Source organism: Alosa pseudoharengus, unplaced genomic scaffold, assembly GCF_046254945.1.
Source record: "Alosa pseudoharengus isolate Yale_2024_CS ecotype anadromous, Long Island Sound unplaced genomic scaffold, YU_APseudo_1.1 YU_APseudo_1.1_scf_9, whole genome shotgun sequence".
In the NCBI taxonomy this organism is placed as follows: Eukaryota; Metazoa; Chordata; class Actinopteri; order Clupeiformes; family Clupeidae; genus Alosa; species Alosa pseudoharengus.
In genome coordinates, this window is record NW_027468881.1 from 23230575 (window position 1) to 23374753 (window position 144179).

At 41.9% G+C, this 144179-nt stretch overlaps 4 protein-coding genes and 2 long non-coding RNA genes across 17 annotated transcripts in view; 1 reads left to right on the forward strand and 5 right to left on the reverse strand.

Moving 5' to 3' along the window:
• Positions 1 to 17721: 17721 nt before the first annotated feature.
• pik3cd (phosphatidylinositol-4,5-bisphosphate 3-kinase, catalytic subunit delta) lies at positions 17722 to 45664 on the reverse strand. The gene is made up of 23 exons (XM_076276306.1): positions 45465 to 45664; positions 44424 to 44582; positions 42267 to 42495; positions 41329 to 41555; positions 40457 to 40636; positions 39348 to 39503; positions 36405 to 36494; positions 35460 to 35681; positions 31571 to 31667; positions 30687 to 30817; positions 30295 to 30345; positions 28678 to 28845; positions 28186 to 28307; positions 27589 to 27732; positions 27196 to 27295; positions 26641 to 26819; positions 25520 to 25629; positions 25296 to 25374; positions 24964 to 25131; positions 22960 to 23083; positions 22261 to 22406; positions 21920 to 22052; positions 17722 to 21061 (listed from the first exon to the last, which is right to left on the reverse strand). Exons 2-23 carry the CDS (start codon positions 44544 to 44546, stop codon positions 20927 to 20929), a joined length of 3114 nt encoding a protein of 1037 aa, XP_076132421.1. The 5' UTR covers positions 44547 to 44582; positions 45465 to 45664; the 3' UTR covers positions 17722 to 20926.
• A 4827-nt stretch (positions 45665 to 50491) lies between these two features.
• Positions 50492 to 52341, reverse strand: foxl2l (forkhead box L2-like). Its single transcript, XM_076275721.1, has one exon. The coding sequence runs from the start codon at positions 51825 to 51827 to the stop codon at positions 51015 to 51017; it is 813 nt and encodes a 270-aa protein (XP_076131836.1). The 5' UTR covers positions 51828 to 52341; the 3' UTR covers positions 50492 to 51014.
• Positions 52342 to 53329: 988 nt separating this feature from the next.
• Positions 53330 to 68568, reverse strand: tmem201 (transmembrane protein 201). The gene is made up of 11 exons (XM_076277130.1): positions 68379 to 68568; positions 67786 to 67906; positions 67343 to 67537; positions 66446 to 66625; positions 65865 to 66238; positions 65440 to 65643; positions 60765 to 60982; positions 58155 to 58217; positions 57479 to 57763; positions 57100 to 57234; positions 53330 to 56741 (listed from the first exon to the last, which is right to left on the reverse strand). Exons 1-11 carry the CDS (start codon positions 68486 to 68488, stop codon positions 56644 to 56646), a joined length of 1983 nt encoding a protein of 660 aa, XP_076133245.1. The 5' UTR covers positions 68489 to 68568; the 3' UTR covers positions 53330 to 56643.
• A 1322-nt stretch (positions 68569 to 69890) lies between these two features.
• LOC143115031 (uncharacterized) lies at positions 69891 to 75566 on the forward strand. Of its 5 annotated transcripts, none has more exons than XR_012985029.1 (5): positions 69891 to 69934; positions 70503 to 70608; positions 71167 to 71239; positions 71769 to 71834; positions 73585 to 73772. It is a non-coding gene; the product is annotated as an uncharacterized LOC143115031 (long non-coding RNA). The 5 variants fall into 5 exon arrangements; XR_012985028.1 differs by lacking the exons at positions 69891 to 69934; positions 73585 to 73772 and adding exons at positions 74431 to 74547; positions 74912 to 75566 and having other exon boundaries at positions 69942 to 70608; XR_012985027.1 differs by lacking the exons at positions 69891 to 69934; positions 73585 to 73772 and adding an exon at positions 74912 to 75566 and having other exon boundaries at positions 69942 to 70608.
• A 7065-nt stretch (positions 75567 to 82631) lies between these two features.
• LOC143114831 (uncharacterized) lies at positions 82632 to 90938 on the reverse strand. 8 transcript variants are annotated; one of them, XR_012985005.1, is made up of 10 exons: positions 90800 to 90938; positions 89488 to 89560; positions 88907 to 88972; positions 85580 to 85696; positions 85079 to 85129; positions 83629 to 83718; positions 83439 to 83531; positions 83225 to 83310; positions 82962 to 83104; positions 82632 to 82793 (listed from the first exon to the last, which is right to left on the reverse strand). It is a non-coding gene; the product is annotated as an uncharacterized LOC143114831 (long non-coding RNA). The 8 variants fall into 8 exon arrangements; XR_012985008.1 differs by lacking the exon at positions 90800 to 90938 and adding an exon at positions 90284 to 90792; XR_012985002.1 differs by lacking the exon at positions 90800 to 90938 and adding an exon at positions 90125 to 90792 and having other exon boundaries at positions 82962 to 83098.
• Positions 90939 to 134839: 43901 nt separating this feature from the next.
• The window catches only part of bsna (bassoon presynaptic cytomatrix protein a), an 86475-nt gene continuing 77135 nt past the window's right edge, over positions 134840 to 144179 (reverse strand). The window contains 6 exon segments of the mRNA XM_076277230.1: positions 134840 to 134880; positions 135308 to 135475; positions 136702 to 136795; positions 138628 to 139421; positions 140026 to 142417; positions 143643 to 144179. The exon segment at positions 143643 to 144179 is cut by the window's right edge and continues 6159 nt beyond it. Coding sequence (XP_076133345.1) covers positions 134840 to 134880; positions 135308 to 135475; positions 136702 to 136795; positions 138628 to 139421; positions 140026 to 142417; positions 143643 to 144179 — 4026 coding nt within the window.

Genomic DNA, 144179 nt, shown 5'->3' on the forward strand with positions numbered 1-144179 from the left:
AAGAGCTGCCCCTCCTATTTTCTGCCCCCACCTGATTACCTCTAAGAGGTCTTCAGCACCTACAGCCTCGAGAGCTAGACACACACACACACACGCGCGCGCACACACACACACACACACACGCACACACACACACACACTTTACTTTGTACTTGTGTTATCATGTTCATCTCTTTAATGTCAATAGCCAATAGACAAAGGCAGCCATTTGTACATACATGTATGTCAATTCTATTGAACTGGATTATTTTATCTGGGGATGTATATTCAAGGTGGAAAAAGTATCATTATGAATCATTTTTATGCTCTGTGCAATTTAGATTTTTGTTTAAGATGAAAGCTTCACCAGCGTCTCCAGAATACAGCAAACATCTATTAAGAGCTTACTTAGAAGAGCTTATATTTGTCATGGTATGCTATTTTGGTATTTTGCTCATGATCTAATCTTTGCCTCTGTTGTGAAATCACAAGTAAGACCCTTAAAGGTTCCTGAACCTAAAAATAGCCATGCATAAAGCCATAAACAGACTCAGGGAAACTAAAAGCTTTGGCCAGAAATAACCAAGAAAGGCAATATATCGAGTGGAAAGGAAACAAGCATCACACAAAAACAAAAAATATAGTCAGTGAGATGTTCTGAGTTCTGACCGATACCTAAATAATCCTTCCTTTCTCCTGACTACTTTATTTTTATGGTTCCCAGTACCAACACAAAAATGGTCAGTTGATCTTGTTCTGGTCCCTTTGCCTTTCCTATACCTCACTGCATGGTAAAATGATCCGAACACAGGCTGACATGACAGAAGGCCATCTGTTTACTATGAGCATTAGTCCATATCCCAGGCGGGGGCGAAGAACTTGTGTGTATGTGTGTGTGTGTGTATGGGGGGGGGGGGGGGGGGGGGTTCCAGAGGGTGAACAAGGAGGAGGTGAGCCTGTCTCACCCTTCTGTGTATTGATTTTCCTGGAATGGAAGAGAAACGCTTCTGGGAGACACTTTGCCTTTTTTCTGTATTTTTTTCTTTTTTCTTGTTTTTTGGACCACCCAATAAACTCCATGACCTCGAACATGATCACGTGATTGTGTACTACAGTGAGATTGCCAGGAAGTGAGAGAGAGGCTTCCTTTCCTCCATGAGGGCAGTGTAGAGAAGCCATCTGCGTGTAAGGCAGAGCATGCAAAGGGCCTGATTAGTATCGATGCAGAGAGCAGGTCATTGATATTCTTGGTCTTTGTTTCTTCTATCGAAAATGTGTTTACAAATCTACAGGAAATAGGAGGAAATAAAATGAATTTATTTTGGATGCATATTTGTCTGTTTTAGATGTTTGCCGTCATGCATAGTCCAGGCCTCAAAGGGTTGATATATAAGAAATATCAATGACCCAAGAATGGAAAGAAGCTAATGATGGTCTAGCTGCCTGTGGTATGGTTTAAACAAATTATCTTTTAACATTAAAAATCTAATTTTAGCATTTTTAGTGGCAAAACAATCTACCCAAAAGTTGATCCAAAATCATAATTGAATCTACTGAGATGTCTTAGGTGTCTTCGACAAGATTTTGGGGAATTATTGATGATGAAAGCTTGAGTTGGAGAGAACAAACCGACTCGTTTAGTAGAAAAGTGAATAAATCGATTTGTATAATAAAAAAGGGTTAGTCCTTTTGCCACCATAAATTGCCTCCTTACTCTTTACTACAGTTTAATTTATCCTTATCTTTCATACCATAACAATTTGGGGAAGTACTTTCCCTTCTACCCTTCACAAAATTCTGGTCTTCTGGGAATGTTTAGTCAGAGTCGCAACACGATCAGAGTCACATGTTGTATCTATTTAACCATAAAAAAGGTTGTATCTATTTAATCATAAGTGTTGATGATACAAACATCAGATAGCTGTTTTCAGTTTGTCTATGTACACTGTATCTGTCCCTATCAAATAAACTCTAATAATAATAATAATAATAATAATAATTCCTTTGTTCAAAAACAAATGCAGGTTTCTATTTTATTTATGATGTCAATATTTTAGAAATATGCATTTTTATGTATAAGATGCATTCAAGCAAAGAGAACATTCCTGAGCAGTGAGCTATTTTACAAGCTAATTATGAGACTAAGCAATCTGCAGAACGTCATCCTTCTAAATTCCTTAGGAGAGGACAATTTTCTGTAAGATTTAGGGGTACCAAGTTATGGATCGGCCATTCTCATCTGGCAAAAAAAATATTATTTCATTAAAAGCTAAAAAAAAAGACATTTAAAGGATAATTTGCTGTTTTATTGTTGTCCATGTATGCATGTTCAATTTTGTTGTTGTTTTTGTGGTAACTAATGGTTTGCTATCACTTATATGAGGTCTAGCTATTTTACTATTTTAAATATGTTAATTCAAATGTTTCATAATGTTATGAAATGTTAATTGGTGGAGGCTCCAAATAAGCCTGTTGGGATGCATCTCCCTACACTGCATTGCTTCCTACATTTATGCAAAATAATAAGAACCTAATGAGACTGGTAAGACTTGTTGTAAGAACCAAACTAGCTAACTTGCTTGCAGTTCTGGCTAATGTCTTAATGATTAGGCTTCATGAACTTGGAGAGGCTTAGTATCACACTGAGAGGTTATAGGACCCAAATGCAGGACAAACGTAATTTCTTAGGATCAACAACAAAACTTTACTCTCCTGAGAAACACAGCGGGGCAGCACAGAGAAGACCAAGGGGTTTTAATACAAGGCTAACAAAAGGAGGACAAGGGACAGTCACAGAGAAGACCAAGGGGTTTTAATACAAGGCTAACAAAAGGAGGACAAGGGACAGTCACAGAGCACAACAAGAGGCAGGTGAAGACAGAACAGGAACCATAATAAAACTATCAGACTAATGATGATCAAGTGGGTGGCAGAGACCGGCACAGGAAACAACAGATGCACATGGAACACAGGACCAGATGGTAAACAAGGGGCCCAATAAAGCTCTGGGTCTAGTGGCACCCATGCCTCATTTCCACATGACTGAAACCACCAGGTTTTCACTTGATTAAATGAAAATGCCCACACTACACTAGAAATGATGCTAGCTGTCTGAATTTATTATATATAAAGACATGTTAAAAGGTGTACATAAGCACAAAAATAATAAATGGTGCCATTTTTTGACTAATAGACCGGTTTCAGGTCCCTAACAACCGTCGTTAAGGACGAACTCGGAGGACAAGCAAACCCAGAGCCCATGAGAACGGAGGCTAACGTTAGCCTACATTTCACGCAAATGACAATATGCAGGGTAGCCTAAAGTTAAAGTTGACACTCCATTTGAGTTGTTTGTTTTAGAAAAAAAGACATGGGCTTGGAAGTAATGTTATTGCATAGGCCTACTATACGGTAGCCTAGCTTATAGCTAATCCGTCATAGGGGGCTAATTGTTATGCGGAGGATAGAAGTATCAAAATTGGTACAGACACTGATTATGATGTATATCATCATTTCAGAAGGGGCCACAATTTATGTGTATGAGTAATTTCACCCTATAGGGTCCTTTGCACCATGACCCCGAGCCAAACACCCTCCCAGAACCTGTTTTCCCTTGGTCGAACCATGGTCGAGTAGCGCTGTCAGAAACGACTTTCTGCAGGCGTAATGGAACCAACTTTTATCTCGTAAATTACCCCACTAATAATGCCCTGAATGGTACGAAACTTCTACAGTAGTACAACTATGTTCTTTACTCATAAAACGAGGCATTGAAGAGTCTGTAAGTACACCAGGAGTTTATTTAAATAACACTTGCCTGATGGATGCTACTATCTGCTACTATACCGCTGCGTCGACGTTACTTCCGTGATTTGGGAAAAGCCTGTAAAAGTCCTGGCAGGATGCATAAGGATGTAGATCCAGGAATGCACTAATATTTTGTTCGTAGTAGCAGTTTGCAACAATTATTAGTTAACACTAAGTTGTAAACACTTCGGAAAAAAAATATTAAAAACTGGATATACCAAAAAACGTTGATGTTATCGCTGCCAGGACTTTTACGGGCTTTTAGTTAGGTGCCTTGCTCAAGGGCACTTCAGCCGTGGATGTGGGCATGGGAGAGTGTGCTCAACCACTTCCCCCGCCCACAGTTTTCCTACTGGTCAGGGATCAAACCGGCAACCCTTCGGTTACAAGCCTGAAGCCCAAACCAGTAGGCCACGGCTGCCCCCTATAGTTATTATTAGGACTATGCATGTTCTCTACTCTTGACTTTTTATGTGGTTGTTCACTAAAGGTTATATTATAAAGCTATATGCAGAAAGACATACATGATGAAGTGCATTTTCCTACTTAGGAACTTGCACTCTAGTGCCACAACCTTTAGCAGACATGTTTAGGCTATATCCAAAAGAAACTTACAAAACAATAAGCAAGTACCAAGAAACTGTGATAGTAAACTCAGTTTACAGTGAAGTAAAAACAAAACAAAAAACAAAAACATAAACTATAACTGCGGTCTGGCAAACATAAATATAGATTAGACATCAGCCTAGACTCCTGTGTATTGTGACAGTTTCAATTACTTCCATGTGTTTTCCTTCTTGAAGTAGCCTAGTTCAAGGAGGACATACTTTTGTAGAGTTAAGTCTTCCTTGAGATTCCTTGAGAAATATTAAACTCTGTAGACAGTAGGCTATGGAAACCAGGTAGGCCTAGGCATGGATGACAGACTGCCAGGAAGGGAAATGATCAAGGTGGGCTGAGCTCAACATACAGTAGAGCTCCCTCCCATGTTGAACTCAGCCTCGATCTGCACACTGCAGCCAGTTCAAGCTCCCACTGTTCAATCAGTTCCTTCTGAGGCATTGCTATCAGTGACCACTGGATGGTGCTATCTTCCCAAGTTTCAATAAATGTAGCACTCCTTGATTTTATTGAAGTAGTATGGCTGAATAGATGTCAGCCAAAATAGCCAGGGTAGGCCAGGCCTAGGCCTACTGGTAACTGAATTGCAACCTGCTTTTAGAGGACTCAGAAATGCTGACATAGTAAAACACTCATAACTTTTTGAGAAATCAGAACTGAACCTCCGATGCAGATCAAAGTTAGCTCTATTTTTAAACAGCCTAGCCTACACAGGTGTTTGAGGTATAGGCAAAATAAACCCATTTAACCGTAAGGTTTAGGCCTAAAATGTATGTCAGGTCAGGTTCAGGACCGATGTCAACTACTGTAGGCCTGTAAGAATTCAAATGTGACAAATGTGATCAGCTGTAGCCTATATCTTCTGTTCACTCTTATGGAGGTTGCTGGCCAGTGTATCCATCTGTACCAAAAAGTATTTGTGGGAAAAACAATATGCTGCATAAAGTAAGCTTTAAACTAAAGTAGCCTGCATGCATAAAGCAGAGATGGTTCAGCAACCGATTCTTACATAGGAAGTGAAGTGAAGGAGGGAAGTGAATAGAATGTTTGTTGTTACAATTGTAGCATGATTCTAAATGTTTTATCAGTTGCCTGTATGTATTTTGTGTTTGTAAGCATATACAACACCACACAAATATTTCATTCGAAACATCAGGGTTAATATTTCATTTGATTGTCTATTTCTATACTATTAAGAATGAACATTTTCTGAAAGCAAATGTAATTGAAAGCACTTCAAAAAGTGACTGGGTAAAGGAATAGATCTGTTCTATCCTTTCCTTACTGCAGTAAAAATAATGATCAAACGTCTGTTAAACACAAAAACAAAACATTCATGCCATTAAATGTTTCTATTTGGTGTTGTTATACATGGTGTGGACTTACAGTTATATTTCACAATTTAAAACTGTTTGTATAAATCACAAGCTTCAAAGTTGTGAAAATTTGATCTGGCATAATGCAAGTTATATATATTTACGTTTAGGTCGTTTGGTTGTTTTTTAGTCTGGTCAGTTTGGGGCAAAAATGGGGTCAAGGCTGCAAATTATGATTAACATTTGAGCCAATGTTTTTCTGTTTATTTAGGGCCAAATAAAGAAAAAAATGCAAGGAGCCCAAAAAATTAGGTGGGGGAAGGCCCTGAAACGGCCACGCCCACTTTTTAGACCTGGAATTCTGTATCTCGGCTCCTGAAGGTCGCAGAGAGTTGGTTTTTGGCTTAAAAGATGTGGAAATGCCACATTTATATTAGTGTTATGAAGAAACATAGGCCCTAAAACTTTTAATTTCTGAGATATTTGTGAAAAAACTTTTTATCACTGAATCAATCAGCGCCCAAGCCACCTTTTTCTGTAAATCTGCTCATAAAAGCCATGCAGTTTGTTTGGGCAAAAGCTCTAAATCTACTCATGGGGCATAGTGCTTAAGTTGATTAAGGCTCTTTGTTAGAAGATGAGGACCCCAACAACCTTCTAAGAAACAATGTAAACAAAGTGAAATTCCAAAAATGATAGGTTTTTGTAAGGTGACAGCAGTTATCACACGTGATGGAGACCATGGAGCGCCTGGTCTTGTGCATACTAAGACCCCAGGTACGCCATGCACTAGACCCGCTACAGTTTGCATACTAGGAGAAAGTGGGCGTGGACGATGCCATCACATATCTCTTACACAGGACGCATTCTCACCTGGACAAGGGGAAAAGTGCTGTGAGAATCATGTTCTTTGACGTCTCTAGTGCTTTTAACACCATCCAACCCCTCAGACTGGGTGACAAGCTCCTGCAGATGGGTGGGGATGCTCATCTAGTATCCTTGATTGACAGACTACCTGACAGAGCGGCCACAGTTCGTCGGACCTGAAGAACTGCCTCTCTGACACTGTGATCAGCAGCACCGGAGCTCCACAGGGAACAGTGCTCTCTCCAGTCCTGTTCACCCTGTACAAATCAGACTTCTGCTACAACACAGAGTCATGCCACCTGCAGAAGTTTTTGGATAATACTGCAATTGTGGGGTGTATCAGGGATGGGCAAGAGGAGGAATACAGGAGCCTGGTGGAGGAATGGTGCAAACTCAACCACCTACAACTCAACACTGCTAAGACCAAGGAGATGGTGGTGGATTTCTGGAGGTCTAAGCCTGCTCTGCTGCCAGTCACCATTGAGGGGGTCAATGTGGAGGTGGTAAACACTTACAAATATCTACACCTGGACAATGAACTGGACTGGTCATTCAACACTGAAGCACTCTACAGGAAAGGGCAGAGCAGGCTGTACTTCCTGAGGAGGCTGCGGTCCAATGTCTGCAGCAAGCTCCTCCTCTGGATGTCTTACCAGTCTGACTCTGTTGTTGCCATTGCCTCTGCTATGCTGTTGTATGGGGAGGAAGCACTAAGAAGAGGGATGCTGGGCGACTGGACTGGCAGGTAAGGAAAGCTGGCACTGTTGTGGGAGCTGAACTGGAGTGCATCACTTCAATATCAGACAAAAGGACCCTGAACAAACTAATCAACATCTTAGACAATGACTGTCATCCACTCCACAGCACTATCATAAAGCAGAAGAGCTTGACCAGTTGGAGACTACGCTCACTGGCATGCACAACTAAATAATAATAATAATAATACATTTTATTTATAATTCACTTTTCATCAGAAGATCTCAAAGTGCTACAGCTTAAAAACACACACATAAAAAGGTGAGCAGTTTAAGAAAAAAGAAAAGGTTTTAAAAAACCATCTAAAGGGGACCAAAAGCTTTGCTAAAAAGAAATGTCTTAAGACCTTTTTTAAAACAGTCAGTGGATTGTGGTGCCCTCAAGGTGTCAGGGAGGGCATTCCACAGACGTGGGGCAGCAGCACGTCTGTGGAATGCCCTCCCTGACACCTTGAGGGAAACTGACAGACTGAGGAAGTCATTTGTCCCCAGGGACATACTACTCTTCAATGCTTCAAGAAAGGGAAGTGAAGAGATCGACTTCTCTGCTTAGTCTATCTGCCTCTCCACCCTCTTCTACACTTTTATGACCTCCTATAACAATGTTGTGTACGGACTGTCCACTCACCCACGATGTTACTGCTTACACTGTCTACACTTTTTACAGGCTATACCCACATGCACAACCCCTCCCTCCACTGTGGACTGTGGTCTAACTTCCTACTTGACCAATGGCTGATATCCTATCACTTCAAACCTATCCTTGCACTGCTGCTATAATTCTTATTACTATGCTTACATTTATCTCTGATATTGTCCATATTTAATGCTGGTCTCTTGACTATCCCTCCACTGTTGGACCTATTTGCACTATCACCATGACACACACCTCATAGAGCACCTTACCACTGAAACACAGGGTCAGTCCCTGCCCTGTTACGCAAGAGATTCATGCTTATACATCCTTCGTACATTCATGTGGATCCTTGATTTAGTATCTTTTACTGTCCTTATTAGTGGAGTTGTTATTTTATCATCCTGTTTATGTTGTAGTGTACAGTATGTTGTGATGTCTTAAGTTGGGACCTTGAATTTTCCCTTAGGGGATCAATAACGTATATCTATCAATCTATCTGTTATGCACCTTCCTCCAAGTTCCTGTGGTGGATTTAAAAATGAAAACGTTGCACACATTTACATGACATTTCCATGTCAAGCACATGCCAGTTCAGTCAAATGGAGATCATCAAATCAGGGAACAGCAGAACTTTGGGGGCCTCAGCAGAACACTAATTTTTTAGTACACAAGTTAAACACAAATATAGTCTGATAAACAATACAATACAGTTGTTTCGAACAAAAATTCAACAGTAGAGGTCAACTACATTTCTTCTATCCCAGATTCATCTGATCCATCCAAGTTAGTTTGGTAACTCAAAATAAATTCCATAGATTTAGGTGGTTCTCAAAGCTAAAATACAGATTTTTGCGACAGTTCAGCGACAGTTCTTATTAATTTTTTGCATCAATATTTAAAATAAATTAAGGTCATTTAGGGAGTTTGGTGGTTCATAACATTGATATAAGATGAGATTCATACCTAATAAAAACTTAATATGATTCTCTACAACCTTCAGGAGCTGATACATGAAACGTGGCCTGTGCACCATGCAAAAACTAGTTTTTCGTGAATATCTCAAAAAGTAAAGGTTTTACGACTTATGCTTGTTCATAACACTAATATAAATGTGGTATTTCTGCATCTTTTAAGCCCAAAACCAACTCTCTGTGACCTCCAGGAGCCGAGATACAGAATTCTGGGTCTAAAAAGTGGGCGTGGCCGTTTCAGGGCCTTCCCCAAATTAATTTTTTGGGCTCCTTGCATTTTTTTGTTTATTAGGCCCTAAATGAACAGAAAAACATTGGCTCAAATGTTAATCATTTTTTGCAGCCATTTGCCCTAAACTGACCAGACTATTTGCATAATTGTCCTTACAGTATATTCACTTGTGGATGTGGATGTAGCCTAAGCAATAACATTACAGAAGTTAATGTCAGCATGCAGAAGTAATGTTCAATTTTACAATTTACAATTTTAATTTAGTATTATTATTATTATTAATAATAATAATAATAATAATAATAATTATAATACATTTTATTTAGAAAAGCGCCTTTCAAGGTACCCAAGGACACTGTACAATTAGGTATAGGCAAGGAAATACATAAAACATGCAATCACATCCATGTTTGGATTCTCTGACAGTGTGGACAGTACATTCAGGCAGGGACAATGAGAGAACAAGCATATAGGAAAAACACAAACACAAGTTGGACATGGATACAAGGTACATAAAATGCCAAGATGCAGAGGAAACATAAAACACCCTAAAAGAACATATAGTAGTACACTGAGCACAAAGTGAAAACCAAGTGTAGAGACAAAGACATATAAAAACAGGAAAAATAAAATATAAGAGGCAATGCAAGTAGAAATCAGGGGGCTGACAGGAAAGCTAAGTTAAAAATATGTGTTTTTAAATGAGATTTAAAAGTGGATATACATGTGCTTTGGCGCATCACATGCGGCAGGGCATTCCACAGTTAAGGACCTGCCACACTGAAGGCCCTGTCACTCATGGTGCGAAGCCGAGATGTGGGGACTGCTAGTAGACATGTATCAGTAGAGCGAAGGGTGCGGGATTGCAGGTATGGGGTGAGGAGGTCTGATAGGTAGGATGGGGCCAGATTATGTAGGGATTTATAAACAAGGAGAAGGATTTTGTAATGAATTCGGTAGTGGACAGGAAGCCAATGCAACTGCTGGAGGATGGGAGTAATGTGATCCCAGGGCCTGGTGCGGGTGAGTAGCCTTGCAGCAGAATTTTGGACATACTGCAGCCTATTTAGGGTTTTTGCTGGGATGCCGTAAAGTAGAGCATCGCAGTAGTCAAGCCTAGATGTAATGAATGCATGTATTAGTGTTTCTGCTGCAGATGAGTTGAGGGAGGGGCGGAGTTTGGAGATGCTTTTCAGATGGAAGAAAGACGTTCTGGTGATATTTTTGATATGTGACTCGAAAGAGAGAGTAGGATCCAGGATTACGCCCAGATTTAATGAACTAGAAGAAGAAATCTAATAATATAACACCTGTTTTAACCTCTCTTCGCTGGTAACCAGTAAGCCAGAGCTGATTTTAAGGTTCTCCTTTTAACTTATAAGACCTAAAATGGACTTGCACCACCTTATTGAACTGAGCTTATTAGTCCATCACTGCTTCACTCTCTTGATACTGGTCTCTTAGTCATGCCATCGGTCAATATAAAAATGTATAAATGTAAAAATCATCCAAGACATTGAGATCTTTATCAAAGCAGCTCAAATTGTAAGTTATACTGTAATAGAATGTAGTGTAATAGAATACTGTAATATAATGTAGTGTTACAGCGCGTTTCCCATCTCAATATTCAAAATGGCAACAAGCGAGTAGGTGAGTGGTACGGGACACAGTAGGCAAGTGGCATGAGACAGTATTGGCAGAGGACAATGGCACAGTAGTGGAATGAGACAGTAGGCAAGTGGCATGAGACAAGTGGCATGAGACAGTAGGCAAGTGGCATGAGACAGTATTGGCAGAGGACAATGGCACAGTAGTGGAATGAGACAGTAGGCAAGTGGCATGAGACAAGTGGCATGAGACAGTAGGCAAGTGGCATGAGAAAGTATTGGCAGGGGACAATGGCACAGTAGGCAAGTGGAATGAGACAGTAGGCAAGTGGCATGAGACAGTAGGCAAGTGGCATGAGACAGTATTGGCAGGGGACAATGGCACAGTAGGCAAGTGGCATGAGACAGTAGGCAAGTGGCATGAGACAGTAGGCAAGTGGAATGAGACTGTTGGCAAGACACTAAGCAAGTAGCATGGCACCTTTTCCACCTGTTGAACCTGTCAAATACTTCAGCCATGTCCCTCTTGGAGCCACAATTCAGCCACACTCCTTGGATTCTGTTAATCGTTGCTTGCAGCTGTGTTTTTGGGGGCCAAGCAGCGAAGCTGCGAGGCAACCATTGTGTTTGTTAGTTTTCTTATTATTATTCCTCTGCCATTGAAGTCAATGGCAGCCCATAGAACCGTCTGGTGAAAAGTTGTGAAATTTGGCACACCGATTTGGGACAGTCCCATGATTCATTTCACCAAGTTTCATGTTGGCACCTCAAGCGCTTTAGCGCCATCAACAGGCCAAAGATGGACTTGCGTTCACACACGTAACTTCTGACCCGTTGACCCAATTTTCAAAAATGAGGTATCGTTGGATTCCTTGGACCAAGCCGAGTTCAACGCACTCTATGACGTCATTTTCCGCCATGATGGATTTTCCGCCATATTGGATTTTAGTGAAAGTGAAACTAAAACTTCACAGGTCACAAATTTTGTCCGATCGTCACCAAACTTGACACACATGATCTTCAGACCAAGTCTCACAAAAGTTGTGGTGTTTTGTCTTCGGAACTATAACCGTTCATCCGAAATATCCAATCGAAATTTGCGGCGAAGCCGCCAAACAGGAAGTGAGCTCATATCTCAGCAACCCATTCATCTATCATAACCAAACTTAGGACATGGACTCAGGACCCAATCAGGGGGACGCTCAAGAAATCTGGTGACCTTTGACCTCTAGGGGGCGCTGTAATTAAGAAACATGCCTTTTGGCCTGTTGCTGCAGTTGTGCTTAAAATTAAAACGCACTATTGGTGTCTGGTAATACTGTTGGAGGTCCTTAAGGTGACCCAAGCCAACTTGTGATGTCATCGTAATTGATTCGGCCGCCATATTGGATTTAATCAAAAACACGTACAAGTTTTCGCAGGTCACAAATTTCAGCGGATCCTCACCAAAATTGGCAGAGACCATCTTCAGACCATGCCTTATCAGTGCATCGCTTTTTAGAACGATTGACAGTAGCATTCGGCCAATCGAAATTTGCGGTGAAGCCGCCAAACAGGAAGTGAGCTCATAGCTCAGCAACCCTGCCATGTATCATAACCAAACTTACTACATAGGTTCAGAACCCCATTAAGAAGACGCTCAAAAAATATGTTGACCTTTGACCTGTAGGGGGTGCTGCAATTAGCAATATTGCATTTTGATCTGTAGTTGCGATGTGTTTTAATGATCTTTTATTTTTGGATGTGAAACTGATGACAACATGTTCCATCCAGTTCATTCTAATGAGTGCGCGGTAGGGCGAGGCGGGGCGGGACGGGGTGGGACGGGCAGGGGTGATTAGGTGGGGGGCTGGCTGGCGTAGGCTGTGGCAATACTCAGCCCTGTTTCAGCCATACAAAATCAGTTATGTTGATGTGACACTTCAACATTCACTTGAAAGTGCTGATTGCGTGTGTCTGCTGAGTTCTATCTTGGTCGCCGTGGCTACTCCGGCCTATTCTGCTTGGCCCCCTCATTGCTGCTTGTAGCTATATTTCTTTTTAAAATTTTGAAGTGTATTGAAACTATGTTGTATGGTGATACTGTACTGCTTGTGGGGGGTAAGAGGGTTAAGGCTGCCAGTCTTATGACATGTCATTTTCTATATTTTTGATATGTTGCTGAGTGGATCATAAACAGCCCAACAATGAAGAAATGTGATTGATAATGACTGACTGACTATTATTTTGTTACATGCTTCAAATGTAAAGCACTTTGAGCTGCATTCTGTGTATGAAAGGTGCTATACAAATAAAGCTTATTATTATTATTATTATAAACAATAAATTGATTGATTGAAAGGCATTTTGCCCCAGTTGCTGGCCGTACATCAAAACCTTGGAAATACCGAAACTGAAAACATCAAGCTGTCCAAAGAGTCTCCTTTTAAAACCACAAGTTTCATTATGTGGTCAGTCTGGAAATGCAAATAGAAATGAAAACAGAAGGAGGTGGGTGAAAGAGGAACTTTCACACGCTTTCCTCCTGAGGAGGACTGAATATTTTTGTGTGAGACTAGGCAAAAAATAATCTACTATTTTCAAGTAGTACTTTTCAGGACTAGAGAAATTCAAATGTGACATCAGCTGTAGCCTATATCTTCTGTTCACTCTTATGGAGGTTGCCGGCCAGTGTATCCATCTGTACCAAAAAGTATTTGTGGGAAAAACAATATGCTGCATAAAGTAAGCTTTAAACTAAAGTAGCCTGCATGCATAAAGCAGAGATGGTTCAGCAACCGATTCTTACATAGGAAGTGAAGTGAAGGAGGGAAGTGAATAGAATAATGTTTGTTGTAGCATATTTCCAAATGTTATCAGTTGCCTGTATGTATATTCATGCCATTAAATGTGTTGTTATACTACATGGGGTGGACTAATTTTGTCACTATTATATTTCACAATTTAAAACTGTTTGTATAAATCACAAACTTCAAGGTTGTGAAAATTTTAATTAATTTTAACTGAAGGGATTAATTGCAACAAAATAATAGATTAGGGTTTTGGACATTAGGATGGACAACTGATGTCAACAACTCATATAGCTATAGCATATATATATATATATATATATATATATACACTGTATAAAGACATAGCATCCAGCCAACCACTAATTAAGAAAACTTTATGAATTGAATTATCACATTGCTTGCTCATCCCTACTGCTGTCTCTGTGCATTAATATTTCTGTATTTCCATCTAAGTAGGGGAGACCGGGGCTGGTTGGAACAAGGGCAGGTTGAGACACTGTTAATATCCAGGCTACTAGAGGGAGCTGCAACAAAATTCCAACACTAAACTGACGGCCTTATTGAGTAGAGTAAACTCACGTATGTAACTGGTCTCCAGGTCATTAACCCTTTAGGTGAGAACAACTTTTTGATTTTGTAGTGTCAAAACTTAGAATATGCACCTCCCACTAAATACATCCTAGAAGGGTAATAGTTAGGGATATATAAAAAATATTCATTATAATTGATTGCTAGGGGACTCATCTATAATTAAAAATGAAGTTTAAAAACCTGAGGTGACTGATATTTGCAGGCTAACAGCATTGGTGCAAAAAAGTTTGACCTAATGTGGGCGGGGCAGGTTGGCACACTGATTTTGGGGTTGGTTGGCACATACATTCTCTATGGCTATTTTGTGACAAATCTATAAACTTTGTATTTTACACATAAAAACATCATCAATCTTTATTTTAACATTGTTATTGTAATTACTGAACATAGTTTTACATTTGGAAGCATTTCAGACATTTTTAAACATTTGAAGTAAAAAAAAATCGGTAGGGACCAAATTGGTCTTGACGGTGGGCCCTACTGAAGACAAACACACAGAAAAGAAATCAGCAAAGCCCTACAGGTAGTGATATAGATGAGCACTTCAAACAAAAGCAAAAGGAGTACTGCAAAGGACTATAACATAGGTGTTCCAACCAACCCCGACTACATGTGCCAACCAACCCCCTGCATGGGGCAGGTTGGAACACGTGCACAACACCACTTTAATCATAAATAACTCAAAACAAGGGATAATTTGTTGACATTGAATGTATACATTTTGTAGCTGAGATCCCAAGCTTTCAGTTAATCACAATTTGACCATTTCAACGCATTGTAAGACGGAGAAATATAACCGAGAGTGAAAAGTGTTTCAACCAGCCCTGGTCTCCCCTATTGATAGTTTTATGGAAACTACTGCCTGACGTTTTTTTTTTTTTAAAGAAATACTGAGGTCAAATGTGTCTGCATGCAACACATATTTAGGACACTAATATTTAATGCATTTTACAGATATGAGACACTGGGCAGCACTGCAAATTAATAATGCAAAAAGATCTTGGCATCAATGGGGAGCCACATGCTATACCTGCATTGGAATACTGTAAGTCCACTAACTGTTCATCATTTTGTATTTAAGCCTTATCTAAGGAGTTCCCTGCAGCGTGCCTCTTTCAGTCAGGGTCCTTGGCCTGAAAAACGTTTGACAGGAAATTTGGTACTGTGTCACAACAACACATCATTTTCTGAATTGAAGACTGTTTAGAGGAAATTAACTTCCTCTTCCTGTTCCTTCCTTCCCCTTTCTTTAACTGAACCAAAAATAGTACAGTTGTGCTCATAAGTTTACATACCCTGTACATACACATGCGAAAGTTGACTAAAGAGAGGAATAAAAAAATCATCTTTTGGAAATTGATCTTAATACGTTAATTAAACAAATGAGGAAAATTGTATATTTTACCACGTCTGCTCGCGGACCACTTGGGATAGCTTGCGGACCAGTTGGGGTCCCTGGACCACAGAAAAAAACAGCCTGATCAGCTAAAGGTGGTTTGCTGGTTGACCAGCTTGTTTGACCACCCTATGATGGTTGACCTGCTAGACCAGCAAAACTCTTCCGAAAACATACCTTCAGCTGGTTTTCCCAGCTTATGATGGTAATTCAGCTGGTTTTGCTTGTCGTACCACCTCAAGCTGATCATTTTAGCTGGTGTTGCTGGTCTATAGTGCTGGTTTAACTGGCCATGCCAGCTTATGTTGGTCAATCTAGCAAACCAGCATGACCAGCTTGACAGGCTGGTCACCAGCATAACCATCTTGCACCAGCTGTATCCCACAAGACAGGCTGGTTACACCTGCATGACCAGCTTCCTCAGATATTCACGCCAGCATATCCAGCTGGTGGCCCAACCAGCTACACCAGCAAAGATCAGTGAGAGCTGGAAGAAAACCAGCAAAGACCAGCTAAACTGGTTTCTAGCTGTTTTTTCAGCCCTGTATTTTAAGGAATAACATTTATTTATTTACGATACATTATTCATTCACAAAGAAAACTGGTGTCCTTAAAGGTTAGGGCTTAAGGCTTGGAACCGAAGGGTTGTCGGTTCAATTCCAGACCAGTAGGAAAAATGTGGGCGGGGAAGTGGTTGAGCACTGCTCTCCCATGCCCACATCCACGGCATGGGAGAGCAGTGCACCTAACCGCTCACTGCTCCCTGAGCGCCACTGTAGCAAGGCAGCTCACTGCTCCGGGTTAGTGTGTGCTTCACCTCACCGTGTGCTCTGTGTGTTCACTGAGTCACGGATGGGATAAATGCAGAGACCAAATTTCTTTGTACTGTACAAGTATTCTTGGCCTATAAACCTGATTTGGGTGAAGACTGAAGAAGCAAAACTGGGAAGATCATACTACTGCCAAAAAGATGCTCTTGTTCCTGGTACATTAAGATGAACATACTGTACCGGTACATAAATATAACTAATATTTTCACTTTCTCTTGCATCAGCACCAGAGGTGTAGTGATAAAATAAGAGGTGGGTAAATTATGAATTCTGTGATCACAGTAAGGTGGATTGTGCCATGTGGTATCAGATTTTTTAAAAAGGCATTCAGAACATGTTTGATGGTGGTGGAGGTTACTATCCAATGTTTTTAGATGAGATGTTTTAGAGAGATGTACATAGTGTGAATGTGGATAATACAGTGTGATTTTTGAATGTTAAAAGTTGCAATTGGTGAATAAACTCTTTTGAAAGGTGGATAAACTCTATTTCGGAAAATGTCAGAGGTCAATAAACTGTGTTTACTTATGTTTAGCCTCCACTACATCCCTGATCGGCACTGAACAGCTTATACTGTTTGTGCAGGTTTTCACTAAAATAGGTCAATACATTATTATTACATTATTATTACACAAGTTCAAATACATTATTATTACATTTGTTAGCACATTACATGTATATGTAATTCTTTATTAAACAAATCCAAGCACTTTGCTGCAATTAGCTGATATTTTGGATACTGGACACGTACAGAAGGCTTACCATTTCGAATAGAGAATCATGTTTGCTAATGGGACACCTTTACAGAGGTCTTAAAATGCGTTTAAAGTCTTATACATTGATTAACTCCTAAATGCCATAGATTTGCCTATAATGCGATTACGGTTGATAATGGAAAGAGATTTATTTGCATTTGTTAAGACTTGAACCCACAGCTGTTCCCAACCTCTCCACTGAGGGTCCATTTTAATTAGCATAACACAGCAGATGGAAAAGTGTATACACTTGCATTTCTTGTGTACAAATATTCATAATTGCTCATAATGATAAGTGTGTGTGTGTGTGTGTGTGTTGGGGGGTGTGTGTCTGTGCAATATAACTGCAAATAGTTGGATGGAAACAAAAAAGTGTGATAAGACAAATCAATAGATTTGATATCGTATGTATATAGGCACATGCATTTAATTACAGTCTATTTATTTATACCTGGCAAATCTTTACCCTTAAACCTTGTGAAATATCATCTAATGTTAATTTACACCATGGCTCCGGGAGCTTGACAGAGAAATGTTGGGAAGAAAAAAAAGAAACATCATGCTGTTTAGTTTTCATTTCCATTTTATAGCATTTTATATATCTGACACATTTTGGTATCAACAGATGCACACTCAATGTGCTGTTCTTCAAATAATGACAATGAATGCTCACACCAGTAAAGCAACATCCCTCCCTCATATATCACTATGATAAGAATTCACTCATCATCCCAAAATACTTCTTCATACTATAAGTGGTAAGGAGTACAAAAAACTTTTCAATTACACTGTACAATCCCCTCCCATAACAGTTATCAGATATCAACACAGTAGGTTTGCTTAATCTACCCCTCACATCATATTGCACATCCAAATAAGAGCTAAAGGTAGACTGGGAGCAAATAAATATGAGGACCTAAATCAGACAAAAACCATCATCATGAGCTCTTACAAGAAGGATGTGCCTCTACTGTTTTCATATCCGACTGATTCAAGGATTCAAAGATTGACCGGTATTTAAACACACACTTTTATCCAAAGCGACAAACTCGCAAAGGGGTTCGGGAATTGAACCTGGGACGACCAAACATCAGACATAACGTTTCCATTGCTCCACCATGCCTGCATATACTTTTGACTGATTTGATTCAGACTCCTGGAATTACTGTTTAGGTTGTAAAAACCCTTCCTGTGGCCAACAATGTCATGGGGCAATGGGGATACAAGAGAAGGGATGACTTGAGATATATACACAGACACATGTATGTTTTATGTTACGCCTTCCATAACATGAAACACACAAAATACCTACCCCCAAAACTTGTTTATATATCTTTTTTAACCATTAGAAATAACTTATTTCCTATAGTGCATTGTCAGACATTGTTTATTACTATGTCCTTACATATACAGTGTACTTACGTCAGAGTGTAATTTGGCCATATGATGGCTTTGTACATAGCCTACATTGATGAGTTAAAAAGAGCGAATCATAAATAAGAGGCTCAGGCACATAGTAGCTTACAACTTAATCAATGGAACATACAGCGCTAAAACAGACTAAAAAGCTCCACTACATATTTCTTATCTCCAGTGATTTATATTTCACTAACTTGCCCTGAATTTTAGTTCAAGAGGTAGACCAATTCCATTGATCTAAGATGAAGTGACCCCTCAGTAGTTACATGAATTGAAATGCCTTGCCTTGGCTTGAGTGACATAATGCTATCATGAACAGGTCATGGCAGATGTTATCATGAGAGCAGATCGTCCACTTAGAATTATAAGGTTCTATCTGACATTTCTGTCAAAATTGAGTTATTGACATATTCTTATTCTGTGACAATTTCATAAGGTGAGGTGTTTTTTGAAGTTGTATGCATTTTTGGACATTATATCTAAAGATGCTTGTTCCACTTATCAATATAACTACGGGATTCTAAAACTTTGAAGCTCAATATCTCAGAACTACTCAGAATGGAAATAGAACCTTATAATTCCAAGGGGACAAGATGTCCAATCACTTTGTCTAAAACTTGGCTCAGTCATATTACAGTTATCAGTGATTGTTAGACTTGTGGATGCACAAACAGCCAGTCAGATGTCATAGCATCTACTGTATACTCTTGAAGGCTGACTATTTATGGGCCACAGAATGCCATTAGTCAATTAGATACAGTTCATGGCAAAGCTATATCAGTCTTATTACAAAAGATTCAAGAAAATGTATTTAGAACTGGCTTATGTCTGCAAACTTCAGTTCACCACAAAAAAGCGCAAGAATGGGTATTGACTTACTGTCACTGTACATTTGACCATCTTCACAGAAAAATAAGCCTTTTGCTCATCATACACACAATGCACCATCCTTCTCTCAAGGCAGGGTTCAGACACTTAAGGCTCTATCAGCAATAACACAATAAAAAAATATTTTCAAAAAACAACAACTTTTAGCACTCATTGTTCATATTTCATCCCAATGTGTCTCTGTCAAGCAGAAGTAACACAAATATAAAATGTATCATCTCTAAGCAAACAGTAATATAGACAACCAGAAAATTCAGAACACCAATGAACAATGAAACTATTGAAAACACGTAAACTTAAAATTAAAATTAACACTTAATGTGTCACCCAAGTATGTTCTACATCTCTACATCTTTAACCCACAAATACAGCTCCAAAGTTTTTTGTTCCCTCCGTGAAGAGAGAACTAGCATAGTGGTCTTTCGCGAGTGTATTTAATAAGTTAATGGCTGCGATACATAGGTTGAATAAGCAACCTTTTAAATGCATTTCACAATTCCGCAGCAATCAACAATATTCACTGATCAGGTCAGATCAGTCCAAATGGCTTATTAAGGTCTTCTGGTCCTTCTAAGAAATTATAGGTCATTCCATGACTTAACTAATGGAAACTGTAAACATTCATTAAAGTGGGATTTAAGGAATAGACACATTTAAGTCAATCAAATTGACATGATTTCCCACTTGTCCTACATGTCCTGGGTGTGTGTGTATGTGTGTGTGTATGTGTATGAGTTTAGTTGATTGGTGATTTTGGTTATTCAGCTTCTAATAATCAGCTTCATAATCTCTGCACTGACTTTGAGTGATGTTTTACATGTAATCTCGTCCTGTGACAACAAAACCGATTTTCAGAATTAAATACAAAATCAAGCTTAATGTTGAAAACATGATTTCATAAACCACATCTTAATAAATAGAAAAATAAATAGGGTAGGCACTCAGGGCGTATTTTTATCTGAAGGGGGCTGCAGCACATTTAAAGTGCACTTACTCTGAGATACCACTAGATGTCACTGCAAAGTGAAAAAGACCTTCATTGCTCTTTCAGTTTATAATGGCTTCGCTTCGTTGAGAACCCCGTAACAGAAATAGCGGCCCTATTTGGATAACAATGGCCTGCCATTTATTTGAAGAGTATCAATCTACAAGTTTGACCTTGTATATGGTAGTTAAAGAGGGCAATGACAATGAAGTGGGCATTATTTGTACATATCCATTTCATTAAAGTATCTTTTTTCTTCTATAAGCGTTAATGTACAGAGACAAGTAATGCAGCGTTGAGATCATAAATCTGACTCAAATGAATATGGTATATGCTGATGATGAGCATTTGCACAGGATTTGAGGGAAGTCATGCCAGTTTGATAGCGGCCTGGGATTATTCTGAAGAACTCACTCAGGACAAACTACAGTGCAATTTCCATCTTGTATGGCTCTAAAAGGTTCTTCCGTTTGTCCCTTCACCTGTTGTCTTTGGATAAAGCGTGCATCATCCAGTTGACCTTGGTCTTCCAGCTCTCTCTCAAAGCTTCATTGAACTTGACTTTGAAATTCTTCAGTGCTTCTTCCTCGGACTTCCCTAAGGCCAGTGAATCCTGTAGGATAATGAGAAGAATAAATGTCTGAAATAAATGCTTATTTAATAAAAGATATTATACAACTATTCTAAAGTATCTTCACATTATACAAACAAAATATAATAAATTCACATTATCCTATTGTGATTAATACTAGCTATACGAACAAAAATATAATAAATTCACATTATCCTGTTGTGATTAATACTAGCTATACGAACAGTAGGAGTAAAAGTTGTACAAAGCACTTACTATAACATGCATTGCATTATCTCACTGAAAAAACGCTATGTAATTAGCATATCTGTAGATAACCATGTCGCTACTTAAGAACATTTCTTGGAGTGTTTGGTTTTGGAGTACTGGTAATCGTACCCGTTGTACAAGAGGGAGATCACAGTGCTTTGTGTATTAATACGTAACTGCAGTTAGTTAAAGGAACCGTATGTAAGATTGTGGCCAAAACTGGTACTACAATCACTTTCAAATTACTGTAGAGCGGTGTATCTACTTCCCCTCCCCTCTGACTGGCCGAGCTGGCAACCCGGATGCCGAAACACTACTGACTTTGCGATTAGTAGATAGGTGGAGGGTGGCGCATCAGGCCAAAACACAACATGACAACATCAACATCAGTTGAGGGCTGCAACTTCACTTTTTAAATGACAATATCCTGGCCGGACTACTGTTGTCAGTGATATAAGTATTTGAAATGAACATGATTTCTTAATGTCTAGTGACATATCAGGGCCATTTTATGATTAATTGAAATACATTTCTTACATACAGTTCCTTGAAGACATAATGTTGGGTGAGCAACTTGTCTACAGTAGGTGTGTTATTGCCTGAGCTGTATTGTGCTGTGTTGTACCCTACCTTCAGGTACTGGATGTCTTTAGCCGAGCTGAGCTCAGGAAGTCCAGCTGCTCTCATGAGAGCAAAGAGGTTCACAAACAAGATTCCATTCCTGCACAGGATCTTATAGGCCTGCTCACAGCACTCCCGGAACCTGAGAGAGAGAGAGAGATAGGGAGAGGGAGAGAGAGAGAGAGAAAAGAGAGAGAGAAATGAAAAGATAACTTCATTTAGCTCCAGAACACTGATTGCTGCTGTGATTTGTAGGTAGCATTGACGTGCATTAGAAATAAAGAGGACTATGTCATAGCAGTTATATCATATATTCACGTATTATGAGATATCTGTAGGTTTTCTGTCACCTTTCAAACTTCTCACTGTTATTGGTCTTTCCCTCTTGAATCACATGGACAAAGTCATACGTCAGGATGAAAGGCACACGCTCCCTGTTGATCCGAAATTTGGTCTTGAAGTTGCCCAGGAAATGCCCAAAGTCAATGTGGAACAGCTTGGAGAGCAAAGAGAAAGAGGACACTGATGAGACACGTGAAGGAACTTCTGAGGATAAAAAATCTAACAGATGTTATGATATTACAGTAAATAATTTGATTTAAATGTATTTGTATTAATTATTGTTAATATACATATCATATTTGTGTAAATATGAAAGAGCAAAAGGTATTAACTACTTTATACATGTATTATTATTATTATTATTATTATTATTATTATTAGTGATCCCAATTGTTAGAGGCTGCTATAACAGTACATTTCTCATGTCCGAGTAGTCTAGATTAGATTACACTAAGAATGAAAAACATTGACATTAATGACATTTGAACCATGTACAAATGAGTGTGAGAATGTCTCCCACACAAAAGGAATCACACACTAATGTGAATTCTTTAAGCTTTTACAAGTACGGGAAATGTCCATGGTAAACAGCCTAACTCTTAAGCATCTACTCAATGTCTTGCAACAGACATATGGGGACAGAAATATGAAGGTAAAGGAAAAAAATCCCAGTACATTTCTGTTCAGACAAAGAATTTGACGATTACCTGCCCCGATTCCCTTATCATGATATTGTCACTGTGCCGGTCTGCAATGCCCAAGACATACGTAGCTACACAGTAACCAGCACAAGACAGTGTAAACTCCTCAATGGCTTCATCAAGTTTGTCCCTGTTGGAAAGAGAGTAAAGGTAAGGAATGCACACACACACACACACATACAGTAGAATGCGTATGCACACACACATACAATACAACGCGTATGCACACAAGCACACACGCACGCACACACACACACACACACACACACACACACACACACACACATACAATACAACGCGTATGCGCACACACACACATGCACACACACAAGCACACACACAAACACAAACACACACACATACAATACAACACGTATGCACACACACACATGCACACACACAAGCACACACACAAACACAAACACACACACACACACACACACACACACACAGTACAATGCGTATGTGCATACACACACACACAGAGGGAAAAAGAGAGAGACATGCTGAGTCAGAGGAAGTTCCTTAGCTCTCTGTTGAACATTTGCAGATAAAGCGCAGCACGGGTCTGCAAGCAACAGATGATTGACAGCACCCCATTTCATTGTCCCGGTATAGGCGCACCCTGGCCTGGTTCACCCTGTTTAATAATTGCAGCAACATGTTGCATGCGTATCTGAAGTACAGTGCCACCAAATGAGCCAACGCTTCCTGTGGGTTCGACAAACAACAACTAAAAAAGGCAAAGTGCATTTCCCCCCTTGAATCTTCTGCAACCGCACGAGAGCTTCTCACTTCTTAAGGCTTCCCTCGGACAGCCACTAGAGACTGCAGAACCTGCACTAGAACAAAACACACAGTGCGGCCGCAATGGTAATCCCCACAACAGGAAGATGTCACTGGACCATGACTCCATACGCCATTTCACAATGCTTGCAACCTACATTTGCATTCATTCAAATAAGCAGTGGAATCCAATGGGGGGAATCCAGTGGTAATAACCTTGAGTACTAATAACCTGTCTCCCTTGAGCATGTTTAAGTAAAGCAAAGCAAGCAGGGTCTTCATAGAAAAAACAGAAGCATAAACATACTGCTGATTTAATCTCAAGTGATTACATGCACTCTTTCTGTTACTAATGCAACTAATGGCAGCCTATTCTCTTCTTTCACACACATTGGCAGTGACCTTCACCATGAGCGATGTCCTAAACATAATCTCCTCTATGTCTAACCACAAAGATCAAGTGAACATTCATTTCAACCAAGCTTTCTGTGAAAACCAAATGTCTGCATCTGCCAACAACTGCTATGCACACAATTATGGTTGTGCAAATAAGGGGTGCAACATGTCTAAAAAAAAAAAAAAAAAAACATCAACGCAGACATCCATGCACACACACATAGTGTATACCAGGCTGGTTAACAAAAGGTCCTTTTCAAGACCAAACATGACGTCTACCGCAGAGGGCAATGACGGTAATCAGCGTCAGCACAGCCCGTCATCTGATTGATAATTTACCCCGAGGGGACCAGAGTCTCCCTCCGTTGGCGAGCACACACACTGGCATGGCCTTCAGTGCCTGGGCCCTGCCGCACGTGGCCAAGATCCTGCCGTCAACCCAGAGCTCCTTCACTCCACCCTCAGCCAAAGGCAGCCACTCCAGCATTCCTATAGCTGAGCTAAGGCCATCCCATGTTGCACCACGAAGTCCGATCATCATGCCGAATTGCACAAACAAACTTTCAAGGCTGCACAGCAAAACGTAACCAACAACAGCTGAAGGAGAAGCAAACACTACACAAAAACATCTGCGCTAAGTGAAGCTTGACATTTTTATATTTAGCACTGTTGTTAGCGCATCCAGCTGTGTGGTACCGTGTAAGAAATAAAGCATGACCTCTTAGGGTAATTTCCCAAGGCTAAATCAGTGGTAGCTTTGTGCAGCAGGTGCTGCTAAAAGTGAGACGCTGGTGCAGGGTTAGCGGTAACTGAAAGTGTGCTGCTCACCCAGGGTTCTTGGACTTGAGCCAGTTGAGCAGGGCATCCTTGTTGAAGGCAGCCGTGGCAGCGCTGGTGCTGTTGTAGAGCTGGATGTTGGCGATGGTGTCCGAGTTCTTCACCACCTCGATCAGGCCCGTCTTGTTGCCCGTGGAGAGGCAGCCGTACGGGACCATCCTGGGGGGATGAGTGTGCATCAGGGAGGAGGGAGACGGAGAGAAAGACACAGAGGGAGTCAGCAACATTTTTTTGTGTGTGTGTGTGTGTGTGTGTTTTTCTTCCATGTAACCGTCACAAAGAAATGCCGTTGCTTTGACAAAGTTGGCAAACAAACCACAAACCTCAGGTCCAGCCCCTCCTTCTTCCACAAAATGTCCATCAGCTGAATCATCTGGAGGGCCAGCATGTCCTGGCGTAGGTCTGAAAGCAATAACACATAACATAACCCACGCTGCAATCACTGCAGACCTTCATCAACCCTTGAATGCCATCATTTAAATGTGGTCAGAGCAGAACCTTTGTGGCGGACAGACAACAGTAGAAAGTAAATGAGCGCTTCTCTCACCATCTCCATTTTTGAAAATGAGTCCCACAGTGTCCGACGACATCCACTTGTTTTTGTACATCAGCCAAAGGGGCTTCATTTTAGAGTCCATGAACTTGCACCGGTCTGCACTAAAAACAAGAAGAGTGACACTTATTTCAGTCATGTGGTCAGCTAACATGATGTTCACGTGTGTTTATAATGGCGCGATCAACTGAAGCAGTATCATACCAACACTCTAGATAGAACCTCTTGGGCAGAAAAGGGGAAGTACAGGTGAAAACTTTTACAATGTCCATAACCACAAAACAAATAATTTGCTACACGCAACTTCTAGAAAAATCCCACATTATCAGCTACATCAAAGCAAAGCAACACCAGACATGGAGACTACCACAAACAACACACAGCACAGCAGGCTCTGAGCCTTGATTCGCCATGAACAATAATCTAAGTATCCACACTTGAAGTGACAGTGAATGAATACTACACTGTTCAGTTTTCTCCCCACAGCACCTCTGCATATACAGTGTACTGCAGCGTGGCCTTGGTTTGGATACATAATTAATCGGCAGATCCTGTGGTTCTACTAGTTCAGTTTTGGGTAGTCATTTTGTGACTTTTGTTTGTTTTATAATCCGCTATTGCAAAGTACCGGTAAGCAGTGGTATATATTATTTATATCCCAGTCATCTGAATAAACAACTTCACCAAAAATATAACGCTGATTGACTGATCATCACATCATCTTGGCCATATAGTGTGCGGACTAAACTAGCTTTTTTAGTAACAAGCATATTTGTCACACATTGGACCCTGGTTGGAAAAGTGCAAAGTCCGTAAACAAGAAGTATTCTTGTGCATGAACTACAGCTATCATGTTGCATGTGGGAGCATTGAACGGTTTCATACATGTTTGTGCTTAAAGCATTACCCATGGTGTTGAATTAGCCAACTGAATTTGTGCTTAAAGTCTTACCCATGGTGTTGAATTAGCCAACTGATTTTGCCTGTTTATTGAATTTGCTTTAGTTAGACTTAAGACTTTGCACTTTGCCCATCAGTAGCCCAATTAGTGTTTCCTGCTGCAAAACAACGTTTGAGAAAGTAGAAAGTAAGAAGTGGAGGCGCAGGCGCAGTACCAGATCTCTGAGAGGATGATGCTGGGGTTGAGCGGCGACAGCAGGTCTGACAGGGCCTCCAAGTAGGCCTCCTGTTTGATGCATATTTGCATGTCTGCTGTGGTCTGTTGCCGTGAGGCCTTCTGAGAACCAGACTTCACAAAGTCGTTCAGGGCTTTCATTTTATTCAGAGCCTCATTCTGTCAGCAAACAGTGGATATAAAATGAGAGAGACAGAGAGAGAGAAGGAGAGAGAGAAGGAGAGAGAGAAGGAGAGAGAGAGAAGGAGAGAGAGAAATAGAGTGGGAAAGAGTGGCAACAACAAATGATAACAATATATGATATTAAAAAATTCTTGATATTAACTTTTTTTACATTCCTTGATGTCAGTGTATAGATTTTTTTAAGCAGGCATATTGTATCCTTTCAGAAGCTTGTATTGCATACGGTACCAGCACTGGTGCACTGCACTGCTGCACACTATATTATGCAGCTATATTTAAAGTGGAATGAGAACCTCAGGCATACAAGACCTGACCCCTCATACTGGCCATAGTTTAATGCTTCTATCCTCACCTGCTTCACCAGACCCTTCATATGATAGATGCTCCCTCGACAGTATGCTTCGAGGATGAGGCCAAAACGCAGACTGACCGAAGACACATGCATTTCAGACCTGAGGAGGAAGCACACCGCTCGGGTCAGTCCTTGAGCGCTATACTGCACTTTATTAAAATGCCACTGATGACGCTGCACTTTACTACTCCATAATGTAGAGATACTAGGTGTTATGCATTGCTTTAGTGTGGGTGTTATGTGAGTGTGTGGCTGTCCTGTTGTTGTCTGTCCATCTGACAAGCTGTGTGGTGTAAGACACATTTCCGAAAGGATCAATTAAAACCCCTACTGTATCTATCTTTCTCTTCACAGAGCAGAGGCAGTGGCAGTTCAGTGCTTCTATAGGCTTACCTGAGATGCCAGAAAAGGAAGTGACCTATCTTCTTGTTGGACAGGGATCTCTCCAGGAGAAATCTGGCCAGATCACAGTCCAGGTAAGACTCGTACTTTAGGACCTGGACAAGCTGCAGGAGATACTGGAAGAGCTCTTCGTCCCTGTAAAGAAGCGAGAAAGACAGTCATTTGGGTAACACTGTGAAGAGTCTAACTCTGTATACCATGCTACCAGAACAGCTTGGTATAGTGGTCATACTGTAGAACCATCTTTTTGGTACAGTTTTATTTTCCTTCCTTAACTTTCCTTTCCAAAGAAACAACAACGTTTACCCGTCATTTTCATTTTGGTCAAGACAAATCGGTCTGTCTAATACTTCCTGCCTATGACGAGGAACCATGTATGTGTTGCACAACAACTCTTAGACAATTCTTCCTTTTGAGGCTTTTTGCCTGAGGCAGTCATTGAGTTATATGCGGCAGTCCTTCGATTTTCTGAGAAAACGAGTACCCAGTAATGTAGACATAATGAGCTAGAACGCAGATGATTAAAAGATAGCTCAAATAAGACAGTGAAACACTTGGGGCGGCTGCAGTGCTTGGTGCTAAGCCTACCGCAGTTTCCTCAGGCAGCGGATGGTGAAGGATCGGACATGTGGGTCGGGGAAGCAATAATCAAGCAGCTCCAGAGCGTGAATGGCCGGCAGGTCGGGCCAGTTCCACAGCAGACTCACCATCTGATCGGCAGACACAGACACTTGATAAGGAACTGCTAATCTCACTGCTGATCAACAACTTTGCTCTAGGAAGTGCTGTTTATGAAATCCCCTTGTGTTTGAGGTGCTTATTTTTAGATAACGAACAAGAATGGGGATGCACTTCAAATAAACAACAACTTAAAAAATGAAGATGTATGAATGAACTAGTTAATGGGTAACCTAAAACCACAATGAACTACAATCAACCGCAAAAGCCAACCCAGTGACCCAAAATCAAACATTACAAAGAAAAAAAACTACAGTACATATACTCTAACCCTGCTCTCTCAAACAAACCCATAAGGAAGCACTGGCCCATGTGGTGCTGGTGCTGATGGGAAGTTTTTACCTGAGCCACGTCCTCATGCTTGTTCCACTTGGTGACGAGCAAGAGCTTGGAGAGGCTTTCGGGGTAGAGACGTCGCACCTCTGTCCGCATCTTCCATAGAAGCTCTTTCTCGTCCTCGAAGATCTCTGTGAAATTCTTGTTGTCCACAATCTCTTTCAGCTTCATATACTGTATGGAACATATTACAGAAATCATACACACATTCACACATACAATCATAAAAACATACACACACCCCTTACCCTCTCGGTGCAATCAGACTCTGTGCAATAGCTGCTGTGTTTACTGTTTCCGTTTTTTAGCTATTTATTTGAGAACATGGAATGAAATTGTATGTGCTAGATGTATGTGCGAGGGTGAGAATGTGCTGGTGTACGTCTATATATATATATATATATATATATATATATATATATATATATATTATCTTTTATCTTACTCTATGCTGCCATTTGGAGAGGATGGCTACAAGAGAATTTTGTTGTATCGCATACAATGACAATAAAAATCGATCGATCTATCTATCTATCTATCTATCTATCTATCTATCTATACTGGGGAGGTACAGAATCCAGAGGTGAGGCGAAAGACGAGACAGAATAAGCATGCAGACAGTAATCAACAAAAACAATCAATCAGAATGGATTACATCTTGAGAGCTATTTAGGATTCAGATTCATTCATTCTTTCAAGTTTGACATGGCAGGGTATATCAGCATAAAAACAGTGCAACCTTGAATTGTGTCAAGTCGTATTCAGTGTTCTCGCCGTTTACAATAGCACTGAGGCATGCTGACAGTTTAGCACCATATGGGTGGTGTACTCGTAGGCAAGGGTATAGGTGTGACTGGAAAGTGGTGGAGTGAGTGAAGCTGTTTGTGAGCTAATCAACCGAAAAGAATGGTTGTAGAGATGGATGCAGAACTGTAGGCAGAATGTCAATATGTAAATTTAATGCAAATTCAGGGTTCGTTTTCTCGCGAACCGCTTATCACAGAAACTAGCATCTAGCACCAATGGACAGCCCAATGCGTTTTTGCTTTATTGCCATGTGATATTTGGAAGATGAATACTCTGTAACAAGCAAAGCAGAACAAGCACAATTGCTGTGAATTTGGAACCAAATCTATTTGTAAGACGCGTATGGGGCCCGAGTTTGAGAGCGTAATCTCCCGACAGAAAGCTACGTCAAGACAGTGACTCTGGAAATGGCGAGACCTCTCTGGTGAAGTGAATTTGAATAAACCAATCACACGCAACTACTAAATTCTGATCTATTTGCAAATAAATGGCAACATCTCAACATTCTGCCGTCCTATGTGGAAAATCTAAGCAGGACAGTACACTCTTAAAGCGGATGTGTTGTTCCCACCTGGACACATGGTAGTGTTAAAAACATAGGAAGTTGTGTTGTTTTTAATGCGAGTTGTTTTATTTTCAACACATATTGTGTAACAAATAAAACAAGGAAACAACACAAACTGTGTTGTCCCTATCTGGACACAGAGGTGTGCTAAAAACAACGCAAGTTGTGTCGTTTTTAACACATTCGTTTTAGGAGTGTATAGACCCCCCCATAAATTGTGCCCATGCTCATAGGTTCCCTTCTCTTCTTACCTCCTCTTTTGTGGCAGAAGCCTTCTCTCCATTGGTCTCCATCTCACTTATCTAAACATGGAGGAAAGACTGAGTGAGTGACTGAGCAGATCTTTTTTCCAAGTGAGGCGAGGTATGTAGACGAAATACAACAAAATAGACTGATGACAATATTCAACGATGTAAACACCTTAGAGATATGTGAGTGTGTGTATATGCAGAAATGTGAGTATACAGTATATCTAAATCTACATTTGATCACTTATACACACATACATACACATACGGTTTGGCCTGTTATGAATAGTGTTTGTGCATTTATCACACACACACACATGCACACGCACACACGCACACACACGCACACACACACACACACACCAGACATGCATGTGCCCAGTAGTGGGTCTTGCCTGGACAAGAGGGGGATAGCAGAGAGGATGTGGTCGGATGATGGGGAAGTGGATGAGCAAGCACGCGGTGCTGTCGATGTTGGGGTTCTTTTCCACCGTGCCCATGGGGTTCAGGAGGTCACTCTTATCATCTGCGCACAGGGTGGGAAAGAGGAGAGCACAACACACTGAGCTACGGGAACAGCCTCTCGCGACCCTCACTCACACACACACACGCGCTCACACACACACACCGACCGCAACTCCTCAGCGTTAACCGTCCAACCTTGACAGTTACTGTGTCACACCACTAAGCTCGTACTCATTAACCCACAGCTATGGCAAAGCTGAGCAAAACAGAAAGAATTACTCATCAGATCTATCATACCATGAGTTTGGATGATGCAAAATAAGGGCCTGGTTTAATGCTTTTGAATGGCTTTGCTTGGTAATAGTTGCTTCTCTCTCTTTTACTTAAACAGCAAAAAAAAAAAAAAAAGTCAGAAATCTGAAATGGGCATTTCTTCACGTGCAAAGTTCCACTGATAGTGAGTTCCAAACTAGTTCCAAAATTGTTTTTTGTGTGTGTGTGTGTGTGTGTGTGTGTGGGGGGGGGGGGAGGAGGTGGTCAAATTCTCACATTCCACCTTCTGAAATTGTAATTAGCCATGGCTTCTTTACTCCTTTATGTCAATAAACTAAACATTTCAGGATATCATCCTTTGGGACTTTGGGAAACACTGATCAACATTTGTTTTTACCATTTTCAGACATTTTAGGCCTAAAGACTACTACATTGACTGATAAAAATAACCGTTCCAGCACATACTGTAACACATAATACAGCAGTTGTATGTATTGTAGGCCTACTATTATCAACAAAACAGCGGTCATGAAATAGGCACCTGGTACTGATGGCCATGTGGATAAAGATACCTCCCCGGTCTTCAGCTGGTCCTTATAGTCAAAGACCATGGTGTTGACCCAGGCCAAAGGACAGTCCTGGTGGACAGACACAAGCAATCAGAGCACAAACTTTCCACTGAGACGGTGATTCAAATATCACTTTCATTTCATGAGCACCATCACAGCACCTGCACGTCCTGATCGAGTCTTCAGATGAATAACGACCAAGCCAAAGTGATAAACAACCACTAACGCATCTCTATACTACATGAACAGCTTGGTAACTCCGACAGAGAATTTCCATTAGCGGTAAAAATAAGTTAATTTTTTTTTTTTTAAAGGGAAATTACAAGTAAATTACAGTTTTTCTCAGTCGCTTTGGTGCTTTTCTCACATCACTATTAACATTTGCACAGCAGTTAGTGCATTTCTCAAAACAATTAGTGCAAACTGCAAAACCTAGTGGATAACCTGCAAAAGCACGTCACTTGCTCAAAATGGAAAGTCCATTCTTCAAAAGCAAGTATTTATGTCAATGAAACTGTGACAGTGTCATCAAAATGAGAAGTCTTGACACCATCGTTTATGAACAAGATAGTCAAATTGCTTTGTCATGTTTTCATTACGACAGTTTATGCTCTCAGTGTTTTCTCATGCAAAAAAAGGTCAGAACTCGGTGACACTACCTGAAAATGCTCAAGACAGCACTATACACTACTTATACAGCCATTTGAAAACTACAGTAAAGTTACAAATTGCTGTAGTTAGGGGAGTAAGTGAGTACAAGACACTGAATATGTATGTTTCACAGTTTTACTGTATATGCTCTTTGCAATTCTACAGCATTGTGACAGAATTTGATAACTAGTTCACCAATTTTGTATGTAATGACTCAAGCAATGAAATGAAGACTATTAGTTTTATTGGGAACGACTATTCAGCATCCATAAGTATAGTTAATTTTGACTGACATGACAAAGCAACTGATTCATGTTCAAAAGCATTTGCAATTTGTTCAGAGGAAGGAGAAATTGCTACTATGATGTGCACAAATGACTAAATGTTGTGGAGGTTGAACTAATAGTTATGAGAATTTTCATTCTGATCTGAGAAAAGCACCAAAGCGACTGAGAAAAACTGTAATAGTTATATTATTTTGTATAATGCTAATATTTCAAATGATCCCATTCCCAACAGTTATATTGACATTATTTTGTAACTGTGCTATTTTCAAAAAGATGTTGCAAATAATGGAAGAGATGCAGATAAATGTGAAAGTACCAAATAAAGCTGTTATATTCTTTACCGTTATATGTCAAAAATTAAATATGAGTATCTAAATTGAGACAAATGGGCTCTAAATGAAGTTGAGCCACCATATCAGTGGCATGTTTCCTCTCATGATAAAACAGTTTACAGGATAGCTGAGTAACAACCAACAACCAAAAAACATTGTCCAATGATTTAGGAATTACTTGTCTTAACCATTAACATCATAAAATGTAACGTATCAGATGTAATATCAGAATGTTCGGACCCCATATTTAATGTCTAAATGTGCCAAGTCTTGAAGTAATTCAATTCACAAGTAAATGGACCTTTCCCTAATAGTTACAACAATGTTCTGTGTTTCCCATTTATGTCCTTGTAGCCTAGAATTTTGTGTCACTGTCATTATATCCATACATTATATTATGTGAAGTTATGCCAAATGCTTGCGATTTCAAAGAACATCAGATTAGGTTTATACTAAATTCGTAGAGATAACAATGGCTGTCAGCTTTACCATAATATTTTCATAAATATGACCTTTTAAGCATGGCAGTGTGGTGAACTAATAAAATGAATTATAACACTTCATAAATAAAGCATCAATGTAAAGTGTCTTCACAGAAAGTTTCTGTACCATTATTCGCCTATTTTTTAATGGCCCAACTATTCTTTCCGCCTTCAAACTGTTAAAATGTTGAACACAAGACGAAAAATGTGTTCCACAGAAAATGCACAGCAGTCATTAGCTAACACCTCATGTATGCAAAAATAGAAGGTAGCTGTGAAAATAACAAAAAAGGTCATCTGAAACGAGTGCCAACCAGACAGCAGACAGGGGACTGCTTCTCTTTTCCCCGCACTGCACTGGCACGGCATGTCTAAGCAGGACCAGGAGGAGAGCAGAAAGCAGAAGTGATATGGCGGGGGTTGTAAACAGCCACCTATTACTACTACAATACTGACACTACTGTCCCACGAGTTAGCTAAAGTAGTATATTAGCGGAGCATACTGTACATACTAGTACAGTAATATAGTATGGCCCCTTCTAAACCGGGTATTATATCTTGACATTACCTATGACTTAAAAGACGGATCGTTTTGTTAACAGTGCTGTTTTCATAAATGTGAAAATCTGATGTATGTTTGGGACATCACTGCATAGTACAAGCACAGGCAGATGATGAATGAACATCAGAGCGCAGATTTTACAGGAAGTGTATTGTTTTTTCAGCATCTGCGGTAACAACATTGAGAAATCCTACACTCGATGTCTTCCTTTGTGACAAAGAAAAATAATAAAGCATTTTATTTCAGTCTGTGCTTTTGACTTCATGACAACTGCAGTCAGTTTTACACTTGATGTTATTATGGGCTTTTGCTAGATGTAGAATGACTGGATAGTATTGTGGCAATAAAATGATCTAAAATCACCAACTTATACTATCCAAGATATTACTTAACCATACCAGCATCTGCTGTGGTAATAGCAATCTCTAACAAAATATCATAACTTGTAATTAACATGTAATTAAATTAATACATTTTGTAGGCTACTTCAAGGAATTAAGGAATTTGTCAGTAATTCTGGCAGTATTATGTTGGCCACCATGTAAGAGTAGCATGTCTATGTATCAGAAATCTGAATTATTTTAAATTGAGGAAGAACCAGTATAGTAACCAAATGTGATGGTGAAATTAAGGGTTTTCCCAGCCATCACCCAGAAACAAGGGAAGGCTTTTTGTAGAAATTGCAAAACGAGGAAATTCTACAGATTTCATACCATTTCATCCAGCTATTTCCTTGAAAACAGTTTCTATTCCTCTCTTGAAGATGATTAGAAAAATTGGCACTGCACCAATGGCTGAATTACCGGTATTGTTTTTTCTAACATTTATTAAAATGCCTATCCATACTTTTATGTCCACCACAATACTGCTGCAATTACTGACATACTCTTTTCATCTTATTGACATGCTCGTCATCTTCATCTCTAAGTAAACACGTACCGGTAGTTGCAATATAATTACATATTAACTAGAAGATATTGCCACTTTATTGCAAACATGTTGCAAACTGCTAGGTTTGCAAACATGTTGCAAACTGCTAGGTTACTGTTTAGAAAGAACTTTTAAGCAATTTGTAGGTTATTATGAGTTGTAGAGATTTAGATGACACTATTCTCTGATTGTGACAATGTAGGCAAACATACAGGGAAGTCTTTTTTAGTTGCTGGTGGCAACGATTGAATGAATGTTGTTGGGGGTTGAAATGTTGGTTAATTTAATGGTTATGGTTACGCTTTTGTCCATTAATGATACAAACATTGTTGGAGTCATACCTAGTGTGTGGTGCTTTATCCTACTTTTCTACCCTTCTCTAATTACCACGATCTAGACACGTATTACTGATCTACTAAGTAAAATGGCACCAACCATTCAGTGCACTGTCATAAATGACTACTTCATAACAGATAAGTCACTGTTTTAAACTGAAAAGCCTCAAACATAGTGTGACACAGCACGCATTGTTTCAGTTCACTGTGAGCGCTCGCTTCCCCGTCTCTGTTAAAGCCCTGCCCCTCACAACCCCACTATTATCCCACTCTAGCTCTTACTGCTCGCTTGTTCTTCTTCTTGGTGGAGCGAGGCTTCTTGGTGGTGGCGATGACGGCGTACAGGGCGAAGCAGAGGCGAGTCATGCGGGGCAGGTCCCCCACGCTGATGTCGAACACCAGCTTCTGATCCCAAACGGGTTCCGAGCAGACGTTCACTTCACTGCTGGTCACCACCTTACACAGCAGCTCACTCCCGTGGAACAGACCTGCCTGGACCACGAGCTGAGAGAACAGTTATGGGCCATGTCATGATGCTGTTGTGTTAACATGTAATAAAGTGTTTCATGGCATCATCGTCTGCTGAAAAGTTATTACTCAAAGCCTGGATATGTATACTTCATTCTCTGTCTCTTTTCTTGGTCTTATTTGACTTACAATGTGTAGGAGAGGGACCAACTATGTAACATATTTGTAATATTAATAATATTTTTGGGGATTTAATCTTTTTAATACAAATAATCATTAAGATGTACTACATCTTCCACATCAAAGCAGACAAGGTCACAGACAAGGCAGCACTAAAGTGCAGAGTATCTTGAACAGCTTTCTCATCCAGGAGGACACCATTGTTTTCACCAGAGCCACAATTTGCTGGCTTGCTCAAGACAAGAGCAGGCAACATGGCCGGTCACAAACAGCCACCATGACTTTTCATTTCTCTACCATAAGACTAAAAAAACAGAACACAGTGGCCTTTTCTAAGAATCTGGGCCCCCGAAAGGCAGCCGTGAAAGCCAGATAGTACCTCCCCACTTCCTGTTTTTGACGAGTTTCACTCAACCGCTTCTGATGAATTATGGGAAATGTGTGGCCTGGGTCACATGACCGCACCGGTTACAATCTTACCCCTTGTCACCTCCGAAGATGAGCTACACTCAGCCCAAGTTATTCAGCATTTCGTTTCCCATGCATGCAACCACACAAACACTACGTAAACAGACACACCTTCATGCCTTCGTCTGCATTGACCCGGCTGCCCTGCAGTAGCTGGATGTAGAAAGGCTCTTGGATGGAGCGTAGGGAGGATGTATTTTGCTGTAAAGAAAGTGGAAGGACCAGACACTAATACATCAATGCTCTTTCAGTTCACTTTCATTTCCTATTAGTCTGTTGCTCTGCAGAAGAAGTAAACAAGAAGGTGTGGTGTAATGAAGACACAGTAGGAATGGAAAAGCAGTTCTGATGTGTGAAGCTAGTTTGTAACCTTTGGTTACATAGTTATAGTAGATGGAATCCACTATCTTGAAATCTCCTGGCGGCTTCTTCTTCTTATTATTATTATTATTATAACCTTTTTTCTTTTTACCTTTTCAAGAATGAATGCGACTCTAACCGCTTAACGTACAGACATGTTGAAATAACCGTTTTGTATGTCTGGAGTTGGACAAGAGAGTTACTTTTTTAAAAGTTTATAGTTTTTGAGAAATAGGGGATTAAAAATGTCAAAAAGCTCAATTTTCCCCCATAGACTTAAATGGCTGTGATGTCATAATGGCCTAAAGCCAGCTGCGCTTGTTAGGGTACGTTCAGACTTAGCGTCTTTTTCTGACAAAATAAGTTATGCAGACCGCTTTTTCAGTTTGAAAAAAAAAAAATCTGCCAGCGTTGTTGTTCTAAAAAGCAGCCGGAAGCGTCTTTTTGCGATAGACAAAGTGACTAACGTTATGTGTGGGTACAAAATGTCGCGGAAGAGAAAATGTTGGCTATTGCTTTTGGTATGTTATGGTAAAGTTGTGAAGTCATGTCATTCCCTATAGCCTCAGACACTGAAGCTGTATTTGTAATCGCACACAGCTTGGACGTTTAGGGAATACCTGTTCTTTCTGTTCAGGAAGTCCATTGAATTTGACGAAGGCTGTTTAATTTCTATGTGTGTGCCATCGATAGCTCCTATACACTGAGGTATACCATGGGCTTGAAAGAAATGGCAGGTAAGGTCCGCTACGGCAGGCTCAGTCAGTGGCAGGGTGATGTATTCGGAACCCAGGTGATTGGCAATAGCTTTACATACATCTCTGATTATTTTGGAGACAGTTTGACGGGCCAAGCCGAAAGAGTTAGCTGTTTTCAGTAGCCTACCTTCATCACTCAGGTAATATAGAGTACAGGCAACCTTTTTGACCACATCTACTGGATCTCTCATGCGAGTCATCTGGCCTTCTATGTGCGGGCGCAAAATGTCACTTAACTTGTATAGGCTGCCTCTCGACATCCTAAAGTTTTCTTTCCACTCCTCTGGCAGCACTGTCTGGCTAACAAAATTGTCCCACCAGCTAGCTGTTCGACCGGGTCTTATCCAGAAACGCCGCTCCCTGTAAGGTTTGCAGCGTCTTTGCGTTTTTCTCCCATCGCTTAAGCACAACAAGTACAGCGCTCGCCTTCTGCGTTGGAGTAACAAATATGTATTAAACAGTATGACAAGTTGTAACTGAAGATACATCAGTAAATTGTACAGAGAGATCATCATTTCCATTTCACCGGCCATATTTAATTAAGAGCGTCTCATCTCGAGCACAAGCTTGCGGCAGTGTCATGGCAACCAAACGTCATCTTCTCTGAAAACCTTCGTTTACCCTGTACACACTACAGTGCGAACCTGGAGTTTTCACATTTATCCACCTCAGCGATCGTTTTTGAAAAGCTTCGTCTTCAGTGTCGGAATTCGCCGTTTTAATGTGGATGGAAGGGCTAAACGGTTACTTATTTATGTGTTTATAGATTTACCCGGGTTAGTGTGGACAGGGCCTAAAACAAGTCTCTTAACCGGGGTTCTGTCACCTTCTCCATTTTTTACTTGGTTGTCATGGGAAACCACAGGTCTCGGTAATCTGCTTGTGATTGGTCATCTGTAAAAAAGACAGCATGACGTATGGCGTTTTTCCGCTAAAAGTTGAACATTTCTCAACTTCTGAGCTGCAGAAAAAGATGGTTGCAGTCGCGTTTTAAAAGAAGCCGACGACTTTTTTAAAAACACGGTCTACTCCATAGGGTTATAATGTAAAACGGACGCCGGCAGCTGAGAAAAAAATGCTTAGTCTGAACGTACTCTTAAGCTCCCAGAGAAGTTCCCGGGCTAATTAGAACACTGGCACAGGTGTCACCTGTGATTTCAACTGTCTCAGCTTCTAATGCATACAATCTGGCGCTCTCTAAAACTACAGATCCTGTTTAAGTGTTTCCTGTCTGTCAAAATAAAAGTCACAGCCATATCTCATTCTTAGCGCATTATATCTCCAGAACAGCTTGAGGCATATGCTTCAAATTTGGTACAAGTGTTTGTATGGACTCAAAGATTAAGTGAGTTGATGTTGGAGGTCAAAGGTCAAGTCCATGAATACTCTGAGCGCGATATCTCAAAAATGCCTTGACATACATGCCTGAAATTTGGTATGAGTGTTTGTATGGAGTCAAAGATGAAGTGAAATGATGTTGGAGGTCAAATGTCAATGTGAAAAAAACCCTTGAGTGTTATATCTCAAGAACGCTTTGACACACAAGGTTTTTTGGTACGAGGGTTTGTATGAACTCAAAGATTAAGTGATTCAGTGGTTTTTTTCCAGGAATCTCCCTACCAACATTAAGCCAGCAGCTTTCCATCCACTACTGTAATTCCTCTGGCATTACATTTTCTAGTTGTACTTTGTGTTTACAATTGTTAAATGCAAGACTATAAATATTATAATTTTAATTTTAATTTTAAGTCTCAACTTGTGTTGGCCATGATATAGTGTAAAACATTTTAAATAGATTTTTTTTTTTGCGTAAGCTACACCATCAAGGCATGTTTTTTTTTCCAAGTCAAAGTCCAGAGCACAGGTTTAATTAAAAATTACAACGAAACAGAAGACAAGTGTGTTCCTCTGTTAATACCAGACCGAAGCCTCTCACCTTCTTGATGGGCAGTGGGGGAGGTTTGGACGAGGGTCGTCCCAGAGAAACTTGGTTGCTCAAGCAGCTCTGCTCTTCCTGATACTTGCTGATGGTAGAGCGATGAACCATGATTAAATGCGGGGGCACACCGGCATGCAGACATGAGAAAATATACTGCAGGAATATTCAGAGAGAGAGAGAGGGAGAGAGAAAGAGAGAGAGAGAGAAAGTGTCTTAGTTGCAAGCAGCTGCCCTGATACACCAAGAAGCACACATGCAGGACCAGACATCCAGGTCCAGAGAAAATAGTGCAGTGGTTGCGATCACAATCAGATCCCGCGGTCTGTGTTCATTTATATAATGCAGCTGAAATCCCATTAGCCTCTCTCTGTAGTTCACCATCTGTAGTTCACTGTTGAGGGGCCCTGGTGCAGCTATGACTCACCACTGCAGGTAGCAGGAGTTTCAAAATCAACAATTACACCCACCCTCCACCCCCCTCACACACACACACACACACACACACACACACTGGCACTGTGAAGAGAAGTGTTTCTGAATCAAGAGTCAATCTGAATCTAAAATTAACATCAGGGACTAACACAAGGAACGATTTTGCATAAAAGCATTCAACACTCGGTCTTCGGTCTCTGTGTTCTCGTAAAGAGGCTGACATTGTCATCTACAGTATGCAAATACTTCATATTTTTAACTCATAGGGAAGTCTTCACTCAAAATTTCTGTTTAAAGAAGTAGAGGTTGCAGTAAACAGGCATGCTGGTTCATAGAGGTGTGCAAACCTGAATAATAACATTGGATAATACATCCAGTGGAATTTCAGTGCAGTTGACACCCGGCATGTATGGTGTTACTGATATAAAACAAAAAAGAAGGAACGTCCACACACTGGAGTTTAGCTCACAATTTTTTAATTAAAACCAGCGACGTTTCGATCCTTTGGTGGTCAAATAGTTGGTGATTTTAATTAAAAATGTAGGAGCTTAACTCCGGTGTGCGAACATTCCCTCTTTTTTGTTTTACTTTTATGCTTAGTCCTGCACCTGGCCTAAAGAAAGGTGGGATGTGCGCACAACCACTCTACCAAACATGGTGTTACTGATACTCACCTTGAACTGACAGAAGGGGTACTTTCCATAGATGAACTCCCACCTCCCCATGATTTGCAGGGTGTAGTCCTCTGGCTTCTCCTTGCTGGCCGGCCGGAACACTGTGGCCTTCTTCCGCAGGGCCTTGCCAATCAGCGTGGCCGGCACGTCCTGGGGTTCCAGCTGGAGCATGAAGCTTTCCTGATGGGTTGGTGGGGGTGGGTTGGAGGAAGTGCAGAAAGTGGAGCCATTTGATTCCGCCATGGAGAGGAAAGAGAGAGAAAGAGAGACAGAAAGAGAGAGAGAGAGAAATCAATCAGGAAGCATGGCATGAATATTTAAAGAAGAAGAAGGGAAGAAAACACAGATGTATGTATGCACAGCATACAAGGAGTATCAAGTGTCAGGCGTGCCTCTAGTGTACCCAGTCACACGCCAGATTCCCTACAAGCATGTTCGGGCCTGTTAACAGTGGGCATCAGACTGTCTGATGTGTCTTTCACCTGTGAGGAGTTTTTCTGGAGTTTTTCGGTCTTTGAAATGCCATAGCGGTTTTGCTTTTCACATTCGGCACGGTGTTAGTCGAGAGACTGTTCACTGACACTGCAAAGGTGCTTAGTGTGGGTGGGGAAACTACACTCTAGAGTCTGTTAGAGTAATTCCATGTTGTTTTGTCAATCACTGTCAAAAACACTTCCATATGTAGGCCAATGAAAGTAAGACCATAAAAAGTTGAGAGTCCCCACTCAAGATACGTTAGCATGATAAGCTCTTTGACCCTTATCATACTAACTTAAAATATCACAAACCAACAAGTTCTAGCTTGTTTGAGGAGGACAAATATGCAAAACAGAAAACAATAACAACAACAAAAACAAAAACAGCAGTCTAACCTCACTGGCTTCAAACTTGACGTTGACAAAGATCTTTTTGATGTTGCGCAACTTCCCGCTGTGCAACATTGTAGGGCAGGGCTCAAGGTCGCAGGGGAAGTTGTACTCCATCCACTCATGCCACGGCAGTCGCTGACGCTCCTGGGCATGGTCCTCGCAGAACGTGCGTATCTTGGTGCGGAACTCTTTCACCTCGTGGTTCTTCTGTGTCTCAAATTCATGCAGACCTAACATGACATAAGCAGGTTCTTATGTCATGTCTCATTACTGTTGTCACTAACTGCTGATGAACAACTGACCAAGTGGGATAGAAAAACAAGGCAAGGACAAAGGATTCATGGAGAACTTAATATCTGCTGGAGGCTAAGACATTAAAAATAAAGATAGAACACATCTGGCTGACTCATATCTTACATAGCAGAAACACAAACAAATTGAATGTGAACCATGCAGCTGCTGCTATCTACCATTCAATGAGCTGCCAGTCAGACCCAAGCAGACTAATGACAACTGGGTGTCTAGAGGCCACAATGAGACAGATATTTTCTACTGTTTGACCTAACAGCAGAACAAAGAACTAAGCACTAACTACGTCATTTATTCAAGTAAACACACAATGAAAATGGTAATAGATTTGGATACACAGTGAAGAGCTAAAACAGAAAGATTTTGACCGATAGTTAATATGGCCTGACGTTGGGAGGACAGGTGGGCATAGAAAAGCAGACAGACATATGGGGGCATGGTGAAGCAGACATATGGGGGGCATGGTGAAGCAGACATATGGGGGGCATGTTGAACCAGTGGTAACGTCACTGACTGACAATTGGTTGACCCAGGTGAAATTCCCGCCGTTGCATGTTGATGACGCTTTGGATAAAAGCATCTGCTAAATATTAGTCAACTTAAACTTTAACTTTAACATAGAGGGGCCTGACCTTTGCCTATGAGGAGGCTGATCTGGGCATTGATGAGCTTCTCTACACGGTCGCCCTCCCGAGCCACCAGCCGCAGGATGGGCAGGAAGGGCCGCACGTCACATAGCCGCCGCTGCTCATCCTCCAGGTCCTCACGCTCCGCTGTTATGTTGATGCAGGTGAACACGTACACATCGGGGTCACCCAGCGCTCCGTACAGGGGCTCACTCCTTGCGTGACGCCAGAGCATCTAACACACACACACACACACACACACACACACATCATGTACGCAAGGCACACACACGCGAGGGACACAAACACACACACCACATATACAGACACACAGGCACGCACACACGCGCACACACACACACACACACACACACACACACACACACACACACAAGGCGCACACACACATGCATGCACACACCCACACACACACATATGTGGTCATTCACAGTCATTTAGGTAAATGCATGTTAGCTCACACTAAATTTGTACACACATACTACACAAACACACAGGTGGTCTTTCGACACATGCACTACATGTACACACACACACATACGTCGTCCACTTTTTTTACATACACATATACACAGAAATTAGCCTATGACAGCATCTGCAATTATAAGTGACCACAGGAGAGTGTGGAAATAAGAGAGAAAGCAAACATGTGAAAATGGAGATGCACTATACTGCACTTCACAGGGCTTTACTGGAGATGCAACCAAGCCTGTATTAGTCGCAGTGGACACACTGTTGTATTCAATACGCCTCATGACTGTATCCTATACAGCTGGCCGTCTGGGTATGGGGATTTTGACTGGGTGTTTTAAAAATGCAAAACAATTGTCTAATGTTAAAGAGACAAAGGCAGCAATTCTTGGATAATGCTTTTTCACTTGAATATACACTGCTAGGGGGTAATTATATGATCATGGTAAACACTTGACATTCTACATATTCTCTCTCTCTCTGTACCTCAAAATATGTGGTTATATTGGATTACTGTATGTTATAATTAGTGCCTAGACTTAGCAGCATCTACACAATTGGGGAAAAAAAGGCAGAAATTCCATTTGTTGGCACAATTGACATTTTCATCCCAAATTCAAGTTTCATTTTAAAACTACACCACTTCAACACAATTATTATCAAAATCTTACTGTTGGCAGAAAACTGGACCACATTAGGAGTTTCTGTATTATGTTAGTCTGATGTCGAAGAAAGCATAGAATTAGCATGGCAAGTTTAATGGAAATACCAGGTTTTTGAAATATAGGCCAAATGTCCGTGAGACATACTTTCAGAAACATAGCTGACGTGGTTGAACTTTTTCAGCAAAGGGTACACTTCAGATATGCATCACACTAAGTCAAGGCCTACCAAAAATTGTCCAGCCTGGACAATTCAAACATCACAGTAACTGATATAGTTGAAAAACTTAACCACTAAAGATGTCCACTCCAACACATTTTTTTTCCTTCACAGCAACATTAACACTAACCGTGTCATCTTATACAACCTATACATACATCCCTCTTTTTAAACAACCAATACATCCCTCTGTATTATGTCCAAAACTTTAAATAGTACCATCAATGTTTTCAGTCATTCCCTTGAAGTTTTAAATGGTAACTGTCTGCTAGCAACATTCTTTCCATGGCTTTTGTTTGACTTCAGTGTTCTCCTGCGATTCGTTCACTGACATTAAGCTTGTGACACATTCAGTCATTTCCAGAAGAATGCATAAAACCACATCTATCTGACATAGGCTACCAAACCAATAAGTGGAACATTTCAAGTTAAGTATGTTCAAACCCAACACACTGTACATAGATGCTGAAAATAAATCCTGCTTGGAGGAGTTGTGACAGTCATTGCTTGGAAGAGTTGTGACAGTCATATATAGAGTATAAACCACTTTATCTAACATACCAAACAAATACAAAAGTTACACCTCGAGTTGAGGAGGAATGCCAAATGTAGTTTTTACTAGAATTGTAGATTGTACTGCAAATAAACCCTGTTTGAAATTCAAAACTAAATTAGACTGCACAGTTCACATTTGTGTTGTGAGTGGTTAGTTATATGGCGTCTCTTGTATCACACATGTGGAGACAGCCTACGTTCATCTTATGACTTATGGCGTATGACTTGACACCATACCTTTTTGATGGTAGCGATGGTGTCATTGCGCGACACTTCCAACATGAGATAGATGCCGGTGGGCAGGAGGAAGTCCACGGTGACCCGCTGGCCTTCCGTCTCCCACTCATCCTGCATGCCCATGGCGGGAGGCCAGTCATCTATCGACAGACAGCCTCACTGCCGGACACACAACCATACACGTGAGCTTCAGCAGACAGAACAAACAGACAGACCCCATAACCACTCAGTAATACATAGTTAATTTAAAAACACGATAGTTTGTGGCATACTGCAGCCTTTCAACAAATCAGTCAAATGCATGCGGCTGCCGCATGCTATAGCTTACATCTACATGAATCTTCATCTACGTGAAGTAGCCTAAACTTGCACTTTCCCTTTCCCTGAGTATTTCTGAAATATAGCAACAGATGTGTAGTCAACCATTTATTAATTGTCCTGAAATACACAATAACAGTGCCAAATGCTGTTGTAACATAGTTAATGTTAAACATTGAATATGGCCTAAAGACAAATACAGTAGGCTACAGTTGTATGAACAGCGTCACAAATTCGACGAGGTCCTTCATCATGGACAGAAGAACGGTCATCTCTACTGGCCAAATGGGTTTATTTAAGACGATCCCATCGTTACAGTACATATAAGGCTTATCTCTTAAAACATTTAAAACCCTATATAGCATAAAACACGATGTGGTGCATACATCATGCTACAGTTTCGTTGATATTTTAAGTTTCTGTGCTATAGTAGCCTGCCATAGTGAGGTGAAGTACGTAAGGGATTTTTGTGACCGTGGCGCACATCATAATATGTAACTGACACCGACAGGAAAAAAACACAACACACAAATGTTTCCTTGTCGGCCAAACAGCACTGTATTAAGCCAAGCAAGCAGTAAACAAACATTTATATTTAAGTGGCGACGTCTTTAAAACCGGCGTACGGGATACTCGTAATAATGTATACGCCAATGCCCTACCATCACCACGATAAAAAGACAGTTATGATGCTCAAAATGTAGGGCAAACCACCTCACTTGCCTCTGCGTAAGAAGAATTTATCAGTTTGATATTAATCCATCTTAGTTGTCCATAATGCTCCTCTCCGACGCGACGGACAGCCCTTGATGTCAGGATGAAGAATTATCTTCATCGAGAACACAACAGCTCGCTTGCTGTCAAACCACACGGACGCCGAAATCTATTTGGGTGTCGGGGAGGAGGTGAGGAGACACACTGAGCTCTGCGAGATCGCCCAGTACATTGAACTGGGGGGAGGGATCATCTCTAAAGTCTGCATGTGGTAGATGGCCTGTTCCTTGCCACTCCGCTTTTGCTCAGTTCTGTAGACTGCACATCTTAAGTTATTTCTGCTTAATCGGGCCTTTACAAATGCTTGAACAAAAGTAGCCTGTGTCTTCCACTGGTGTCCTTTAGTCGGTTGCTCAAATATGGAAATGGACATTCTGGTCTTCCAGTTTCTCTGAAACAGAACTTTCATCTAGTAAACTATACCAAATATCCATAGGCCAAATGAAATTTGAAGGAGCCTTACATAAGCACACCTAAATTCAACATTGGCTCATGGCTAGTGCATTGGCAGATCAAGTAGGCCAGCTATAATCCTTAAACAGATATGGCAAACCGAACAGAAAATTGGACACCAGTTAACATAAGCCTTCAGAACCGTACTTTCTAAATACAAAGGCAGGTGTTAGCAGGGGCCTTTAATGATGTGAACTGGTAGGCTACAACATCATTCTAAGGGCATCTGCATGGAGAATCCTGCATGACTCACGTTCACACATGTTTACATTCAATCTGTAGTTGTTGCATGCTTAACAGGAAGATATTTAAAACACTTAAATATTCTTAATAATACCTGGTTCTAGTACGCGTTCTAGTACATTCAGCATTCACCTGGCTATTTTAAACGTTTCACATTACGACAACACATGGCGTACGATCCCTTAATGCGTGACTCGGGCAAGAGTGCAGATCTTTGTAATCATAGTTCATAAGTCAACGTCTGAGAGCCTTTACGCATTAAAAAATTGAGGATCATATTTGCCCGTTCCCATGTACGGGGGCATGGTATCAGCCCCATGCCATGTTAAATCGTATGGTTAAATCATAAGCTCTGCAACATTCATAGCCTATGTAACATGAGGACGGCACCAGAGCATCCTCGCCCACTACCTCAAGCCAATGCTGCGCATATATGCAAATAGAAGACCAAGGCTGCGATAGCAGTTTCAAATGAGGTAGCTTATTGACAAACAGCTTTGCCCACTGGATGTTAAATAGTGATAAATAATTTGTATCTCTATGTTTTGCACGTAGATCCTAACATATTTTATTGTGAGGGGATTTATCTTTTAAAGGCTATTACTTCTTTGACTACAAGGTGCCTTAGTTTTCTTCATAAATATAGGCTACATTTCATTGATGTACAGTATGCTACATAACCAGGGATGTAGTGGAGGTCAAAAGCAAATAAACAGTTTATCCACCTCTGAAATGTCAGAAATAGAGTTTATCCACCTCTTATTAGAGTTGATCCACCTCTCAAAAGAGTTTATTCACCAATTGCAACTTTAAACATTAAAAGATCACACAGTATTATCCACATTCACAATATTTACACAATTATTTAATACCAATGGTATTGTTATATAAACATTAGACAATAACCTCCACCTTCATCAGACATGTTCTGTATGCCTTTTTAAAAAATCCAATACCACATGGCGCTGTCCACCTTACCGTGATTACAGAATTCACAGTTTACCCACCTCTTATTTTAACACTACACATCTGCGCATAACCATCAACCAGCATACATGCAGGGCGTTCATCTTCAGGCAACCTTGGAATATCGTTGTACTGCTTCTGTGGTTTTAGACAGCTACAGAAAGACTGTCAAATAGAAAATGGGATTTATTAACAGACAATATAGTCAGCAATAATGTTGATAGTTCCTCTAAAATTAACTGAACGGCTCCAGTAAGTTTATTCCTACAACTGTGTGGGGTTCCAGTAATCAGTCCGGTCTAACCACTAACACAACCAGTTCCTGCCCTGTAGAGCAGAAAGACCCAGCAGATGTTGGTTAACAGTGTTGACATTTGCTCCACAGAGTAGATGTTGGGCACTATTCTTAAAGACACTGGGCTGTAAAAAAAAAACACATGAAAATCTCAGCAATATTGTAGACGGAATATCTTAAAAAAACCTTTAATGACATAATGGTCAAGTTTTCAGATATTTCTATCTATGCCATCAAGATTATATTACTACTGTCATCAACTTGGCACAGTCGAGGTAATAAGGGTGGTTGAAAAACACTATAATCCAGTTAATTAATTGCAGTACGGGTATTCATAGTAGTACTCAAACAAAGTTTGTCTGAAATACAGTTTCCCTTTCCGGAGTTTCTGTTCCTTTTTAGCAGATATGTTTTATAATTAGGAAAAGAAAATGGGTTATTGACTAGTTCTAAAATATGCAGTGCATAGCTCCATGTATATAGGTATATTTGAGTACAAAAGGGCTGACAGGATCTTTTCTGGAGGAAATGCTGAACACTGAAGATGGAGTAATTAAATATTATGGCATACAAAACATACAAGCGATTGCATACCATCTCAAGACACATACATACACTAGATGTCACAAAAAATTAAAGCCATTTCTGAATACATTGTCCACCTAGCCTTACTCTTAACCCAGCGGCAAAAACAAAACCATGCCTTGGGTGCAACATACAGAGCAGCTGGTGAAAACAGGAAGTCTTTGTGCAGAACAGAAACTGTGAGCCAAATAAAGCGACAGCCCCCTTCACCTGCATCCACCCACCATTTCAGCAGTTTACTACCGAGCAATGCACTGCACAAGACAGGCAGAGGCTATGGGGAAGCTAGCACACAGAGGACCAACACCAAAAAACTGTTATACTGAATTTTCAGCACCATGCTGACTGTAAACAGCCTGGCTTTTTTTTTTATCTTGCAAAGCAGTAGGAAGAGTAATAGAAGATGGTAACTTGTTAGACATTTAAAGTCAATAAATAGCCCAGAATAATTAAAGTGATTAAAATGAACTAAATATTGTACAATTAATTTACATTTAGCAAAGGAACAAAATGGAAACGGTGTCTCCATCGATAGCCAATGTTATCATTATAGAAACCCAGTGGTAACATTCATTTAAATACAACAACCACATGTATGTTTAATTATGTTTGACTATACTGTAATGGCATACGTATGATTACCACCTGGTGGCATGAATACATACATCCAGGAGAGGGCAGGATTGCCAAACTTGATACAAAGTCAGAAAGGGGACCATGGAATCTATATTTCCTAAATTATGCTACCAATAGATATTAATAGGTCCATAAATTATTGAAAAATGTAAAATAATATTTTTTGTTTGTTTGAAGTAAGCTTGAACAGTGTATTTTTGTTTATAACTGCTTGAATCAGAATCATCATGTTTGTGAGATTTATACCAAAATGATCAGAAAACAAATCACATAAAAAACGGTATATGTTGTAATAACAGATATGTTCATCACTCATGGATAATTTCACAAAACTCACTGCACATTTCGCAGGTTGCTTAAGGAATTTCTATGAAACAAAAGAATAAAAGGTTCCATTAGGTCATAAAATAATAAATACACTGCAATCTATTAACATAGCAGCTGAATGCTTGGTGTACCAATACCTCATATCTGATTGTGAACAATTTCCAGGATTATTTATCTTTTGTACTACATATATATAGCAATCTGAAATAGCAAGATAAAAAAAAAGTTCAGTTCTCTACAAAAACATGATGGTTTTCATTATATATGAAAAATGTAATGGATTAATAAAATACACTGATTGCTGACTGATTTATTTCCTAATGGAAACCCTCTGAAATGGTAACCTGGTATGGTTATTATATTTAGCAGACCCTTTTGTCCAAAGTGACTTACAGAAAATTAACATTACAATAGATAAAATAATATAACATGAAACAGTTTTAAAGTCGGTAGGTCTACATTAAGCCAAATAGTAATAACAGTAAGCTTTAAGTCTAGCTAAGGCTGACATAACCATGCCATTCTACATTTCCTATCCTGTCATAAGTTGCTATTACCATAAACTCAGTGCCTTAAACCAGTTCCTGTATCTGTCATGTCTAAAGCAATGACAGCTAAGACACCTATCAGCATGTATGACAAGCTGTCACAGCATCTAACATTCTGAGCAGAAATTACAATGACCAGTGGTGATCACAGAACATTTGTGTCATAGACACTGACCACCATGATGAGTATTGATAGAATATGATAAATGCCATAACACACTTATGACATTGTTAGAAATGACAAAAGTGAATTTGACCATTGGAATTGCTTAACCGGCTACAGTGAAAGGATGTCCTCTATTGACATTCTCCAAACTGAGGTGCATATTATTAAAAAACAATCATTCAGCTATTCAAACTCTTCCATAATATAGGTTAATAAGTGGCATATTTTCCCTTCATCAGCATTTGTTATATGCAGATCCTTCATTTATAACTACACATGATAATTTCCTAATTAAGTGGCAATACACTTGATCTTTCATTTTGTTTAGTTGATTTCCAATGCTCAGTTCATAAAAGAAGGCCTGCCAAATTGCCTAAATCAATAGTTTAAATGTTCTTCAAAGTTGTCCACTAGATGGCAATCATGTGACTAACAACTCCAATTACAGGATGGGATGGGTTTGTTGCACATGCACACAGGACTTTGACAAAGTAAATATTGTAACCTATTTTATACAGTCTATGGTTGTAACAAGTAAGAGTGTAAATCCTTAACATATTAATAGAAAATATTGTCTCAGTAAATATTATGGGCCTAATTTCAAACATTTGAACCTACCAAAATGCAATGGGCTATATGAAATTCAAATAAGCCTCCAATTCAAACACAATACTCAAAGTTACTTCAGACAACTCACTTGAATCATTATGAGCCTTTCAACGTTTCGACTTCAAAGCAGGATTACATCACACAGACCCAAACTGAAAAAGTACTTTTTATTAGAAAATAATTTTATAACAGTATAACAAACGGTGTAAAACTTCCAGCAAAAGCTATTAAAACATATCAATTTGGCACTAGTTTTCCATCATTAAATGTCAACCGAGAAAGTGCATGACGACCAGTAAGGCTATAAAGAGATATGTCATGTATAGCCTCGAATAAAGAAAGTTTCTTGACCAAGGATATGATCGCACAACATGATTGTTGCTGCAGTGTAATAATCTAATAGGATATAGCAGCAACATCATAGTTACGCTACAAACACATGCACGTTGTATAGTTGTAAAACAAGAATTCAATTTCAAAATCCATCTGAGATTAATACAAAACATGTAACAAACGGCAATGAACCATTAATGAACTCGTTTTGGGTTCGCGTAAAGAACTTGAGGTAGGCTTGGAGATAAATCTTACAGCGCCATATGCTTAATCACATAATGATTTCGTTTTTAATTAGGCATCTTAACAGACCTGGCAAAATCTCGGTTGCAACACAGTCACTCATACGAATGGTATGGCTCTGTCTCGGGATACCTGGCATAAGAAAGTTGGTGGAGACTGCCAGGGGGACCGTTGTGGGGCATCAGGACATCAGGGGGCCGGTGGCACCGGCTACAGGACGGGGGGATATGGTAATACATCACGTGAGAGTCAGGATAGGTCTTAGGGGACACCGAGGACGGGTTACCGCTGGTGGTCGTCGCCTGTTGGTAAAGTGATCCCGGTGAGGATGGACTACCCTGGGGTGCACTCCATGCGTTGGTGAGGTATGGTGTTTGCCAGTACACCGATTCCTGGTGAAAGTAATGCGGCTCAGGTAAATTTAGCATCGCTGTTCCCGGCAGGTAGGGTGAAATAGGGGGTCTGTACGAACGTTTCAGCCGTCTCCGTCGTCTGTAGTTGCCTTTATCGAACATGTCTCCAAAGGCAGGGTCCATCATCCAGTAATTGCCTCTCCGCTCCCCTCCATTCAAGTTTGGAACCTTCACAAAACATTCATTAAGGCTGAGGTTGTGACGAATGCTGTTCTTCCATCCCTTTTGACTTGCCTGATAATAGGGAAATTTGGAGATGATGAATTGGTAAATCCCACTCAATGTTAACCTTTTCTCATGGCTCTCTTCGATAGCCATTGCGATTAAAGCCACATAAGAGTAGGGTGGTTTCTGCGAAGGATCCCCACTATCCGACTCGATGCGCTCCTCAACTCCCTCCGTTTCCCCAGAACATTCATTTATTGCGGTGTGTGGACTTTCCCGGTCCTCTATTTCCCGATCATCACTGTTCTTAACGACGACAAAGTTATCCATGCTTGTATCTCAAAGCTAAATGCACTTATTAAAGCTTACCGACGGCAGAGTAGTGTAAGTAGAACTTCTGTCGGTAAACTCCGAACTGGTTCCTGATCAGGTGTGCATCATCCTTGCATTTAGCCTACCGCTAACCCCGCCCATAATGTCTTGAAGTGCGCGGGTTCTCACGATATAATTGTATCATATGAACTGGGTCAAAAGTTCACAGTTGATTTTGATAGCCTTGATCAACATGTGTATATTTAGTCTATTGCCAGTGTGTTTCTGTAACAAAACGATTGAAGTTGGCGCGTTGAGCACAGGCGGCATCCTTTGAACTCCGATGCGAAGCGAGACATTTAGGAATCCTGAATGATAAAGTAAAAAAATCGAATTGTCATGAATATCAATATCCTCTTTATTACAAGCGCTAATACGGAATAATTGTATTTCTTCGATTAACATTAATGTAGGTCTACCATGCAATAGTTTTTTTTCTTAAAATACATTCAGCTCTATTTTCTAAGATCAATTCAACTGCTAACGCGCAGGTTAGTGATCGGCCAAATATGCTTGTCTAGGCCTACATCATCGAAGATACCGCCCATGCCCCGTCAGCACAATAAGGCATGAAAGATAATAATCAAGTTTGTCCGCAGACAGAACGTCTCCACTCCGTGTATGAGCTGTCAGCTAATAGCAGAGGCTGCTGTTGTGCGAACGTTATTACGCAGGGAATATGCTTTCACACTATCCGCAGCTATAATAGCCTTTTCTTTAGGGCCAACTATTAGGCCTACAGAAAATGTTAATGACTTTTGAGATTATTAGGTAAGAAATATCGCCCAAATAAATCATCATTTGAAGTTGGGCTTATCGCAAAATACTGACCAAATACTGGGTATTTGAAAATACCTACCTACCCAAAGTTACTATCCTTGCGTAATTAAACAGATATTAACTCAACATTTTAGCTCTCCAATATGATACAATGGGCAACTCAACTTTCAGTGGTGTAGAATTAGGTTTGATTCATTAAAAGGGGTTGGGTGCTAAACTAAAAACGATTTGAGAACTGTGATGATTTGGAAAGGCAGGTAGCCTACCCAACAATGTTCGCACAAGTCCACAAATATGGAGATGGTTCATCTTTCAACTGCAGCCTTATTAGGCAGAGAACTATCACAACTTTGTTTAGAACTGTACAGGCACATTGTTGTGTGTTTGATATAAGCTTTGCTGCATTGGACAAATTGCAAGTTGAAGCATTCGGCTGTAGTCATTTACATAGAAAGAGAGAAAAAAAAAGTAAGTGTGTGTGTGTGTCATTCATTACTGTGCACAATACCCTTCAACCATGGAGTGCCACTTAACGGGTTTACTACCAAACAAGTGAACTCAGAGTGGTTCAGCTTACTAAATACTGAAGAAACACTCAAATAAGCAAGCCATTGCCCCTTCTCGGTAAATAACACAATGTAGTAAGGTTGAAGCAAAGGATATTAAACGTACACTGAGAATAATATGTCCAAGGATTCAAAGTTAGCTTTTATTACTACAATGCATTGTTCAGACATCTTTGTGAGCAATTATCGATGAGCAATTATTAATATATACACTGTGGCATCAAATATACATTACAGTAGCGGTCAACACAACCCCCCCCCCCCCCAATCTTCATATATTACAATACATGCACAACTCCGGTCTTATTCAAAAAATAGAACACACAACCTGACACAATCCACTTGAATCAACACATCAATCTGGATGAAACGCTTGGCAAATTAAAGTGGTCAAAATGTACTACTTGCTAAATGTTAAACTTAAACAATGTAAAATTCTGTGCATGGACACTCAATTTTTTTCCACATAATCACTGCATCGATTGATTCAATGATCAGATTTCTCTACATTTCACAGCATACAAAAATATATTTGCAAGTAAGTTACCTTGTCCAGATTTTCGGTTTTACCCATATTACACACACACACACACACACACACACACACACACACACACACACACACACACACATACATATATATACATACATACACACACACACACACACAAAATCTTAGTCCCGTGAATCAAGTTCAGGCAAACCTGACAGGAGGTTTATGGTCAACCCTGGCACATTAAAAAGACAGCAAACTGTTAATATTATAGTGATAAAACTAATTGTATATCAGTCTTTTCAAGTATACCACATACAACCACTCTGTACTAAACAGAGTGGCATTACTGAAAACAAACAAAACATATGATCAGAGGGAGAGCGCAACAGATTTTTTTAAAGGAGAACACCAGTCTACTCCTTTAACATCTATGGACCCCCAAGCATGTGATACTTGTAATGCTGAAATTGGTATATGCCAGCACTTCGACAAAACTATTACAAGGCCGACATGGCCGAAAAGCATAGCCAACACAGCACACTAACATAACAGGTCTAAGAATTCCTAGAATTGTAAGCACAATTTTCAAATTGTGACAAAAGTGAGTTTGTGACCACTGCAGGCATGTCTACGGCCCTTTGTTCTTCATGTGAATGATGACCTAGCCTGGGTTTTTCCATGCTGCCTTACGCGCGATTTTATTCACGCTGCTAGGTAGCCTGGATTCCATGGAGCAAATATTCGCCTCAGTTAGGGGACCAATCACAGAACGGAGGGAGGGCAGCAAGACGATGACGACACACCGAAGCCGTTATGAGCTACGTACAGACGCATTTGATAGACATTCGTAGCGCCCAATAAACGGCTCTGGGCATTCGTAAACCACGTTTCAAATACGAGAAAATGAATGTCTAGTTCCCAGACCCCATCTCAAAGAGATGAGGTCTGACGTTAGCCAGGCTAACGATGACCATTCTTATTGTCAAAATGTTAAGAATGAGGCAATACATTTCTTGATCAGAGCACTTTCAAGACAACCGTGAATAGCCATCAGCATCTGTTTGTGCTGTTAAATGACTAAGTTGTATGACAATGTAAACTAGAAAACTGGACTTTTTTTCTTTTTGAACCCATGTCAGACAATCATGTATAAAACCGCTTTAAGGTAAAATGTTAATGATCTTTGGATATCATTAATTTAGTGTTGAGGGTGAAGTTACACAGCCTTGTGAGGTTTTATGTACCCAGATGTATATTAATACATAGATAGCTACACATGGGAAATGTAGCCTTAATGTAGGAGGGGTGTCTTTAAAGCTCTAATGGGATCTGACATTTCTAAATCAAACACCTCCAAAGGGCAAAAAAAAAAAAATCCAGTCATTGGCAAAAAGTGCAGGGAAATGCACATGTCAGCGCCGGTCTCAGAGGAAAAGCCAGTAAGTGTAGTGATAGTTTTAAAAATAGTTCTAGTCCACAACTTTATAGAGTTATCTCTAGCTGGTGAACTGTGCCACATAGTGCTCAAGTCATACCTGGCCCAGCAAAGCCATAATACAATCAAAAACGTCTCTTCTCATTTTCCTAAAATAATTACACAGACTGAAATATTTTTTTAAGACGTCTAATCCTTACACTTTATTTTTGATGTGCTCGGAATTATTTGTAGCATCAGGATTAAGGAAAATCCAGTGTTTTTATATTGCAATCCCAAAGACGAAAAGCAGTTGCCACTAGTCCACATGAGGCCAAATAGAATATAGTTTACATTTAGAAAAAGAAAATTGCACCAATATACAATACATTGTACTAGCCAGTTTGCACAGACCATTGTAGTTTCTAGAAATAAAAAAATGCCACCCTGCCATAACTTGTTTCACTGAAACAATTTTTAAAACACCTGTATGTTTCTATTCACACATAAACTAACATCTTTCTTACAATTGAACCTGGTAAACACGGAAATGTAAGACATCAATATTCCATATACATAACACCAAGAGACGAAGCTGTGCTTCACAGTGAGAGTCTACATGTAATTGTGATCTAAAATAAAATAAAATAAACTGAGTACGCACAAGTTCTCTAAGAAATAGTCTGAGTACTGGAAATAAAGGACATTCAATGTGAATTGCAGGATGCAGTATTGTGTGGACATGCACCAGTAACACAAATGCTGCTATGTTGTGGGAGCTGAGGGTTCACACAGAAAACATACAGATCCTTGCCTTGGCCAAAAAAAAAACAAGCAGCCTACCCACAGTTAAGATCCTGTGGTAACATACTGTAGACGCTTCAGGAGACAAGTACAACATAACTAATGATTTCTTTTTTTCTTCAGTGCCTGGATAAGAGGCTTGATTAAGGTTAATTTGAAATGGGATGTGTTAATTAGATTCACACATGGTGTAAGACCTGATTGACAAACAATCCAGCGACAAGAGATGAAGCTCAATGAAATTCAAAGGCTTCACTATACAGGACGTGGACAAAACACTGGAACTTCTGAAAAGAAAAGGAGTAGTTTTGAACTACCTAAACCATGATTACAAAGCATCTACACCAGTGAATCATACTGTATGACATTTCTATAAACACTAAAAATGTTTTGAAGGTTACGAGTGGGCTTTTTTGATATTAGTTTACTAGATATGCTCTTTTGGTAGGCCTTTCCCATATTTTGTCCACCACCTGTAAATGTCCAGTGGCTGTGAGTATTATACCCACACTATTCGCTAAGCCCAACTAGAGTAGCTGTGATAAAACAGCGCCCCCCCGGCACCAGTTAAGATTGTACATTTGCGTGATACTAATCCTGGGATCACGTCATGACTGGAGACCAAGTCCAAAACAAAAGGAGTCTACATTCAGGAGAGCAAAGCATACTTCCCTCGACCTCCAAAGAGTCTAGTTACGGCTGGGGAAGCAGTGCTCATCTCCAGGTGTGATACAGGTAGAGGGAGGAGAGGAACAGGTTGGCTGTTAGACTTGCACACAGCACACCAGGCCAGAGGGACCAGCTGAACAGACCTGTGGTGAGACCAAAAGAGGATCAGAAATCAGTTCTGTTCAGTTACAGTGCAAGGGCAGAATCTCTTGCCTTGACAAATCTTAAAATGTTTTGTCAATACCCTTTGAATACATGGGTGCCCTTACCAGTTTGGGCCCTGGTATTGGGATGAGTCACATACTGTAGATGTTTGCAGATGTATGGTATGTACAGTATGTTGTAGATGTACAGTAGTATGTACAGTAGTGTTGTTGTCTTGTATGTATGAGTCATGCAGATGTTTCTTGTTGATGTTTTGTCATGAACGCACTGAAGCAAATCCCTAAAAACTACTACCAAGTTGTATGGCAAAGTATTGAATCTTGATTCCGTACTTACCCTTCCACTCAGACTTGCTCTCGGTTCCGTTGCCAGTTGTGGTGTCCACGTGACACTTTGAGGAGCCAGAAGACCCATCTTCCCTCTTCTCATCCAGATCGGACACACTGCTGTTCTCCAGCACAGAGCTCAAGTCTACAGTTTCAACACGTCAGAATCAGTTGAAGAAGCCAAATCACACCAAGAATCATGCTCTTAACAATGCAAAACCTAGGCACACAGTCAGATTTAATAATAATTTCAGAATTAGATGAAGCTTAAGTTAAATATGAATTATGCATATCTTTTGCCCGTTTTGTCTGTTAAATTACGATTTACACATCAAATCACCCTTTTTTAAAGTAAAAAAAAACAAAACAATATGAAGCATCACACATACCGTGATTTGAAGTAGAGAAGGGCATCCCATCTGGTAGATATGGGCTGTTGTTGGAAGAGAAGTGGGTGGGCTCTGGCGTACAGGGAGGGGTGAACAAGCTCACTGGCTCCTGAGGCTGGGAGAAGAGCTGCAACTTCCGTCCGCCGATGTTGAGCCGCGCTGGGCTGATGAGGGGACGACGCTGCCAGGCCGAGCTGGAGGTGGACGTGACCGAGCCTGCAACTGAGGGTGTGGGAGAGGGGCCAGGAGAGGAGGGACGACTCCCAGACTTCAGTGAAAAGTAGTCTGGACCCACATGGCCAAAAGAAGAGAGGCATTAAGAGAGACACAATTACCGTAATTTCCCCAACTATAAGCCGAGGTTTATACATTGATTTTGCTAAATTTCTTCAGCTATGAGGTTAATACATGGGGGCAGTTAATATGGTATTAATATATATGTATATTTTTTAACTTCCATAAAATGCTGTCCTGCGGTTTATACACAATGCAGCTAATACACAGGAAATTACTATATGTAGGAGGAATATTTATTTGCCAGTGAATGGCTGGAACATCGAGCTGCTTAATTAGGTAATAAAGACAGAAAGAAAGAAAGAAAGGCAAAGTTGCACATTCTGACATTTCGTGCACAAATAATGGAGAGGGTCCAAGTAGTGCTGCTACTGGAAAGTACCTGAGGGTGGAGAGTCTTTGCACTGTGAGGGTGGCCTACTTCCGCTGAACAGGTAACCCGAGTCTTTAAAAAAACAGACAACAGCACAGACAACAGTACAGAGTTAACCCAACTGAAATTGTTTCCAAAATACAGATCTTACATAAATACATATATTACACACATATTATATATATATATATATATATATATATATATATATATATATATATATATATATATATATATATATACACACAAATGAAAACAATTCCTTGGACATGGAGTAGTCAAAGTTAGGTAAGATGGAGAAGCACAACATAACCTGAACAGTGGAGATCCTAATGGGTCATTGGCAACATCACCCTGCGACAATACAGCAAACCACACCTGTGCATTCAAAGGCAGAGCTTTCCCTCTACTCCCTTTCAGGGGAAACCAAGTCTCCATTTCTCAATCAGCCATTCCATGAATACCTTCCCTCCCCACCTGTCTAAAGGTGCCAACACAGCTGCAATCCACTTAGAAAGCAGTTACCGTGTTGAAAAACAACCAGCCCTTTTTGGCCCCAGAATAGGTGGGGACAGACGATCGAAATGATGGAAATAGGTGAGGGGGTTGTTAACGAGTGGAGCTTCTCTTTCACGGCAGCATCACAAAATAATAACACTTGTGTCCTCCATAAGAGCCAGAGCTGAGTGATGAGCAGCTGCGACTACTGCTGCATGCACACAGTGAGGAGTAACTGCCTGTTGGCTACCTTTAAGAATGTGGCATCTCAACAAGGTCCTTCTTTTTAGTGAGGCAGCAGTTAAGAAAAATATGAGCCTCAAACACAGTCATCACCAAAGGCAAACTAAACCATGTACTGTAACCACAATATGTATGAATGTACACTACCCTCGGATGGGTAAAATGCAGAAGACACATTTCCTACAGGAGTTTTCTTACAGGACAATTAAGCATCTAATGGTCATGACAAAATTAAGACCACAGTGTAAGCGCAGTACATGCAGTGCAGTATATTTTTCAGTATTATGTCAGTAATCGTGATTCAGATAAATGGCTTGTGGCTCAGCAGACTCTGGGTGCCTATAGGGTGCGATAAAAGGCTGACTGTGACCAGCCAACGCACCTGTCCAGCTGTTAACTGATTACAGGAGACTGCAGCTGTGCATGCTCTGATAGCACTACAAGGATATTAAAAACACAACATCCTCCACTGAGCCGCCGACACCACTGTTATTTAGTCACCACTCCCACATCCCTCCTAATCCCAGCCTCAGACGTTCACATATCCACACAGTTCAAACGTTTCGTGCCTTCTCCTGAGACGCCCGCCAGAGCAGGAGGATGAATCATATTTGATGCTTCTGAGATTGTACAGACAGGGAAAAAAAAAGTGTTTGATCTTCAACTATTCCAGAAAATGCGTGATGGAAGATTACAATCAAGTTCTATGAACTCCCTGGCCTAGGTACTGTACATTTTAACTGAAAAAAAATATGCATGACTGTTTAAAATGGAAAAAATATGTATATGTAACCATTTTGCAAGCAAATAAGAGGCTGGTGAACGAGCACATACATAGTGAAGCTGTGCAGGTTATGTGCACAACGATGAGCAAAATTGAAAGCTTAAAAACGAAGAACGAGATCATACAAGTGGAACCCATGATTCTAAGTTAAAATAACTGCACCTGGAGACTACTCGTTAGAGCCTGGTAAATCCACACTCAGACACTTCACACATCTGAGACACCTGAGCCCTTGTTTCACCACCTGACTTCATGGTTGTCCTTGGCACCCGGCTGCATTCCCTGCATGGGTGCGGCCTGGAACCCTCATGTGAAGACAGCACCAGAAGTTCCCCATTCCGTTCACAACGCCACTGACCCACATCCGTCCCATGATGCACCATTTCACAGGTCCATGACAGCATAGAGGCCGCTCCTCAGCAGCGTTGGCATGACGCCAGCCAGCCAGCAGTAGCAGCGATGGACTGCACAAGCTCTCTCTGATGACTGAACGACGCTCATTTATTGCTCTAGCTCTGTGATAGCGATAGCGGTCCAACCGGCCTTTCTGTTTATGTGGCAAATTTCACCATCTGAGTGGAAGGAGCAACCAAAAACAATACACCTCAAACAGAATCTGCCTTAACTTGTTGGAGGATGCCAAGCATTAAGCCTTTAGTCTGAGAAATCTATACGCGTGTTCACTAGATTTAATTTCCCTCCTGATCAGTCCCTTGATTAAAAACAGATTGGAGGAAGACAGCGTGTACACAGCAACAGAAACGACTTGAACAATTACAGCCTGTCATTTAGTCTGGTCTGCTAGGTTGGAGTTGTAAGGACTCAAACGCCGACAAATGAGTTTTACTTGTATTTCCCATTTGCCCAGACATTGCAACTAAAGAGAAACACAAACTTTGACTACAAAGGATTTTAAATATAGCACCATAATAATAACTAGCTAGAAACATTCTGATGTACTTCACTGATATTATCATCAATTCAATTGACAGAAACAAACTATTTTATCAGTTATCTAAAGCAATAAACAGCTCTCTCGCACACACACAAATGAATTAATTTGGCCAATATCAGCCATAGTGGCGAGTACTGACCTGTTCGTGTGAGCGAGGGAATGGTCCCCAGAGACAGGGCTCGATTTAGCCTCCCCGGCAGAGACGAGGGGGAGGCCTTGCGAGCCCTCTGGCTCTGCTGTCTGGTGATGAGATGCGAGAGGTTTGGGGGTGGAGTGGGGACAAAGGTGGAGGACCCAGACATGGGCATGGTCAGCAAAGCAGATGGTCCACCGCACACAGAGCCGCCTGAGAGGTACCTGCAATACACGGAGAAACAGGTCCACCACTGAATCTCACTGGACTGTGGAGCGTGGAGCAGTTACCGTTGCTTACAGTGCTTATTGACTGGCTCTGTACCCACCGTACTTACTTTCCTGCCATATGTGATGGTTTGATCACAATCACTTTTTATGGTCATATCAACTTATGCAATTGCTTGTAAAACAGTTGACAACAATGGACTCAGGTCTTACGCTTTGCAAAGCACTTTGAGATAATGTCTAATATTAATGGAGCTAGAAACATTACAATTTAATTGAATTGTATTAAATAAACAAAATAAAAAGTTTAAACTAGATTGAAATTGTGTCTTACAAGTCTTTTTTTTTACAGTGAAAAATCAGACATTAAATCTTTCCTATTGTAAATTAGTATAATCCAGTATCAAATCACTACAGTTAAGTTAAGGAGAGGCTTAAGTAAAGATGGACAGAGGTTTGAGTACATAGAAAGACATAAACAGATATAAAGGGCATTTGGTTTGCAGACAGAACACGTGCCGGACAACACATGAGACAAATAGTTTCCAGCACAAAGCTGCAATTGAAGCCTCAGGCAGCAGTGCCCCTCCCTGAACAGAGATATTGGTACACTTCACCCCTGCTGTATGGGCGCTACAACAAGGAAAACAGCAACTGCTCGGGGGCCACTGGTGTATGGTTGGCCTCCAAGGGAGCCTATGAAAGCCCCAACACAGCTGTTGCAGACACACAAAAACACCAAATGTCCTCACTGGTGACACTGATTCAGTGTAGCATGAAAACCATGCCACTATGGGAACAGGAATCTAACTGAACCTCCTTGGCGACTGCTTAGGCTATTAAAACTTAATATATAATAAAAATCTATCAGCACAAATGAATGGTCTGGCGGTGTGTACACACACACACACAAAATTTAAGTGCTAGATAAATAAAAAACACACTTGTTATAATTTTACATTACATTTTATTTCACTTGCAAAGAAATAAAACAAATACACAAGCTGATGTAAGCTTAAGAAAATCCTATAACAAAGTTATTTTCTCCAAAATACATTATATTGATGGCAGCTCAAATACATGCTTCGGCTGAATGACTAAAGGACTCTATACGGACTAAAGGACAGTTACATGTACTGCACTCATCACTTCACATTAACATGGGTATAGAAACACTCACATTCTTAACAAACAGTGCGTTGATTCATGCATAGCTTTCTATGCATTCATTCTTAAGAGAAACAAAATGGCTGACTACCACAAAACATTCTTGTAGTCAAGGGCATGAATCTTTTCGAAACAGGAGAGTGAAACTCAGTCCATGAAGCTTTATGTATGGATATATTGTGAAGGTAATAAATAAGTAATTTCTTACTCTTGTCACCTCAGATATATTTGACGGCCATTGTGGCCAAGTAGTGACCCATGTCACCATTGCTTTGGTATATTATGTGGCCATTACTATTTTGAAAAACCGTTAAAGCTTCCACAACACATTTGTCCCTGGTTATTGGGCAACTGATGGTAGTAAACAAACATACAATCCACTTTCTGTGGACTGAGCTTTTATCTCCCTTTGTCATCAATTACACCTGAAAAACTACTGAGCACACACACACACACACACACACACACACACACACACACACCAAATCACACAAAATACTTGATGAGGCCTAAATATAGGAAATACAAAAGCAGCCTAAAAGCTGTCCACTTTCTTAGCATGACTAACTTATCTACTAGAGTGCTGTTAGCAAGGTGGAAAACCACAGGCTAAACTGGAGTATTAGGCCATCCTGCATAGAGCAAGAGCACATTTTTGACTGCTTTTGTATATATTCCCACCCTATACATGAGCCTGTAACCGCCGCTTACTGTCTTTTCTTTGCTTGTTTTGACCATGGCTGAGGGGGCTGCAGCTATGTGGCAGGGCACAATGGAACGGCAAACCACCAGAAGCCACAGTTGAAACAGCAGAAATAGAAATGCAGTCCCCTTCACAGCAATAAAATCACTCCTGTGTCTCACACACACACACACAGGAAAGGACGAATGAAAACTATAGGGAATCCTGTGATGTGTTTCATGGGTTTGAACAGTATTATGACCATTAAATGAACTACTCAGAGAAGATGTACTCATGTTGTGGTAGTATGATGGCATCCGTGGCAAGATAAACCATTGGATTCTCCAGCAAAGAGCATAACCACAAAGCAAGAGCACTTGTGGTCTACATAATTATATGTGAGGCCCATTATTTGGCAGGATTAGCATATAGGCAATTTAGAAGCTAACAAGCTCCCAATGTTGCATGCACCTGAAAGTGCATTTGTCCTATTAGCAATATCTGATCATGTCAGAACACATGTTCAGTACTGTGTTTGGCTACAGGCTCATTAAAAACAATACAGTGAATGGTAAATACAATCTCTGCCTATGCTACATGGAAAGAAATAACTGAAACATACAGTAACATAGTACTATTTAAAAAAAAAAAAACTTCACATCAATCCTTTCCTCACGTCAAAACCACCGCGTACTGGTAGTCAATTCAAACACTGTTATTTTAAAAGAGAACTTCTTATTTAGATTTTTTGTATGCAAATTTGGTCAACGAATAGTCAATGGATTAGTGTTATGAGAACTTCCCAGAGAGAATGAGCTTACACTGACGTGGATGAAATGCTTATGTGGGTCTGTAAAACAGGCTCTGTGCAAAACACATGACAGACACAGATTGTTACCGATGCGCAATACTGAGATATTAGTATCATGCTCTTTCAGACTGGATGGAGTACAGACACAGGCATACTGTATGAGGAAATGCTGGAAATGCGTAGGGCACAAACACCTTTATGCCAGATTTTTTCACAGATGGGTTGGAAAACACAATACAGCAGACTGAACTGATAAAAGACTGGTTTTTGGAGTACGTCTTCCCATGTCTGTATTCCTGTGAATGCATGGCAGACAAGCTCTACAGTACTCTTTGTGAATAGCTTAGAATCAACACTGAGGTTTTAAAAAAAAAAAAAAAGGATAAGAAAATCTTATCCAATCTCTCTACAGCGCCTTCAATTCACTATAGCATTCGAATCTACGCCATTCCAAAAATCTCACCCATTTTTGCTTATACTAAGCTTAGAGAAACAATAACATTAACCATAGCATATAGTGTTGCAGTATGGACTGAGGCCAAGTTTATAGTGTTCCGCCGTCTACTTTAGACTTTTTAGGACCAATAGCAGGTTCATTAAAAATATAGTGCTTGAGAACTGAAGCTAATAAGCATATTCATTAATGTTCTTGGCAGCTTAACATAGTTGACATAAAATATTTGACTTGATTTGTGTCCATTAGATTTAGAGCTAGTTGTCCGACCTTAGCCTATTAACCCTACTAACTCCAGCTGCCTTGGTTATGCCTTTACTCAGAGATAAGATTACCTCAATCGTCTTTACAGGAAGGAAGTGATGTACACAAACACACCTCTTTCCATGGCATACAACTGAGTAAACAACTTAATTCTATTCCTTACAAAAACACCCTGTAAAAATGGTAGCTGTCGATAGGGTTTGATTATAAAGTCCCACAGCCATTTCGTACCAGGCAAATATTTTTCTATAGCTGCATAAAAATCATGTCATGGATAGTAGCCCATCTGAATGGTAGGGCCATCATGAACATAATTATTTTATTGTCACACAATTGGGATTAATGATTTAATGGTCCTATTTTTTGTGTCACTATTATAGTGTAAGTGTAATAATAGCTTAATAATACGCAAAACGGTATGACACCAATTCTGCACTCATGAGCCAATCAAACTTTAGCTAGAGGATGTGGAACGAAATGCATGAGTCAAACTTCAAACTTAAGAAAACATGAAAATTCTGATGTGATATTCAAATGATTATGCAATATAATTGCAGTCAGCTCAAATAACTGTGATTTGGAGATTATGTACTAATTGTGACAGTGATTTTTGATGCATTCACTAAAGCCTAATGCATTCAACTCTCTGTGGCACCATAAAACATGTACACCGTTTAAATTCTGCTAAATCTTCAGAAGAATCTGCAACTGCACTGGTTTCAGAGGCATGGAACTGTCTTGTAGAACTACACTCTGAATAGTGTAACTTGGTGAAATTAGTGACTCTGGTGCGATCATTAAATATGCCACTAGCATATCAATACAGAAAAGATAACAGAGACAGGAAAATTAGCATTCACATTAATGAATTAATGCATTCATTAGTAGCAGATCAGTAGCAAGAACACAGGTGAATGACAGGGAAGAGAGTAGTAGTTACCTAGGAAGTGACCAAATGAGACAGAAAGCATTTTGATTTGTATTGAGCTCTATGCTTTACTCTGCTGAGTCTGAGCCTTCCTTTAAGAACAAAAAAACGAAAATAAATTTATGAGTGTCACTGTTCAGATTCTGACCTTCGACCTCTGGCTCTCCTTTGACCAATGGATTTACGAGTTGCCACAGCAGCAGCAAAGCCAACCAGGCAGCACAAACAAGTGGTGCCAAACTTGACCGTGTCGAGCCAGCCCGGGACGTCCATCTTCAGGTAACTCTCCGACCAGTAAAGGCACGTGACCACAAACCACAAGACCGAGGCAACGGCATCAATCCTTCGCAGTCTACAAAACAAAAATCACAGCACAAAACAACTTCAAAAACACCAAATATGTCTCGCTTGAGAGTTATAACTGATAGGTTAGCTAAAAATGTCACTCTAAAGGCCAAAAGAGAATAAAAAAAAACACAATTCCCAGTGACATTTAAAACACTAAAACCACAAACAAAAGCCCACACAAACAAACACACGCCCACACATACACATGCCCACACAAACACATACCTGACAGGTCCAGCCATTAGAACACTGGTAAGGCAGGTCAGCATGCCCATGGAGGCCACAGCTGTCTGATGGTCACTGCCGTTCTGCCAGAGCAGTCTGCCCTTCTCCAGCACCTCTTCAGGCAACAGGTTCACCATCTCACTCCACATCTGCCCTACTGGCCAGCCGTCAGTGCTAGCATTCTGCTCCGAGGCGCTCTCGTTGACTTGGGCATGCTTTGGGGGAGCCACCCCACCACTGAGGGTGGCTGGGGCACTCTGTCCAGCGGAGGTGTCTGTGTCGCACAACGCCACGGCAACCAGAAACACACAGAAGAGGAAGGCTAGGAAGCGGAGGAATATCACACGGGCAGGTGTGGGGAGGGAGTAAGAATTCTGTGGAATACAAAAACAAATCTAAAGATTAAGACTCTCCAGTCTTGTATGACCCTTTGGACAAATATACCACAATTGTCTCCCTTTGTGTCTTGCATACATCTATCAAGTGGCAGAGATTTTAACAATAGCTTAGATCTCGTCTTAACACTATTAAGGAAATCTCTTACTACAGTTAAGGCTACTACAGGCCTGAGTGAGGCTTACTTTGACAAAGGCTTTGTCGGCCTCACGACTGCGCCGCAGCTGGTGATTAAACAGCTGTGTCCGAAGCTGCCTGTTCTGGTACTTGATGTAGTACTCCACGGCCGTCTGACAGGGTCGGCAGAGCTTGTACGTCTGTTCCAGGTGGTGTTTGTACACCTCAATCTCTTCGTCGTAGTTTTCCTGAAATTACGCAAGGCCACGCAAAGTAGTGTATATGGGACAAACCATATTACATTTCATTACAGTTCACCCCCTGGAAAGTGTGTTTAGGTTGTGTGAAGTATCACAATCCTACCAATACTGCCAGGCAGCCTGTTTTCACTGTGATTGGCAGGCATTTTTATATTATCCATTAATTTGGTGCTTGGTCTTAAAATAGCTCAACAGTTATCATGACTCAATCAGGACTGTATGACATCCACTTAGCTGTCCAAAAACTACTTTGGGAGCAGTCAATCATGAAAAGGTAATTACATTTTTAGACAAAAACTGGAGTGGCTTGGCACCACAGCCAAAATAATTTACCATAACTTAATAACACAATTTCCCCCCACCTCTGGCCATGGATGCATACAAGTGCATGTCAGTGTTTCCCATACATTGACTTATTTGTGGCGGCCCACCACAATATCAACATTGACCACCACACAATGATTTTCCAAGTTGTACTAAATTGTGCTTAAATCTGGTTAACATCAACCACGCTGCGCTAATTTGCTAAAAAACTGTTGCATTCAAGTTAATTCTACAAACCTACCACCACAAATAGAATTCAATTCTGTGGGAAACACTGCATGTATTCATTTGTCAGAGATTTAAAATTCAAGCTACAGTGCAGAGGAGACCTCAGCTAGGAATTACTACAGCATCGCTCAATACTATTATACATATACATACATCTTCCCTCGGGATGAAAGAAGCCAGCTGTTTGATCTTCAGAGTCTGATTGTTGTTGCATTTCTTGCAGAGCAGCATCTGGCAGTTCACCCACTGTAGCGTTTTAGGGGTTTCAGGTGGCGTAAGGCCAGCAGAAACTCCATGGTTTAGGTGCTCCATGTACTGGGCCGGTATGGGCTTGTTGTAGTCACCATTCTAAGGATCAAGGTGGACAGAAATGAGCAGATTTCAAGCTTTTGTAACTGCTGGGGAAATGAGCAGATCAAGCAATACACTGGGTCTGACCCTTCGAAGAGAGGTTACGTGGTCTGAACTTGCAGGAATATTAGCAAAGTAGTGTTATAAAATCGGACTCGAGCTTGTTTCCTAAAAATCTGACATACAAAGGAGCTATTGTTTGGAGGCATAAAAGGGTTACATGCAAGGGTTTGTTTTGACTTCACCTCCTGAAATCCATTGTACTGATCACAATTTGGACAATCCCAGCAGTTCCGATTTCCATAGGGAACGACAGTATCCTGGTTACAAAACCAACAGTTCACATTTACATGTGTCGGCTTCTTCCTATGACATGAAAAAAAAATGCATAATTGTACAAAAACTGTTAATGCGTTATAATGATCAAGCAAAGGAAAAAAGTTAACGATACTGAAAACGTAAAGTGTTAAGCAAGAGGTATGCTGCTCAAACAGACCAATGTCGTTTGAAAATAAGCATGGGTCTAAGCACAATAGTGAGCATTGCGCGACAACGTCATGTCTACAGTAGCAGTGACACTTCTGTATGGAGTTGTGGAGAATCGGACGTCACGACAATATCCAACTATATTCAATTGGCATGTATATGAAAAACACGGCTGACACAACTGCAAAAACACTAATTATGGTTGGTTAACGTTAATTGCGTTTTTGTAGTGCAGCTACAGCAAGTTATCGTGCCAAACAACGAACTCAGATTAGCTATTTAGCTAGTGTTAGCACTGTTGTAAACATGCAAGGCCTAATTTAGCCGCGGCTCGGGTTCCTTCTATCATTACCTGGTAGCAATTTTGTAGATAAGGGCGCCTCCAGTAACAAATGCAGTTGCTCCAACCCCACCATACATCAGCTGTGGATACTGGAGCAGCATTTCGTTGAAAATGTCCATTGCACTTACAACGTAAATGCCTATTTGCAGCGCTGTTTCTTCATACACTCAACACGCGCGCACGCGGTAAAATGTCTACAGCGGCGTGATAGCAGCCGCAACTAGTGTTACGCGGGCTAAAATCATTAAGGGCTACAATATCAAAATAAAAGTGCTTTTGCGTACTCTTATGGAAGAAAGCATCACACAGAGGTCCTGACTCTTTTATATTAAAATTGAAACATGGAGTTTTCTTGCTTACATATTGCTTTGATATTATGGGGGATATCATTTTACTGTAACATGCACCTGTCCTGATATCAAAATTCAAATAGTAGTACATTTACAAAAATACAGTATTCTAAATGAAACCACAGTTGATATGAATAGCACAGATGTGTGATCAAAAACCTTGGTATGAAATTGTGAGAAATATTCTTTTTTTTTTTTGACGACTTTTATTATGACATATCATTTTCGCACAGGACGTCTGCGCGTTGCGCGTTGCAACTCTATTCAAGGCATGTATGACACACGGCTGAATGCAGATCTCCTCCTAAGACAACTACTTGTGGTAGCGGTTTCTAATGTGTTCAGCATTAGCAAATTCCAGGGGAGATATTTGCTATCACCTAAACAGTTTTTTTCCTGTTGGTTTTGGACTCTGTCTAGTCTGGTCTACATATCTGGACAGATTACACATCCTGAGATTGCACGTAAACTAGTCTATGAGCCACAGGGGGTCACCACTACCACTTGGCGAACAAAGTCTCAATATTTTTCTGAAAGTTATGTAGCCTATAGAGTATCCTATAGAGGATCTTGTAGCTTTGTGTTTTTACAACCTTTTGATTAGACCTCCTATTCAAAAGGACCTAGTATTGTCATATTCCACATTGTTTGCGTGAGATCGAACTGAGTTCTTTTCAGAATCTTCATAAAACCTGGCCCAGTAAATAACTAAGAAAGCCACAATGGATTTAAACTGAATTAAGACATACACCACCTTCTTCCATACTTTGTTGCATTATAATCTGTCCTGTACTGGATTTATGTGGGGGGGGGGCCTTGGCGCAACCATGCATGGGTCCAAGTGCCCACAGGGACTCAGGTTCGAATCCGACCTGCGGTCATGTCCCGATCCCACCCCATTTCTCTCTCTCCCACTCACCTCCTGTCTATTTTCACTGTCCTATTGGAATAAAGGCAAAAAAGCCCAAAAAATATGCTTTAAAAAAAACTATCTCCATCGTGCCGGTGCCAAAACAGTCCACTGCAACAAGCCTTAATGACTTCTGTCCAGTCGCACTCACCCCTCATGACAACCCGATCACACTCGCCATGCGTATGATTCCGGACGCAAACCTATGCACGCCAATGCGTACAGTAATGTACGCAATTGTCAATAATTCGCACATGCGCGATAGCCTGAAATAGGCTTCCTCGAGCTTGCAATGGTTTTCACAGGTAGGCTACAGTAAGCTAGCTTAAATCCGTTCATTTGCTCGTGTTTGCTATTGTTTCTGTTTCAAAATGTGTGTTTAAACTGCTACCCTATTTTAGTTGGATAACATGACCTATCACGCACATCTGTAGGATATTTAATATTTATTGGCGATAGTGTTTTGTTTTTTTAATTGGTATAAGCGAGCGTGCCTTTAATAGGCTACGAGCGAGCCTAATTTTAATAATAATAGCCTGGTAAAGCTGTAATATTTTAATTTGAGCCTTGTTAAACATCCGCGATATATTTAGTAGTTTGTTTGAGATTTGTGGACTGTTTGGAAGGTGACTGCTATAAAGTTCTCGGACATACTTTTTTTAAAAAGTGGCGAAAGTCCAGTTCAAATCGGAGAAATTTTCCATCACGTCCTATTGATGTCATTAGTTTGCGACATAATTGTTCACTCCTCGGCTGCGCAGCCCAGATGGATGCATAGGGATGGATGTTGTGGTCAGCCTTGGTAAATTGGTACAAAAGTATGTCTTTTTTCGTGGTCAGTTAAACTCCTGTTCTGCCTTGTTCGCTTCCAAGTTTTGCAAGTATAAGAAAACAAGGAGATCACGTCAATAGGCCTAGGTTTTAAGACAACAGCTGGCAGCAGTCTGCCTGCCCCGTGTCTTACCATGCCTCCGGTGATGTAAGTAAGCAATGTCCCGTTTAATGTCAATATAACTTACTGTTCACGTTGATAGTTGGCTATTGGGTAATGTTTCCATTTTCTTTTCTAGTGTACTTTGATAATAAAACGATACATTTTCAATGATGGAATGGATCATTCTATACACATCGATGTTACATGCACGCAATGAAAAAGCTAATAAGCTAGCGCTGGCAATAGGCAAACTTCATCAAAATGGACAGTTCAAAACAAACGTTGAATCTTATAATTCTCTGTTGCAGTAACTTAGAAGAGATGGATATTATAACAATATTGCAGTATTACTACAATATTTTCTTCAAATAAATCAACTGGCCGATACAATACTGCACTGAGGTAGCCATCTAGTCATGAGTTTGTGGTTGTAGCTGTTGAGATGCCCAGCTGTTATGGGGAAACAAAAATAACATTGCACCAAAGAATTGTCTTGTTTACAGGGCAATCCATGTATTAGTGAACACATGATGATTTCCTGTGGCCCAGTGGTCAGATAAATAAATGAATGAATTATTGAAAAAAATATTCTTCCCCTTTCAGAAAGAAGCTGTTCTGATGTGTTTTCCTTTCCACCCCAAATCCCTATCCCACATAATTTGACCAGTGGTCCTTGGTATGTCCATCTTGCATTTGCATTGAACACATTCATATTTTTAATTTTCTTTCTCTCAAAATGTATTGCTCGGCATTCTTCGGACATTCGACTCTGGCAGTGATTGTAAGTTGGAAGAGGTTAGCAATGTAAGGAAGGGTATAGTACATATGATTTAATCTGGAGTGTTCAGTAGTATATATTATTTTAACCTGAGTGTCCAGTGTTCAGAAATCAGTCTTAGAATTAATATATAAGACTACTATAGAAATACTATAGCGTCTATAGAATATTATAGAGGTATTACAACATCACAGAATTATGTTATGTTCCGCTTGTGTTGTCCTGCTGTGGCTGTCTGTTGTTGTTGTTGTTGTTGTTGTTGTTGTTGTTCTGTGGTGTATGTGTTGTTGTGTGTGCAATTGTTGTTGTGTGTTGTTTTGGTGGGCTGATGGTTGTTGTTGACTGTTTTTGAAAAAAGAACACTAACTGTAGGCATAATTGCTCTTGGATGGGGATTTAAAGCAAGGTTCCTATTGATCTCCTTCAGATAATGTGGCCTCTTCATTTTCAACTGGGAAGGACCTGCATGGACTTGAGAATACAGAGCCAATCGGTATGTACAGTATTAGACACACACACACACACACACACACACTCACTCACTCACTCACTCACTCACTCACACACACACACGCACTCTCTCGGAGGAATCAACGCTGTTACACCTATCCTGTAGATGTCAATTAATATGAATTAAGACATGTCACACCTTCCTATTTACTATGGTACATCATATTCAGAAAATACATAGTTTTCATGGCTGCAACTGCTTTGCCTTTGTGTTGGAGCTCAAAACATCATATGCCCCATTCATTCGCCAATATACAAAATAGAGCCATGTATACATTTATGTCCTCCAAAGTTTGCAGGAAGGTGGACCATGTGCTAATGTATGTTAACTCACATGTACAAGTGACAGGCTTTTTTTTTTTTTAGCTCCAATATAAAGGCAAAGCAGTTTCAGCCATGCAAACCATATATTTTCTGAAAGCCTGTCACTTATACATGTGAGTTAACATACATTAACACATGGCCCACCTTCAAGCTAGCAACCACCATAGCAACCAACATGCTTACCCTAACAACCACCATAGCAACCATGTTATTTTGCATAGCAACCACCATATCTACCCTAGCAACACCATAGCAACCATTCAAATTACCCTAGCAACAACTTAGCAACCACCATAATATGACCATAGTAACCACCATAGCAACGCCATTACTGACCTGACCAACAGTGTGTTTTTTTTAAAAAAATTGAAAAATGGTTAAATGTTAAATAGTCAAAAAACAAAAATTTGCAGACACAATGCAATGTGGGTCGTGTGCAGAAGGTCTGACTTGAATTTCAGCCTCGTAGCTCCATGCTACCACCCAAAACTCCACCTCTGAAGTGGGAGTGGTCAACTTTATTAAAGTTTTTCCTTCACAGTTTTTTTTGTGAGTGTCTCAGAGATCCCACCTTTGGAGCAGTTGTCAGGGGCCTCAAGGCGGTGCCGTTCGTCTTGGTCCCATCCCTCTAGCACCTAGCGTTACCGCGCCAGAAGAGAGAAACCTTGTACGTTTCAAACAGTTTCGAACAGTTTATCTCCTTCCGGGAATAATCCACCGACTCCAAACTGAGCCTGGCTTGTTTGTGATGTCCCGTTGTTCAACATATTCTGATTTCATACTTATCGGACCAACATAAGTGAGTTTTTTTGGCTAAAAATGTAAAAATGGCTAAACGTTAGCAATTCCACTGCTTTGTTATTTTGCATAGCAACCACCATATGTACCCTAGCAACACCCAAGCAACCACCTTAATTACCCTAGCAACACCCTAGCAACCATCTTAATTACCATAGCAACCACTTGAATAATGTCAAGCTAGCAACCACCATAGCAACCAAGATGCTTACCCTAACAACCACCATAGCAACCATGTTATTTGTCATAGCAACCACCATATCTACCCTAGCAACACCATAGCAACCATTCAAATTACCCTAGCAACAACCTAGCAACCACCATAATATGACCATAGTAACCACCATAGCAACGCCAATACTGACCTGACCAACATATGTGTGTTTTTTGGCTAAAAAATGATAAATGGCTAAATGTTAAATATCAAAAAAATATTTTTTTGCAGACACAATGCTTTGCGTTACAGCTAGAGGGATGAAACTTTGCACACTCCATGTGGGTCATGTGCAGAAGGTCTGACTTGAATTTCAGCCTCGTAGCTCCATGCTACCACCCAAAACTCCACCTCTGAAATGGGAGTGGTCAACTTTTTTTATGTTTTTCCTTCACAGTTTTTTTTGTGGGTGTCTCAGAGATCCCACCTTTGGAGCAGTTGTCAGGGGCCCGTGCCTCTTGGTCCCATCCCTCTAGCACCTAGCGTTACCGTGCCAGAAGAGGTAAACCTTGTACGTTTCGAACCATTTATCTCCTTCCGGGAATAATCCACCAACTCAAAACTGAGCCTGGCTTGTTTGTGATGTCCCGTTGTTCAACATGTTCTGATTTCATACTTATCGGACCAACATAAGTGAGTTTTTTTGGCTAAAAATGTAAAAATGGCTAAACGTTAGCAATTCCACTGCTTTGTTATTTTGCATAGCAACCACCATATGTACCCTAGCAACACCGAAGCAACCACCTTAATTACCCTAGCAACACCCTAGCAACCATCTTAATTACCCTAGCAACCACTTGAATAATGTCAAGCTAGCAACCACCATAGCAACCAACATGCTTACCCTAACAACCACCATAGCAATCATGTTATTTTGCATAGCAACCACCATATTTACCCTAGCAACACCATAGCAACCATTCAAATTACCCTAGCAACAACCTAGCAACCACCATAATATGACCATAGTAACCACCATAGCAACGCCAATACTGACCTGACCAACATATGTGTGTTTTTTGGCTAAAAAATGATAAATGGCTAAATGTTAAATATTAAAAAAATATTTTTTTGCAGACACAATGCTTTGCGTTACAGCTAGAGGGATGAAACTTTGCACACTCCATGTGGGTCATGTGCAGAAGGTCTGACTTGAATTTTAGCCTCGTAGCTCTATGCTACCACCCAAAACTCCACCTCTGAAATGGGAGTGGTCAACTTTTTTTATGTTTTTCTTTCACAGTTTTCTTTGTGGGTGTCTCAGAAATCCCACCTTTGGAGCAGTTGTCAGGGGTCTCAAGGCTGTGCTGTGCCTCTTGGTCCCATCCCTCTAGCACCTAGCGTTACCGTGCCAGAAGAGGTAAACCTTGTACGTTTCAAACCGTTTATCTCCTTCTGGGAATAATCCACTGACTCCAAACTGAGCCTGGCTTGTTTGTGATGTCCCGTTGTTCAACATAATCTGATTTCATACTTATCGGACCAACATAAGTGAGGTTTTTGGCTAAAAATGTAAAAATGGCTAAATGTTAAATCGCCAAAAAAGTCGTTTTTGCCAGCACAATGCTTTGCGTTACAGCTAGAGAGATGAAACTTTGCACGCTCCATGTGGGTCATGTGCAGAAGGTCTGACTTGAATTTTAGCCTCGTAGCTCTATGCTACCACCCAAAACTCCACCTCTGAAGTGGGAGTGGTCAACTTTTTTTATGTTTTTCCTTCACAGTTTTTTTTGTGGGTGTCTCAGAGATCCCACCTTTGGAGCAGTTGTCAGGGGCCTCAAGGCTGTGCCGTGCCTCTTGGTCCCATCCCTCTAGCACCTAGCGTTACCGTGCCAGAAGAGGTAAACCTTGTACGTTTCAAACTGTTTATCTCCTTCTGGGAATAATCCACTGACTCCAAACTGAGCCTGGCTTGTTTGTGATGTCCCGTTGTTCAACATATTCTGATTTCATACTTATCGGACCAACATAAGTGAGTTTTTTTGGCTAAAAATGTAAAAATGGCTAAACGTTAGCAATTCCACTGCTTTGTTATTTTGCATAGCAACCACCATATGTACCCTAGCAACACCCAAGCAACCACCTTAATTACCCTAGCAACACCCTAGCAACCATCTTAATTACCCTAGCAACCACTTGAATAATGTCAAGCTAGCAACCACCATAGCAACCAACATGCTTACCCTAACAACCACCATAGCAATCATGTTATTTTGCATAGCAACCACCATATCTACCCTAGCAACACCATAGCAACCATTCAAATTACCCTAGCAACCACCATAATATGACCATAGTAACCACCATAGCAACGCCAATACTGACCTGACCAACATATGTGTGTTTTTTGGCTAAAAAATGATAAATGGCTAAATGTTAAATATTAAAAAAAAATTTTTTTGCAGACACAATGCTTTGCGTTACAGCTAGAGGGATGAAACTTTGCACACTCCATGTGGGTCATGTGCAGAAGGTCTGACTTGAATTTTAGCCTCGTAGCTCTATGCTACCACCCAAAACTCCACCTCTGAAATGGGAGTGGTCAACTTTTTTTATGTTTTTCTTTCACAGTTTTCTTTGTGGGTGTCTCAGAAATCCCACCTTTGGAGCAGTTGTCAGGGGTCTCAAGGCTGTGCTGTGCCTCTTGGTCCCATCCCTCTAGCACCTAGCGTTACCGTGCCAGAAGAGGTAAACCTTGTACGTTTCAAACCGTTTATCTCCTTCTGGGAATAATCCACTGACTCCAAACTGAGCCTGGCTTGTTTGTGATGTCCCGTTGTTCAACATAATCTGATTTCATACTTATCGGACCAACATAAGTGAGGTTTTTGGCTAAAAATGTAAAAATGGCTAAATGTTAAATCGCCAAAAAAGTCGTTTTTGCCAGCACAATGCTTTGCGTTACAGCTAGAGAGATGAAACTTTGCACGCTCCATGTGGGTCATGTGCTGAAGGTCTGACTTGAATTTCAGCCTTGTAGCTCCATGCTACCACCCACAACTCCACCTCTGAAGTGGGAGTGGTCAACTTTTTGAAAGTTTTTCCTTCACAGTTTTTTTTGTGAGTGTCTCAGAGATCCCACCTTTGGAGCAGTTGTCAGGGGCCTCAAGGCTGTGCTGTGCCTCTTGGCCCTTTTGAGGAATATGGCTGAGGAGGGCCACATCATGCGGTAATGGAGTCTCCAGAGTCCGTTGACTTGCCATTTACCGCATTGAAGACCAAATGGCTGACCGGTAAAAACTTCCTTCATGTTTTTGGTAGTACCAATTTCGACAAATTTTCTGCAACTATTGATTTCTGTCTACATTCTTTATATGGGTTTCAGCACCGGATGTTATCATTTATGACAATGCATGCAGGCTGCACAGCTTCAGCCTTAACAGGCGATCCAGCTTTCTTCCAGAGCAGCTGGTTCCTCATAGACCGGTTGCACTGGAGGAATCACAAAGGTGAGCAATGTTCTGCAACACAATTTACTGCAATGCATTACACTTGTTGTTCACTTGTTCTTGTCAATGCAAGACAACGATACTATATTTTCTTCAATTGTTTGTGTGTGTGCAGTGTTGGCTATAATGCTGACAGCTATCCTCAGCTGTCAGGCATAAACACCCAGCAGGCTGAGCAATTTAATGCACGGTTGAAACGGCTGAAGCACCATTTGCCGTACATGACAAGGCAGCACTTCCTGCAGCATTTACGGCTGTATGTTTGGTACCACTCTAGGGTACGGGCTCAACAAACTGTGAAGTAAGTACGCTGGGGCACAGCGCCTCTCATCCCCCCACCCCAGCAGCAGCATCAGGAGCGGCTCTCACCCCCCACCCCCCTCCCCCATGAGGAGCGGCAGCATCATCAGGAGCGGCACCAGCAGCAGCAGTAGCAGTAGCTGCAGCAGGAGCAGCAGAAGCGGCACCACCAGCACAAACCATCACAGCAATTATGCTCAGTTGTTTCATGATTATGACATTTATCCATATCAACAAATCAACATCACATCTGGCCCACGTCTTAGCACTTCAGCAGGTGATTTTCTCTGGTGGATCAAAGCACGGGCTGGTCGATCAAAGCTGGGCTGCAACTAATGATTAATTTCATTGTTAATTTATGATTGTTAATTTATGATCAATTGATTCATCAATTGTCACAGCTCTACATAGTGGGAGGCGTAGTGGTAGTAATCAAGAGATCAAACAGTGGCTGACAAAACAAACACAAAAATTTAGCACACTAAATAGTTGCTATAATATCATTATTGATTATGTTAAAGCAAGATATGGTAGTCATCACAATATGAAGATAAAGCTCATACAAGATTTTTTTTTTATAGTAAAAAGTAAAAGTTATGACACCATCTCAGACCAGTACAAACACCTGTACCCCTTGACAAAGAAGGTACAGAGAGAAGTACATACCGGTACATAGTTCCCCAGAAGTGGTTGTGCCTTACCAAATAAAAATGACAAATTCACTGTAATTAATCTGTAATTAATGTTCTGTGTTGCCTTCTTGTGTATAATAAAGTGTATTTTTCCCACCTGCCATCTTTTCTTTGACTTTACACAAAAATATCTATTATATGCTGTAAAAGAAATATAATAATAAGCAGCAGTAGCACCACCACCAGCAGCTGCACTACCAATAGTTAGAATTCTATTGTCACACTTTGCTCATATATATTAGTGATGGGCAAATGAAGCTTTGGTGAACCACTGAACCACAGCAGTGTGAACCTAGCGATACTAGCTGAAAAGCAAGAAGATGGCAGCCACACATACATTTTTCAACATAAAAGTCCTTAGCAAACCAATATTTTTGGTTACATATACTGGTTTGGGTAAGGACTTTTATGTTGAAAAATCTACATGTGGCAGCCATATTGGATTTTTTCATTAGTGTTGCTAGCTTCACACTGCTGTGGTTTAGTGGTTCACCAAAGTTTCATTTGCCCATCACTAATATATATATACCAGGGATAACACGGGGCAAACGGTTCAAATGCGACATCCACAAAGTACCATCCACACCACACAGCCATTCGGCTGCATTTTCTGACAGTTTTGGATGCACAAACCAAGCACCTCATAACATCGATATTGTGCTTTTATCTGATATATGCAAGTGTTTTGATATGAAATAAACATGATTTGCATGACATCACCCTGCTGGTCAGTTTTGACCTACGCGACAGCCCTGCAAAGTACCATCCACACAGCCATTCGGCTGCATTTTCTGACAGTTTTGGATGCACAAAAGTTCATGGATCAAACCAAGCACCTCATAACATCTATATTGTGCTTTTATCTGATAAATGCAAGTGTTTTGATATGAAATAAACATGATTTGCATGACATCACCCTGCTGGTCAGTTTTGACCTACGCGACAGCCCTGCAAAGTACCATCCACACAGCCATTCGGCTGCATTTTCTGACAGTTTTGGATGCACAAAAGTTCATGGATCAAACCAAGCACCTCATAACATCGATATTGTGCTTTTATCTGATATATGCAAGTGTTTTGATATGAAATAAACATGATTTGCATGACATCACCCTGCTGGTCAGTTTTGACCTACGCGACAGCCCTGCAAAGTACCATCCACACAGCCATTCGGCTGCATTTTCTGACAGTTTTGGATGCACAAAAGTTCATGGATCAAACCAAGCACCTCATAACATCTATATTGTGCTTTTATCTGATAAATGCAAGTGTTTTGATATGAAATAAACATGATTTGCATGACATCACCCTGCTGGTCAGTTTTGACCTACGCGACAGCCCTGCAAAGTACCATCCACACAGCATTCGGCTGCATTTTCTGACAGTTTTGGATGCACAAAAGTTCATGGATCAAACCAAGCACCTCATAACATCGATATTGTGTTTTTATCTGATATATGCAAGTGTTTTGATATGAAATAAACATGATTTGCATGACATCACCCTGCTGGTCAGTTTTGACCTACGCGACAGCCCTGCAAAGTACCATCCACACAGCCATTCGGCTGCATTTTCTGACAGTTTTGGATGCACAAAAGTTCATGGATCAAACCAAGCACCTCATAACATCTATATTGTGCTTTTATCTGATAAATGCAAGTGTTTTGATATGAAATAAACATGATTTGCATGACATCACCCTGCTGGTCAGTTTTGACCTACGCGACAGCCCTGCAAAGTACCATCCACACAGCATTCGGCTGCATTTTCTGACAGTTTTGGATGCACAAAAGTTCATGGATCAAACCAAGCACCTCATAACATCTATATTGTGCTTTTATCTGATATATGCAAGTGTTTTGATATGAAATAAACATGATTTGCATGACATCACCCTGCTGGTCAGTTTTGACCTACGCGACAGCCCTGCAAAGTACCATCCACACAGCCATTCGGCTGCATTTTCTGACAGTTTTGGATGCACAAAAGTTCATGGATCAAACCAAGCACCTATAACATCTATATTGTGCTTTTATCTGATATATGCAAGTGTTTTGATATGAAATAAACATGATTTGCATGACATCACCCTGCTGGTCAGTTTTGACCTACGCGGCAGCCCTGCAAGGTACCATCCACACAGCCATTCAGCTGCATTTTCTGACAGTTTTGGATGCACACCAAGTTGGGTTGATGATGCCATCCCAAACCCTCAAAAGCTTCCTCTGCCTTTAAGCCCATGTGAAATGTTTTTTGCCAAAGTTGAAACTATTGCTTTACGTTCTCATCATGTCATGCTCATCCAAATGTAGGCTATGCATGGTCATATTTTGCCCAGTTGAGGAAAAATAAAAATATTCAGAGGGTGAAATAAAATAGCATATGTTGTTCATCCGGATGCAGGGAAGCATCTCCAAGAATTTTTAATGCCCCAGGTACCCCGGTTACCTCAGTAGCGCCCCTCAAAGGTGTAAAAATGTAATATTGTGAGTTGCCAGAATTGTGGAACCACTGGTCAGATTTATCTGAAATTTGGTATGCTTATTACTTAAGATATGTATTATAAATAATGTTTCTGTCATTTGTGTATCTCATGTGCAAAAATGGGAAAATTACATTTATTTTAACATATTACAAATGTTGCAAGCTTTTGACTTTATAGTCAAGCAGGTGATACATCTTAATAATTCAAGCATGTTTCTCATGTTATGTATAAAAATATTTTTGTAATTTTGAAATTATAGCTATTTCTGTAATTAGACTACGTGCCCCATGACGTGTAGCGTTCATTTCAACGCTGCTTTATAACAATGGCGCCGAATTTGTAGTTCATTAAAACGGTTTTGTATTAAAACATAAACAAAATATTGTTAGGATGCAAAACACTGGCACAGACGACTTTTGCTGGGTATAATATGTATAGAAATAGTTAAAGCAAGTTGGTACATGACTCACGACATTGGCATTCAATGAAAATAAGTATAATTCCACAAAATATCGAAAAACGTGTACTTCTGACCCTTGTTGCTAGGCAACGCCCCGTAGGCCTACCTGCTTGGCTGAAGAATAAGGAGGCTCGTTATCCTAATCTTTGCTGTTCAAAGCAACATAAATAGATAACAATATAACACTTAAATTGAACAGGTAACAAATGAAGATGTTGGTCAGACTGTAATTAGGACAATAGCAATAGGCTAATAAACAAATGCCCATTCAATCAATGATAAATAACAAGTTATAGTGCTTTACTGCTTAATGGACTAAGTGCATGTTGAACAAATGTGCCTTTAGACGCCTTTTAAAAACACTGTAAACTATCACAGGAACAGAGAGCAGTGTGCAACGTATTGCACCCACATGGAACCACTGAGGAAGTCTTGAATTTAGCGTTCATGAGAGTAGGCCTAGTCGACAGAACAAATGGTAATCAGAAGACAGCATGGCGGTTGGGGAAGTACATCTTGATCATTGAATTGAAATAACAAGGAGCAGATCCAGTCAGTGTCCCATAGGCCAAAGTGAGAGATTTAAATGTAAAATGTAATGCTGGCTACTAGGCTACAGGGGGAGTATAGGAGAATAAGCCTAGGAGTGGATATGCATGTCCAATATCACCCCATGCATCTTCCTCCTTGCTTGAATGCCATGAACATGTAAAGCCCAAATTCTTTTGCCCGGCTCCTATTTGCAGATTTCTCATCTGCCTTTAACACCATTCAACCTCACATGCTGGCTAAAAAACGTATGGACTATTTCAACCTGGATCATCAGCTAATTCTGTGGATTACAGACTTTCTGACCCAAAGAACACAGACGGTGCTGGTCAACAAGAGGTTCTCTGACATCAGATACACATCCACTGGCTCACCCCAAGGTTGTGTCCTCTCACCACTACTTTTCATCTTGTACACAGATGACTGTAGAAGCCGCCATGCTGATCGTCACCTAGTGAAGTTTGCTGACGATACTGTTCTCCTTTCCCTGCTACATGGTTCTGTCCAAGATCACGGGCCTGTCCTCAGTGAGTTTGTGGAATGGTGTGATAGCTCATTTTTGGAGCTAAATGTTACAAAGACCAAGGAGATGTTTATTGACTTCACTATGCGTGGAGGGAGCAGGACTGCAACTACAATCCATGGGGAACCAGTGGAAGTTGTACATGAATACAAATATCTGGGCACTATCATTGATGACAAACTGCGTTTTGACTCTAATACAGAGGTGAGTATGAAAAAATTTCAACAGAGGCAGTATTTCTTGAGGAAGCTTTACTCCTTTGGAGTGAACAGGAAGATTCTTAGCATTTTTTACACTTCTTTATTGAAAGTATACTGACCTTTTCATCCATGTGCTGGTTTCCCTCCCTCTCAGTCAAAAATAAGAAACACCTCCAGAGCATTGTGAACACATGTTCTAAAATCATTGGCCACCCTCTTCAGTCTCTGACATCACTGCACGACAAGGCAACATTAAGGAAAGCCTACTGCATCCTAGAAGACTCTACCCATGTCCTACACAGGGTTTTTGAATGGCTGCCCTCTGGCAGGCGTCTGCGCTGTCCTCTGGCTAGGACTAACAGGAGGAAGGCCACCTTTACTTTTGAGGCTATTCGCCTTTTGAACTTGAATCCAAGCCCCCTCCAATTCCATCTCCTGGGACTACCCCCCCCCCCCCCCCCCCCCCACACCCACACTCCTGTCTGTCCTATTCTTTCTTTGTCTGTCCTGTCTTATATGTTGTGTTATGTCTTATATGTTGTGTTATGTCTTATATGTCACTATGACTGCATAGAAAAATTGCCCCTCGGGGATAAATAAAGTTTTTTGAATTGAAATTGAATTGAATTGCTGGAACAGTTGGCTACATATAATGTATTTTCACTGTAGGCCTATTAAGACACATTATCTATGTATCTATCTAATTTTAATTATGGTAGCCATAGTACATGTGAGATTACAACAATAATAATGACTGTAGTAATACAAACTAAAATGACTAATGAGTAAATGAATGAATGCCTTTATTGTTATTGCATTGGGTGTTTGTGGTGCTGATGGTGTTTGTGCTGCTGTTGGTGCTGCTCCTGCCACTGACACAGCTGCAGCTGCAGCTGGTACTGCTACTGTTGCTGGTGGTGCCTCAACAAACTGCTGCACATTCTCTGACTAAGGGAAAAGCGCATCGTTGTTAGATATGTATGTACAAATGTCTTTAAACACAATGGTTGCACTTGAAATCATTCATCCTTCTCTTTTTAAGTATTTTCTGTGTTTTTAAGGAATGAAGCAAAACTACAGCAATTTAGACAGCTTGATACAATTGTACATATATACCTGGAGATTGAAATCTGCATTAAAGGCTGGAAGTGGTGATGCTGCTGCTGGTGCCCAGCGCCCTTGCATCATGGGGGTGGGTGGGGGGTCGTTGCTGGTGCTGGTGATGGGGGTGATGGTGGTGCCTCAACAGATTGCTGCAGCTCAACAGATTAAAGGAAAAGCGCATTATTGTTAGATATGTATGTACAAATCTGTTTTAGTCTGTAAAACACACTGGTATGCAAAAGGTTTTAGACAGGTTCATACAATTGTATATATACCTGGAGATTGTAATACAATATATTGTATGAGTGTACCACCTGCCTCAGCTCTTCAGCAGTGAAAGCTTTACGCCCTTCACCTTTTCCTTTAAAAAATGCATCAAAGTGTATCAAAATGACCATAGTGAGAAACAAAGTTAAAGTCAAATCATGTTGCAACAGCTGTGTGCATGCAGTCGAAACCGTAATAGCTGGTTATTCAATATTAACGTACCGTCACTGGCTGAGGCAAAGGGCAACTCCTCAGGCCACCAAGGCGGCCTGTGTTGTGGCAGATATTCAGGCCGAGACAAACCCTGACTCAGTGCTGAGATAGAAGGGTGTTAAAGTGTAATCAGATTCAGTAGTCTGCATCATTTTGATCTTTAAATAAGGAAATTGAAAACATAGAATGCCAGTCATACCATGTTCTTTTATCAGACGGCCAATTGCCATCCGGCAATGTGTGCCACTGATATCAGGGTCAACGTACGGCCTCTCACCCCCCAAAGCATCTGTAAGACAGTACGCTCAGTGTCATTAAAAACAAATGTTAAGGTTCCTTTTCTGAACTTCAAGAAAGGATTGACACAAAAACAAACCTTAACACCACTTTCATTTATACATACCACTTGACACACCCCTATTAGTGTATATATAGAGTATATATGTTCAGCAGCTCAGCCTTCCTGTCATTGGTCCAAAAGGCCTCAAGATACTTTGGCCCTAAATGAACCGTAATCTAGGGTTAACCCCCCCCCCCCCTTAAAATCCATTATCAATTAGGTTTGTGTTGCCATGTCAATATAATTTGTATCAAAACTCAGGGCCAGATTGTGACCATACTAAAATAATTGTTCTTCCATTGAATGTCATCTTCGATAGATCTAATCTAGAGGCGATTGCTCTAAGACTACAGGGGAAGCGCAGCCTCCTCTAAAATATCACGGGATATCGCATCAAATAACACTATTACATTAGCTTCTAGCCTACTATATTCCAACTAGAACATGCTGAAAAATTGTTCATCTTCATGGCTAGTTTGTTCAGCAGTAGGGTTTTGCCGGTCATTTATCGTGATTTCGCACCCGTAAAAAAATTATACTTTACCTCTCTTTTAAAAGCAGCCTCCCTCCCTTTCTTTCTTCACTGTACCCAATATTAGCGGGTGCACATCTTTACCGTCTAGCTCTCCAAAGTCACCAACTTTAACATTACAGCTACACTGTCAGGCTAAAAAAAACCTGCCACTGATTGAACTCCACGAGGACCGGCTGGCCCTCCTTCTCTTTTGCACCACCGTCCTCTGTCTCTTCAAACCTTTAATTATGAAGAAAATGATTTAACATTTAACATGAATTGAGACATGTCCCACTGTATATATTCTGAAAGCCTGACCTACTTTCCTGCAGACTTTTGCATATCATACGATCGATCAGTTGTAGGTGTGATTTAACATACAATAGGACATGTCCCACTTTCCTGCAAACTTTGGAGGACATAAATCTATTCATGGCTCTATTTTGCATATTGGCGAACGAGGTACACATATGATACGTTTTGAGCTCCAACTCAAAGGCAAAGCAGTTTCAGCCATGCAAACCATATCCATAACCATACCTACCATAACCGTACCTACCGTAGATAGCCTAAATTATATATTTTTTGAACGCCTGTAGTGTGGAGATGTGATTTAAGCTATAATGTTATATTCCTCCCTTCTGTGTGATTAATAAAACCATATGCCAGGATGAGATCACTGTTCAGAGTGACGTGACGAGTGCAGGTAGTTTTTAGTGCTTAATAAAACCATATGCCAGAATGAGATTAAGCAAACATAAGGGTGGAATATACTGTAGGTTAGACATGTCTCACCTTGATGAGGCAAAGGAGCAGCACTGCATACGAGAGATCCCTCTTGAACTTCTGCAGGATGTAAAGGTAAAACTGTTAGAAAATATATGCTGGTGGTGTTGCTAGGGTAGATATGGTGGTTGCTATGCAAAATAACATGGTTGCTATGGTGGTTGTTAGGGTAAGCATGTTGGTTGGTATGGTGGTTGCTAGCTTGACATTATTCAAGTGGTTGCTAGGGTAATTAAGATGGTTGCTAGGATGTTGCTAGGGTAATTAAGGTGGTTGCTTGGGTGTTGCTAGGGTACATATGGTGGTTGCAATACCAAATAACAAAGCAGTGGAATTGCTAACGTTTAGCCATTTTTACATTTTTAGCCAAAAAACTCACTTATGTTGATCCGATAAGTATGAAATCAGAATATGTTGAACAACGGGACATCACAAACAAGCCAGGCTCAGTTTGGAGTCGGTGGATTATTCCCGGAAGGAGATAAACGGTTCGAAACGTACACGATTTACCTCTTCTGGCACGGTAACGCTAGGTGGTAGAGGGATGGGACCAAGAGGCACGGCACAGCCTTGAGGCCCCTGACAACTGCTCCAAAGGTGGGATCTCTGAGACACCCACAAAAAAAACTGTGAAGGAAAAACATAAAAAAAGTTGACCACTCCCATTTCAGAGGTGGAGTTTTGGGTGGTAGCATGGAGCTACGAGGCTGAAATTCAAGTCAGACCTTCTGCACATGACCCGCATGGAGTGTGCAAAGTTTCATCCCTCTAGCTGTAACGCAAAGCATTGTGTCTGCAAAAAATTATTTTTTGACTATTTAAAGGAACACGCCACCCAAAATCAGTAGTAATATATGTTCTTACCTTAACTTTCACGAGTTGAGTCATACCTCTCCCGCGCCGGTAGGTGCACTCAAACGCTCTGTCGCGCGGCACGAATGTGTTAGCATGTTGCTATGCTAGCGGGCTCTGCCGTGGCCGTAGAGAGAGGAACATAGCAGTAATCAAACACCTCCACATTTTCCCTACTTAAATACAGTTGCACGAGTAGTTGATAAAAATGTGTACGTCACACAACATGAAACGTGGCGATTTTCCAAGCGAATAAACAGGAGAACTACAATGTGTGGCGCAATAGCACTTGGGAGTACTTCGACCTAGCGTGGTAATATTATTAACACCTAATTGTAGATCCTATCCACCACAGAGTTTAGAATCCATGCTGGATCGACCCTCAGCCTCTCCCTCCCCTCTGAGCGAGAGAGAGGCACACACACTAGAGATGCGCTGATGGGCTATTATTTCAACCATAACTGCATAGCAAAACTTATCATCCATCAGCACCAAAGTTTGTTGACCAATTTTCAAAACCGCACCCGCCCACCATCCGTTGTTTTAATGTAGGCTAGCCTATATGGGTGATGCAGCGCTGCTGACGTGAGGCTAGAAAGCCCTTGCCTGTTCTAGAAAGACTGATCTAATGCAACAAACTTTGGTGCTGATGGATGATAAGTTTTGCAATGCAGTTATGGTTGAAATAATAGCCCATCAGCGCATCTCTAGTGTGTGTGCCTCTCTCTCGCTCAGAGGAGAGGGAGAGGCTGAGGGTCGATCCAGCATGGATTCTAAACTCTGTGGTGGATAGGATCTACAATTAGGTGTTAATAATATTAATAATGTGGAGGTGTTTGATTACTGCTATGTTCCTCTCTCTACGGCCACGGCAGAGCCCGCTAGCATAGCAACATGCTAACACATTCGCGCCGCGCGACAGAGCGTTTGAGTGCACTTACCGGCGCGGGAGAGGTATGACTCAACTCGTGAAAGTTAAGGTAAGAACATATATTACTACTGATTTTGGGTGGCGTGTTCCTTTAACATTAAGCCATTTTTCAATTTTTAGCCAAAAAACACACATATGTTGGTCAGGTCAGTAATGGCATTGCTATGGTGGTTACTATGGTCATATTATGGTGGTTGCTAGGTTGTTGCTAGGGTAATTTGAATGGTTGCTATGGTGTTGCTAGGGTAGATATGGTGGTTGCTATGCAAAATAACATGGTTGCTATGGTGGTTGTTAGGGTAAGCATGTTGGTTGCTATGGTGGTTGCTAGCTTGACATTATTCAAGTGGTTGCTAGGGTAATTAAGATGGTTGCTAGGGTGTTGCTAGGGTAATTAAGGTGGTTGCTTGGGTGTTGCTAGGGTACATATGGTGGTTGCTATGCAAAATAACAAAGAAGTGGAATTGCTAACGTTTAGCCATTTTTACATTTTTAGCCAAAAAAAAACTCACTTATGTTGGTCCGATAAGTATGAAATCAGAATATGTTGAACAACGGGACATCACAAACAAGCCAGGCTCAGTTTGGAGTCGGTGGATTATTCCCGTTAGGAGATAAACGGTTCGAAACGTACAAGGTTTACCTCTTCTGGCACGGTAACGCTAGGTGCTAGAGGGATGGGACCAAGAGGCACGGCACAGCCTTGAGGCCCCTGACAACTGCTCCAAAGGTGGGATCTCTGAGACACCCAAAAAAAAACTGTGAAGGAAAAAAATAAAAAAAGTTGACCACTCCCATTTCAGAGGTGGAGTTTTGGGTGGTAGCATGGAGCTACGAGGCTGAAATTCAAGTCAGACCTTCTGCACATGACCCGCATGGAGTGTGCAAAGTTTCATCCCTCTAGCTGTAACGCAAAGCATTGTGTCTGCAAAAAAAAGTTTTTTGACTATTTAACATTAAGCCATTTTTCAATTTTTAGCCAAAAAACACACATATGTTGGTCAGGTCAGTAATGGCATTGCTATGGTGGTTACTATGGTCATATTATGGTGGTTGCTAGGTTGTTGCTAGGGTAATTTGAATGGTTGCTATGGTGTTGCTAGGGTAGATATGGTGGTTGCTATGCAAAATAACATGGTTGCTATGGTGGTTGTTAGGGTAAGCATCTTGGTTGCTATAGTGGTTGCTAGCTTGACATTATTCAAGCGGTTCCTATGGTAATTAAGATGGTTGCTAGGGTGTTGCTAGGGTAATTAAGGTGGTTGCTTCGGTGTTGCTAGGGTACATATGGTGGTTGCTATGCAAAATAACAAAGCAGTGGAATTGCTAACGTTTAGCCATTTTTACATTTTTAGCCAAAAAAACTCACTTTTGTTGGTCTGATAAGTATGAAATCAGAATATGTTGAACAACGGGACATCACAAACAAGCCAGGCTCAGTTTGGAGTCGGTGGATTATTCCCGGAAGGAGATAAACTGTTCGAAACGTACAAGGTTTCTCTCTTCTGGCGCGGTAACGCTAGGTGCTAGAGGGATGGGACCAAGACGAACGGCACCGCCTTGAGGCCCCTGACAACTGCTCCAAAGGTGGGATCTCTGAGACACTAACAAAAAAAACTGTGAAGGAAAAACTTTTAAAAAGTTGACCACTCCCACTTCAGAGGTGGAGTTTTGGGTGGTAGCATGGAGCTACGAACTGAAATTCAAGTCAGACCTTCTGCACATGACCCACATGGAGTGTGCAAAGTTTCATCCCTCTAGCTGTAACGCAAAGCATTGTGTCTGCAAAAAAATTATTTTTCTATTTTGAAGCTCCAACACAATGTTTGATGTTTTGAGCTCCAACACAAAGGCAAAGCAGTTGCAGCCATGAAAACTATGTATTTTCTGAATATGATGTACCATAGTAAATAGGAAGGTGTGACATGTCTTAATTCATATTAATTGACATCTACAGGATAGGTGTAACAGCGTTGATTCCTCTGAGAGAGTGCGTGTGAGTGAGTGAGTGAGTGAGTGAGTGAGTGTGTGTGTGTGTCTAATACTGTACATACCGATTGGCTCTGTATTCTCAAGTCCATGCAGGTCCTTCCCAGTTGAAAATGAAGAGGCCACATTATCTGAAGGAGATCAATAGGAACCTTGCTTTAAATCCCCATCCAAGAGCAATTATGCCTACAGTTAGTGTTCTTTTTTCAAAAACAGTCAACAACAACCATCAGCCCACCAAAAATACACACAACAATTGCACACACAACAACACATACACCACAGAACAACAACAACAACAACAACAATAGACAGCCACAGCAGGACAACACAAGCGGAACATAACATAATTCTGTGATGTTGTAATACCTCTATAATATTCTAGACGCTATAGTATTTCTATAGTAGTCTTATATATTAATTCTAAGACTGATTTCTGAACACTGGACACTCAGGTTAAAATAATATATACTACTGAACACTCCAGATTAAATCATATGTACTATACCCTTCCTTACATTGCTAACCTCTTCCAACTTACAATCACTGCCAGAGTCGAATGTCCGAAGAATGCCGAGCAATACATTTTGAGAGAAAGAAAATAAAAAATATGAATGTGTTCAATGCAAATGCAAGATGGACATACCAAGGACCACTGGTCAAATTATGTGGGATAGGGATTTGGGGTGGAAAGGAAAACACATCAGAACAGCTTCTTTCTGAAAGGGGAAGAATATTTTTTTCAATAATTCATTCATTTATTTATCTGACCACTGGGCCACAGGAAATCATCATGTGTTCACTAATACATGGATTGCCCTGTAAACAAGACAATTCTTTGGTGCCATGTTATTTTTGTTTCCCCATAACAGCTGGGCATCTCAACAGCTATAACCACAAACTCATGACTAGATGGCTACCTCAGTGCAGTATTGTATCGGCCAGTTGATTTATTTGAAGAAAATATTGTAGTAATACTGCAATATTGTTATAATATCCATCTCTTCTAAGGTACTGCAACAGAGAATGATAAGATTCAACGTTTGTTTTGAACTGTCCATTTTGATGAAGTTTGCCTATTGCCATTGCCAGCGCTAGCTTATTAGCTTTTTCATTGCGTGCATGTAACATCGATGTGTATAGAATGATCCATTCCATCATTGAAAATGTTTCGTTTTCTTATCAAAGTACACTAGAAAAGAAAATGGAAACATTACCCAATAGCCAACTATCAAGGTGAACAGTAAGTTATATTGACATTAAACGGGACATTGCTTACTTACATCACCGGCGGCATGGTAAGACACGGGGCAGGCAGACTGCTGCCAGCTGTTGTCTTAAAACCTAGGCCTATTGACGTGATCCTTGTTTTCTTATACTTGCAAAACTTGGAAGCGAACAAGGCAGAACAGGAGTTTAACTGACCACGAAAAAAGACATACTTTTGTACCAATTTACCAAGGCTGACCACAACATCCATCCCTATGCATCCATCTGGGCTGCGGCAGCCGAGGAGTGAACAATTATGTCGCAAACTAATGACATCAATATAGGACGTGATGGAAAATTTCTCCGATTTGAACTGGACTTTCGCCACTTTTTTAAAAAAGTATGTCCGAGAACTTTATAGCAGTCACCTTCCAAACAGTCCACAAATCTCAAACAAACTACTAAATATATCGCGGATGTTTAACAAGGCTCAAATTAAAATATTACAGCTTTACCAGGCTATTATTATTAAAATTAGGCTCGCTCGTAGCCTATTAAAGGCACGCTCGCTTATACCAATTAAAAAAACAAAACACTATCGCCAATAAATATTAAATATCCTACAGATGTGCGTGATAGGTCATGTTATCCAACTAAAATAGGGTAGCAGTTTAAACACACATTTTGAAACAGAAACAATAGCAAACACGAGCAAATGAACGGATTTAAGCTAGCTTACTGTAGCCTACCTGTGAAAACCATTGCAAGCTCGAGGAAGCCTATTTCAGGCTATCGCGCATGTGCGAATTATTGACAATTGCGTACATTACTGTACGCATTGGCGTGCACAGGTTTGCGTCCGGAATCATACGCATGGCGAGTGTGATCGGGTTGCTCATGAAGTGCTTCTAGAGGCTGGTCCTGGCCCACCTCAAGACCTGCTTACCACCCTCACTGAACCCCTTCTAATTTGCCTACCATCAGAACAGGAGCACAGAGGATGCCATCTCTACGGCACTTCACCCTGCCCTGTCCCACCGTGAGCGGTGCAGCACTTCACTGTCTGGTCGAGGGGATCTCTCGGGACAGCTGGACCTAGGCTACTCTGCGAAAGATCTGCCGTGGCCGCCGAGCTGTTGCTGACCTGTGAGCTGCCATGCCAACTGCAGACTAACTGGGCCTCTGAAATCCTTCCATCCATCCGTGAACAGTGCACTTCACTGTCTGGTCGAGTGGATCTCTCGGGACAGCCGGACCTAGGCTCTACTCTGCGAAAGATCTACCGTGCCCGCCGAGCTGTTGCTGACCTGCGAGCTGCCTTGCAAACTGCAAACTAACGTTAACGGTGAAGAGCTGCATTCTCACGGAGCAACAAAGTCGCTGTTAAGTCCACCGAATTGCGGATCTACACGAATGCCCTTGGACATTTTCAGCTGGTTTGGAAATTGGACTAATTTTAACATCACTTTTTCCACTTTTAAAATATATTTTCTTTTTTTATTTGTTTGTTTTTTTTGTTGTCTGTCTTGTATGTCTTGGTGTCACGGGTACGCTGGCGACTACGCCGCTCCGTCCGGCATTTTTTGTATTTGTTATTTTTTTTAAATGTATTTGTCTTGTCTTGATGTCATGGGTACGCTGGCGACTACGCCGCTCCATCCGACATCTTTTGTCTTGTGTGTCTTGTTTGTGGAGCGCTTTGGATTGCACTATGTGCATGTTAAATGCGCTTTATAAATAAATCTGACTTGACTTGACTTGACAATAGCAACACCTATGAGAATACTGTTCATTGACTTTAGTTCAGCATTCAACACTATCATCCCCTCCAAACTGATCAGCAAACTCAGTGAACGGCATCAATACCTCCCTCTGTAACTGGATTCTGGACTTCCTAACCTACAGACTTCAGTCTGTTAGGTTAGATAACCACACTTCCTCAACCATCACCCTGAACACCGGCGTACCACAGGGATGTGTGCTGAGCCCTCTCCTTTACTCCCTCTTTACCTACGACTGCAAACCTGTACATGGCTCTAACACCATTTGTCAAGTTTGCAGATGACACTACGGTGATTAGTCTCATCAGCAACAACGATGAGACGGCCCACAGGGAGGAGGTCCAGCATCTAACATCGTGGTGCACTGACAACAACCTGGCTCTCAACACCAAGAAGACGAAAGAGCTAATTGTGGACTTCAGGAAGTCTAAAGCTGGCACACACACCCTCATTCTTATCAACGAGACTGAGGTGGAGCGTGTCACCAGCTTCAAGTTTCTGGGTGTCCATATCTCTGAGGACCTCTCTTGAACCCTTAACACATCTACTCTGATCAAGAAGGCTCACCAGCGTCTTTTCTTCCTGAGGAGACTAAAGAAGGTCCACTGTCTCCTCAGATCCTGGTGAAATTCTACCGCTGCACCATCTAGAGCATCCTCACCAACTGTGTCACAGTATGGTATGGCAACTGCTCAGCCTCCGACCGGAAAGCACTGCAGAGGTTTGTGGAAACTGCCCAACGCATCACCTCCATCGAGGCCATCCAGGACAAACGATGCTTGCGTAAGGCTTGCAGCATCATCAAAGACTGTTCTCATCCCAACCACAGACTGTTCACCCCACTCTCCTCCATGAGGTGTTACAGGTCTCTCCGCACCTGAACCAACAGGTTCAGAAGAAGCTTCTTCCCTGCGGCTGTCACCCTACTGAACTCTAGCTCTGCATCCCGGTGACAGGGACAACAAGGAGGCGGACATTGTGCTACTACTCTGCACATATCTGTACATGTTGTTCATACTACATAGCCATAGTTATAGTCTGCTCTTATAAGGTTACTGCTAATACACTGCACATATTTATATTGAATTTATATTACAGTAAACCACCTTCTGTAAACTAACTGTATACTACTGTCTGCACTGCACTATATATCCTGTTCTGTCTATGCACCACATGTCTATACTTTGTATATCACATTGCGCTTTTTTGCACTTCTGGTTAGACATAAACTGCATTTCGTTGTCTTTGTACTTGTACTCTGCACAATGACAATAAAGTTGAATCTAATCTAAAAGAGAAATAAAAATGTCAGTAAGAAAGCATGACAACGTATAATAGGAATTGCAGAAACATTGTGGTTGAACAATATTTTGTGTAAGACCCCATGCAATCTTTACCTTTGACCCAATAATGATGACAAGCTAATCAGGTCATCTACCCCTTATAGTGATTAACTGTCCCAGGATTGCTGAAGGTCCTTCAATGTGTTGAGATATCTTGCAAACAGTGTGTTCTTGAATGACATACAGTATGACTTTGACCCTACAACATTGAATACCTAGTCGGTCCATCTAGCCTTCATGGTGATTAAGAGTGCCAGGTTCGATGTAGATCCTTCAACATACTCAGGAGATATTGCACAAACACTGTTATTAACTGAAAATTCAATTCATTTGAATAAGAGATCTACTAGGACATAAGACTAAAATTACTAGATCTCACTCACTATTGAGTGAAAATCAGAGGCGGACATCCTGGTTCCAGAAAGTAAAAGTCCTGTCATATATTCTTTCTACCTGTGCACTTAACACAGGTGACATCACTAATTATCTGATCTACCTGACTGCTCATTAGGATGAGCTGGTTTACTAAATGGTTGGATCAAATACTTGGCAGGACTTTGGCAGGACTTTCTGAACCCGGGATGTCCGCCTCTGGTATACATAACATATACTTCGATACATAGTTTTCAGAAAAACATAGTGAGAATTTGATAACACAACGCCCAGGGTGTTGTTCCTACATGAGGTGGTGTTCACGACAACTTTTCCGCTTGGAAAAATGTTTTCCCATGTTATTCACAGACTCCATGAACACACCATATTGCTCTACGCAAACCATCAATCACCTAGTCTAAATCTAACACTATAGTCCATGGGCCAGGACCCAAAAAATCACATATCGGTCACCTGAGGTGGCAAAATCTACCAATGATTTTTGTAATCCTCCATGCCTGAGGGACATTATTTGGTATGATAGCCCTCTCTAAGTGGTAGCTTAGTTGTATTTTTCCTAGCTTTTATACCCGGCACACAGTAAATTATACAATACAAGCCTATGTACAGATATGGGTGCCTCAAAGTCTGGAGGAAGGTGGGACTTAAGGGTCTTAATCCATGTTATATCACATCTAGATGACATAGGCTTGTAGAAAATATAAAATTTAGATGGATGATTTAGTTTTTCATTAATGATGCAGGCAAAATTAAATAAAATGTACACATTTTCGTCTATATAATACATTAATATATACATGCAAAAGGATAGAAAAGGGTGGATCAAGTCCAAACTCATGTTTTGTGACATCTAGAGAGTATGGGCTTTTAGAAAATATATGGATTAAATGGCTGAATAGGCATGTTTGGCTTTGATAGAGACCATAATGTCTTGGCTGCAAAAATGGCTCAACTTTAGGCTACAGTGGAATTTATAGGTGGATGTGCTCAAACGTTTGAAGACAAGATTAATGAGGACTCAAAAATATATTTTTAATCTTCATCACTATCATTATATTCATCCAGACCGGCATTTATGTTCTCCTTTATCCTCCTCTTCCTCCATCTGATTTCTACAAGTTTGTAACATACACAATTCCGTGCACTTTAATTTGTTTGAAAGGCAGGAGCAGTCAGGAAGTTTGCAGGTCCGTACACATTTGCAGGCCAAGTTAGTTTCATCTTTGTCTATGTCTGAATCTTCCTTTGTGTACGCCCTGTAGCAGGATCTATGGTAATGGACTTCTGCTGCTATGTGAGGACAGAACCATGAATTCTCACCCAAGACATAACTGAGATGGTGCTTTCAAGTAAGGATATCAAATTGAGACATATTTGAAAGCAGCACAATATGTCTAATTTTTCTCTTAGCTGAGATCAAGCACAGAGACAGCTGTGAGAGAATTTGGAGAACTCACACTATGCTCTCCGTGAGACTTATTTCTCAGAAGAGACATTTGAGAAGAATGAGAAAACCACTTTGGTCTCGATTAGTGCTCATTTATATCTAGGAGATGTAAATGTGACATAAAAGAGATCTCATCTTCAATTTTGCTTTGCTATGGGAAGTCACGACTGGCTATGGATAGTACTCTTTTGTAACCTTTCCTGACGGCTGCTCTTCTGATTTTGTCATCAGGTCTTAACTCTGCACATTTTGTTAGACTCTCTTTTGTCCTTTGACCTTTGAAATACTTGCTACATTTGTCACAAAATACAGGTGCTGGTCATATAATTAGAATATCATGAAAAAGTTTATTTATTTCAGTAATTCCATTCAAAAAGTGAAACTTCTATAATGTATACATTTATTCCACACATACTGATATTTTCCAAGTGTTTATTATTATGACCGCCGCTAGCGAAGCTAGCGAAGCGGTCATATAGGGATTGTCAAAGTTTTTTTTTTTTTTTCGTCATCTACTTCCTGAATTTTTGGTCAACGATACCCGGGACACCGAACCACCGGGGGACATGAAATTTGGTGGGTATGTAGCCCCACTAGACTTTTACGGAAACATTTTGTTTCGTCCCCGGGGTCCACTCCCCCCCCGTGCTGGGCCCCCCGAACCGCAAAAAAAGCAGTTTTTCCTAAATAACTACCTGAACCGTGGCACCGAGGATGAAGAATCTTTTATGGTATGTTGGTCTCAAGGGCCCACATCAATCTGGCCCATAATCACTCATTTGTGATTTGCACCCTCCCGGTAAAAAATGAAAATGCAATATTATTCTGCTTTAATCGCCCCTATCTTCAGTTAAGATGTTCAGAACTGCACCAAATTGTATGTGTATGATTGACCTGGCATTCTCTGGGGGTATGCCAAGTTTCGTAGAATTTCATCCATGGGGGGGTCTTAAAGAAATTAGATTATGTGTACATTTAGTGACTGTACACTCATTGGCCTGTAGATGGCGGTGCACACATATACACATGCACACACACACAGGCACCCACATACTATCGGTATTAGAACGGCCGATACATAATTACAAATTCAGTAGGATTAAAAGAAAGCCAAAATAAATATTCATCATCATCATCATGGCTGCATTTCCAGTATTGGCGATAAGTAGTCGTTTGTCCACTAGATGGCGCATCGTTGCAGTGAGACGTAATTTTGTTGGAAGTTAAACATGGGTTGGAATAACAAAGGACGCTTCCTACAAGGACTATAGTTTACCGCAGAGAACGTCTAATAAGGATAGGATGATGTTCACATGAAATGTAATTCCCATTTCTTCTTGAAGCCGAAATAAATCTGAGGATGTTTATCGGACATGCTTGGTTTTTACTGTACGTTAATCTTATAATATCAATAAGGACCTAGGTAATGTTACCATTAGTTGAGTGATGGAGGCCAATTTGATTGATTGCATTTGTAGAAAACTATAAATGCGGTTATACCAAGCAAATTGATAGCAGCACTCTAATTGTATCTTTCGACTGTCATTTGTTGCACGTGCTACAAAAATCATTCTGTGCAATGGAAGATTTACCAACGTTACACCGGTCTGATACAGTTTTGCCTATACATGCGTGAGACTGAGACGCCTGTTTATTTTGTTTTAAGTGCGTGCAGGGTGTGAGAGGGGAATCGATGTGCTTTGATTCCAGCTTGGTAGTTGTAGTCTGTGAAATTAAAAAGCACGTTTGTGTGAAGTATCCAAACAATGACACCTTCATTTCATTATGGCTGCTTTAGCAACACACTACTACTGTGTAGTGGGTCCCATTTAGAAGTGGCTACTTCATTCGCGCTTTCCTTGACTCATGGAGCTGCGTGAATTTTATTACAACTTTTCGCCACGATATGGCAGTTTAAGTCCGCTTGATACTGTAAGGCGTAAGCCATTGGTTTCCAAAGGAGATTTTATTTGTGTCGCCAGCATAGCCTATTGACAATTTATGTTGTAAATAGGCCTACCTTATAAGCCTACCTGTAGCTTAGGGAAGCTAACAGCTTTCTATTAGGATCTAGATTGTAAGACGATATGCTGCTCTGAGCACGTTTCATGTTTGGTTCAGCGCTGTTTTCCCTGCGGAAGTTCCCGCACTAAAATGTTGAGAGGGACTGAAAATGTTACAATGTTTTTGTGTTCGATGACGTTCAGAAATATGCACCGTCTGCCAGAAGGCTACTGAATAGCCTACTCTGATGTATTGACACTGAAGATCGCTAGATTTCAAGAGTTTAAGTAGGCTAGCAGTTAAGTTGCATTCATCGCTATCAAGGGGTTTAATCCTTGTCCCCACCGGAGATAAAAAATAATTTAGCAGAGGTAGGGATAGGAAAACCAGAGTTGGGGAAATCCTCACCATCCCCCCCAACAAATCGCACCCTGGTGATACCTCGAAATTAGGCTGCTGTCTGTTAGGCAATTTATTGTAGCCTGCTGTGTGTGCGTGTCTACACGCAGGTGTCTCCCTCTCCCTCCCTTGTCATAGGCCTATGTAATGTGTCCAGAAAACCCACAACACGCAACAGTGATAGAGCAATCAGAGTATCATGATACGATTGCCATCTGGCGGTAGTGATTTGTGGGCCTATTGGGGTCAAGTAGGAAGCCAAGTTCCAAAAGTAGAAAAAAAGTTTTGCGAGTTTTTCCCCACAATTTTTTTTTTTTTTCTAACCCATGTTTTTTTTCCCCATGTCACCCGGAGGGCTCCGTAGGTTGCTGTTTTGCCCGGGTGTAATTGTGTGTAATTGTTTGCTTTTGTCTGCGTTGGATTCCTCCCTCGTGAGGCTGTGATGTAACCCAACTGTAGCGCATGTATGTGTGTACTGTTTGTGAGTGGGTCAACTGGTAGCGTAGTCTCTTTTTAAATCTGTAGATAGCCTACTGTTTTCCTAGTTTGTGATACGGTCTCCTGGCGTGGCGCGCTGTCTGGTGGTGGGGGTGTTCTTGTAGCTAGCCCTCGTCTTCACTGTGTGTGTGCATTAGTGTGTAGTCGCACCTTACTCTTTGATCTCCACATTTTCTAGATTTGCAGTGTAGCGCATGGCGTGATTGTACCCACGAAACACCTGAGTGATTGCATGTGTGGCGAGGTTCCCTAGTGGTGAGTAGTTGACACTCCACCCTTTGCCTCATAGGCAGCGCTGTTTCTCCTGGAGCCTTGGCTAAATCTCTGGCTGGAAGACTGCTAGTTCTGTTGTAGCTGTAGCTATTTTATGTGCCGGTTGCACTGATATGTTTTAATAATAAATTATTATATCAATGATTTATTCCACCAGCTGCTTCCAGACTACTTTTATTCCAAATTAATAAATGGTAGAACGATTAATTGCCGCCTCTGGTCTGCTTGTTCCTACTTTTTATGTAACTGAAATGGTATGGTTTGAGTTTATATAAACACCCGTGTCATTCCGTTACACATGCATAAAAGTTATTAGTTTGTGACTTTAAACAGTGGATGTGCTTTAGTAAAGCTTTGTGCTTCATTCAGCATTATAAACCAGTTCTTACGCTAACGTTTTGACCAGCAATGTATCTCTCTTGCCTACCTTGCCTCACCATTTCTGTTTTCGAAAGAAAGATGTATGTCCATGGCCTTCAAATATTATCCTAGTGTTCTAATCCTTGGTGGTTGCGTGCATGCGTGCTTGCGCTCTTATTCTCATTCTCTCTCCTGCGCAAACATTATGTCCTGCATGCCTGCGTGTAGTACTGCATAAAGTTTCGCAAATAAATTAGTTTGTTTTACAGAAATGGCCTACTGTCACAGTGCATGCAGGCTATAACCAAAAGCACACATTTTGTAAATAAGCGGGTCGGATCGCGGGTGGGGTATAATTTTGTACTAATTATTCGCGGTCCGAGTTGCGGTCGGGTTGATTAAAATATCGGGCGACCGCGGGCCGCTTGTGACCAAACTCGCGCAACACTGTGTACCCGTGTGTGTAAGTGTGCTTATGACATTTGCTGGCCGTTTTAACCTTGTAAACGTCATTTTCCGACCATTCACGTAGGGGGGAGGGCCAAGGAGAATTTTTTTGAGCCAGGGGGAGGCCCCTGGAAAAAAAAAAATTGACCATGGGGGAGGGCCAGGCAGAACATTTTTAACCCGATCGTCTGGCGACCGGCCCTCCCCCCCCCGCTAAATATCGTACAGTCCCTTAATCCAAGGGGGAAGACGCGAACGACGGACGAGCCAACTACCTGAGTCACGAAGATACGATCCCAAACAGCGATCAACGCTCACTATTTCCACCTAAAGGGACGTAAGTCTGCCTGCCTGTTTACATGTTTGAACTTGTTTGAATGACCCGCGGTGTCCTGATCCCTTGCCTCTTTGCTGTTCGAGATGTGCTGGTTGCCGGTTCCGGGTTACTGACGACGTCACTGGGAATTCCGGGGGAACCCCTATCGTCCCACGGAGGCGCGGCCGATGACGTCACACACCGTAGTTCCTGACCAGAAGTCAATTGACTGATCCCAAGCCCCTCCTCCCATTGTCAGTCCCATAGTTACTGTTGCTAAGTCGGACAAGTTTGCAGGAAAGTGTGGGAGAACGCGTGTTCAACATGGGGACGCAGCACCCCCATTTAGCCGAGTGCAACAGTATTGTGACAACCAGGAATCGTTCTGTATTGCTCAGTCAAGTTTTATTGACGTTCAAGCAAGATCAGGTTTATTTTCACAGATGACGAAGCACAATGCTAACAGCAAGGGGTAGCTCTGCCCCAGTTTCCATAACAATGGTGGCAAACTCATAACAACGTGAATTAACTCATCCACCTCAACATTATGAATGTGACATGTACACAATAACATCCCCGTACATTAAACATTCCCAAACAACAGTTTAAAGACATTAACATAAACAACATAACCCACTCCCAGCATGCCCAGTTACAGGAAGTAACAGGCACAGCCCTGTTACACTGCCCCCCTCTAAGAAGAGAAAGACATGGCTTAAAACTTACACACAAAATCCCTCAGGTGCTGAGGCCGCTGCCTACGCCTCCCTCTAGTTCTCTGCTCTAGGGGAGCTGGCTCAGTTTGAGTTTCTACAGGGTCACCTGTAGGGGGGGCAAGCTCATTTTCAGTTTCAGACCCCCAATAGTGCTCCTCTTGCTCATTCCCAGCACTATTTTGTGGCACGTCTGGGTGTGTTTCCCCGGTTGTCAATCCGTATTCGTTGCTGTCGGCAAACTCAGTTCGGCCTACATAAGGGGCCAGCCGGTCCCTATGCAGCACCACTACTCGCTGTCTTGTCCTCAGCTTGACTTTGTACACTACCTCTGAGATTCTCCCCAGTATCAGACATGGCCCCTCCCAGGCGCTATCCAGTTTCGGGCAACGGCCCTTTTTCCTACGGGGGTTGAACACCCACACCCGCTCGCCCTCCTGGAACTCCCGCCCCTTGCCGTAAGCGTCGTAGGCCTTCTTCTGCCGGAACCCAGCCTGGGCTAAGTTTTCCTGGGCTACGGCGTGAACGGTATCCATGTGTTCCTGCAGCCGGTGGAGGTAGTCGAGCCCTGGGGCCAACGGGGCCCTTTCCTCAGGAGGTCGCCCGTATACCAGGTCTGCAGGGGTTCTCAACTCTCTCCCCATCATGAGCTGAGCTGGGGTGCACATGGTGGACTCCTGCACTGCGGACCTATAGGAGAACAGGATTAAGGGTAACTGCTCATCCCAATCACGCTGATCCTCCGAGGTGAGTATCGCTAACTGGGTGGCCAGTGTCCGGTTAAACCTCTCTACCAGCCCGTCACTTTGAGGATGCAGGGGCGTTGTCCTGGTCTTTTTGATCCCCAGTCGGTCACAGAGTGCAGCAAAGAGGCGCGACTCAAAGTTGCGGCCTTGGTCGCTATGGAGCTCTAAGGGAATGCCGAATCTGCTAAACATACCCCCCAAGAGGCAATCGATGATGGTGGAGGTCTCTTGATCCGGAACCGCGTAGGCCTCCGGCCACTTAGAAAAGTAATCCATGGCCACCAGCACAAATCGGTTCCCTCTGTTGGACAGCGGAAAGGGCCCCATTACGTCCACTCCAACTCTCTCCATCGGGGAGCCCACCTGATATTGCTGGAGGGGAGCATGGGATTGCCCGGCAGGTCCCTTCTTGGCCACACATTCATCGCACTTACGGCAGAAAATCTCCACATCCTTGTGATGTCGGCCCCAGTAAAACTTCTCCTGAAGCTTGCGCAAGGTCTTGTAGAAGCCGAAGTGCCCAGCTCCAGGTGCTCCATGCACTGCCTTCAGCACGTTCTCCCGTAATGACTTAGGTACCACCAGCTGCCATCTCACTTGACCTCTGGGGGCCTGCCAGTTCCGGTACAGCACACCCTCCTGTAGACTCAGGGACTCCCACTGTGCCAGCAGCCCTTTAATGGCAGGAGAGAATGGAGCACTTTCCTTTCGCCCAGGTTTCACGCCCTCCTGCTTCCACATCAGGATTGGACCGAGGTCTGGGTCAGCCCTCTGGTGGTCTCTGAGCTCGTCGACTGAAAGCTCCGTCAGCGGCGACCTGGCTTGTGGTCCCCTAACTTGAGTCACCAGTGCCTTGCTTTGCGCCCTCTCCTCCAACCTGGAACAGTGCCTGCAACCTCCTTCTGCACATGGGCGTCTTGATAACGCGTCCGCATTACCATGCATAGGCCCTGCTCTGTGTTGAATTTGGAAGTCGTACCCCTGGAGGATTTCTATCCATCTGGCCACCTGGCCTTCCGGTTCCTTGAAACTGAGCAGCCAGCAGAGGGCAGCATGGTCTGTCCTCAACAAGAAACGCCTACCATACAGGTATGGGTGGAAGTGTCGGATGGCGAGTACCACAGCTAACAGCTCCCGTCTGGTGACACAGTAGTTTCGCTCTGGGCCACTAAGCGACTTGCTGTAGTATGCAATGACAGGCTCCCCTTCTGTCTGCTGGGATAACACCGCACCCACAGCACTGTCACTCGCATCAGTGTCCAGTACAAATGGATGGTCCAGGGTAGGCGACACAAGGGTGGGTGCATTCATCAGGGCTTGCTGTAGTGCTTCAAACGCCTGCTGGCAGTCTGGGTCCCACTTAAACTCCCTCCCTTTTTCCATGAGCTTGTGCAGTGGTCTGGCAATCTCAGCAAAAGAGCGAATGAAGCGACGATAATAGGACGCCAGCCCGACGAATCCTCTGACTTCCTTTCTGCACCTCGGAATAGGCCACTCCCTCACAGCTCGGACCTTCTCCGGATCGATCTGTCGACACACCTTGGGGACCTACCACATGTCCAAGGAAGTGTGTCTCTCTTTGCAGGAGCGAGCATTTCTTGGGGTTCATCCGGAGGTTAGCTGACTGGAAGCATTCGAATACCTTACGAAGGTTACTCACAGCCGAACTGAAGTTGATCCCATGAACCAACACGTCGTCAAGGTACACGACACAGGTGGAGCGTGGTACAGGCTTTAACACTTTATCCATTAGCCTCTCAAAACTGGCTGGGGCATTACACAGTCCGAAGGCATGACTGTGTACTGCCACAGGCCCCGACCAATGGAGAAAGCCGTCTTCGGTTTGGCGTCGGGTGACAGCTCTACCTGCCAATACCCGCTTCTCAGATCCAGGGAGCTAAACCACTGTGAGCCAGCTATTGCGTCAAGGGTATCGTCAACCCTAGGGACTGGGTACGAATCTTTCCGCGTCACCTCATTCACACGCCTGTAGTCATGGCACAGTCTTAGCCCACCATTTTTCTTTGTAACGGGTACCACTGGTGACAACCATGGGCTGTCGTTTGGCTCAATCACCCCTGCAGCTTCCATTCGACTTATCTCTGCCTCCACTGCCTCCAGTTTTGCTAAGGGTAAGCGCCTGGGTCTTTGTCGAATTGGGGTGGCGTTCCCAGTATCAATGCTGTGTTGCACTAAATTGGTTCGAGTACACTCACCATCCGTTGCAGCAAACAGGTGACGATACTCCATCAGCAACCCTCTCAGCTCCTGTTGCTCATCCGATGACAGCCCCTCCTTGCTGCGGTTCCACAGGTCTTCCAGTGCGGCTGCTGTCTCTGAGGAGACACCCTCCCAGCACAGATCATCTCCCAGAGCTTGCCCCCCTACAGAAGTGGAAGCATTCACTGTATAGAGAGCATGGTTAGGGTTATTGAGCGTGACAGGTGAACCACCCACTAGCACAGTGCTCTTCCCCACATCCACAACAGCCCCAACAGCCCCCAAACAGTCAACCCCCAAAATGCAATCCTCTTTTATGTTAGCTAACCAAAACTCAGCCATTACATTAACACTTCCCAGCACAAGTGATAAGGTACATGAACCTTGCATAGGAGCTAAATCACCAGTTACAGTTTCCATAACCTTATTAGCAGGCTTAAATGTAACATTTGGTAGCACTCCGGGTCTAACTAGGCTAATGTCTGACCCGGTGTCGATCAAGGCCATACAAAACACGCCTTGCAGCTGGCATGACACTCGTAGAGTTCCTCCGACCCCAAATCTACCCACACACAGTCTCTCTGGTTCCTCCGGGGAGACAGAGGGACTACGGGCCAGCGTTTCCCCGGCTATGCTGACCCGCTGCCGTTTCCCGATGCAGTTGGCCGTCTGGCGTTGCAGTGTCGACGCAGGTGCCCGGTGTCTCCACAGTTCCAACACCGCCGCGGCTCTGCGGGACTCGCTGCGCTGACGCTGGGGTGGCTCTCCTGCACATCCGATGCAGCTCGTACCACTGGATGTTGGGCGACTGGCGAAGCTCCGTCCATCAGGATATCCTCGATCTCCTCCGCCCGGCTCAGTGCTGTCTCTATTGTAGTCGGGTTAGCCAGCCGCACTTGCTGACGCAGTTGACTCGGCCTCAGCCCTCTCAGAAAGGCATCTAGGGCCAAGCTCTGGACTGATGCTGGTGGTAGCTCGGGGTATGCACGACTGGCCAGGCGCAGAACATCAGCAGCCAGAACACCCAGTCTCTCCTTGGCCTGCCGGCAACGCTGGTGGAGCTGGTCTCTCAGGCCTAGAATGGATACAGGCTCCCCATATCGCCGCTGCAACGCTGCCAGCATCTCGGAGTAGGAGACCCCGCCAAGATGACAAATGTCCAGTAGGGCCTGGCGGGCGGTCCCCTCCAATGCAGTCGCCAAACTTGCTGCTTTTTGTGTGTCAGTCCATTTTGCAGTAGCAGCTACCAGCTCAAACTGAAACAAATAGGCTTCCCAGTTACTAGTGCCATCATAACGTCCCAGCTTGGGTATTGCAGTAGTCGGCTGCAGGGATTTTTCTTGGCTAGGCGCTGGTGTATTTAAAGAGTTCATTAACTGTGACAGAGCCTGCCCCATGTCTGCAATTTGTTGCTGTAAGCCAATGATCGATCACATCTTGCTGTTGCACAGGCTTAACACTGCTATTCAATCCCTCGACGGTGTTTTGTGTACCTCCCTCCATCTGGTGGCGCTGCTCCAATACCTCGCTGCCGTGGTCCACATCTCGCTCGCTGTGGCTCCGAGTGAATGGACATCCGCTGCCGCTGCTCCGCCCCCGTGGCTCCTCTGCGTGGCTGAAGCAGATGTGTCGACGGCCGCTGTCGGTGTTCCTCTCTCCTGAACTCGCGTCGGCGATCCATCTTCTCCTCCGTCAAACCGATCCCTCTTTCTCCTGGTAACCCGTGCAAACGGCAGTACCCATCGAACTCCGTCGGGCGTAGCGCAGCATCCTCGACAGCCATCACCTCCGCTGAAAGATCTAGCTTCCGCTCCAGCTCGCTTGTCAACCACTTGTTGAAAGGTTGATGCTAGAATGGATCAGCCGGACGGACAGGGGGCGGTCGTTCCGAACGTTCGATGCAGATGCCGATTGTTGCGTTGCACCTCAGTTAACATTCTAATGGCGCGGTAAAAGCGTTGCTTTCGCACCAGAGAAAAACCTATGAGAAAAACAGACCGACAGTGTGAAAAGTTCAGACAATATTATAGCCTAAAATAAATCTGCGTCATTGCGTTTAAATAAGCCTAGTTTTACTGTTATTTTCCTGCGTCGATGTCATCCGAGCAGTGTAAAATTGGTGTCAGTTTGCTATGATTTATATTAATATTATATATAATATAATACTTTTTGTTTAACTATGAAACCCCAGAAGATAAGAGACTCTCCTGAAGAGGTGTTAATGAATCGTATGCACCAACACAAGGCCCTATCGCTTGCATCACCAGCCAAAACAAAACGACAACTAAAGTTAGCGAAGTACACTTGATTTGATAACAGTTACAGGAGCAAGTCAGGGCAGTTTATTTATATAGCACATTTTAGACCAGCCTTTTCGACCCAACAAACATGAATGGGAGTCCGGTGTAAGGAATGGCTGGCATACCCGATCCCCCTGTCCACTCTCAGTATACACGGCTGACGTGCGAAGGTGCCCATTCTGTGTTGACAAGCACCGGCGGTGTTATTAAAAACATGTAGGCCTACTTGTACATCGTCTCTAACAAACTATGTACCTTTACCTTTGTTATTGAAGTTACAGTCAACAGAAAAGTTTATGAACTTTGATCTCGACTCGTCCTCCACTCCCTGTACGAAAGTATTTAAGTCGGAGAGATTTTCAAAAGTCATAATTTTGCTGATTTGCCGCGCTGGAAGCTGGAGCGTCATCGGTTGCTTAACAACGCAACCAGAGCCATATAAAACGCAACAATCGGCATCTGCATCGAACGTTCGGAACGACCGCCCCCTGTCCTTCCGATCCATTCTAGCATCAACCTTGTTGAAAATTGAGGCGGGATCCATGATGACTTCTGACACCAATGTGACAACCAGGAATCGTTCTGTATTGCTCAGTCAAGTTTTATTGACGTTCAAGCAAGATCAGGCTTATTTTCACAGATGACGAAGCACAATGCTAACAGCAATGGGTAGCTCTGCCCCAGTTTCCATAACAATGGTGGCAAACTCATAACAACGTGAATTAACTCATCCACCTCAACATTATGAATGTGACATGTACACAATAACATCCCCGTACATTAAACATTCCCAAACAACAGTTTAAAGACATTAACATAAACAACATAACCCACTCCCAGCATGCCCAGTTACAGGAAGTAACAGGCACAGCCCTGTTACAGTATGCTGGATTTCTGGGCGTCAAGTAATATTGATATATTCAAAAAACAGAGGTCAGAAAAGCCTTCAGTATGCAGATGGACACATTCACAATGTCCGCTGTTATCAACGAGGTGGAACACCACAAATTGAGGACAAACCAATCCGGTGTCGTGGATCTTATGGGATGCATGTTAACTGGGGATAAACAATTAGCACGTTATCACGAGCAGGTAGTTTACCGTATTTGCTGCAGATGTGACTCTGATTCAATAAACAGACTGTGCAAAAATATGGTGTCGACGTGTCCATAACAAAATCTAACCATATTTCGAGGATTAATAAACGGGACCAAGTGCTGCAGATCCAAGTTCCCACGCAACTTAGGAGAGTGACTAGCCTGTTAAGCAGCTCATGTTGGGGTGGAGAGATAGCTTCTCTTCGGTAGGCCGATAGCCTACTTATTATTTTGAATGGCTGCTTTAGAAGGAAGAGTTCAAATAAACATGATACAAGTGTATTGAAAAGAAACCACTCCGAGTTCAAACCCATATCACGCATGACATATGTTTGCAGACGTGATTTGTCTTGCACTAGACTTCATCAGTGCCCGCTTATGCTATAATTAATTTAAACATAGGCAATGTAGTAGCCTAGGTCTAATATTGGCGATTTCGAGACTGCATAGCCTATATAGCAAGGCATAGTTTTGAATTTGCACGATTCGATCTTTAGAAGACATTGGCTATCTCTCGTTCAGCCATGCAGTAGGCTATTATTGCGTTTGTTGAAAAAATGATCATTAGCTTATTTCTGTGAACAGTCTTCCTTCTATCCCAAGTTAAACATGGCAAGGTAGCAAAGCTGAAAGTAGGCTTATTCTTGTTGTGTGTAAGGCGATACGTGATTGAAGGTGTACTGTAGCCTTTTGTGCGTCTTTCGTATGAATGTGCGAGTTCAGTTCCTGCAAGGTAGGTATAATTTTTTGCGTAGGCTTATGTTGTCGTTTCATCAGTGGAAACCAGATTTAGTTATGTTTTTGTGTGTAGTTATGAACACAAATAAAGGCAACATTTTCGTACACACTCAGATTTCTTTACTGAAAAGTAGCTATCCAAAGTTATGCAAAGTTAGGCCTATGCTATGTGTGTCAACGTTTCACACGGTCAGGATATCGGATGTCACTTCTACAAGTATCCCAGGCTTATCTTTGAACCTTTTTGAGCTCTTCAGTTATTTAGTTACTTAGGCTACTCGCAAAAGAAGCATTATAGCATTCGCATAACCGGCGTATTGTCATACAGAATGGACACCAGAAAATTCAAAATTGACCGAGGTTGACCGAGGTCCTCCGAAGTCCTCATTGTGACATATTAAAAGGGGGCGTGGCTTGGGATCGGTCAATTGGAAGCTACAGACTGTTTCTCCATCTACTATATCCAGATCGTTTCAGTTTAAGCTTGAACTGTGAACTTTAACTCACTGTTTTTAACTAGTTTTAATCTTACAACTATATATGAGAAATAAAGCAACTTGTATTTTTTATACTAAAACTTGTTGTGAGCTTCTGTGTCCTGGGCATTGGTGAAAGGTTATGGGGAGTGTCTGAGCAGAAAGTTACCGGTTATACAGCCGTAAGGAGGACATAGATTCTCCTCCTGGCTCTCAGCATCAGCACCACGCAGCTGGACATAAACGTAGCTCGTGGTGCCAGAAAAGGGGCGGGTTCCTGTGTGCACCGTCACTGTGCTCACCATGGCTATTCTTCAAAGGAGTGGACACAGATTACTTAGAGTAGACAACTAACATGATGAAGACACTAAAAAAAATGACAGAGAGAGAGCATGTGTGTATGCATGTGCGTGTGTGTGTGTGTGTGTGTGTGAAAGAGAGTTAGTTAGAGATACATGGAGAGAGAGAGCGTCTCTTTTCTCATTCTTTCACAAAGTTGCTGTTGCAAGATGCATGCCAACATTTGATACTAAATTAAGCAGTAGAAAAAGTAATCTGTGGATGCCAAAACAAATCTTCTCTCACACTCAGACATTTGTACATTTGAAATTGGATGGGAGTATTTTTCCCTACTGATATCCTGATGTTATTGTGCCATGCACAGTGCCCCAAAATGATGTGTGTAAATGCCGGTGAGAGTGTAAATGTTGTACTTACACTGTATATGCTGCTTAAAATGTCCCATTTTACAGTGAACTTGTGTTCCCTTTCCTACAGTATCTTCATGTTAGTGTGCATTTTGGTAAGCGATTAGATGTCTTGCCTTTGTTTCAGGCAGGCAGAGAGACATACAGACGGACAAACAGACTCACCAGAGTTACAGACAGAGGAAGAGACTCACCTTTGTAAATATCTTTCTCTTGTTAAAAGAGAATGTGTGCTGTTGTGGAGTACACGCAGACCAAGAGGAAGAGATGCTGTCTGAGAAGAGCTCTGGACATGCAGCTTAACATGGTGTGTTCATTGGGAAATTTGGCTTTGTGTAAACCACATAGGAAGTTGTGCAATAAACTGCCCTCTTGACTTACAGCAGTGAGAGTGTGTGGAGTCTCCTCCTATTCTTGTGTGTGTGTTTATTTTCTTTCCTTTGAAAGAAACCTGTCATGCAAAGTACTTATTTACAGTTTACAGTATACATCGGAATCTCAGTATAATCTCTCCACACATATTAGTAATCCTTCTCATGGATAATAAAGAATGTCCACTCTCAGGTTAGCACACACACACACACACCTTTACTTGACCAACTTCAACGGTGTACATTACACACACACCACTTGCATCACTTTACACAATCCTTACGCAGTGACTTGTATCAACACAAGCAGCACAAAGACAAATCATAGTCACTCTAGGACATCTTCCCAAAATTCTTCACAATATTCATGTGTAACCACATTATATGATAAGGCATATTATGCATACAAGCTTTTCATTTTGAAAGGCATTGAACGGCTTTATCCATGACCTCACTTAGTGATTTGGTATTCACTTACTATGAATATGACATGCCGCATACTATATAGGCTACTGCTGTTGGATAGGCCATTTGCATTGTGCTTGTGACCATTTGTTGGCGGATTTGTGGGTAGTGTGCTTTTTAAAGTTAAACTTGAGCAGGGGCTTCTGAATGTGTTTTTACCTTGGATTTTGGCACAAGGGATTTTAACATCTAATCCTGTGTATTAATGTAATGCTGAAGCTAGCGTAGGCTAGTGACTGCTGTGAATAGGGCAGCTGGCAACTAGGGAAAGACCTTGTGACAGCACGGAAAGACGGCTGACAGGAGGGAATAGACCCCGCCGGGGCTACAATGGGTTAGCAGCTCATTGTGGCAGTAGCCCAGGCTTCACTAAGCTATGGGCTGCACCCTACTAAGCTACAGTACGACATAATGAAAAAATACCCCTAGAGTCAGCGAGAGCAGGGGCGGAAGATGACTCACTTGTGATAGACATGGTTACTGACCCTGGAACGAATTTGATTACGAGTAAGGAAAACATGTTTGTGGAAGCCACTAGTTCAGAGAAAACTGAGAAAAAGCTGCAGATGTGTGTGTGTGGTTGGCAGAAGGTTACAAGTCTAAAGGGCCTGAAAATTCATCAAGGGAAAAAGAAGTGCTTGGTAGAGGGAACACAGGGTCCCCGCATTGATAGCTATTTCTTAAGAAGTGCATCAAGTCAGTCGGTTGAAGTCCAGCGACAGGAAGAAACCCACAGTTCGCAGGACATCAGTACCCCTGTTGTTGAGGTAAGTTCTAGCACTGAGGCAGAGAGAGAGGCCAGTCAGCCAAGGAGGGAGAAGATTAATGGTCATAGGCCTGGGGTTAGATGGCCAGGCGCAGCAGAATGTAGAATGTGGGAAGATGTTAATAGTGATTTGGTCAGTATCCTGGGTCAGCTCAAGGGGACGGCTGAAAGCAAATTAGAGAAAATGGGAGACATTATTTATAGCTATGGTAAGGAAAGATTTGGGACTATTGAGAGAAGGACAAAACGGCTACATGAGGTAGTTAAATCTAGGCGCCAGCAGGAGATAGATAAACTTATCAAGGAGAGGAGGCAGCTTAAGAAGCAGTGGAGAAAAGCTACAGATGATGAGAAGGAAGGTATTGACTGTCTACAGGCAGATGTGAGGGAGCGGTTAGTAGTGCTAAGAAGAGCTGAAAATATTAGGAAAAATAGGAAGAAGAAATCACGAGCCCGACTAGCATTCTATAAAGACCCATTTAAGTTTGTTAAGTCTTTATTCGTAATGCAGAAGAATGGTAGTCTTTTGGAACCTAAGCAGAAGCTTGAGGAGTATTTAGAGGGAGTGCACAAAGATAGGGAGAGGTTCAGGGAGATGGTACTTCCTGCTGATATCCCACCTATTGGTGAATTAAGTAGCCAATGCGACGATAGTCCACCAAGGTGGAAAGAGGTGCAAGAAGTAATAAAACGTGCAAGGGCCTCTTCAGCCCCGGGACCTAATGGAGTGCCCTACCGGTTGTATAAGAGTGCACCAGATGTTTTAAGATTTTTATGGCAATTAATGAAGATAGTTTGGAAAAAGCAGAGTATTCCCAAGGCTTGGCGGAGGGCTGGGGGAATATTTATTCCCAAAGAAAAGGACGCAGTGGAGATTAATCAATTTAGGCCAATTAGTCTACTGAATGTTGAAGGGAAGGTTTTCTTTAGTGTGGTGGCACGGAGACTGACAAATTACCTTGAAAGGAATAAACTAATTGATACCACGGTGCAAAAAGCTGGAATTCCTGGCTTCTCCGGGTGCTTAGAGCATACCAGCATGATTTGGCACCAAATTCAATTAGCAAAGCGTGAGAAGAGAGACCTGCACGTTGTGTTCTTGGATTTGGCTAATGCTTTTGGGTCTGTGCCGCATAGTCTGTTGTGGGAGGCCTTTGATTATTTTAGAATCCCAGGTAGCATTAAAAGCCTAGTAAAAGCATACTTTCTGGATATTCAATTATGTTTTACTACAGCTGATTACACCACAGGTTGGCAACAACTTGAGATAGGGATCATGGCCGGATGTACCATCTCCCCACTTGCTTTTACAATGACAATGGAGGTCATTATTAGGGCCTCAAAATGGGTAGTGGGCGGGGAGAAGTTGCAGGGAGGGCCACGCCTCCCCCCGATTCGGGCTTTCATGGACGACATGACAACCTTGACGACAACCGTTCTATGCACCAACAGGTTGCTGGGTAAGTTAAATAGTAATCTGCAATGGGCCAGAATGAAGGTGAAACCAAGTAAGTCTAGGAGTCTCTCAATTATTAAAGGGAAGGTAACAGATAAGAAGTTTGCCAGGTAAGCTCAAGCTGTGGTGTTTGCAGTTTGGTTTGTTGCCTCGGCTAATGTGGCCATTGACAGTTTATGAAGTTCCTCTGTCAAAGGTAGAGAGGTTGGAAAAAATGATCAACTCCTTTGTCAGAAAATGGCTCGGAGTCCCACGCTGCTTAAACAGTGTAGCCTTGTATGGGAAGGGTATTGTAGAGTTGCCAATATCTAGTCTGACAGAGGAATTTAAGTGTGCTAAGGCTAGATTGGAATTGACTCTTACTCAGTCCAAGGACCCAGTGGTGAGGAAAGTTGCACCCTCAGTTAATGCAGGGAGGAAGTGGAACCCAGAGCAGGCAGTTAAGCAAGCTCAATCAGCATTGAAGCATAGAGATATAATGGGCCATGTGCAGCACGGGCGGGGGGGGTCTAGGGGTGGGTGCAAGTAAACCCTTGTGGAGTAAGGCTTCTGCAGGAGAAAAGAGGAAAATGGTAGTGGAGGAAATGCATAGACAGGAGGAGGCTGTAAGATGTACTAAGGCAGTGTTGCAGGCAAAACAAGGGCAGTGGGTGAACTGGGAAGGGGTGGAAAAAAGACAGATTAAATGGAAAGATCTATGGGGCATGGAAGCTAGTAAGATCAGATTTATGTTAGGTGCTACATATGATGTGCTCCCATCTCCCAAGAATTTAAGTCAATGGTTTGGTGAGGATGATAAATGCATACTTTGCTCGTGTGTGGGCAGTCTCCACCATATCCTATCAGGATGCAAGGTAAGTCTCACCCAGGGGCGGTATACGTGGCGTCATAACCAGGTATTGAAATGTGTGGCAGCGGCAATAGAGGATAAAAGAAGAGAAGTCAATTCATTAGCAGCTAGTAAAGGGGTAAGGCAAATTAACTTTGTACGTCAGGGGGATAAACCTTGTTCCGCGAAGGCCAGGTGCAAAACCGGCCAGTTGAAAAATGGGGCGGGCTGGGAAATGAAGGTTGATCGATCTTGGCCAGCAGATGGCGGTACCTCCACATATAGTGAGTACTAAGCTACGTCCTGACGTAATTCTATGGTCGGATTCAGAGAAGATAGTTTACTTCATTGAACTCACTGTTCCTTGGGAAGACAGAGTGGAAGTGTCCAATGAGCTGAAGAGAGCTAAATATACTGAAATAGCAGAGGAGGCAGCTAAGCGAGGTTGGAGTGCACGATTAAGGCCTATTGAAATCGGTGCACGTGGGTTTGTGGCCAGATCTGCTATTGGCTTGCTGTCTGAATTGGGCATTTGTGGTCGAAGTCTAAGGCAGGTGGTTAGTAACATGTCCTTAGCAGCAGAACGGGCAAGCGAATGGTTGTGGGTAAGGAGAAGTTACCCTTCCTGGGGCGCAAGCTAAGGTAGGCTAACTGGCTCATTTGTTTTGGTCGTGGGTAAGGAGAAGTTACCCTTCCTGGGGCGCAAGCTAAGGTAAGCTAACTGGCTCATTTGTTTTGGTGGTGGGTAAGGAGAAGTTACCCTTCCTGGGGCGCAAGCTAAGGTAAGCTAACTGGCTCATTTGTTTTGTGTTTGTGATGGACAGTGCCTAGGTTGATGGTACTTGGCTAAGGTTCTTTATGGTTTATGGTTCAGTCCACATCAACGGGACGGACCGACCTAGCCAACTTAAACCATGCCTAGGTTGGTTAAGGGTATTTGGATGCTTGTTGTGGTAATATGGGGCAGCATGGGGCGTAAGCTAACTGCTAACTGCTGGCTAATTTGTTTTGTGTTTGGGATGGGGCCTAAGATAATGGGCTAAGCTAACTGGCTAATTTGTTTTGTGTTTGTGATGGGCTGTGCCTAGGGTGATGGTACTTGGCTAAGGTTCTTTATGGTTTATGGTTCAGTCCACATCAACGGGACGGACCGACCTAGCCAACTTAGACCATGCCTGGGCTGGTTAAGAGTATTTTGAGTATTGGATATTTCAATGTGGTAATATGGTGGTAGCATGGAGGGGAGTGTCTCCAGGACGCTGGTTTCACTGTTAAGCCTTCATGAGGTGTCGTGGGCCTAACTTAATGAAACATCGGTGAATGAGGGTGCCCACTTGATAACCCCAATGACATGCCGCATACTATATAGGCTACTGCTGTTGGATAGGCCATTTGCATTGTGCTTGTGACCATTTGTTGGCGGATTTGTGGGTAGTGTGCTTTTTAAAGTTAAACTTGAGCAGGGGCTTCTGAATGTGTTTTTACCTTGGATTTTGGCACAAGGGATTTTAACATCTAATCCTGTGTATTAATGTAATATTGATAAGGCTATTACAGTTATAAAAAATACATCTTTTTAAATGGCAACACTATTTTCCACATTTCGGGGGCTCAGATAGGTGTACGGAAACTCCAGCTTCTTGTTCCGCTCCTCAATAAGATCAGAGAGCTCTCTCAGATCCTTCTGAAAATCTGCAATGATCTTGCAAGGGACTTCTTCATCAAACAGATCTTCTGGGAAACTTCCCAATATGTGCTGGAATGTTTAGAGAGTGGTGTAAAACAAAAAAAAAGTTACTAATAAAAAAGTTGATAATAACATGTATGACATAAAAAGCAACAGACATAAAAATGTAGGCAATAGTTAATATTATATCAGTCCCAGCAGCAACACTATGGCACTAAGGCAACAGTTTGCAAAATGTGTGACATGAATAAAGATTTTCTTGGAACATAATTAACATAGTTTGTTTTTGTTATCATGTAACAATAAGACAATGGAAACCACCGTCAAGCAGTATAATAAAATGGAACACACAAGAAAGATATTCAGAATTTTAAAAAGATGGATTTTTCAATTTGCAGTTTCAGTGAAAACATGCAGTTTGATTATGAACAAAAACTCACCTGATCTGAAAATGTTTTGCTCAGCAGGCTCAGGACAGCCATGGCATTCACTGTCGTACCTATATCAGGTAAAGTCTCCAGAATGGTGTCCATTGTGGTCTGGCCTTTCTCCTTGGGAGGGGGCTTTCTGAGGGCAGTGGGTTAGTTGGGCATCCAGCCGCCAAAGTCAAACTGCATGGGGCAATTGGACGCAAGAGTGTTTAGACACGAGTTAAAAAAAGAAAAATGGAATGTGGACGTTGTTAAATTACCTGTCCGCCAAAGTCCAAATGAGGCGTACATGTCACATTTGGGTCAGATATTTAAAACAAGGAAGTCCAGTGCACCACTATCCTAAGTTATAACATGGACAGTGTGTATGGCCTGTGTCTATGGTAGGGAGGTTTTCCTTTGCCCATTGGGGTCTCTGAGCTCATGTGTTATGGACTAAGGTGTTGATCATCTTTGCATAATGTTGATTCATAAAATAACATTGCTTGGTTTGGAGAGTGGTCAGGAAGCATAAAGGGAGGTTTTCCATTTCAGTGATAAGCCTCTAGAGGCCGTAGGTTACACTGACTTTAGAAAAGCTTACTGTAGTAGCGTTGTTAGTCACGACACGCAAGCAGAGTGCCTAAAACCCCCCTTAGCTGTTCTAATTAATATATTATATTCTAATAAAGCTGTTCTTGAATTTCCCCTTGGGGATCAAAAAAGTATCTATCTATCTATCTAATGAAAATGAAGGCACAGTTTTTATAGCCATACATGCGTGTTCACTTTTGGCTCCTTGGCTATCAATTTGGTAACGATAACGGGCTATTTGACGTCTTTAGAACACTAAACATGTCAAATGAACACGTGAATAGAGACGCATTACCATTGACGTCATTGCCACCTAATCAGAAGCCTCGAATGCAAATAATGTAAAATGTGTGAATGTAAAATGGTAATGGTAGGCTACAGGAACAAATGAAACATGTTCTGAATGTATTCTAGTGATAGCAGAAAACTATTATAAAAATATTTTATATTTTATTTACCGAAGTATTATTGTTTGTTTAATCCAACGTGAAACTGCAATCGGTTCTGAATGCAGACCAGGCGTCTTCCCCCTACTGGCGTGGGGGTGCACTCAGAACAACCAAAAACAACCAATAACAACTAAACGGGAACGTTGTGTGAAGGTACTGTGCAACCACAGGAGAACGTTTTGGTTGGTTGGTTCCCTTAACGTTTAGGAACGTTAAGAAACCCTTAGGTAACGTTCCCTAACCGTTAGTTTTTGGTTTGGTTCGAACTACCCTTTAGGGAACCATACACTAACGTTCCCGAACGTTCCCTTAACGTTTTGTGTTAGTGGGGTATTACAGTTTTGTCATAACTCCCTGATGCATTTTTGCATTTAGAATAGCCAGAGCGTGAACAATATCGGGTGCCTATGGACTAGGCTTGGTGAACCCAGCCTGATCTGCCCGTTATTTATTTTTTGATTTCTTAAAAGATTGAGCTTGGTCTGGTGAAAGCTAGAATAGCCATGGACCTCAGTTACACAATGCAAGGGAACATGAATCAGCCTATATTTGCACGAACAATAACAGACAACAGCTCTTCAACTTTGGCCCGTTAAAATGTGTAAAGTCTAGCGACGCATTTCATCAAGGCCCATTTGGACATGACTGTTATTTGCACCACTGGTTAGATGTAAAACAGCATTTCGTTTCAGACTAGGCCTAGCCTACTGTTACTTAATAGGCCTTTATCACGGCAGCCGAAGTAGGAAGTGAACCGCCCTGCTCCTGTGTGAGCACAGGTGTTTCTAATTAAGTGTCAGATTCGGCCACAGTTACTTCAACCAGAGGCCTCGTTAATGTTTTTAGGAACACCTGTGGTTTGCCTGCCAAAAGGAAACTGAACAGCCCTGCTTCAGCTGCCGTGATAAAGGCCTATGTACATTAACAATAACGTTTCAGACTACTGTTACTTAACTTGTGCATTGACAATAAAGTATTACATGAACTAAGATTTTATTCACAAATAATCCATCCAAAAATGATCTTTGTTTTTGATAGCTGTTGAAAACGGCATGGAACTGACAGAGATGTTTTGTTTATAAATAAATAAATAAATAAATAAATAAATAAATAAATAAATAACATTATGCTGATACCTTTTGCTTTTCCCAAATACAATGTAGCCTACAGGTGTAAGTAACCTTTCATCAATCCAGTTAATGGATGAACTGTGATGAACTGCCCTACTTGTGATTGTTTAGAGATTTTAAAGGTTTTATAACAATGTTACAGCCAATCTTCTTTGGCTATTGTACAATCTATTCACCTTTTCAGCACCAGTAGGCTACTTTCTGTGCAGCCGCACACACACACTCAGGCATGCCAAACAAGCATACACAAAAGTTTCAAGAGTGGGGGATGGAGTAAAAGATGGAGACAAATGAAGTGTGATTTATTTTCGCGGAACGGATGTACAGGACTGAGCGGCGGTCATATTTTGTACCGCTATGCGGTACATCTAGTTTATTTTAATTTTGATGATTATAACTGACAACTAATGAAAACCCCAAATTCAGTTTATCAGAAAATTAGAATATTGTGAAAAGGTTCAATATTGAAGACACCTGGTGCCACACTCAGCTAATTAACTCAAAACATCTGCAAAGGCATTTAAATGGTCTCTCAGTCTAGTTCTGTAGGCTACACAACCATGGGGAAGACTGCTGACTTGACAGTTGTCCAAAAGACGACCATTGACACCTTGCACAAGGAGGGCAAGACACAAAAGGTCATTTCTAAAGAGGCTGGCTGTTCACAGAGCTCTGTGTCCAAGCACATTAATAGACACCCATTCAAAAATGTGGGGGAGATTCACAAAGAGTGGACTGCAGCTGGAGTCAGTGCTTCAAGAACCACCACGCACAGACGTATGCAAGACATGGGTTTCAACTGTCGCATTCCTTGTGTCAAGCCACTCTTGAACAAGAGACAGCATCAGAAGCGTCTCGCCTGGGCTAAAGACAAAAAGGACTGGACTGCTGCTGAGTGGTCCAAAGTTATGTTCTCTGATGAAAGTAAATTGTGCATTTCCTTTGGAAATCAAGGTCCCAGAGTCTGGAGGAAGAGAGGAGAGGCACAGAATCCACGTTGCTTGAAGTCCAGTGTAAAGTTTCCACAGTCAGTGATGGTTTGGGGTGCCATGTCATCTGCTGGTGTTGGTCCATTGTGTTTTCTGAGGTCCAAGGTCAACTCAGCCGTCTACCAGGAAGTTTTAGAGCACTTCATGCTTCCTGCTGCTGACCAACTTTTTGGAGATGCAGATTTTATTTTCCAACAGAACTTGGCACCTGCACACAGTGCTGGTTTAAGGACCATAGTATTCCTGTTCTTAATTGGTCAGCAAACTCGTCTGACCTTAACCCCATAGAAAATCTATGGGGTATTGTGAAGAGGAAGATGTGATACGCCATACCCAACAATGCAGAAGAGCTGAAGGCCACTATCAGAGCAACCTGGGCTCTCATAACACCTGAGCAGTGCCACAGACTGATCGACTCCATGCCATGCCGCATTGTAATTCAGGCAAAATGAGCCCCAACTAAGTATTGAGTGCTGTATGCTCATACTTTTCATGTTCATATTTTTCAGTTGGCCAACATTTCTAAAAAAACGTTTTTTGTATTGGTCTTAAGTAATATTCAAATTTTCTGAGATACTGAATTTGGGATTTTCATTAGTTGTCAGTTATAATCATCAAAATGAAAATAATTAAACATTTGAAATATCAGTCTAATGAATGAATATAACATACAAGTTTCACTTTTTGAATGGAATTACTGACATGATTGAACTTTTTGATGATATTCTAATTATATGACCAGCAGTGTTGGGCAAGTTACTTCAAAATCGTAATGTACTATGCATTACTTATTACTGTCATTTAAAAGTAATTTCTTACATTATAATATTACTGTCTCTGAATTGTAAGGCATTACACTACTATTGCATTACTTTTAAGTTACTTTCACCAAAATATCTAGAAATATGGATTTGCCATTCTAAATGCAGTTTATTACGCTCAATGCAGCTTGCTCTTCCAATGGAGGGAGATGTGGTATAGCATAATGACTGAGCTAGGCTTAAGGCAACAGTAGAATGCAATAGGCGCAGTGCTCATAATGCAATACAAGGAACAATCATAGTCAGAATGTTAAAAACCGACAAAAGGTCAAAGTCTGGTAAATTGTGATAGAAATACTGTAACTTTAAGGCCTAGGCCTACTCAATAAAACCAATAGAGAGCCTACTATATTGTAAATCAAAGCTTAAAGGAACCGTATGTAAGATTGTGGCCAAAACGGGTACTACAATCACTTTCAAATTACTGTAGAGCGGTGTATCCCCTTCCCCTCCCCTCTGCGTGGCAGAGTTGGCAACCGGATGACGAAACACTACTGACTTTGTGATTAGTAGATAGGTGGAGGGTGGCGCATTAGGCCAAAACACAACATGACAACATCAACATCAGTTGAGGGCTGCAACTTCACTTTTTAAATGACAATATCCTGGCCAGACTACTGTTGTCAGTGATATAAGTATTTGAAATGAACATGATTTCTTAATGTCTATAGTGACATATCAGGGCAATTTTATGATTAATTGAAATACAATTTTTACATACGGTTCCTTTAATAAAGACATGTCAAGATGGTGGCCTGCTGGCCATTTCGGTGCCCTAAGTGAGTGGCTTTGAGTGAGTGACATTTAAATGATAACTCAAACACCTAAAGTAAAATAAAAGGCCTATTATTTACAGACCATTACTGTGTATTTTAAACATTAATTTCTGAAGAAATGCTGTTTTACTTATAAATGGTGCACTGTCACTTTAAGAGCATTGATCTTTACGTTGTCATAATGCCCTTTTGCCAGCTCTTGTTTACAAGCCTTATTTGTTTGAGTTACATTGATAGCACAATATTAACAATAATATCCACAATGTTAAGTTGTTTTAAGCAACCTTCATTGCTTTGGAAATGGAAGTATGCAATGACATGTTGCTTCACATTTCGTTTTGCGAATACAAGTGAATTATGAGCCTGGTATCCACCTAGCTATCTGAATGGAATGCGTTTCAGTCGACTCAGCATATCATGTGCTTCATGTAGCCTAAATGCTTGGAAAACGAATGATTGAAGACCCACCAATTCTAGTACTACGTGGTGATTGAGAGAACCCAAAAGGTATCAAACTTGCATGTAACATCGTGTTAGTGCATTTTGACATTGTAAACGTTATTGATGAAGAGTGAAACGCAGTTTGCAGTAAAGCTACTATTCATTGGTTACATTTGGGTGCCCCCTCTGTCCTTTGGTGCCCAACGCAAAGTGCGTGATGCGCGTGGTGGGAGCGGTGGCACTGCCAGGCTACACAATCTTTTTCTGCATTTCTATCCCTTTATTCTCTTCAATTTAAGTTCACAGCACAAAGCTGACATGCACAACAGCATAGTTTGTGTTTTATCAAGAATCAAAAAGATTAGCGTGGCACTACTTTAGATGTTTACTTGTGCTATTTCGCGAGCTGAGAGATCTTTCGGTTTCGCACACAAAGTGCACTAACTATTATGTTCTTCATAGCCTTGTCTCTGACAAGCTGAAAATAATGAGCGTAGGCTTATGTCCATCCCGCAAATAGAATCCGCCTGCGAGTCTGCTGCAGCCACAGTCATATTCAACCAGTATCAGGAGATAACGTTCTACTATTTTGTGCGATTTTTTCTCCTCTGTTGTTCTCGCTGGTGTTTGCGAATATGTATCAAAACAAAACAAGCGCTTAATTTTGGGTTAAACTGCATTGTAACGCGCGTTACTGAAGTTTGTACCGAGTAAATATTACCCGATTTTTTTTTGTAATGCCTTACATTACCGCCTTACCGCAAACAGCAATATATTACAGTAATTACATTACTTTTGTAAAGCATTACTCCCAACACTGATGACCAGCACCTGTATACCTTTGGCCTCATAAACTCTTAAAGTCGTTGGACCTTCCCTTGCGGATTTTCTTAGGTCCTCTGTGACAGACGGTTCTGCAGATATGTCTTTTGCAAGGATCTTGTCAAGGATCTTGTCAAGCAGTTTCTTCATAGTAAAGATGCTACGGCATTTTCTGTGATACAATATGGATGATATTCTACCCTCAGGGAGACCTTTAGCAAGATCAAGGATGGGGCTCTAATTTCAGCTGCTCTCAGTAGTGTGTATCATGACTTTATGTTCATACAGTAGGTGCCACAAGGTTTATCATCTGAACAATGTATTAAACACTCCCCCCGAATACCACTACTTCCTTCTGCCATGCTTCTCTATTCTGGGATGTACAACAATTTGAAAGCAACAGAGATATATCAGGAATGATGTGCTAAAATGAGGCCTTTTCCTACTCAGCAACAGTGTGTGTGACTGTGTGTGTGTGTGTGAGAGAGAGACAGAGGGAATATATGAAGTGTGTGTGTGTGAGTGAGAGAGAGAGAGAGAGTGTGTGTGTATCTGAGGGAGAGAACATGTTCACTTGCCACTCTCATCAGTATTCTAGCCTACCAACTGAAACTGCTCTCTCACACATAGGCTACATCTCTGTATATTATAAGAAAGTAAGTATAAGTAAGTATATATACTCTTTTGATCCCGTGAGGGAAATTTGGTCTCTGCATTTATCCCAATTCGTGAATTAGTGAAGCACACACTAATCCCGGCGCAGTGAGCTGCCTGCAACAACAGCGGCGCTAAGTGAGGTTAGGTGCCTTGCTCAAGGGCACTTCAGCCATGCCTACTAGTCGGGGTTCGAACCGGCAACCCTCTGGTTACAAGTCTGAAGCGCTAACCAGTAGGCCACGGCTGCCCCTAATTTTTGTCCTTTCTTTTGTTCACACACAAATTGGGGAAGTCTACAGTACGGTTTACAGCAGACATCATTGCTTGATAATGATGTTAGTACCTTACTTGGGCCAGTTGGGTTATTATATCTAGTCTTTCACAAGTAGCCTAGTCATTGGTCATCCTTACTCATTCTCACACATCTGAATCATAACACAAATAAAAATAAACAGGACTCACCTTGTAATCTGTTTTTGACACTACAACAGCCATTGTTGTTCTGTAGCCTAACTAAACTGCTTCCATCCACATACTGGCCCTGTGGCCCAGCAAACACCAACACCAGTGTTGCCAGATTGGGTTGAGTGATTTCCGCCCATTCACGCTCAAAAACCTGCCCTCTTCAGCAAAAAAACGCCCCAACAACGATTTTGTCATAGAGAACCATTCAACTTTTCTTTTGATGTCTATGGGACAGTGCTCTTCCACAGGAAGTTGATTTACACAGTGGCCCCATCTTGTGAAATGGGCTAATTTAGGCCTAATAGTGCTTTAGAATTGAAATATCATGGCATGTCCGATCATTATAGTTTTGGTATCATTAAGGAAAACAGATTAATTACCCTAAAATATATTTTAGTCTATATATTCTAGATGTGATATTATGTGCATTGAGACATCTCCCAACTTCCTCCATACCACTATACCTTAGTTCTGTAATGTATTTTGCATTATATTGAAATGCATTGATTTTCAATGGACAGCTATTAGTTATGGGTCTAAAATAGCTGTGTAAAGTGTATTCAGCTATCTAACCCATATATTTTCTAAAAGCCTATACTCTCTAGATGTGATATAGCAAGAGTTTGGATTTGACCCACCCACTTTTAGTCTTTTGCCTCTATCTAATCCTATATTATATAGGTGAAAAAGTGTATGACGGATACATTTTAGCCTATGTAATTCATGTAAAGCTAAATTATCCATCTAAACTGTATATTTTCTAAAAGCCTATGCCATCTACATATGATATAACATAGATTAAGACATTTCGCATCATCCCACACACTTGCATACACCTATACCTACACATAGGCATGTATTGTGAATTGTACTGGGTATGGGTATAAAAGCCAGTAAAAATACAACTAAGCTACCACTTAGAAAAGGTTATCATACCAAAACATATCTCTCAGACATAGAGGATTATGAAAATCATTGCTAGATTTTGCCACCTTTGGTGATACCAACTTCTGCTCTGGCCCATGGACTACTAGACTCACAAAGAAAAGTTTTAAAATGTAGCCTAGTACATTGAGTAAAATTGCCTAAATAGCCTAGACTTGAACTTGGCAAGCCTGTACCATGAATAGCCTAGGCTTTGTCAAAGCCAGGCAACCATTTAGTTGTAGGCCTACATCCTCTGTGGCACTATGGAGCAGTGGTAACGTCACTGACTGTCGATCAGTTGACCTGGGTTTGATTACTGCAATTGTGAGTTTGTGTCGCTTTGGATAAAAGGGTGTGCTAAATATCAGACAACTTTAACTTTAACTATTATGATAACAATTTACGTATATGAGTTACAGATCCAGATTAGGCTATAGCATAACCCAGTGTCCACTTGAGTGAGCAGTCAAATTGAAATAATTGAATAATTTTAAAATAGGAATTCTGTCTATAGACCATAGACCTTGAAATGATGCAGACCTGTTTCAGGCATTCTGTCTACCTGTTCCTTAGTGAGGTATAGAGAGAATCCTAGCCCACCTCAGGCCTAGTCGGTTACACAAAGATCACAACACATAAAGTTGACATACATGACTGAATTCTCAAATTCTCGTTTATTCTTTTTTCCTGATTGAAATGTATTGTAGGATCATTATTTCATTCATCACATTACATGACATGATGCACCAAGTCTACTACAACTGCTTACAGGAATACACTGAAACATACACAAGGTTTACGATGGATACATGAATTATAGCTCATTGCACTTACAACAGTGAATGTAACATTTTCGTTTTCAAAATCATTTAGTTTTTTTTACTTCTCTCTTAATTTTTTTCAGTTGAATTTCTTATTCCATTCATCCCCCTACTCAAAATTAGATGGAAGCCAGGGTCTTTCTTGTGAAAGATTTTTTTTCTCTCTTTCTCATCCCATTTTACAAACACAACATGTATAGAAACTCTACACAGACCAATAATGTTTCCAAATACAACTTTTAAATTTTCTGCACGAGCTGGCCACATACACACATATGCTTTTTTTTGTTTTAATTCGTTTTTGGAAACAATGTGTCATTTTTATCTTTTAATTTTTTATTTTTTTTATACACAAAAAGCACATCATTTGGCAGGTCGGTCTGTGTGACATACACTACACGTTGTCCATGCCCGGTGATCGTTGTACACGTGAGATTTACATGTTTTACAGAGCTGTTCATAACTCTTTTTCCTGGTATTTACAGTGAGGAAAATGACTGCCCTTGGGCTTCCAGTTGGCACTGGGGGAGAAACAGGGGGGCCTGCTGCAAGAGGTCATGCACTTGTTACTTTTTATGAAAAAATACAAAACAAAAAGAAGACAAGTGTACGATGATGTTTTTCCCTGATGGTAGTAATGGATGGGGATGCACAAAGGGGGAAGTGGGTTGTCTATGGAATGTGTCCGAGCCATAAGATTAATATCGGTCTCACCCGCAAAAACACTATTTGGGTTCAACTCTGCGGCTCTTTGTTGTTGTAGGCTACCCACCCAGGTTGACCCAGACAAGGAGCAAATCAGCACAGCTACAATGCTAATCACATGCGAGAGTATTACTGTTTTTGGTTGGCATAAAAAAAAAACAGACATGGGTCTATATTCCCCAGTCGAACTCTTGACGTCAGAGGCCCACATAGTCCAGGCAACAGTTGTTCAGGATGGGACAGGACGGTAAGAAAATGGCTTTCTCTGTTGACAAGTATTGTATTAAGCCCTTACTGCGATGCATATGCCGTCCCCATTTTTGATTCGCCTTGCTGCATTTAGTGTGTGCTTTCCTGAGGCAAAAAGAGATTGAACACAAGAATAAACGTCCTCTGACACATGACACACCAGTCATTCTAAATGGTAACAAACAATATTTAAATACAATGACCTTTTTCACAGCTCAACTGCTAAAGACCGGTATTGTGATTCTGAACTCGTATAGACAGACTACATCTGAGAAAGTTTTTTTTTGGCAGTGTGCCATTTCAGTGGTACAACAGGGATAGCCAAAACATAGTTATTATGGAAAAAAAAAGTTACTAAGCTCACATATGATAAATGAGAATGATGACTGCTTATTTTACTTCCATTTTTATAAAGATATAATGATAAAGGTTTACTCTCAATTCATATTCATATCAGTGTACCAACACATCTATTTATTTTATGATAAAATAATATTCAGATTGCTATTTAATAAATTTGTGGTTACAAAAAATATGTAAATCTTTATACATCTAACTTATGGCAACATATACATAGCAGTACAGTGTGGATTTGCATGTTGTGGGATGAACACATATAGTTACTTGGTCATGTTAATTTGACAAAGGCCCCTTCCACTCACATTTCTACTGTGAAGGTATGATTTGAATCTGAACATTGTATACAAGGAATAATCTAATACATGGACAAGCATATATCGCAAGCATACACGCATAAATCAGTCAGTTGTTTCTCTAGATTTCATCTTGAAATTTTAATACGATGACAGGACACACTGCACACATCTCCTTCAGTCTGTTCTATCTATTGTAAAGGCAGTGTGTGACACACCCATTGTATTTGCGAGGTGAACCAGCGAGTTGTCAGGGCTCTGCTTGTGAGCGCACAGTCTCTGTCTTTCTGCTCTGAAGTACTGTCTGCAGTCCACAGCCTTTCTGGGGCAGATAGGTTCATAACAATGACTGGAATGACGTCTGGCAGTTTAAGAAGTCAAAATCTGTTGAAAAAGACGTCTGGAGCAGAGCTGCCAGAGTGGATTCCAGCCATGCTTCATATTGCACAAAAACTCCCATAGCCTGCAGTTTTAAGTTCAAATGCCCCAAGAAAGGTATGAACTACAGACAATGAGTGACGCTAGATCATGACCAAGTCAACATATGTGGGCATTCCTTTGTTTATGAGATTAGTTTGAAATTGGTTTTAATTGCTGATTTGTCCCTTTTATATTTTATATATAGCTGTACACAATATATTATCTCCATCTTTTTTCTTACTTATATTTCTATATTTTCCAATATATTGCTCTCCATTCATTTATACATCTATTTTGAAATGTAGGCCCTGTGTCAATTCATATATATATATATATATATAATTCATATATATATATATATATATATATATATATATATATATATATATATATATATATAATTTTTTTAAAATAATGGAATAACAAGTGCATAATCTGGCAGCCGAATGCTGGAGTTTAGGTTACTTGCACACTGCTAACCAAAACCGTACGACGGGGACTTCCATGCTACCAATAAACCCATGCGTGAAGATGGTGGACACTGGAAACCCCATCTGCCAGGGGTCCAATGTAAGGAATGTGTGAGAGGGGGTTCAATCATGCCACGAAAATTCAAAACGAAATAATAGATATTTATATATGTATATATATAGAGAGAGATTTGTTTTAATAGTTCAATTCCTGACATTATAAGTAGCTATTTACAAACAAGTCAATCCTTTTAACTTCATGTTTGCTTTAAAATGATTCTTGTATTTTCCATAGATATGACAAGGGTTGTGTTTTATTTGATGGTGTTTCTATTCTGTTTGAAACCAAATAGTAATCATTGCATAGAACTTTTAAAATGAAGACTTGTTCTTGACCTCCCCCTGTGTTTGATTGATTTTTTCCTATCTCATTTTCTGTTTGTTTTTGAATGAACAGAAACACGCATACACACGCATGTTTACAAACACACACCCAGGCACACAAACACACATACACTCAGTACCAACAGGAAACGTACAACGATATCAAGGTGACTGAAGTCTTTTTTTTCCAAAACATGCTTGATCCTAGCTTGATCGTACGAGAGACATGATCATGTCATTTGGGGCCCAATTCTGTCCACTCACCTCTCAAGCCCTCTCAAGCAAAGATTTGTATGAACAGACAGTGCCAGAGCCCATAGAAGATGGAGGAAACCAGACCTGAGAGGAGACCTCTGTCAGTATGAATCAGTAGATCACCATACAGTAGGAACCCTCAGTTCCCAGATATGCGCCCTTTTGGTGTCTGAGACTATTTCACAACAGCTTTTAGGAGGATGGGCAATTCCCACGGACTATAGGGGATTCAGGAGATTCAATGCACAGTAACTATCTGTGAATGAGGCAAGCTTCAGCAAAGCCTTGTGGGAAATGGGAATCTTGAGGCAGTTCTATGTTGGACAGTGGACAGATTTGAGCCGCCAGAAACAAGTGAACAGGGCATTTCAGAGTCACTGTCAGAGGTGTCACATTCCTGACCACTAATTTAGAAACGTCACATGCTTGTGCTCTTGACTGACTGACCGTCACGCACTATTGCTTTTTTTTTTACATCTTCACAAATAATAATAAAACATTCAAACAAACAAAGAAGAGAACTCAACATAAATAAGCAGAATGGCATTTGTAGAAATAATGATGACTGGAAAAATAAACAAAAAATAATTTATATAAAGACTTAAAAAAACAAAGCATAAATCAAAATACAAAAGTATTAACATATTCTCCACCGATGATTGGCCTGACATTACTATTATTATTTTTTTTTATTGATATATACAAAGATTGGCCAGAGTGTGAAGAAACTAAGCCTTATGGTAATAACAGAATAAAAAATATGTCAAGTATATAAATTAATTTAAATTAATTTTTAATTAAAAGACAACCGAAAGCAATAAGGCGATGTATCTCCTCAACCAAAAGCAAATGAGGCAAACTTCATGAAGCGCAATAACATGGTGACAAAACTGTAAGAAACTCCACGACTGCAAAATAAGTTGTGGGTGTATTGGGACCCATCCCAAGACCCAGACGTCATGGCCAGGTTTTCTTAATGGCTTTGCAATGGCTGAGAGACGAAAACCAAGGCCCTAGTGGGCTCCCACCTTCGAGCCAGTCCTCCACTCTTTTCTCCTACGTTTCAGCCGTTTGTCTACTGTATTCATCTTCTGCTTTTTGCCTAGGTTCTCTCTCTTTGCGACCTTGACTTTATTTTATTTTATTTTCTTCAATGTCTTATGGCCACTGTGTGTTAGACATGGTGAACAGTGTAAGGTCTTGGATATAAAGTTACATGCAGTCCAAATCCACTTTACACTTCTTTAAACACATTGCAAGAGGGTCAAAAGTAAGAATGAACGAGAAGTAGTCTGCATTCAGAAATAAATCGGGTTTGTTTTTTTTCCATTTTGGAATGTAGAGATAAAAACTTAGCATACAATGAAGACATTTGTGTTGTCGTGGTCAACTTTTTTTTCTGTTTCCACTTCCTTGTAAATGCTATTCCACTATTCGTCAAAATTAGAAGGTCTTATAAAGTACTGGAAAAACCGATGAAGTTCTTTTGTCTTCTTTGCATTTTTTTTTAATAAACTTTCACACACACGAGAGGGGAGTTTGGAGTTCATAATCCGAGCACAGGAGTTTGGAATCAGAGACCCCCTGTTTTGGCACACTCTGTCTTGCTTACCCTGGCAGTGTTTAAAGCATGTGTGCCTGGTGTGGCCTTGCCCAAACGTGATGTCCATGAACTCCAGATTCTGGACTGGTCGAATGATGACCTCTTGAAGGATTTCCCATTCTGTGGTTAGCCCTCAGGTCTCTGATGGACTCTCCCACAGCGTAGAGACAGTGAGAAGGAAGCAGACATCTCTCTCTCTCTCTCTCTCTCTCTCTCTCTCTCTCTCTCTCTCTCTGCACCTTGCTTTCTCCTTCCTTGTAGGCAAAAAGATGAAAGAAGACACCTGCAGTATGCTCTCCTTCTGCTGTGAGTTATCCAAGGCCCTCGAGTTGCAAAGGTCAGGGGTCACCAAATGTAGAGGATGGGTGGTCAAAGGCGCGGTTCTTTGGCCATGTGATCATTAGCCGGAGTACGGGCAACTGGATTGGTGGGCACCTTGCAACGATCTGAATGAGAAGGAGAGAATACAGAAATATAATCAAGCACCTAAGATTAAACCCAAGTGCAATTTCACATTTGACCACAAGATGGTGAGGGAGTTTCATGATTATAAGGGGTCATGCATCAGCGTGTGTAATATTATGTAATCAAATTGGACAGCCTCTGGCAAAGTTTAAAAAAAATGTAGTTCTTGTGAGCCAAAATGGCAAACCGTGCAAAATCTGCAACATTAAAAACATCTGTTTGGTGTAATGACTGCGCACCCGATCCACTAGCGTTTGACTGTGACCCTGACTCCTCGGTTAATCCCTTGTGGTCAATTTGATTGGATAATAGCATGACTCATCTCTAACTACATCTTTACTATCCCCGCGTACCCATAGCGCACTGCTGCTTCTGCGTATATGAGGGTCACTGTGACCATCCATTTTCACATAAGAGCTGCACTGTCAGTGTGTGCTTCTTGCAACAGAGAGAGGAACTTGGTGAACCTCACTGAGTATGTTAAGTAAGGCCTAGAAATGTCCCAGTTATAACAGATGGATGGTTCTATCACACACACACACACACACACACACACACACACACACACACACACACACACACACACACACCATATAACAATTTTGTGGAAGCACTATGGGTGAGTGAAACTTCACAGCTACTGTAAGTGTCTTCACTAAATAAATGCACAATTTATGAATGAATGAACTAAGAGAATACCATGACTGTCCGATCAACTGTTTTATGACAACTAGATACAATCATACTAATTGTCTATAAAATGCACCAGAGTATGGCCCCGGCCGTGGCGCGACTGGCTAGGGGACCTGCACCGTACGCCGGCGACCCGGGTTCGATTCCCGACCCGTGGTCCTTTCCGGATCCCACCCCGACTCTCTTTCCCACTCGCTTCCTGTCATTCTTTAGTAGGATTATGACTAGACCACTATTGACCACCACTCTCTGCCTCTTGGACAGACACAAAAACCTTGAGCCCCCTGGTTGCCAGTTATGCCCGTTTGATGTAATTGAGGACATTAAGAGCTCTATAGTTCCGGTGATGCACGCCATAACAAACGATCAGTCCCTGAGAGGCAGAGCACTCACACTGCAATCAGAGGCAGGCAGGGAAGCCAGAGAATGCCATCAAGCCTCCATGATTACTGTCTGCTACACGACACACAAAGCTCTCATCTCACAGGCACAAACAATGCTCCCCCCACCCCACCCACACACACACACACACACAAATGTGTGTTTCTTATGTTCCTTTGGTGCGAATTAGCTCTTGCCTCAGGCATAAGCGATTATTTAGTGGGGTTGCAGGGAATGTGCTGGAACAGTCCGCTCACTGGTGTCTTTCCCTGGTCTCAGTGAGATTAGTTATGTGTGGCAGAAACACAACAACTCAATGGCGAGCGGGAGAGAGAGAGACAGAGAGAGAGAGCGACTCTGGAGGAGGGAGTGAGCTGAATATAAAATAGCAGACTTGTTCAAACAATGTAAAATTAAAAAGTTTTCTTACAGGAACGATTTGTATTCATCAAACATTTCCACAGACATACTCCATGTTGACTGTGAGGGGTATGAGAGAATTAGGTTATTACGTAGAAGTGAGTGGTGTGTGGACCACTTAGCGGTAGGTTTTAGCAGTGCTGAGGACACTCAAAGAGCATAGCACAGCTAACACAGCTAGTTGGGGCACTAAAGATGCTCGCTACTGAATATTCTCATAACCACAGAGCACACACATACACCTTTATATCCTCTGACTGTTACGGTAACAATGTAAAAATGGCATGCTCACTGGCGTACATTCTACATTCCACATTCTAAGACTATCTACTCAATCAAGATAATAACAATAACAAACATGGCAAACTTAATTATTCTATCTGTCAGACAATATCATTCAGCAACCTGCTGCTCTGAACCCCCTCAGGCAGATAGAAAAAGAGAGAGCTGAGCGAGGATCTTTTCGTCTACCTACTCCAGAAAAGGCTACCCCCTGCATGTGACATGTGGGACCCTTAGGCGGGGATCACATTAGCCAGTGGCAAGCGGCAGATTTCCTATTGTTCTCTATGGTTCGGCAGCGGAACGGTGGCAACACTGGCGTAACGCTAGCGTTGAACAAGCTGAACGTTAAACTTGGTTCAACTTTCAAAGCGCAACGCGAGCGTATTCAATTGACAAACCGTTTGTGTTGCTTAGGAATGAGATAAAACGTATTAGCCGGGGATCATATTAGCCAGCGGCAGGTTTCCTATTGTTCTCTATGGTTCGGCAGCGGAACGGTGGCAACGCTGGCGTAACGCTAGCGTTGAAGAAGCTGAGCGTTGAACTTGGTTCAACTTTCAAAGCGCAACGCGAGTGTATTCAAGGAAAACCGTTTGTGTTACCATAGGAACGAGATAGAACTTATTATGGTCTGAGCGCTGCGTTACGCTTGTCGCTGCCTAAATGTGATCCTCGCCTTATGATCTGAGCGTTGCGTTACGTTTGCCGCTGCCGCTGGCTGATGTAATCCTCGCCTTACTGTCCACCAGCAGTGTAGGTTTGTCATGGAGGGGGGTGGAGTTCAGTGAGAAAGGGGGTGGTGAGATGGGGGGGTCCCAGGGGGCCGGAAACACAATTCCACCCACATCTCATCAGGGAGTGAGGGACCAGGGCTCGACAGATTCTGTTACTTGACGGGCTAGGTAACGGTAAGGGGTGCACAGAAGAGTGCACTGGCAGCGAATATGAACTCTTCATAAGAACATTCTATCGACCCAGCCCCATGCATTATTCAGTGGGGCAAGCAGTGCCTGATAGAAGGTTGTTTTTGAAAGCTGTGTGTGCACACACACGTTTATCTGTGTGTGTGTGTGTTTGTGTGTAGGTGTGGGGATGGGTGTGTGTGTCTGTGCATGTGTTCTGTGGGATTCCTGCTTGTTTCTCAGTGTTTTTTTCCTGTGTTTTTGTGTGTATAGGTAGCTAAAGAGTGGGTCGTTGCTGGATGGGTGGGGGAGTATCCATTACAATATTCACATGATGTGTTGTGTATCGCATCAACTTCTTCTAACTGTGTGTGTGTGTGTGTGTGTGTGTGTGTGTGTGTGTGTGTGTGTGTGTGTGTGTGTTGATATCTGGACCATTTGCTTGTGCACTTTGGTGTGTTAGAGTACATAAGAACAATTCTTGTTCCTGCTGTTTTGCACAGCAACCTCTAATATTGTTTTTCGTAGCCTACATTATGGAGACATTTAAATCATTCAAGTGTATATTATATTATATTATTCAGAATTTACAACAGCCTCTTTTCTGTCTACTCGAGGGTGACTTACAACCCTAAGAGCAGGTCATAAAACTGTACTTGTTTACTGCTGAGGAGAACATGGCGTTGCACTAGAATATCAGCATCCTTAAATCACTGTCACTATGTCTTCATGATCAGAAATAAAATAAGCAGAGCCAGAGTCAAGGGGGATCACATTGCATGCACAAACGGCAGTGCTGCGCTATGAAACCCATTATTTTCAATGGCTTGCAAGCGTGCAAGACCTGGCCTGCCGCTGCGCCGAGCAAAGCGCAGTGCAAGCGGCATTTTGCCACTTTGCTGCTCTTGCGCGTGTCGTGTTGAAAGTTCAATCATGTTGAACTTTGACTGCGGCGCACTGAAATATCATAGGTATTTTGCGCTGAGCCCGGCGGCAAGCACAACAAAAATCTTAGAAAATCAACCAAGAGCAACCTAGCAGCGAGTGCAGCGCATACCGCGTGAAACGTGATCCCCCCCAGGGTTAATCAGAGGGATCATCTATCAGATTGGAGACACATTTGGAGATGGCTAAAAGCACAATTACATGCTATCACCAGATGTGTTTGGCTGTAAAACCTCCTAAGCAATAACCTGATTGATTACCCTTCATGTATATAAGTTGAATGTGAGTTGGGGAGTCTACATCCTTAAGATACTCAGCTTCTGAAGTACATATGGTACATCTTAGCATACTCAAATTCCACATTGTAGTTGTAACCTGTGTTGTGATGACTGTGCTGTCCAGCCCCGCGGGCATGAACTCATAAACACTCACCACCTTGGATTAGGAGGCAGGCATGCTAAAGGAGGCTAAAAACCCATATGAGTCATCTCTTAATTTAAATGTAAAACAAACAGACTAACATGCTCAACACCTTAGTATAGGTTCAACTAGGTGCTAAATCCTCCTGAGTGTCAATCTAAACTTTACCGTAATTTCCCAACTATTAGATGCGGCTTATACATTGATTTTGTAAAATTTTCTTCAGCTATGAGGTTAATATGGTATTAATATGGGTTTGTTTCTTTTAACCTGCATAAAACACTGTCCTGCGGCTTATACACAATGCGGCTAATACACAGGAAATTACTGTATGAATAAAGGATAGCACTCACAGTTCTTTTTTAAGCTTTTTTAAATTAAAAAAGTTTAAAAAGAATTGTGAGTGCCATCACCTTTTAATGTGTCATGAAGTTTACTCACTGCAGTTACAGAGCCCAATGTCTACCGTTACATATAGAGCATACATACATTAGACTTAGGATAGGATATTGAGCTTAACATAACTTGTGAGCAACCGAAACAAACAGTTTTGTAGTATGTATCCTGTCACCAGCTTCAGTTTTTTTTCCGGTTTGTTAGTGATGTTCCTTACTGTCTGGTCTGCCAGGGGGAGGCGGTCTGACCTCTCTACTCCGTAGGCCTGGAGTGTGAGGAATCCTGTGCTTCCGGTCCTGGTTGGCTAAAAAACGGATAGCAAGCGACAGCAGTCAGTGTGTACCAATCACACAGTTACTACAAAAAAAACAAAAAAAACAAAAGAACTATTTTTAACTATTGCCATTTTATGTTTTTATTCACTATTACTGTTTGCTTTTGTTTATGTAAAGCACATTGAATGACCCCTGTGTATGAAATGTGCTACATAAATAAACTTGACTTGACGGAGGGGATAAAACATCTAAATAACACTCTGCCGTTTGGGCATCAGTAAAGATTTAATGCAGTTAGCAGTTAGCATAGCACTGGTATGCAAAACAATATGGCAAAATATTTATGATGGGTGAAGGACAAGTAGAATGAATCATTAGGCTGCAGTGTAGAGTAAAAGAGAGGCCCTACTGTACACACATGTCTCATATTGAAAGACTACCAATGGGATAGGCCAGCACAAGTACTGCATAGTGTAGCAAACCCTATGTGCTAAATTAGGCCCCACAAAATGTTGTGATATTTCATGATAGGCTATATCACTTTACATGAAATATCACACCCTGTGTTAAAAAAACACCAAATACTAATAGCCTTTGCCTCATTGTACTCTTTCAATAAAGATACCCTAAGAAGGACTGAACATGCAAATCACTCAATGAAATGGTAATTTCTTGTTCCATTTATATTCATGATTAGTGTCAAATTCATTCCAGTGCATTACTTTATTATACAGTACAGGATAAAATATTAAAAAGTGCAGTCTCAAAAATGTTCCCATGACTATTCAAGCAATTCTTTCACACATGCTTACGTCACAGACAAATTGGAGGAGCAAACAATATCGGAGTTTTGGTTGGAGTAACTCAACATTAGGCACCTCCGATATGTTTAGTGTTCTAAAGACGTCAAATAGCCCGTTATAGTTACCAAAATGATAGCAAAGGAGCCGGAAGTGAACACACATGGATGGCTATAAAAACGGTGCTTTCATTATACAAATAAACATGATAAAATACTTTTATAACCCTTGAGCCACCTCTTTTCTATGTGATATCAATGGCGATGCAGCATTTGTTAGCACCTCCAACAGCATGGCGTATCTGGTTACCGCCCAAAAAACGCCCAGAATCACCCACAAATGCCCGTATGTTTGTGCGAAAGAATTCAATGCAGAGTTGATTCTCACCAGTGCACTCAGATGTCCTCTCTCCCTCTCGATCTCACACATTCTCTTTCACACTTGCTTAAATTAAAACATAGAAGGGGAACTTCAATGGTTTTTCCAGTACAAAGCCTTCTTCTCCAAAACTCCATTTTAATCCTGAGAACAAACAAACAAACAAGAAAGCCATTATGAGACACAGAGAAGTAAGCAGAAGTATGCACACGCATGCATGCGCACACACACACACACACACACACACACACACACACACAGTACACACCTGAAAAAAACACCAGCCCACACACACAAACACACTCCATTACCCCCCTGAAATTATCCAGAAGGCTTTAAGAGTAACCTGGTCTCCTACAGAAAAGGATTTTAAAACTATAAAAAAAATCAATCATGTAAATTACAGTAAATCAATCATGTAAATAACAGTAAATTAAACTTTTGACAGGACTCATTTTCAGTCATCCATTACCTTGTACAGTTCATGTCTCATTTATACCACTTCACAAATGTGTGTGTTTCCTCTGAAATAATTACTTGCCTCTGTAGACGCACTTCAGAAGAAGGAAGTGAATTTCTTGCCAAATCCAGAGATGGCTGTTGGATATGAATGGGTTCATGGGAAAAAGAAATGAAGAGAAGACATGAGTGACACACAAATAGAAACATATGATTGACACATGCAGAGAGAGAGAGAGAGAGAGAGAGAGAGAAAGAAAGAGAGAGGAGGAAATGAGAAAGCTTAACCCTTCAGCAGGGGAGTTTTGAACATTCTAACAGAAGATCAGATTAAGGGTTAATGACCATATCATATCAGAACATTAACAAGGAAACTCTGCCATTCAAAACTCTATAAAGCTTCAGCATAAACAAGTTTACTCACAATCTACCGCATAGAACCTAAATGATCACTAAACAACTAGTGTGCTCTGTAATGTCTATTTAATATCATGTGATGAATTGAGTATTTGAAGGTTCATGTGCACTGTAGAAGCACTGAATGTACTAGGTTTCCTCTCCTCACCCTCGCCCAGCTTTCCGGCCTGCTCAGCGGCACCTCCTAATGGCAGGACCTTAGACAGCAAGCTCTCTCCCTCTGCACCAGGCTGCCCTGCTGCTGCGCTGCCTATGCCACCTGCCTTCGACCCAATGCCACCGATACCACCCATGCCACCAATGCCAGCCTTGGAACCTGAGCAGGAAGAGGATACAGGATTCGTCAGGAAATTGAGATAGCAGGCATGCATTGTACATTCAACACAACTCCAACATAGAAATGAATTGATGGTTTTATGATATGTGTTTTTCTTTCTTTTACTATTTTTAATGTCATTTTTATCCTGTAGCACTTTGAGATTCCTTGAGAATGCTAAGTGTCTTCTTACAAATAAAAGGTATCATTATTATTATTATGAAAATGCTGATAAAACCTATTAGCTGTAAAACATGTGTTTGGAGGGGCAATATAGCTATTCTAACAACGAGGGTGATTGAGAAACCTTCTGGGCTTGCTCCTTTGGATGATGCTTGACTGACACTGTTGCATAGCATACTGGCTCGATCCTTACCATTCCACTGCAGTGTGTCAAATGTGCAAATGTAGCGATTATGCCTGCCATTACTGCCAGCCAGAATAGAGCTAAAAATATGCCTTGTGAATTGTGGGAGATCATGATTGCAGCATCATCACACTTGCGAACATTATAGGCATGCACGCATTCACGCCCATTCACACACACACATGCATACACATGCATGCACGCACGCACACACACACACACACACACACACACACACACACACACACACACACACACACACACATACTATCTCTCCATATACACACATTCACATTTACACCCCCACACACACACACAAACACTTGCGGGATCAGTGATGTAGCAATGAACTGCTTCCATGCATTTCCTGGTTGCAGATTATTCGCTGTCTCTCAAGTGAATTTTCTGACTCTAATCCCCAGATTAAACAGGAAAGCCCTGATACCTTACGCAATCCCATCCAAGGGAAAGCACTGTACTGAGAGTCCGTGTGTGTGTGTTTGTGTGTGTGTATGTGTGTCTGTGTGTGTGTGTGTGTGTGTGTGTGTGTGTGTGTGTGTGTGTGTGTGTGTGTGTGTGTGTGTGTGTGTGTGTGTGTGTGTGTGTGTGTGTGTGTGTGTGAAGGAGAGGCAGAGCATGCGGCACGCGGCAGAACAGTAAAAGGTATTCTGTACAAGTGGAAGCAATGTTAGTTGAAATGATTGGTGGCAGTAGTGTGTGGGTGTGGGTGTGGGTGTATGTGTGTGTGTGTGTGTGTGTGTGTGTGTGTGTGTGTGTGTGTGTGTGTGTGTGTGTGTGTGTGTGTGTGTGTGTGTGTGTGTGTGTGTGTGAGGTTTGTGTATGCACAGAGGAGACTTGCCTATCCCCGTGAGCGGTGGCTGAGCGGCTTTGGCAGGCTGGGCTGTCGCAGCTTTTGCTCCAATCGCGGTGGTCGATGCAGGTTTGGGATCAGCCTACCAAAACACAAGAGGAAGATTGAGACATAGCATACTCAATGATTCTGAAAAAAATTGGTAAGACAAATATATACATACATATATTACCAACAGAGACACCTTCAAAAGGTGGTACAGTTAGATATAAATACTTTAGTATCCATCAAAATAGTAAATAAAAGTGTCTTCAAATATCTGACTAATACTGACATTGATTGTTAGAGAATGGTATAAGCATAAACATTGCAGCTTTCATTTGGATTAAAGGTGTCATGGGCACTAAGCAGTGTGGGGAGAAGACATTAATCACAGACCTAGTATTGAGTATTGACAATGAGATAGGTGAAAACCTTTACTTGGATTCAACAGAGGATCGTGTTCGTTTTCTGAAAGGCGACTTGAGTGTGTGCAATCTCACTAAGTTCCACTTGGCGTATGCAGTGCCTCAGAAGGGAACCAGACAAGGGTCGTTTGACATGTGGCCTGCTGCCGCATGATCGTATATCCCAATCTAGCATTCAGTGTGTCGCTTAGGGGAAGGCAATAAGTCCTATTGATTCCCCCTTTTCATTCAGCAGTTGCAGATCAATGCATCCAATCACTAGCTCTATTCAAACTAAGCAGTGCGGCAGTTTAAAAGAATCATGAATCATCAGCTGTATGCCACTGAACTTATTTCCTCATTGTTTCCAATAAATTTTTGTTCAGGTTTTTCTTTTAATTTTAATTAATTAATTTCCCTTTGACTGGAAATAATGACTACAGACTCCAATACCTGACAATGTATTAATACAGTGCAGCAGTACTGTGGTGCACAGCCATATAGTTAATCTACCGACATGGACACAATGTTTTACAGAATTAAAAAAAAAACTAAATGTGATTAGATTGGCTGTGGCAAGCAGCTCTGGCACAGTCTCTCTCTCTCTCTCTCTCTCTCTCTCTCTCTCCCTCTGTCTCTCTCTCTTTCTCTCCCACGCACATACTAGGAAGACAGGGGAAAAGCAGTTACACTGCACTATCTGAGAACTGTTGGCTAATAGCAATGAGAGAGATAAGCCTTGCTAACAGGATCTCTCCAAATTTTAAATAAACAGAAAAAAGCCATGCTCTGGGCCTTATCGGGGAATATCTATGTGTATCTGTTTGTGTGTATCTGTTTGTGTGTGTTTCTGTGTGTGTGTGTGTGTGTGTGTGTGTGTATGTGTGTATGTGTGTCAATAACTGTGCATCAATGTGTGTGCGTCTCTTTAAGTGTGTGTAACAGAGAGAAAATGTGGAGGAAATGGAGGAGCAGATTTTTATCAAATGTGAAGGCGAGCCATTTAAGAGAAATGCAGTGTCTGGAAGATGGGCTCGGAGGAATGAGGACAAGTTGTGGTGAAAAGATTGAGGTAATATAACACTTATCTGAAACAACAGAGCTAAGGTGCAGGGAGGAGAGGCTAGCCTAGCTTAGCACAGAGTGCTTCCTAAACATGTTATGCCCACAACAAAAATAATTCACTGAAAACAAACACCACTCATTTCTGAATTATTTGGTTTTAGTTGAAGCTAATTTTGCTTTGCGACTAAATTTGTAAATGTAATTTCAGAAATATACAAATTCTTATGTCTTTCATGGAAATGCCAGGGGAAATAAGGAACAAAAAGAGACAAAAACAACGCTCATCTGGTAGCTGAGGTGCTGAAGTTTAAAATCATGAAACAGTAAAAATGGAAAATCTGCACAATCAGATCTGTGCAATAGTTTTTTTTTTTTTAATTCAAACTATTGTGCAGATCTGAGTGTAGGGAAATAAGGAGAGCAGAAATTCTGGAGATATGTCAGAGATGACTAGATGACTTACCATAGCAGCAGGTGTCTGTGCTGCTCCTGCCACTGGGCCCATCTGACCCATTTGACCCATTTGACCCGGCTTGGCCTGGAGTTGCTGTGCCTGGGTTGGCTGCTGCTGTGCTGCAACGCCCCCTACAGGCAGCTGCTGGCCCGGCCTGGCCGCCGACGTCTGGGGCTGCTGCTGAAGCTGCGCCCGCTGGCCCTGCTGCGCGTCCGGTGGCAGTGCCGACCCAGGCTGCCTACCTTGCCCCGCAGGCCCTCCAGGCGTCCTGGACCCAGATGAGCCGGGCTGCCTGGAGGATGGCTGGCCCTGGAGGTCCTGCTGCTGCTTCCTGCTGGAAGATCCCTGGTGGTGGGACGACTGCCTGCTGGAGCGCTGGCCCGAGTGGTGGTGGCCCGAGGGGTCGCGCGTGTAGTCGGCGGAGTGGTAGCTCTGGGAGCGCGAGTCGCCCCTCTTGCCCGAAGACGAGGACACGGAACGGGAGTCGTGGCGCATGGACGGGTCCTTGGAGGAGCGGGAAGACCGAGAGGATCGTTGTTCGTCGCCGTGGCGGGAGGATGAGTGGCGGCTTGAGCTCCCGGTGCCGTGGTGACGGTGCTCCCGAGACGAGGAGTGGGAGCGGGTGTGGCCGTATTCGTCCTGCGGCCACAGATCCTCCTCCGGCGGCTCGTCGTAGTCGTGGTATGTGTGTTTGACGTGGCTCCGCCTCCCCGAGGAGTGGCCACTGCTGCCATAGTGACGGGAGCCACGGACGTCGCGTGGCTTCTCGAACCAGTCCGTTTCCTCCTGGCCCAAGTGGTAGGCTTTAGAAACCAAAAGCAGATCACAGTCAATCTCCAGATCCGTTGGTGACAAAGGCATGCTGCCTGAGGCCATGCAAAATCAAAGGACAGAGGAAGAAAAGAAACAGAAAAAAGAGACCAAACTTAAAGACCATGCATACCACACAGAAACGCAGAGAAAACAACACGAAATATAAAATCATAGAAATACAACATATACACACAAAAATACATGAGATACATGTATATCACATCACAATTGATTTCACATATACAGCATTCATATTCAGTTGATGCATAAACATTCAAACACAAACAAATATGTACATCCAATGATATGAAAAATGATAATAATGAAAGTGATGCACCTTGAAAACATGCAAAAGTAAGAGAAAGGGGAAAAAAAAGGAAGAGCACGACACAAGACGACGGTTCATGCTGTTTCTGTGCCGGCCACAGCTCAGACACTCCGTTCTGACGAGAGCTGCTAAAACGCCTGGAGACGCAACACGGACATGCACTGTCATTTAAAACTCTTTTTACTCCTGCCACTATCTCTCTCGCTCTTGGTGGGTGGGGGACGTTTTAGAGTAGGCAGTGACTTTGGCACTCAATGCCCAATTACCTTCACTGTCTGACACAGCACAATGATAATCGTCTATAATGTACATATCGTCAGATTTGTAGACGTGCGTCCTGGGCAAGTCTCTTATGTGGTCCTGCACGTCTGGCAGGGAGTGGCTGGAGCCGTATGGATTGTAAGGATCTGGCCCAACGTAGCCACGTCCACCCATGGGTTTCCCCATAGGGCTGAGTGGACTCTCCTCCTCTGAGTACTGTGAGCGCAAGGTGGGACGCCCACTGTGGCCACCGTAGCCACTCCGATACGACCTCTCATAGTAGTCCCGCTCGTACGATCTGCTCCGATAGCCTGAGTCCCTGGTTGTGACCTTGTCCATTACCGGTACGTAACCGGTGGAGCGGGACCTGCCTTGGCTGTACAGTCGCTCGTCTTCCTCGTAGTAGCCCCTCTGAGGGTCGTAGACGGCCTTGCGCCCAAGCCCGTAAGCGAACTCATCCTGGAGCTTTCGGGAACGGGAGCCGGAACCGTAGCCACTGGTTGCAGCCGTACTCATGGTGTAGGAGGCCAGGTCAGCCTCCACGTCGCGGGCCTCTTCGATGGGCGAGAACTTGGAGATCTTCTGCTCCATGCCTTGCTTTCGGTGCTTGCTCCTCTTGGTGGACATTACAGCTGGAGCCAAACTCTTGGACGATTGCCTCTGGGCGGCACGTGAACTTGTCGTTGACGAGTGCTTGTAGTCGTCATAGTAATAGGACGATCCCCCACCCATGCTACCGCTGCCCACTACCCGGCCGTACATATCTGCCCCTCGCGGATGGTAGCCGCCGGTGCTCTTACCCCTGCCTTGGTGATGGTCGTACAGGTCTTCCTGCTGCCCGTCCTCTGGTCGGCCGTAGGAGCTCCCTCCTCGTGTGTGGACGGCGTCGCCCCCGTAGCGCCCGTGACCCTCGGTGCGGTGCGGGTCAGCGGTTGTGCCCATGCCCTCCTTCGTCAGCTCGCTGATGTCATCGATCACCAAATAGCTCTTAGCACCGTTTTGATCCAGGTTAGAGGAACCATACAGACCATCACTGGCATAGGTGGAAGAGCTGTCGACCGAGTGTAGTCGGTCAGACGCCTGGCCATATGCACTAGACATTGTAGTTGTGTACTGTCCATAGGAACTGGCTGTAGTTGTGGTGTAGCCATAAGTGTTAGCGATAGTGGTCGTGTACTGGCCATAAGAGCTAGCCGCAGTTGTAGTGTACTGCCCATAAGAGCTTGCTGTGGTCGTGGGGTAGCCTCCGTAAGTGCTGGAAACAGCAGTGGAGTATGGACCATAACTGCTTGCCATGGTTGTTGCATACTGTCCATAAGAGGGGGCCATACCTGTCTGAGAGTAAGAGGTGTCTTGAGCAGTGGTTGTTACAACAACTGTTGGGTTGCTTATGACCTCATAATTAGTGGGCATCTTGTGCTCCAAATCAGCCAATGAGGTCTGTCGGGGCCTCTGGTGCACAGTGAGGATGTCAGCCTGAGGTTGGTAAGTGCTTGCCTGGCTGACCGGGTAGGGTGGTGCCTGGCTCGGGTATGGCGTAGTGTGGGTTGGGTAAGGAGGTTGACCACCAGGGGGTGGAGGCTGCTGGAACCCGGGATGTCCTGGCTGTGGTGGTTGCTGCACACTGTGTTCAGTTGGGTAAGGAGGTTGGCCTGGTGGATAGGTTTGTGAGGGGAAGGTCCCTGGAGTCTGGTATGATGGGGGAGGATGATGGGTCTGCAGAGGGGTAGGTTGAGGGAGAGCCTGGGCCTGGGAGACACTGGGGTAGGGAGGCTGGTTGTATCCAGTGGATTGGAAAGGGGTTGTGGGCTGTGGGGTGGGAGCTGGCTGGCTCTGGGGGAACTGGTAGGAGACGAATGATGAAGTAGGAGGGTACTGGGCGGCGGTACTCAGCTCACTGGAAAACTGGCTGAGGGGCGCCGTGCTTGGTCTCGTCAGCAGGCCGTTGCTCTCGTACGACACCGCAGCCGCTGCCAACCGCAGGTTGTTGAGCTCAGAGTCTGACATGTAGTCTCGTGCATCGCCCATGCAGCGCAGGTACGCCAGCTCCCGCCTCTCTCTCTCCTTCACCAGAGTCTCTTTGCGCTGATGGATGCCCTGCTCCAGGTAGCGGAGCTTGGCGTCAATCTCCTTCTCCTCCTCCTCCAGCTCTGCCTGCTGCTTGCGGAGCTTGGTAGACTCCTGCTCCACCGCCTTCAGCTCGTGGGTCAGGTCCTTCAGCAGGCTGGCCTTGGCAATCAGACCAGGGCTGCGGCCAGCCTTCAGAGAGGGCACCGAGGGCATATACATCTGGGGCAGGGCAGGGGTGACCATCGACAGCTGGGTCTCGTCGGGCGGGGGGCTGGGCAGGGTGCGCTTCACCTTCCTCAGGAGGGAGCTCTGCTGCAGGGCAGCCAGCTGCAGGGGCACAAAGGCCAGGGAGAGTGGAGGTGGGGTCAGCACAGCATGCAAAACAGGGCATCAGAAAAACACAAGTTCACACTGGCACATCGCGATGGAAAGCAGTTCACATATCTGACGATGGTATACATCCTACTGTTGTTAATTAATTATATAAATTGAACTGAAATATAGGTATAGAATACTGTTATAGAATATATTGTCTATATGACATAGAAACAAATATGATTATAAACAAAACATTTTTGCAATGAAATCATCTAATTTCGAGAAAGTAAATGTCATGTAAAAATCAGGTCTATAGTTGTGTCATACAAATTACAGAACCAAGAGCCCATTGACTCACTCCTTACATGACAGGTTGCTATGATTTCCAATACAATTACCTGTGGGTAATGACTCTCTCCAAAAGTGACATGCACTGTGAGCCCTCTTACCACCATTCTGGCTCTGAACCTTCATTTTAATTGATTTATTTCAAACAGAGTCAAGCATTTGCCCTGTCTGATATGCTCAACAGGAAATGTCTGCTGGCTGGATAATGACTCCAGCCCAAAAGATGTCAGTGCTACGAAAGAAATCTTTACTGCAGAGTTTGATTATCTTACAATGGAGGTAAATAAGGCATGCAATAAAGCTAAGAAGGAGATAGATTTTTTTTAGACTGAACTAGATTAATCTTTTGAGAAAACCCAAATGGCACAAAACTGCTTTTTCTAAGTTTTAGGTCAATAGGCAACAACAGTGCTACTGCAAGACTCCAATAGGAATAAATGTCTGAAATTAATTAATTATTTCCTAATTTTGATTAAATGTGTACTTCCACTGGGAAGAGTGAAAGGCTGGGTCAGAATATTAAATATTCAGAAGGAAAAACTGGGTGACTATTAGACAGTAGTAATTTTGAATGCATTTTAGGGGATACAATTAATAATTGATAGATCAATAAAGTAAAGTAAATCCACAACAGCAGATAGTAAAATAAGCATTTAGTTATGATACCAACAGCGACTCAAGTAGGACTAAACAGTCTACATCAAATACTATACAGCAATAGACAAAATACCACAATTTAATACAGGGAGCACAGCTGCAGCTTTCCCAGTTATATAGCAGGCTTTATTGAACTATTGAAAATCATTTAAAGTTGTTCCACAATGAAAGCATTACTGGAGATATTAATGCTGTATGCAAATGTTAGAAAAATAACCTTAATGCCTACCTGACTTTGGAGTGCCTGTTGTTGAGAGAGGTATAACCTGGCCTTTGCATGGTCATCTGTGGTTGGGCTGAGAGGTTTGGGGTCTGACATAGACCTCTGGACATTCTTCATTGGTCGAGGCAGAGTGGAGTGCCTCTGGGGTGACTCTGCAGTATAGGATTTCTGCTGTGGAGTGACGTGAGCCTTATTCAGCCTTTCACTGGATGCGAATGATGTCTCAATTAGGCGATGAGGAGACGCAAGCGGGGATACTGGCGAGTACAAGACCTGAGGAGACTTGGGTGGCTGCCGGATCAGGTTAGACAGAGATTCATTGTGCAGATGGTGCTGCTGCTGGTAGCTGATCTCTAATGGATCTGGCTTTCGCCGCTCAAACTTGGATGCCTGCTGACGAGAAGAGAGGGAATCTGACGAACCAACAAGCTGGACACTTGTGGAGTAGGGACTGATGGTGGTCGCCACACTGATCTGTGGTACAACCACTCCCTGCGACTGGGCCTCGGTGTCTGTTTGGCAAGCTAAGCTCTGGCCTTTCTG

What these genes read in the sequence shown, in the direction of transcription:
- foxl2l (XM_076275721.1), bottom strand. Translation starts at nt 51,827, where the DNA reads ATGGATAACTTTGTCGTCGTTAAGAACAGTGATGATCGGGAAATAGAG.
- tmem201 (XM_076277130.1), bottom strand. Translation starts at nt 68,488, where the DNA reads ATGGACATTTTCAACGAAATGCTGCTCCAGTATCCACAGCTGATGTAT. An exon ending in AGTACAATGGATTTCAGGAG is followed by an intron (nt 67,538 to 67,785) that starts GTGAAGTCAAAA and finishes CTTGATCCTTAG; the next exon opens with AATGGTGACTACAACAAGCC. An exon ending in CAAAGACTCTCCACCCTCAG is followed by an intron (nt 57,764 to 58,154) that starts GTACTTTCCAGT and finishes ATGTGGGTCCAG; the next exon opens with ACTACTTTTCACTGAAGTCT.
- pik3cd (XM_076276306.1), bottom strand. Translation starts at nt 44,546, where the DNA reads ATGGGCATGCAGGATGAGTGGGAGACGGAAGGCCAGCGGGTCACCGTG. An exon ending in CCCCACTGCCCATCAAGAAG is followed by an intron (nt 36,495 to 39,347) that starts GTGAGAGGCTTC and finishes CTTTCTTTACAG; the next exon opens with CAAAATACATCCTCCCTACG. An exon ending in CGCTGCCTGAGGAAACTGCG is followed by an intron (nt 27,733 to 28,185) that starts GTAGGCTTAGCA and finishes GCTTCTTTACAG; the next exon opens with GGACGAAGAGCTCTTCCAGT.